Genomic DNA, 144,179 nt, shown 5'->3' on the forward strand with positions numbered 1-144,179 from the left:
CATTTTCATCAAGGGACACAGTCGTTCTTTAAAGCCATATTTTGGGGATAATTCCAGAGCCGCTGAAAGCTTTTGCTCGTACATTAAAGCACAGTGTGGGCGCGTGACCCTCCCTCAGTCGCAGCGCCATGTTTTCGCTTGATGCGAGCGTCAGCTGTACTTGTCTGCCTGGAGGAAAGACAGGCGGGTTAGTTCACGCCTCTAATTATTTCTTTACATGGTGACACCTGACGTCCGGGGTGAAGTGTATAATACGGTGGCTCTCAGATGTAGTGTGTGGAGTTCGCATCCTTGGAGGCTTGTTGAACCCAGATTGCTGCCGCCCCTGCAGAGGTTCCGATTCAACGGGCCTACGGTGGGGCTGCTGTGGCCTGAATGTGTCCCCCAATTCACAGGTTGAAATAATCCTAACCCTAAGGTGACTGTGTTAGGAGGTGGGGCCTTTGGAAGGGGATTAGGTTATGAGGATGGAGCCCACACGAAAGGGAATGCTCCCTTGCCCCTTCCACTGTGTGGCCACAGCTGCAAGGTGCCGTCTGTGCACCAGGAACCAGGCTCTCACCAACACGGACTCAGCCGGCGCCTGCGTCTCAGATTCCCAGCCTCCAGGACTGTAGGAAAAGGATTCCTGTTTGTAAGGTATCCAGTCTGTGGCATTTCGATGTAGTCGCCCCAGGGGCCTAAGACGGATGTCGCCCCACCACGTGCATTTCTAACCTGTTCCAGGTAATGCTGATACTGTTCATCCCAGGACCATGTTTGAGAACCACACTCTAATGAATGGGAAAGACTGGAAGACTTGCCTCTAGGGGGCGCCCTATTCCTGACAGCACTTACCCACCCACCAGGACAGAGGGTCGAAATAGTGGGAACTGGATTTTGCGGAGTTCCTTGTAGCTAAAGGGCTTTGCTCCAATGGAACTTGCAAGGAGCAAAGAACAGATCTGGTCATTTTTAATCAGAGCATCAGTACAGCTTATTTGCACTGTATTCATTGATGAGAGTTCTGGACCATAAACATTTTAAAACAAGACTGGGTCCAGGTCCCTCTATGCCAGCGGTTCTCAACGTGTGGGTCGCGACCCCTTTGGCGGTCGAACGACCCTTTCACAGGGTTCGCCTAAGACCATCCTGCATATCAGATATTTACGTGACGATTCATAACAGTAGCAACATTACAGTTATGAAGTAGCAACGAAAATAATTTTATGGTTGGGTCACAACATGAGGAATGTATTTAAAGGGCCAGCAGGTTGAGAACCACTGCTATGCTGTCTCGAAGGGTAAGAGGTCCTTTTTTACTGCTGCATACTATTCCCTGGTGTAAATCAAGCATGTCAAACAAAGGCTAACACAGACCAAATAAACGAGGCCCGCAGGCCGTGGGTTTGACATGTGTGGTGTAAATGGACCACAGTGTTTCTTTCACTTTAGAGATGGAAAAAGAGTGAAATCCTTTGAAACTGGACTTCTTTTGTAAACTTCCTTTGCCTAGAAGGAAGTAGATAATTTAGTGATCTGCGTGGATTTTAAAACTTCATTTTTCACTTTTCTGCTTTTGTGTGATCCCAGAAACACTCTGGCTTCTTTCTCCCTCTGTTAGAGGGCAGGTAAGGGTGGCTCTGGGTCTCAGATCACGTGTTTCTTATCTGACCCCTTCCCCTCCCCCCAACCAAAAGTTCCTCATTTAACTCAGTGAAATTGTTCCTGACGCAAAAACAGCTGAGCTGCTCTTAAACTTCATCACATTCTCCCCTTGTCTTTATCTCACAGTGCTGTGTCAGCACAAACACATTTTTACAACTGAAGTCGACAAGGACATTGGGGTATGCGCTTCCCTTTTTAGCCTTCCTCCCTCAGGGAGATCTAAACGTTCTGAGTGAGTGGGAGACTGGAAGGCTTTCCCTTAAGATTCTGAATCGCTGTGGTATGATTAAAAGGTACATTTGTCTTTTTTTGCAAAGATATTGGGTTGGTATTGATATTGGCTCTGTTTTCAAAGCCATGTTTTCTGTGCTCAATGGGCTGTGACCTCAAATTCTAATTAAATAAGCAGCGTGTTGTCAGAATGACTTTCACATGAGTGGCAGTGCACTGAGAATTCTGTTGAAGCAAGCGTGTTCCTTTTAACTCGGCATGAGACGGTTTCACTGATGTTTATGTCCCTGCACATTTTTTTCTGTATGCAAATTTAATATCTTGAAAGAAGGTGGAATGTAACAAAATCAGGCTCATTGAGTTGTTATGCTGATTGCCCTTAACGCTTTAGTACTTACCCATTTCTAAAATACAGAAATGAAAGTAAGAAATGGCCGATTCTAAGTAGATTTGGCATCTGTCCATCAAAACTGATTTAAAACAACAACAAAGTAGCCTGAAGGCCAGATTCTCAGCTCAGCTTTCTGACCAGCCCAGGTCTCTGGTTCTGACCCCTGGGCAGCGGTGCCCGGCTCAGGTCTGCCCTCTGGGCAGCGGTGCCCGGCTCAGGTCTGCCCTCTGGGCAGCGGTGCCCGGCTCAGGTCTGCCCTCTGGGCATCTGCTTATTGAGCAGAGTCCAGACTCAGAGGCCTGCCTCTTGCCCTAGAGCGCCCTCCTTCCAGGAAGAGTGATTGGCAGCCCTGCCAGCCCTTCACATCTGTGACGCGCTTGGCTTTTTCTAACAAAGACCCCCTTGCGGTGGTCATTCTTAATCTTGTCCGCACACTGGAAGTTGTTGGGGAGTTTGGAAAATACTGAAGCCTTTTCCCATCCTGAGAGTTTGGGATTTAGTCGGTCTGGGCTGTGGCTTAAGGTTTGGAACTTCTGAAATTGTCCAGGTGACATCTTGGGACCTGGCCCTTCTGCTCATTTTCAATAGTCACCCTTTCCACGCCTCCACCCAATCAAACGAGACATGTGAGTGCTCCTCTCCCCAACCACTCTCTTCTACTAGTACTGATGGACTAGGTCTGCTTTATTTGTATTAGTCATGGAGCCCAGTGTTGAGTAGACTCTAAGGAAGTAGCCCTGTGCCCAGTTGGAGATCGCTGCCCAGGGAGGGGGGCACGGTGGAGTGGCAGGATGGGTGCCACTTACTTGCAAACCCTGATTAAAGTGTCAAGAAGAAATGGAAATATAGCCGCGAAAACAATAACCAACAGAAATTAATCACTTTGAACATTTAATCTTGGTGCGGAGAATTACGTTTCTTCTCTGTGGGTCTGCTTTTCTCTTTCGTCTGGAATATGCTTTTTTGAGCAGCTTTCACTTCAAGTTACAACTCAATGTCACCTCCTCTGTGAAGCCTTCCCTGACTTCCTACCCCTTGGCTGAGTGAACTGCCCCCACTGCCCATGCTCCTATCAGCCCTTCCTTTCACACAGTTAACAGGGCTTTCTCTGCTGCATCATGTCTTCACAGACTGGATCTATGCCTGTTCTGTTCCAAACCTACAATACCACCTAGCAGTTCCAGCTTCATGATTTTTGTAAAATCAGTCTTTCTGCAGCAATGCAGTAAATCCCAGGAGCACTCGATTTCTCTTTTAATGAGAAGAAATGGAGATTGTGTGCTCCAGCCATGGTGTTGAAATAACCAGGAAGTGCAGGACATCTGTTGAGATGAGCATATATAGGAGAACAATGTCCTTAATAAGCAGCTAACAAAAGTTAAGCTCAGATCCTGCCTAGGTACCTTGGAACATTTCAAACATGGCTAGTAACCAAATAACTATTGGAAATCACCACGGCGAAGACAGGCATCTGTCCAGAGCAGTGGTTCTCAACCTTCCTAATGCCGCGACCCTTTAATACATTCCTCATGTTGTGGTGACCCCCAACCATAAAATTACTTTCATTGCTACTTCATCACTGTAATTTTGCTACTGTTATGAATCGTCATGTAAATATCTGATATGCAGGATGTATTTTCACTGTTACAAATTGAACATAATTAAAGCATAGTGATTAATCACAAAAACAATATGTAATTATATATGTGTTTTCCGATGGCCTGGTTAGGGCTGTGTGGCCCAGGGAACTGTGATGGCCAGTCCTGGACCCATCCTCCACCGACCAGGAAGCAGGGAAGTAGGGGTAAGAATCTGGTTCAAGTCTGGGAGAGGGGCATTCCCAAAGGATGGGAGAGACTGGCGTGTTGCTAGATGAGGCTGTTAGACACAGGATGGCAGCGGTCATACGATTAAATCGTCAACACTGAGACAACTGCATTGGAATCCTGAATCCATCCTTCACAAGCTTTGTGAGATGAAATGTGTTTCTTAATTTGCGAATCCGTTTTCTTATCTTTCAAAAGGATATGCCTCCTAGGGTGGTAATTAAAAACGAGAGAAATAGACCTGCACAAACACAGCGGGAGATTTTAACATACCTCCCGTGGAAACCAATAGCATAAGCAGGCAAGCAATCAGTAAGGATATGTGTGATTTGAGTAATAAGATAAGCAGCCCTGAGTTAGTGGTCATGGACAGAACATCCAGCCCTGAATTAAGGGTCACATATAGGAAAGCTGTACCGAACAACGAAGAAGACTCATTCTACCCTAGCATGTAGGGCATTTCCTAGAACTGACAATAGAGCATGAACCCCAGGAAGGCATGATTTTGGCTGTTGTGAATGCCGGGAACATGGGGGTGCGGAAGCGCCCGGAGACCCTGATTTCAGGGCTTTTGTCTAACCTCATCTAGGGGATCCACTCGCAGGGGGCTTCCCATTCATAATCAGACATGTCTGCTAGCTTATTCCCGGGGACCAGGACTCGCTCTGAAATGAATTCTCCATCAAACTTAAATAGCAAACAGCTTTGCAAAAGCAGCGTCTCCCTCCCTTTCCCCTTCCTGAATCCTAGTGCCCAGGCAGATGAGCCCATGAGCATGGAACTGAGCACTAACCATGTCTAATGCTGACACCCTCTGCGGTGTGAGTGTGTGAGTGTGTGTGTGTGTGTGTGTGTGTGTGTGTGTGTGTGTGTTCCCAGGTGTGTCTGCATCCCCTCCGGGTTAATTTCTTGCTGTTCCCCGTGGCTCCTCATTGTGAATAGGAATGATTCATCCAAACATAAGGAGAGAAAAAAGGCTTTGGGACCAGGAGGGAGAAAACCAGTCCCCTGTCAAAATAGTCTGTCTCCACATCTGTCCCCTTCACTCAGCCTTTGCTTCAGGCGGCCGGCCGGCCGGGCTGGGCGGGGCTCTGCTCAGCACAGCGCCTGTCTCTCCAGGCAGAGCCGGGGCTGCTTCGGAGCTGAACGGGAAAGTGACTAAGTGATGACAGAGGAGTGGCTGCCAATTCCCAGTAGAATCGCCACCTCTATGCACAGCATTGTCTTTCCCGGTGGCGTTTTCACAATGCGCTTTCTCTCCCTGCCCAGGCTCGTGTGTGATCTGCAGGTCTGGTGCCTGTCCAAATGCCCAGGCGTCCACGGGTTCCAAGGGTCTTGGAGTTTTAGCCTAGAACAGGGGTGGGCAACCTTTTTGTGAGTGCGTGCCAAAACCAGCAAAATCTCTGACTCAAAATTCTTCTGCGGGCCAACCCTAATTTTTTGAGAACATGTTACGGCTACTTGATATCTCTTAAGGTGTATGTATGTGAAGAACCTTGAAGAAATAATAAAATTCAATCGAGCAACAAAAACACAGTATATGATGATGAAAAATACATTTATTTTTTAATGTATAATGTTATGTAAAGTTATTTATTTATCTAAGATGCACCTACACTGAATTTATCTGAAAAATAAAAAAGTCGATATTAAGAAAAAAACTGTAAATGGAAGATTATAAGAGAGGGTTTTGCGTGCCAGCAAAAGTTACCGGTGTGCCATGTTTGGCACGCGTGCCAGGGGTTGCCCACCCCTGGCCTAGAACAAACCTTGCAAGTGAAAGGCAGGGTTGTAGGCTGTGAGATGGGTTTGGTAAGGAGAGAAAATTCCTAAGGAAGTTTCAAGCATCCCAAAGTTTCTGGGTGAAAGCTCGGGAAAGAACAGTGGACTTGTTCCCCAAGACTTAAGTGTTGGTCTCCGCTCTGGCACTCACACGCTGTGTGATCTTGGGCAGATGACGACTTCTCTGGATGTCTCATTCAGCACAACACAGGATAACATTCACAATGGTTGGCATCTAACCAAAGATTATCAGATAGGCAAAAAACATGGCCCATAGTGAGAAGAAAATGGACAATAAAAACTGGGCAGGTAGGGAGTAGCGTGTGGGGCTCTGAGAGAATGGGGCTGTGGGGGAAGCAGAAGCTGTGGGTAGCCATGAGGGGCGGGGAGCGGCAATTGCAGAGAGAGAGAATAAGGCAGAGAAACAGCTGGGGAGGCCTACGTCCGCAAGCCTCTCCCGGGTGCTCAGGTGGCCTGGCAGCTGGAGCCTGTTCCCCCCACCAGCATGGAGTCAGGCCCCAAACCACTGAGCACAGACCGCACTGCAGAGGGCCGGCCTCGGGCCTCAGCCGGACCCTCCCGGCTGCTGGGCAGTTCCTTTATTTGCTCCCCCGCTGCCCTCTGCACCTCCATTCTCCCAACCCACCCCCTTTCTCAATACCACCTTCAGTTCTTTAAAATGAATGAATGAACTGAAGATTCCGTGAAAGATCTCCCTGGGCTTCCCGAGCAAATGTTTTCCTTCCTTTCCTTCCATCCATTTTGAAGCTTAGCCATAGATATTCTGTTGGCTCTGGGGCTCTGTGTATTTTAATAATTTACTTTGCTTTCATCTTTTACTTTTAATCATATTTTCTGCAGATCCTGATTCTTTTTCATGTTTTTATCATTATTTCAATGTGAGTGTATGTCTGTGTGTGAGTGTGTGTGTGTGAGTGTATGTGTGAGTGTGTGTAGTGTGTGTGTGAGTGTATGTGTGTGTAGTGTGTGTATGTGTGTGTAGTGTGTGTATGTGAGTGTGTGTAGTGTGTGTGAGTGTATGTGTGTGTAGTGTGTGTATGTGAGTGTGTGTAGTGTGTGTGTGTAGTGTGTGTATGTGTGTGTAGTGTATGTGTGTGTAGTGTGTGTTGTGTGTGTATGAGTGTGTGTAGTGTGTGTATGTGAGTGTATGTGTGTGTAGTGTGTGTGAGTGTGTGTGTGTGTAGTGTGTGTGAGTGTATGTGTGTGTAGTGTGTGTGAGTGTATGTGTGTGTAGTGTGTGTGAGTGTATGTGTGTGTAGTGTGTGTAGTGTGTATGAGTGTGTGTAGTGTGTGTATGTGAGTGTGTGTAGTGTGTGTTGTGTGTGTATGTGAGTGTGTGTAGTGTGTGTGTTGTGTGTGTATGTGTGTGTGTAGTGTGTGTGTGAGTGTATGTGTGTGTAGTGTGTATGTGAGTGTGTGTAGTGTGTGTGTGTGTGTGGTGTGTGTGTGTGGGGGGGGCAGTGCTGTGGACTAGGACTGGAGACCTACCTAAGCAGCTTTACTCATTCGGACGTAGGTAACTGCTCTTGATCAGGTGAAACGGCAACCCTGGGTCCCATTTGCCTCACGTGAAGCACGAGGTACTGACCAGCATGCCGGTCCTTCCAGCCTCACCGGCTCGCTAGTCAGGTGGGACCGGGGCCCTGAGGAGACGGGGCAGCACGGGCCCTGCAGTGCGAGGAGCACCAACCCGGAGGCTGCGTTTGCTCTAGAGCAGTGGTTCTCAACCTTCTGGCCCTTTAAATACAGTTCCTCATGTGGTGACCCAACCATAACATTATTTTCGTTGCTACTTCATCACTGTCATGTTGCTACTGTTAATGAATCGTCATGTAAATATCTGATATGCAGGATGGTCTTAGGCGACCCCTGTGAAAGGGTCGTTCGACCACCAAAGGGGTCGTGACCCACAGGTTGAGAACCGCTGCTTTAGCGTCAGTGGAAGGCATCTTTCCCCTCTGCATTCACTTCCCGAGGCTGCAGCAACAAATGCCCGGACTCAGTGCCTTCAGGCGGCAGAAGTTGATCCTCTCAGGTGCAGGAGGCTGATCCGAGTCTGAAGTCGGTATCAGTGGGTGGAGGTCCAGGTGCGGGCTCTCTTGGGCTCTCTGTGGGGAGAAATGTTAGGGAATGTTCGGCGTCTGGGTGCCCTCGGAGCTGTTGGAAGGGGCGCGGGCCCAGGGCCACGGCAGCGTGGGTGAGAGCAGGGGAGCCGGGAAGGCCCGGGGCTGAGTTTCTGCCCGGCATTCTCCTTGCGGGCACCTCCCAGCCGGCCTCCTGGAGCCGCGAGAGAACTCTGGGAGAGAAGAAAGATCTATGGAAGCGTGAGAGAGAACTCTGGGAGAGAAGAAAGATCTATGGAAGCGGTGAGGACCTGTGGCCGCCAGGCAGTGATTTGACCCAGAGCCTGCCCACACCTGTTTTTCACCTTTTGACTCAGGGGTGGGGAGCATCCGGCCCTCAGGTCGTGTAAGGCCGGGGAAATCATCTGGTCTGGCCCTGCCCAGGCTCTAGGGGCGAGTTAATTAACTGTCCGGCCAAATACAGCGGCTGATCTGTAAGTTGTGTGGCCCGTGAATGAAAGATGTCATGAATACCCAGATGACCCTGGGCAGAGAGAGGGTTCCCCACCCCTGTTCTGACTGCTAGTCCCCAGATCCACAGGCCTCTGTTTTTAGGTGTAGGCATCTCAGATGATTTCTTTCACCCCCTCCCGCTCTTTCCTGGGGGCTGGGCCTTGCTGGGCGCTTCCTCACAGCCTCACACAGCCCCTCAGGAGGTCAGCTCTGACCCTAGCGGGGGGCTGAGCGAGTCTCTCAGCCCTTGTTAGTAGAACCGTGGTCCCGGAGCAGCAACACTGGCCTCGCCTTGGAGCTTTCCAGAAATGCAGCGTCTCCGGCTGAGTCCAGCCGGCGTTCCCAGCCCAGGTGATGCCGATGCTCCCTGCAGTCTGGGGAGGGTTCCCACCGGCAGGGCTGCCCGGTGCCGGCACTCAGGCCCTGACTCAGGCCGAGAGCAGAGGCCGCTGCAGCAGGCAAGCCACTGAGCGGCCTGGGCAGGGGCCCTGGCCTGCAGCCCCATCACCCGTCCTCCACCCCACTGGCCTGGAGACCCCCGAGGCTAAGGTAAGGATCAAGCCCCAGCGCTTCCTGGGGCCTCCAGCTGCGCTGACTCCTGCTCTTGGCAGGCCCGGCTGCTATTGTTGGGGAAGAATGAGGACCGTGGGGACAGTGGGGACAGTGGCACTGCCCATGTGGACTGCAAGGACCAGGCCCCATCTGACCTTAGGATCCTGGGGAAAGGAGCACAGTGGCTCTTTATTCGGGGAGGGGGTGGGGGCGAGGGGGGGCGGATGTTGTAGGATTTCAATGGCAGGAGCCCGCACATAGGCCAGGGGCTGACTGAGAGACAGAATGCCAGGCTTTGTGTGCACACGTCCACTCTGGCCCAGACAGTCCTGCCACCACAGCCACTGTCCACACAGCCCCGGCAGCCCCACCACCTTCCTCAGAAATGCTGTGGGCCTCCGACACGCCCCGTCCCATCTTCTCCCCTCAAGGAAAAGGAGGGGAAGCTCTAGCAGACTCCGCAGGGCCTGGGAGGGCCGCTGGGGACAGGGAGAAGAAGGGGCAAAGGACAGGTGGGACTGAAGGTGACAGTGGGGGTGAGTTAGGTCAGCGACCACGGCGGATCAAGAAGGGATGTGGTGCCGGGCTTTGAGGCAAGGAGAGAAGGAAGAAGGCAGGGGAGGGCAGAAAAATGTCACCCCTGGCCCACCCCTGAGATGGGACGTCAGGAAGGCCGATTCAAACCCCTCCCCACTTAGGACACGTGGCTTAGGCATGCTGCCTGCCCTTCCAGAGTCTCATCCTCCTGACAGTTCTGAGTCTCAGATTCTGACATTTGCCTAGGGGGGCATGTGACAATGAACTTAAATGAAACACAGCACAAGAAAGCACCTGGCAACACGCGGCAAACGAAAACACGACTTTCAGTTCAGAAAGACGTTGCCTTCTGTTACCTGTCGCCTAACACACCCCTTTCCCAGCCCTGAGAGCCTTGCCCCCCAAGAGGGGTTCCTGGTGTGATTCCCAGAGCAGTAAGGGGAGGGGTGAGGAAAGGCTGTGGCAGTTGGAGGGTTACTGCAATACTCTGGCAGCACCTCATGAATTATGGTCTGAGCCAAGGTGGGGTGGAAATGGAGAGAAGGCAGCGAAGCTAAACAGGATCTGATGTCACCCAATCTGCATCTTAGAATCATCACTGTGAATGCATGAATGGGCCTGTGTTTTCTGCCCTTGAGTTATTTTATTGTTCCACTTGAATTGCTTTATTGTCCAGTCCCTGTGTCACTGATTTTGCCTTCACCTGGTAATGAAGGACACTTTCTCCCCAGGGTTCCAGAGGGTGTCCCTCAGGGGCACTTCCGCCTGCTACCACATTGTCAGGCTTGTGTCGGGAGAAAGGAAGGATGGAGTATTGTCCTCCCATGGTCATAATATAGTGGTTCTCAACCTTCCTAATGCCACGACCCTTTCATACAGTTCCTCATGTTGTGGTGACCCCCAATTTCATTGTTACAAATTGAACATAATTAAAGCATAGTGATTAATCACAAAAACAGTATGTAATTATATATGTGTTTTCCGATGGTCTTAGGCGACCCCTGTGAAAGGGTCGTTTGACCCCCAAAGGGGACGCGACCCACAGGTTGAGAACCGCTGGTCATAATAGGACTCATTTCCTCAGAACCCGGACCCTAAATGCTAAGCAGAGTGAGCTATGTGTGTGCCACCTTTCTAGTTCGCTGGGAGACGCTGGTCTCAGCCCCAGGAAGAGCCACAGCTTCCCACGAGCAGGCTTGATGTTGTGACTGATAGACAAGGTGGAAGGGGAGCCTTCCTCAGACAGGCTCAGTGATGCCCGCAAGCGGGGCAAGGAAGAAGGGAGTGACTGTGAGGGCAGACAGACATGGAAAGAAGTGGGCAACTGTCCGGACCCACGATACCTCTGTGGGTGGTCCTCCACTGTGTTCTCTCTCCCTCGTCTCTCCCTCTTCCCATTTGCATTTCTCTGCACAGCTGCACCATGGTTCTTTCTCTGTCCGTCAACTTCCTCTGTTAGTCATGGGTCCTGCTGCCTCATGGGCTTGAGATCGTCCATTGGGACCTCTCCTGTTGGAATTCTGTGTCATGAACTTCGGGTTTCTATTCCCGCTAACTCTGGGCTATAGTTTTCTGACCAACGTGTGCAGGAGCCCCCATGGGTTGGAGGGTCGACCGTGGTCTCATCTGCTTTGGCCAGGAGGTGCTAGACCACATGAAACCCAACCGTGGCCAAAGCATTAAAAGTCGTGCTGGACAGTGCCCCTCAGAAGGGACTGTGGGCGTGGCAGGCACACTAATGCGGGCCCACCCCAGCTTTGTTCTTGCTCTGGTGAGGTTCTGAGCCTTTCTCTGTCCACTTCAAGTAAAGGCAAGGAACGGAAGGTGTTCTTCTTGGCAGGCAGACTCTGGGAGAGGCTGGGGACACACATGTCCCTCAGAAGCAGCCTCCGGATTCATAAGCAAATGCCACTCTTCTTTAAAAACAAAACAGAACATGCCAAGAATCTCCTGAGAATGAGCCTTCGTGAACCCTGGAATCCAGAGCGAGTGGGGAGGAGGTCAAGAAGAATTGCTGCTCCTTTAACTTTTGCCCACTTTTACCCAAAGAGGACTATTCAGCTGGGATCCACAGGCTAGCCACAAAAGAGAGGCAAACGTTGCTCCCTCTGTCTGGCACCCATTGAGGAAGCGAGGAGGGGTGTGTCTTGGGAAAGAGCCAATACATCTTGATGGGGAACCAAGGAAAGACGTTAGAGAGCAAACGAGGGCTGCACAAGGAGAAAACACATTTTTGGTGGTGAGATATTTCCTTCCAGGTGGAGGTGTGATCACCTAGTCCAGTGATGGCGAACCTATGACACGCGTGTCAGAGGTGACACGCGAACTCATTTCTTTGGTTGATTTTTCTTTGTTAAATGGCATTTAAATATATAAAATAAATATCAAAAATGTAAGTCTTTGTTTTACTATGGTTGCAAATATCAAAAAATTTCTATGTGTGACACGGCACCAGAGTTAAGTTAGGGTTTTTCAAAATGCTGACACGCCGAGCTCAAAAGGTTCGCCATCGCTGGGTGCTAGTCTCTGGAAAGAGGCTCCCTCACTCCTACAGGGTGGGGCTTCGTCTGTTTGGTTTGAAGGTGGGAAGACTGTTGGGAGCATGCTCAACGCAGCCTCACCCTCTCTCTCTTGGGCCTGAGCTGTCCACCGGGTGAAGAACTTTTCTGCTTTTCATTGTCTCACTGGAGCAGCTAACTCTCTGCCCTGGGATGGTGCTTCCAAGAACTCGATGGGCAGGCTACCTGCTGCAGAAGCAATTTCCAGAAAATTAGTAGCCTCACCTGTTTCTAAACCTTCAGCTTGCAGATGGGCTGGGGGCGGGGGGAAGGGTGTCATGAGGAACACTCATGAGAAGTTGTTATGGATCGTGCTAGGAGGGGGCACAGAACATATCTCACAATCCATTGGCCAAAACTATGTGACCAGAGTTAACTGTCAGAGAGGCTGAGAAATACATAGAGCAGCTGTGCCAGGGGAAGAGGTGAATTCAGATATTGGTGAGTAGCAGGGGTCCTAATTCCAGAGCTCATTATTAGTAAGCTCTCTTGCCTATAAGTACAAGCCACATTTATTAGTAGTAAGGGTGTTATTTCTCTCTTCTGTCATTCTTTTATTTTATAACTAGGGGCGCAGTGCACAAATTCATGCACCTTGAAAGGAATTGTGGGCCTTGAGGCTGTGGTGGGCACAGGGGTGGGTCTCAGCCCATCCTCTGTGCCCCTGCCTGGCCCCTCCCACCGTGGCCTCCGGTCCCCTGTCTGCTGACAGTAAGGAGTGATTGGGGCCTGTGCAGTCAGCGGTGTGAGTGGTGGCTGCTGCCCTGATCGCCCCGCAGGAGCAGGGGGAAGTGGAGAAGCCCTCAGGGGTGATCAGAGCTGGTAGCCACTATTCAGACCTGCTGACAGCACCAAGTGATTGGGACCAGTGCCAGGCACCAGCAGTGGGTATGAGCGGCAGCTCCAGCACCAGCTGCAGATACAAGCGGGGTCGGCACCGGCAGAGGGTGCGAGTGGCGGCTGCTTGCCCCTGTTGCCCCTCAGGAGCAGGGGGAGATGGAGAAGACCTGAGGGGCAATTGGGGCCAGCAGCCATTGCTCGCACCTGCTGACAGTGCCGAGCGATCAGGGCTGGTGGGGGGCACCGGCAGCAGGTATGAGCACTGGGCGGGACCGTGGCATGCGGGAGCAAAGAATTTTCAGTAACTACCAGATGCTTACCCCAATAACAGCAACTAGCGCTCCACCTTGGTTTGGCACCCCCACTCACCTGCTCCACCATCCCGCCTTGGCCGACACCCACCATGTTCCACATGTGCCCCCTGGTGGTCAGCGCACGTCATAGCGGCCGGTTGTTCAGTTGTTTGGTTGTTCTGCCATTCGGTCAATTTGCATATTAGGGTTTTATATATATAGATCTGTTCTAAGCTCTCATGGGAAAGAGAAAGCCTATTTTGGACTCCTCAACTCCAACAATTGATGCATGGCCTTGGAACAATGAGAAGTAAAACATAGGAGTTGAATAACAAATTGGGAGGAGATTTGGGCTCCAATTTTCTTTGAACTCTAAATCACAAGGGAAAAAGAATACAATTTTGGACTTTAAATCCTTTGGACTTGAATAATCTTTGGACTTTAACTTAATTGTTGACTTTAATCATCAAACTTAATTTCTTCCCAGAAAATTAATGATGAGAAGGGGTTTATATTCAAATTTGGAACATTTTGTAATTGGTATTTTATTGCTGGAGTATCTTAACATCATTTAATTCTATTGTAGAACATATAAAGGTCTATATTTAGAGTGGCCATATAATTTATTGTCCAAACTAGGATAGTTTGAGAGAGAAAGGAGGCCCTATTGATAATGCTGGGACAAAAGACATAAACCTGGTCTATTTTGTGTGAATTGGAATGTATGGTTGTCTAGCTTTATTGGGCAATGTGAAAGGACATAATTAGAAAAAATAAATGGAATAAATGAATTTCCAGTAATGAATGTAATTAATGAAAAATTTCTGACCCACATAAAAGCCTTTCGGGCATCAATTCTAACTTGTCTACCAGTGGTCCCAGGTGGACCCACAAAGAAGCTGTACCAGTAAGGGGCCATCCAGTCAGGGAAAGAGGAACCATAGTAGGTACTGTGGGGCCTTGACTTACGAGTTTAATTCGTTCCACGATGGAGCTTGTAACTCAAATTACTCATATGTCAAATCTTAAAGTGAATGAGTAAGACACGTGATGCTGGGCTGATGTTGTGGCTGATGTTGTGGGCTGATGACGTTCACTGTGCCAACTAGCGGTGGGGTATCTGAAGCTGGCTTATAACCCGAATTTTAGCTCGCAACTCAAAGCAAAAAATCGGCCGAGAGACAGCTTGTAACTCGAAAAACTCGTTTGTCAGGACACTCGTAAGTCAAGGCCCCACTGTATTTCAGACAGGGGGACTCAATGAATGCAGGGAATTGGGTACAATTCAGTACAGGTGTTGGGGGGCTGAGAGAGCAAAAAGGAAGAGTAGCATACAGATTAATGACAACAGGAAGCTATTAGCATTGATATGACTGGGGGGGAGGGGGCAAATGGAAAGAGGTGGAGTTATCCCAGGAGTTCAGAGGAAAACCCCAGGGTGGATGCTGGGATTCCCAGGACAGGCTCCATTCAATTGAGGAGAGGTGAGGCCTGGCCATTGCTTATAACTCTGAATAGATGGCAAGGCTGGTGCTTGGAGAACAGGAAGGAAGCCCCCCATACTCTTCAAGTTGTGTCTGTCCTTCCAATCTCCTGCTTGTCTCCCTTTGGCAGACCCTACCCAGTAGAAACCAACAGTCAAGGAGTCTGGGGGATGTGGTTGGCAGAGTTCCCAGCCCCAGTGTCAAGAGTGGAGTCTAAGGGTGGGCTCTGAGCTGGAAACAGTGGGGACTTGAAGGACCTAGATGCAGTGGATGGCATTGGGGGAGTGCCTGGTGAAAGAGGAGTACAAGATCTTGACAGAACTGCTCTCCTCCTCCAAGGACCACTCTGCTGACCACAAGCACAAATGGGTTGAGAAAAAACAATGGGGGAGTCATGGTGGGTGATTCTTCTCCATTCCTGATGTTTCCTTCCATGTGGAGATGTCCATGCCCAACTTCTACTTGTGTCATGAGTTTGGGGAGCATAAACTGGGCATGCAGATCAAGGCCTTTCCCTTCCCTGGGGCGGGCGCAGGGTGGGGCAGGCTGCCTGCAGGAAGCTGATGTTCTCCTCTGCCCCTCTGTGCATCAATCTTACCCTTTCATTCAGAAAACTAACATTTATTGGCATTCATCTATATTCCAGGCATTGTGTTGGTCCTGGAGCTACAGCCGTGAACAAAACAGACAGAGGTCCTTGTCTGATGAGATATATGAGCAATAAATAAATAACACAACCAATAAATATGTTGTATACCACATTGGAAGATGATAAATGCCAGTGCTGAGGGGATTGGGACTGCTGGGTTGACAGCTGCAGGGCTGAGCAGTGTGGTCTGGTCTGGGAGCCTCACTTAGCAAGTGCATTGGAGCAAATGAGGGGCGCTACTCAGAACCTTAGCAGACGCCTTTGCTTACCTCCATCCAGTTGCCCTGGGTCCAGCAGAGGTGAATGTTGATCATTCTGTTCATCAGTCCAGTCACTGGACATGCCTGAGTGGCTTGTCTGAGTAGGACTATGGGCTCTGGTCCCCATGGAGGCAGGTTTCATTACCCAGGGTCACCTGAACAGGGGCTGTCTTAGAGCAAAGCCTCAATCAGAATTGTCTGTAGTTAGTGCCGCAACCAGCTTTGCAAACAGGTGCAAAGGGTGCCTTAGTCTGCCCACCTTGCCCTGCCTGAGCTTTGCATCCAAAGGGCAGCGTTCCAGCAATGGCCAATGCTATTGGCAAACAAATGAGCAGTTTTGCCTTAAGGCGGCAGCCCTCAATGTGGCCCCGAACCTGGTGGATGGAGGGCCGTGACTTTGAGAGGGGGAGTCTGAGGTCAAAGCTATTTTCACAGCAGCATGAGGATGTTATTTGCCTTTCTCTTTTTCACTCTCTCATATGTACGGTGGAATTTTCCAGAGGTTACATGCTCAACAGATTGACTGCAGAATCAGATTAAAATACTCCTTTTCTTCTAACTACGTATTTGCATGAAGCCTGATTTTCTTTATATATTTCCATCAAAACAGCATATTGCAACAGATTGCATGCAGAAGACAGGAAAATCCAGCTGTCTGTGAAGCTGAACGTAAAGAGGTTTGCAAAAAAGCTCAAACCGTTTCTCTTCTTGCCGGATTATTTTTAGAGACGTATAGTTCTTTTCCACGGAGAAGATATTTATGTTAATATGCAATGAGTTCATTGTTGTGATTCGTAAATAAATAACTTCATAAATATTACACATTTCTCCAGCTTTTATTTTAATGTAGTAAATATCAATGGATATGATCCACATTAACAAACAGAAAGGGTCCTGAGACCGAAAGGTTTAAGCAAGGCTGCTCTCGAGGGCTTTGACATCATGCCACCTCCACATGTTGTTACAGGCCCAAACACCTGCCGAGGGCAACCTTCCTTGTTCCCAGACATCGCAGACACACGTGGCCAGATTTCCCCACCTGACTCTCTCTTGGGTACCTAGAGACATGCGGAACTACTTTAGATTAAGGCCTATTTTAATGGAGAAAGAGGTGCATTTAATCCAGAGTGGGAAGAAGATGAAATTAGAGTTGTCCTGGGTGTACCTGACAGATATCTGGACAGCTGCAAGGCGGCCAAGCGGGCTCTTAGGAGAACACATTCGTCCTCAGGTTGGACCCAGGACACCTGGGTGGAAGTGAGCATAGGGAGCCTGCCCATCGCTGGCCCTGAGAAATTTGGGCTTTAACCACCGGCATGCTGCTGGTCACTGGCTCTCAGACATGAGCCCATGGAAGAGCTGCCTCAGAGTCACCCGAGTGGCTTATATACGTACAGGTTTCCATGCTCTGCTCAGAACCCAGCTGGTCACAACTCTGGGGCTGGGGAGCTAGAAATTTTAAAAAACTCCTTGGGTCATCTGCAGTGCAGCCAGGTTTAGGACTGTTTGGTCAACCTGCTTGAAATCTGTCAGGTAGTTATGGGGATGAGCGAGTTGCATGCTGTTGGCCTGAAGTATTTCTCCCAGCTGCCTACCGCAGCCCCAAAGTCCCTATCTTTGATGATTAGTTCTTTGGGGTGTAGGCAGCACCATCTCCAGTGTTCCCTACTTACATGTAAACCTTCTCCCAAAGATTGCTGTGTTTAGGTGGGTGGAAGTGACATCTTAGCAGGTGTATTATATTCTTGCTCCACCCTGAGTCATGAGGAAGGGCAGAAAGGATGGGGACAAGGATGGGGGGAGCTTTTGGAAGGATATGAAAGTGGGGGACTGGTAGCAAGAACTTAAGGACCCCAGGTCTCCTAGACAAGCAAGAGAACAGGATGATATTGATTTCTGCTTACCTGACTCTCAAGGCAAAGAGTCAGCCAAGATGTGTCTGCAGATTTTGAAAAATGTTGGCATCACTATCCCTGGCGCTGGATGCTAATGATGTGGAGGCGGGACTCAGGGGACCTGTCAGCCGTCACTGCTGTTTCATGCTTGTAACTGAGACCCCGCTCATGACCTTCTGATTTCCAGTCTGGTTCCCTTTTCTACAATCCTTCCAGAGTAATCATTCCAAAAGGCTTTAAAAAATGTTATAGAAACACTTTTCATCGTGACATAGAACACATTCATCAAATGCACAAAACATAAGTATATAGAGATTAACAAGAAATTAGAGAGCGAGCACCCTGGTAACTGCCACCCGGAGCAAGGACTACAACCTGCATGCCCCCTGCCAAACCGCTCTCCTCCTCCGCACAGAGGACCCCGGTCCTGGAGGCATAAAGAGGAATTTCATTGCTGTGATTTAGAATTTTATCACCTATGTGTGCATCCCCCAACACAACCGTTTAGTTTGGGCTGATTTTGAAGTTATATAAATGAAGCCATGTAGTATCTTTAGATATCTATCTTCTTTTACCGTGTGTTGTTAAAGATGTCTTGCATGTTGTGGCAAGTAGCTGTGTTGTTTTATTTTTCATTTTTGTTGGTGTAAAGCAGTCCACTGTATGAAATATACCATAATCTGTTTACCTATTCTACAGTTGGTGGGCATTTGTTTTGCCTCTAGTTGGGGGTCTTATAACCAATGCTGTTATGAATATTTTTTCACACATATACACACAATTGTACTCTTCTTCTGTAGTATGTGCATTCAGGAACAGAATTGCAAGGTCAGGTGGTATACGTAACCTTAATTTTACTTGTGAAAAGACCATAATCTTCCAGAATTGTGGTACTAATTATTTACCCACTATAACAATGAGAATTTCTGATGAGCTACCTCCTCATAATCAATTGATATTGTTAACACATCATTTTTGGCAATCTAGTGGGTGCAAACTAGTATCTTATTGTGGTTTAATCTACTTTTCCCCTGACTTTTAATGAGATTAAACACCTTTTCATATGTCTATTGGCCATTTGGATAACCTCTTTTCTGACCTAAAGTTTTCCCACATTTCTATTTTGTGATTTCTTATTGATTTGCTTGAATTTCTAGATATTCTAAATACTGAATCTTGGACAATTACATGTGCTGCAAATGTTTTCCATTCTATAGCTTAGTTGCCAGCAGCTCCGTGGCTCACCTGTGATGGTCCTACAAGAGTAGAATGACTTTATTTCCTGCTAAATCTGCTTGTGCTTCCTCAGCAGACATGGGCGTGTGGCTCCTCTCCGCACTGTGGATGCGGAAGGAGGAGGCAAAGCCATTCTCTATGTGTGGACAGAGTTGCCTGACTCAAGTGAGGAAGGCAGTTTAAACCGCATGTTCGTTCCGTTTAAAACGGTTACCTTTTTCAGCCCTCATGATTAATCACAAGTTAAAGCCATTAAAAAGGTGGGGAAAATAGGTGAAGATGTTGCTTGGTGAGATTAAACTTAAATTATGCTTTCCACAAGCCCCGAAAGCAGAGAAGTTGTAACCATTCATCTTTAACTTAGTCCAGTAGAGTGGAAACACTTCTTTTCTACGGGGTGGCTGAGCCTGAGGCCATGTGTTAATGTAACGGAGATTTCTCCCTTATCTCGGTGTGGGAAGTAAGCCTCTTTATTTTATACCCTCTGACCTGGACTCCACTAGGTCCCCAAGGCTACAAATAGTGACATAGCATAAGCTTCCCACGGTTTCCTGCCTGGGAAACCATGTCTCTCTGACATCATAGTGATGATAGATGATAGGAAGTTACATGTTCCAAAGGGCAAATGAGTCAGGGCCGAGTCATCCAGTCACTGAGGCCCCCGGGAAAGAATTCCAGAAGCTCTCGCAGGATATGATGTAACTCACTGTAACTCATTTCAATCTCAGAACCCGTGTCTGTAAAGGACACACTCTACCCTCTGCTCCAGCCTTATTCTGTTCTCATCTTGTTACCAGAAAGGGCTGGCCCTGCGCGGTCTGCTGGGGCGGCCGAAACTGTATGGGCTCTTGCTCTCATGCAGGAAAGATTTCACAATGCGAGTCCAAGAGATTTTGAGAGCACATTTATTAAAGCGGGGCCAGGGAAACAAGGACGGGCCTTGGGTAGAAGAAGCAACAGGAGAGCGTAGGCGGGGCTGCGTAGCTCCCTGGAGAGTCAGAGGAAAGGGGCCTTGGAGACAGGTTCAGGGGCTTTGCCGGGGACGAGCTGCTGCTGCCCACAGCTCCCTGGTTGCACGTCTTGTGGGGTCCCTTCGAGTTTAGGAGATGCACACCTGTGGGGGAAGGAGAGGGAAGGGAAAGGGGTGGGCATGCTCCCAGGAGGGAGCGTGTGAGCTGGGTCTTAGGGTTTTAAAGTCTGGGGGTTCAAGGAGGTCTTAGGGGAGGATGGGTTTTGGCCTCTAGTGATTGGTTGGCACCAGGGCAGGGGGTCATTAGTCATTGCAGCTGGTCCTGGGGCCCCCCGCCTGGTTTTCCTGCTTTTCTGGGCCTAGAGCTGAAAAACACCTGGGGCCTAGGTGCTGTCTAAGGAGGAAAGGTCTGAGGGTCTACATTTCATCACTAGTGATATGGAAGGTCAGGGGTCTAACCCACATGGCCAGGGACATGCCAGGAGCGAGGCCTGGCACCAGATTTATCCATGGTTAGACACCGGGGCTGTCCCCCCTGGTGGCCTTCTGCATCTGCTGTACATTCCTTGGCCAGTTTGCTCAGCTGTCTGCCTCAGTTTTCCCATCCCACTTGCCAAGGAATCTCCCCAGTTTCTTACTATCCTGCCTCTGTCTGACCGATGAGACTGTTGATGGCAAGAAACATTCGGTGATGGATGTGTGCGAAGTCCTAAGGACTGGCCATGACCAGGTTCTCGTCACGTTTAAATCATGCTTCGCCCAGCTCAGCAAGTCCACCGACGTGAGGATTCCAGGGTCCACCCTGACATGAAGCAGGCTTCATTGGAACGGCAGCTCATTCCGCACCACCTGCACCATGGTCTGCCTGAGCTGCAGTCTTCAGGGGGAGATGGGAGAGACAGCACGACAACCACAGCGTCACATTCAGGGCCTCGAAAGAGCACAAAGCCCTTTCCATACCTTTTCACTTTCAGAACCGACTGGTGGATGAGGTAGGCAGACCCGGGCTTGATGGAGATGAAAACTATCAGGAGACCCCAGGCCTCCTGTTTCGCTCTGTTAATTGGCGCCCATGCAGGCAGCTAGTTTAGCAGCGATTCCGCGGGTCTTCTGGGGCTCATCCTGATTGAAAGTGAAATGTTAAAAAGTACTTCTCGGCCTCTCCATGCTTCCCGGGCTGCTCACACTGAGGTCAGTGGAGAGGGAGGCGGCCTTCACGACTCTATATCAGATGAGTTATTCAGGCTTTCAGATTCAGAAAATAATTCTCAGGAAGATAGTGATGGAGGAATCTGATTTCTGCCTAAAGAGAGATTTTCCCTGGGGCCACATGGAACTGAGAAGAGAAATATATGGAAAAAATGCCACTGTGACCTTAAACACACCATCTCGGGGTGCACCCCATAATGAGGAATGGAGTGCTATTAACATATACCGCACATGTTAATGACTCCACCAGCAGAAGGAAAAAAAAAAAGTAAAAAAGTTGAGCCCAGAGTCATTCTGGGAAGGAGGATTCTGCCAAGGAGATTTTAATGTCAAGAATGTATGAGAGGCTAAAAATAAGAGGCTCACGCGCATCCCAGAGCTGTGGGCGGGGATGTATATATAATCAAATTAAATCCTTCCTTTTCCACTTATGGAAAAATCCAATGGTAAAAATCGACTAGAAAACATTTAGTCATATTTCACTTGGATGATGCTTATAAATACCAATCTCCAGACTTGTCAAAATAAACCCACCAGCGCTTCCTGGCCGAGGTGCTAGGTAGACAATAGCAGCCAGCGACATGCAGAAACGATGAAGAGCTTGCAGACACATTGCGCATGGAAAAGCTGCAGGAATTGGCCCAGGCTCCATGCACATGCCCGGGGGGTGATGGGGACCCAGGAGAGCTGGTGGGGTGCAGCCCTGCCGCCGCCCTGGGTCTAGATGAATTATGGCTTGGACACAGCCTGCATTTCGTGCCTCTCAACCCTCTCCCGACAGGTGGTTCTGGAATCCCGTGATCTCTGCTCCCTAGAGAAAGGATAAAGCAGAAAGGGAAAATAATTGGACTTAGTGGAAAGGGGAGTGGGGACTTTAAGAGAGAATAGCTATGAAGAATGTATTAGGGATCAGGCACTGTGCTAAGCACGTTCCCTGTCACACCCCTGCTCTTCCTTCCCCACCAATTACAGCCCTCCTTCCCTCAGGTCAACACCAGAGCCCATGAGCGACATCACTGGCCAAGAGGCACTGTTGTTAGCCCCGTTTTACAGGTGAGCAAGCTGAGGTTTATGGACGTTACATAACTCGTCCAAGGTCACAGGTAGCTATGAATCCACAATGGCAGGATTTGAACCTCAGCCACTGGGATCCAACCCAGCCTTAAAGCATCCTGTTATTCTATTTCCTAAGAATGTCCCCTCCTATTCCCTGTAGTTTGTGCAGGAAAACAGCTGAAAAACAGCAAAATGAATGGAGTTGTGGGAGCTCTGCTACTAGTCACCCCGCTAAGCTCAGCAATGCCACTGACTGGGCGGGCCTCTGTGTGCTTATCTGTGAAGTGGTCGTGGCGCTCCGTGTCCTTCCATGTTTGGGCACTTCCTGTGGACATGCTTGGCACAAGGAAGGGTTGAGTCTGTGTGACCCGGGGCAGGTGTCCACTATAGAGGGTTTGTGGTCTAAGACAAAGAGCACGGGCCATGGCCTGGGCCTGCGTTCACTCTGTCCCACTAGTGAAGTGGCCGGGCACCCCTTACCGGAGGGGGAAGCAGACGGAGCTGCTGAAGGTGAGGTAGACCAGGGGGTTGATGGCACTGTTCAAGGCCGGCAGGTTCTGGATGATCACAGACGCGTAGAAGCGCTGCTCGGTGTCGGGAAGGAGGCTGAAGTTGTCCAGCATGTCGAAGAGGAAGTATGGGCTCCAGCAGCAGATGAAGGCTGGGGAGGAGCGAGCCATTAGCACCTCTTGAGGCCCCAGCCCAGGGACGGTCCTTAGCGCCTGGGGTCTCTCAGAAACATGCAAAACTGTTGTGTGTGTGAACCTTAATGTCGTGTTCCCTTCAACACACACACACACACACACACACACACACACACACGTACACACTCTCACACACACGCACACACACACATACTCTCTCTCACACACATGCACACACGTACACATACTCTCTCTCTCACACACACACACATACACACACACACCCCACAGATATGCCTGGAGCTTCTCTTTCTGTAAAGAGCATCTGGTTGGACCGCTGTCGGGACTCCTTGCTGAAAGCCTGGGAACTCTGGGCATGCAGGGGTGAGGTTGCCTTCCGGAGCACTTTGCCCATGTGTGTGCTGTTGTGTGTAAGGGGGTGGGTGTTGGGTGTCTGGTTCTGGCTTCCCAGGGATGCCAACCCTGCTGCCTGGAGCAGGGCAGGCCCACCATGTCCCTTACATCCTTTGAGTACCCAGCTGGACCCTCACATAGCAGAGAACCCTGCTTATAATCAGCCCAGTGGAGAATCCTATCTTTTGACCTACCTACAGGGCAGGACAAACCTCCATTTACTGAAGGTCTGCTCTTCCCATCCTGCAATGACCTTTGGAAGCCCCAGGGCACCTGGCTTCATCCCTAGCTCAGGATGTCTGACACACACGTGTCCCCTTTTTGTCTCAGAACCTCTCTGCATTCAGCGTCTGTTTCACATATGCGGGAGTCCCTTACATATGTATGTGTTAAATTTGGTTCTTGTCTCTTGCTAATCTTCTCATGTCTATTTGTCTATGGGACCAGCCAGAAGAACCTTGAGGGTAGAGGAAAGTTTGTTCCTCCCCCACAAGGACACCAGGGGGAAAAATTACTTTGCAGGAGGTCGGAGAGCACGCCAAGACTTCCCGCTTGCCATATTTCCTATGATAAGCTTATTAGAAATACAAATAGAGCGCTGAAGTAGAAATAATAGATATAACTTCCAGGCAAAGGAAGTGGAGGAGAAACTAATCAAATGTTGCTTAGCAGTCAAGTAAGATGAAGATTGACCACAGACATTGGCATCTGGAGTTTGTGGTGACCTTGATAAGGGTGGTTTTCCTGGAGAAATAGAAAAGAAAGCACACAGAAATATGCTCCGGGGAATGAGAGGTAAGGAGTGGAGAAGTGGGGCTGGCAGGAGCGTGGTGAAGTGGGGCTGTTCCTACAGAGGCCATCCAGGCAGCTATCAGCGTATGTTTATGTGCCTGCGACCCAGTGGAGGGAAATGTGTGGGAAGGAGGAGATAATGGGAGACACACATTCTTGAGTGGGCAGGAAGGGGCGGGCTGCAGGCTCAAGAGGACGTGTTGGGCACGGCAGGAAGCAGTGCCAGTTTATCCACAGCAATGGAGAGAAGGCAGAGGCACATGATAGAGGTTCTTCCCCCCAGTGCATGCGAGGGCAGGGGAGGGAGGAAGTTCCATTCTGCTTGGTAGTATTTCTCAGGGAAATAGGAATCAAGGTCATTAGCAGAGAGGGCCTCAGGAAGAGGACGTTTTGAAGGTTTGGGGATCACAAAGAGCACAGACCAATCTGACACAGATTAGGTGCTCCAGAAATACCCCCTTTTTTCCTTAGGTGAGGTGGCTTTATGGGTCTTCCGAGTAGAGGGCGAGGGAAAGAAAAGGGAAGAAGACGAGATGGGCATCCGTTGGGGAGGAGTTTATAGTGACCTTGAAATTAACCATCCAGAAGAAACTAGCTGCTACATCTGTCTTCCTCTTGCTCATCAACCTCAGCCCGGGGGCGAGTGTGCATTCAGGAAAGCAACTGGGTCAGGTGGGTGCTGGTGAGCGTCCGCTTCAGCTAGTGATCAGATTTTCTCCAAACTGTGCACCCCAGGGCCTCGGTGCACAGCTAGATTAATGAAGAGAGAGATCAGGAGCCCAAGGTCCTCCTTTGGAGGAGCTACAGGTAGACTGATCAGTTTCACACATTCCTCGCCCAACCAGACAGAGGCGGGCGTGTCTGCAGACAACCCCTTCTCGCCACCACCGCGTCCCAGGTACCAGCTTGCTCTTGGAAAGTCCGCGCAGAGCTGCAGCCCAAGCAGGGACGTTGCTTACCAAGAATGATGGCCATGCTGTACTTGATGGCCTTGATTTTTGCCTTTGAGAAGAGCCCTCGGTTGTACCTGGTGCACAGCTTTCCATCTGCAGATCAAAGAGGGAGTGGTCAAATGAAGTGCTGTTCCTGCCAATAGGAACATGGCCGGTTAGTCCCACCACTGTCATCGGTCCACGATTATCCTGCTCTCCCATACCCAGGGGGACCTCTTGGACATTGTTAGAGTAGAGATGGCTCTGGGCTGGATGTTGGAAACGGCTCAGTTTGCAGCTTACCATAAGATACAAATGTACTGGGACATCCAGGCTCTCTCAGGAGGCTTGGCTGGAGAGCCTGAAGAAGCTGGAATGAGCGATGTGACCACAAGGGGCGATGCTGAGACACCCATCATCTGATTGCCTTGGCAATCCAGGGCAAAGCCATTTTCTTAGAATGGATACCCCAGGCGAACTCATTCATCTAACTCAGCAACTCCACTCTCGACAAAGGCTCAAACCAGGGATATTAAAAAACAAAAAACAACCCTGAAGGGTATGAGAATCCCCTGGAATGTCAGCTTGATGGAGACAGGAACTTCGTATTTTCCACTCCTATGTCCTCGGAACTTAGTGAGTGATTAGTATTTGTTGGACAAATTAATACAAGCCTCTCTCTTGTTGAGCAGTAGTAAAATAAAGGCAGAACGCAGCACAGTAGCTCTTAGCTGGCAAATTTGGGGATGGAGATGCTGGATACGAGGTCTCTGGATGTTGTGGAAGAGCTTTCACTGTGGGGCTCCGGTCAGCCCACATCACCTTTGTGAGAATTGGGAAGGATGCCCTGCCTCTGGTCAGGGGTCCTCCCAGGGCACCTACATCATACGGGGCAGGGCAGCCTGTTAGAGGCCAACCCCTGTCCTCATTACCTTGTTCAGATTTTACATTTAACATTTATTTTCATCTCCTTGGGAGCTGGCACGGTTACCTTTGCACTGTTGATTCTGACCCCTCTCCAGTCCCATCCAGCCAAACCCAGAAAGCCTAGCACATCTGCTAAGGGACAAGAACGGAACAAAAAAGGCTAAAAGGCAGAGTTCCCGGTCTCCAGGAGCCTTCAGTCCAGCCTGAAGGATCGCACACGCCCCAGAGAGCTGGACAATGTGAGAGACCAAAACCAGGTCTGGATGAGAAGACAGCTGCTCTGCACCAGGAACGACAAGAACAAGGGGCTTTATATGTGCGATGAGCTGAAATGCTAATTATAATGGATTTTTTTTTATTTCTTGATGTATACCCTGTGAGACCACTCTTAGGCCTTCAAGCCATTCTGTGCATTTCACAGAACCAACCACATTTCAGTGGGCTAAGCAGGCAAATGCTTCACTAGCATTTACAGTGGTTTCCAATTGGGGCAACATCTGGACACATTTTTGGTTGTCACACGGGTGGGAAGTTACTCCTAGCACCTCGTGGGTCAGAGCCAGGGGTGCCGCTGAACACCCGTCAATGCACAGAACGCCTCCCCTGCCCACAGAGTTACCCAAACACTGTTGGCGCCAAGGCTGACAAACCCTGGTTGCTAAGGAGGCGTCTTGGGAAGATACAGGCTTCAGAGTCAGAACCCCGGCTGTACCAATGACCAGCTGTGTAACCAGAGGCAAACTGCCTACTGCTTCCAGCCTCCGTTTCCCAATTTTAAAAATGAGACGTGAAACACCAAATTCTCAGTTATGTTGAGGATTCAAGTAAAATAATGAAGTCAAGGTGCCAAGCCCTATGCTGAGCATGTCAATTTTAATAGTGTTTCAGGAGGACTGTGAGCTGCCTTTATGGAAGCGAGCAGAGGTATTACTGCATTTAGACAGTTTCTTATACAGTGTTGTTACCTGTGTATAGGAAGTCTGTACACCCAAAGATTACCGGGGGGATTAGACCCACGGGAGGCAGGTCAAAAAGCCAGCAGACCCAATTGCCTCCTTTCCAAGTATCCTGTTTGCTGGGGAAGCGGTGGACTCCCAGGCTGACTGAGTTGGTTTTTCAGAAAAGTTCCCAGAATGACACTTGCGCTCTGAAATCTGCTTAAACTGGAAATGTGCTCATTTGCACAGAGCAGCTGGGTGGCAGTGTCAGCAGCTACCTGCCCTTCACTCTCCCAGGGAGACCAGCCAGAAGCACCTTTAGTCCGGCTGCCCTGGGAAATGCAAAGCCTCCAGCGCCTAAGGCCGGCTCTTCAAACACCGCCAGGCTACAAAGCACCGTAATTCTCCTTTATTGGGAGATAAAAGGATTAATTCTACCAGCCCTGGCCCTGAACGGGAGTGAAAAGCAGTTACATTCAGCTGTCACTGTGCATTAATAGCTGGGGAAGGCTCAAGGCAGCAGGCTCATTAGATTCTGCAAACCGCCGTAGGCTGTTTCAGCTCAAGCATGAGTCCCTTGCGGGGGCCCACGCTGGGAATTAGTCTCCAAGTGGCCAGCTCCTGCTCCTCACCTTCCCCGCAAGCCATGCCCCTTTTGGAGCCACTGGGAATCCATTCCTGTGGGTTGAACACCGGAAGGGGGAAGGGGAGAGGAGAGGCCAGGGGCCCTTGTTCTCCTGGGATTTTAAAATGAGGCAGAATTTATTCGTGGCTGGGAGGGGGAGCTATCTGTGGACCTATAATGAGTGCAGGTGATTTGTTAACAAGGAATCTACCTAGTAATATTTTAGGATAAATATTTTTCATGTGTTAGGAAGTTTATATACTTCAGGTTCATTTAAATAATTAAACATGTTAAGAAGGTATGTCTGATTTCTACAATTTTTAAAAGTTGAAATCTGTTTTTGATTTCTGACCACTGATGGCCTCTTTATCTACAAATATAACCCAATCTGCATGTTACATGTTTTTAGTGCATTATGTCTCACCTGCTTAACTGTGAAACTCTGGCCACTTCTGTCCTGAGGGTTTTTTCTTTTTCTTTTTTGACCTTCTGGCAAACCAGAGGTCATGGTTAGCTAGGAGGAGGTATGACCTCGCTCACCTAACTCACAGCCTTTTCTGTTCCTCAGTTCCTTAGCTCAGGCAGACCCAGGACCCCTGATAGGCCTGAAATCATTGTGGCAGAAACAAATTAGCTTTCATCAGATCCTTTCCCCCGGGGCCCACAGCTAGACTACATTTCCCAGCCTCCCTTTCGGCAGGGTGTAGTCATGTGACTAAGTTCTGCCTATGGGAACATGGGAAGAATCTTTGTACACTAGAACCAGGCCTGGATCATATAAACCGCCTCCGTGCATGCCCTGTGGGTGTTCTGAGTGAAGTTTTACTGAAAGGGAGTTGGGGGAGGTTACCGTGGCCACCTCAGGCTCAGCCTGCTGGGGGCTGGTGTGTTGGGACGGGGGGAAGGCATGGGCCCTGTTCCACTGGCTTAGGGTCCAGGATTGCTCTGTGGATCAAAGGCCGCTTTCTCAGTCTGTGAACTCAGCTCAATAGAAATGTCTGCTCTGGGGTTTGGTGAATGGACAGTGTTTTCTTGGACAGTCCTCTCTTTTCACCCCAGTGTCCTCCTCCTGACCAGGCCCGAGAGACTGGGGTCACCCCGAATTCTGGCTCAAAGGCTGCGTAGCAGGTCCCTCGGCTGGTATAGCTTGGCCAGGCTCGCAGTCCCCCCCCGTCTCCCTCCCCATTTCCAGGGAGGCCAGGTGGAGGAGGCAGGGCCTGCCTGGGACAGGGAAAAGAAGGGGGGACTTCAAAGGGGGTCTGATCTGCCCACTGGGCCCTGGCACAACAGTGCAGGCTTGCTGTATCCAGAGCCCAAGCTCCTATTTGCTAGAGAAAACCTCGGCGGAGGCGAAGTTTGCCAGGAGTTGGGTACTTCAGATCAGAGGCTTACCTGAGCAGTTGGAAATCACTGTCTCCTGGGCTTTGCTTTTAATCCAAATGGTTCGGATCACAATGGTGTAGATGACGCTGTGGAAAGGAGCAAAGGTAATAAATGGCTGCTGGGTGCCCACCAGAAGGACACAGGAGGGCGGCTTCCACTTCCTGAGTGTGCGGTATGGAGGGAGGGGTGCTCTGTATTTGCTGATTATAGACTCAGAGCCGATTGCAGCTGAAAGCCACCAGAAAGATCAGCTGGACGCAGCTACTTTTTGAAGTGAGGAGGCTAAGGCTGGTGGCCTTAAATTTCTCTAAGGTCACCCCAGTGGTTAGAGGTATAGTTGAGATTAGAATTCAGACACAGGGCTTAGGATGAGAAAGATTTAGATTTGTAATCGGCTCTGCTGCTTGCTGGTTGTATGACCTGGACGTTAGTCTTTACTATGGCCCCATGGTTCCTGCCTCCAGTGTTCAGGCCCCTGTGTGATCCTCTCCATTGGGTGTGACGGGACCTGTGACTTGCTTCTAATCGATGCATGGGATGAAGGTGATGGGATGCTCATGGTTACATGGGAGTGTAGCATCTGTCTTGCTAGTATCTGCCTCCATTGCTGGCTTTGAAGAATCATCCTGGGGCTGCAGAATCATAAGTCCTCCAACCCCAGGGAATTAGTTCTGCCAAGAACTTGTGAGAGGTGGGGAAAGATCCTTCTCTGATGGGCAACCCAGTCCTGGCTGACACCTTGGTGGATGCCTTGCCTCAGCAGATGATCCCAGATAAGCCATGAACAGACTCCTAACTCACAGGAACTCTGAGATAATAAAGTGTGCTGTTTTAAGTCATCAGGTTCATGATCACTTGTTATCAAACAATAGATAACATAGCAATTAGAGTAATTTAGCCTGAATGTATATGTCCCTCCAAAACTCAAATGTGGACATGTTAATGCCTGATGTGATGGTATCTGAAGGCAGGGTCTTTGGGAGATGCTTAGGTCATGAGGGTGGAGCCCTCATGAATGAGATTAGTGCCCTTCTAGAAAGAGACCCTCGCCATTCCACCACGTACAGACAGAGAGAAGTCTGCAGCCTGGAAGAGGAACCTCACTGAACTCTGCTGGTACCCAACCTCAGACTCGCAGCCTTCAGGACTGTGAGAAATGCATTTCTATTGTGTACAGTCTGTGGTATTTTGTTGTAGCCCAAACAAACAAAGACAGTGAGCCCCGGTTGAAACTGGAAAATGGAGTTAACAATACAAACCTCTTCAGAGATTTCTGGGATCAAATGTGACAACATTTAAAGGGCCAGCCACAGTGCTGGAAAATTAGCCGAGACTCAATAAATGTCATTTTCTGTCCTTCTCTCTTCCCCATTTTCCACATAATATCACAGCTCCTCTTATGCGATATAATATGTGCCTAACAGGAAATCAACATGTTAATGACTCAAAAGCAGCGACAAAATTTCTATCCCATGTCCCTTTTGGTAAATATAACAATCAATAGCCTTCTTTCATGTCATTTGACATTTCCAATATATTAAGTATATCCACTGAAAACTTGGGGGAAAAGCACTGCATTGTTTTAAAACCCCACCAGCTTCCCTCTTGAGAACCACTGGGTAAGAGAGAAATCGGAGCTCTAGTCTGCAGCGGCTGAGAAGGCACTAATTGCTTTTAATGATCTTTAGAATATAACTTAATTAATGACTTGTTAAAATGCTCTGCTTCTTAATGCTTTTGCTGTCTTGTTCAGCCAACCCCTCTGAGCGCTCTAAGAAAGCTAGAGGCCTTTTTGGAGCACCCCCCCCCCCCTCCTCAGATAGCTGCCCAGGGATTTTTCTGGAATTTGCATGTCTACATTAAAGAAACAAATGAGAACAAAAATTACTAGCGAGTCTATTCTTTACTCTAACTCGAACATTTGTTAGAGCAGGGAAACTTTTCCCCAAGGAAATGAAATCCAAGGAAAGCTTACAGCCACACGAGGTGCTGTATATTATAATTGCAAGTCCGGTACTTAATTGATCACTAATTCAAATATTTATTAACAATTGAGCAAGAATTCAAATATTTATTGACCACCAACCACATACACGGTGGGAATGAATAAATGTCTTATATGTTAGGGGTGTGGGCCTAAGTCACCTCCACCACATCTTTGTTTTTGTAAAATACATTTTTATTGATTTCAGAGAAGAAGGGAGAGGGAGAGAGAAATAGAAACATCAGTGGTGAGAGAGAATCATCTATCAGCTGTCTCCTACTCACTCCACACTGGGGAATGAGCCTGCAACCCGGGCCTGTACCCTGACCAGGAATTGAACCGTGACCTCCTGGTTCATAGGTTGATGCTCAACCACTGAGCCATGCTAGCCAGGCCCCCCCTCATCTCTAAAGGACCAGTCAGGCAAGTAGAAAGCCAGCACCAGCTTTACTGTTAGCCGGGAAAATGCCTCATAAGGAGGGCACCCCTTTAATTTATTACCCAAATCAGGCCACTTCTCGGGGTGTAACAGTCACGCATCAGAGAGACCGCAGAATGACCTCTGTCTCCTCTTTCTTCCTCATTTCTTTCTTTGAAGTCATCAGCAAGTTGTGTGGTTTGTCCCTGCAAAGTGTCCCCATTACCTGCCCCTGCCTCGCCATCCCTGCTATTCAGGACCCTTACCATCTCTGTTTATGTGTGTTGGTGGGTTTTCACTGTGATCAAATGCACAGAACATAGCATGTATCATTTTTACCATTTTTAGGTGTGCAGTTCAGTGGCATTAAGTACATTTACATTGTTGTGCAACCGCCACCACCGTCCATTTCCAGAACATTTTCATCTTCTCAAACGGCAGCTCTGTCTCCATTAACCACAGAAACATGGAAAGCTTCGTGAATTGATGTGCTATTCTTACCCAGAGGCCACACTGTCTTCCCTGCATCACTCCAATCTTAGTGTGCTTGCTGCCGAGGTGAGCACCCCTTCTAGTTTCCTGCCAATTATTGCCTCAGTTTTCTAAGATCTCCATTCTGCTACCATGTCAGATGCTCACCCCACCATGGGAGCTGGTGCTTCCGGGCAGAGAACTGTCCCCTGGCTCCAAAGCCCTCCAGCGCCCCCTCTTTCCTACAAGATGATACCCAGTGTCTTACGTGGAGCACCCGAAGCCTCCCCTCGTCTTCCTCAGCCTTCCTCACCTTGATCATTACCATCCTCCACATAAGCATAAGTGACACACATAGTCTATAATACAGCAATAAATATTATATAATACATTGTATATGAGTATGAAGGAGCAAATGCTGTGAAGATATAACATAGGGCAGTGATGGTGAACCTTTTGAGCTCGGCGTGTCAGCATTTTGAAAAACCCTAACTTAACTCTGGTGCCCTGTCGCAAAATTTTTTGATATTTGCAACCATAGTAAAGCAAAGACTTATATTTTTGATATTTATTTTATATATTTAAATGCCATTTAACAAAGAAAAATCAACCAAAAAAATGAGTTCGCGTGTCACCTCTGACACATGTGTCATAGGTTCGCCATCACTGACGTAGGGTGATATACGCGTATACAATAGGGGCCCTGACTTGCCCTGGGGGTTAGGGACACCTTCCCAGAGGAGGTGGCCATTCAGCTAAGATCTGGAGAAAAAATGGTGATTTAAATGCAAAGGGAGATGATCCCTCAGGAAGAGGGAACAGTATGTGCAAAGGTTCAGAGACAGGAGGGAGCATGGCACAATTGAAGAACTGTGTGCCCGCTGTGTGTGTGTGTGTGTGTGTGTGTGTGGCCTAAGATGAGGGGGTCCTTGTACACAGGGTTAGAGGTCTTGAGCATTATCATGAAACAATGGTTGCTTGACAGTTTTTTGAAGATCAGACCTTTTATCAGTGTGGATGTGTTGTTTCTATACAGAAGCAGAGGCTGGTGTCTAAACAGTCCTGGAAAGGTATACCAGATGTTCCTAACAGCACTGCCTCAGGAGTAGGACAAAGGGGATGTGGGGGGAACATTTTTCTCTTTCATTTCATACTCTATTGCATGCTTAGCAATTTTCCACACAAAATAATGGCTCTGACTGTCATAAGGAATAGGGATGTAAAAAGGGTAAGGATAAGCAGGAAGCTATTGCACTGGACAGAATGAAAGATTGTAATAACCCTGGGAGTGTATACCGCCTCAATTGTCCTTGAATTTTATTCCAAGTCTTGGTGAAATGAATACACAGTGTGGCCTAAAGTAAAGGGGGTGAGAATATACCAGCCTCCGCAGGCTTCCCAGTCTGATCCCCATGCCCCATGCAAAACCAATGGATTTGTTTCATAGACCACAAATCAGTGCTCCATGACAAACGTGCTTTTACCCACTTACTCCTTCACAGGTGTCGGCCGTGGGTCTTTTCTGCCTCTACCCTGATCTCACGGAGATGAAAATGAAAGGAGAATGAGGTATCAATTAGGTGCAAGCAAATAACCACAGCTAATGCAAAGCACGGCAGCAGCGCTGACAACCTCCCCAGCGGCAGTTAGACAGGTATGACACGTGAATTTGAAAATAACGGAAGTTGTGTTGACCCAGAAAAACACTGTATTGCCTTTAATGTCACTCACTAGGAATTCAAGTCCTGGGAGCCTGATTGAACTAATGACAGAACAGCTTCATCTTTATTGCCACAGACAGTACGACCCCTCTCTTCCTCCCTCTTTTCCCCGCTCCTTCTTTCCATCACAGATATCTATGGAGGATTGACCGTATGCCAGAAATGGATCTAGGCACTAAATAGCCAGAAATGTTGATGTTGGGTGTGTGTGTGTGTGTGTGTGTGTGTGTGTGTGTGCATGCACGCACAAGCTGGGGGTATGCTATTTCCAAGGACAACACAAAAACACCCAAGTTGGGTTGTAGGCAAGTTTGATGAGAAGCCCTGGTGGAAAGAAGCAGCTCAAATGAATGGGGGACACTTCAGACAGTGAAAGACCCACATGGCAGATCTGGCTAGACAGCACGGGGGGAGCCCCTGGTTCACGCAGGCATCCGCCCTGCTGAGCAAGGGTTTTGACTGATTTCATGAGCTGATAGGAAATCAATCAGGAGAGAAGCCAGGACCTGCGGCTGTCACTGAAATTGATCATGACAGCCTGAGCCATTTCCTCCCAAATACTTTCCTGGGGCTGGGACAGGCCTCTCTCCTCACCCACGTGCCCCTACTAATGTTGCTATGACTTCCCTTTCATTGGTTGTCTAAATAACCTTCATCTCTTCTTCAAGATTCCTCCCAAATTCAACTTGGTGGGGAGGAGCATAGTAAGTTGAAATGAGCTGCAGAGGCTAATGTATCGACTGAACAGAATGACGGGACAATCTGTAATCTCAGCCAGGCTATTGGCTGGCTTGTGGGGACCACTCTGCCCAGTTTGACCGCTAATGGGGAGCAAGCCATTTCATTCCTTTTAGCCCTAAGTCTGTTTTTGTACAAAATTCAGCTTTAGTTATTTTTTTCTGAGACTAAATGTGGGCAAAGAGGAAGAACAAGTGATTCCCATAATATCAGAAAACACTTGGAAAATACCTAACCACTTAATGATCAAAGAAATGCATATTGAAACAATGAGATAGCTTTTCTTTAAACTCTATGACTGGCAATCTAGATATATATATATAAGGCTAATATGCTAAGTGTCCGACCATCTGGGTAATGACGTCATGTAGCAATGCCTGGCTTCCTCTCCCTAGCGACGACTAGCCTCCTTGCAGTTTCTTCAGCCCAGGAACATGACTTGCTTCATAGCCAGGTGCAAACATTTCACACTGTAACCAAATGATTGTGAAGCATTTCCCCGTGCCTCATCTCATTTGATCCTCACAGAGTCCTGGAATAGGTACATAGGAGACTCGGTAGAATCCTATTTTCTTTTTATTAGCTGGAAAATGGAGATTTAGAAAGCTTAGAAACTTGACTCAACTGAAAAGAAGAAATGGTGGACCTTGAAAATGACTTCAGGTTTTCTCACTGCGCAGAATATAGTCAAACACTGCTGAAGTTAAATATTTTACCGTCTGTTCTCCCTGTGTGATCTACAATAATAATCTGCTTCGTGTTGGTATTTACTGCTGTGTTGCTGACAATTACCTGAAAGAGAAGTTGGGGTGCTTCACTGGGCTGGAAAAAGTTTAGCTAAATCAGAAAGCAGGTCTAATTAAGCAAGTTTATTCTAGATCTATAAAAGGCTAAGTTGACTCACGCATGCGCAATACATATAAAGCTCTCGCTGGTGCCAAATGCATGCCTGTGTTTCCATCAGTCATTGTTGATTGTGAATTTGGTTGACACTTATAGAGAGAGGGCGAATAGCAATATAAAAATATTTCTTCTAATTAATTTCCTTCTTCTGTGTACAAATCCATGCACTGGGACACTAGTGATTTAATAAAAAAAATGGTACCACCTCCCATTGGGTCAGGGGGAGAAAAACCAGAGTTCTTATTTGCTGTTGGCAGGAGACCTTTTTCCCAGAGGACAGTTGATAACTATGCATCAGTCTTAAAGTGAGCATCATCTTTGATCTAGCAATTCCACAAGAAGGACTTTGGAGGTACTGATCAGAGACTCAAGTGATTTTTTTTAAGGACATGGGTTTTTATCATATCACTAGAGGCCCGGTGCATTAATTTGTGCATGGATGAGGTCTGGCTGGCCCGCCCTGATCCCGGCCTATTGGGGGCAAGGAGGTTGGCCAGCTGGCCCCGCCCCCATCAGGCGGGTTGGCCGGCTGCAGTGTGCGTCATAGCAGCCAGTTGTTCCGGTCGTTCCAGTCGCTTGTCATATATATATATATATATATATATATATATATATATATATATATATATAATATGCTACCAAAGGCTGATTTCCTTTGCCAAGGACAAAGTATGTGAAACCCCATGGCAGGCTTGGGGACACTCAAAGGGTGCAGGATCGCAGGATGGGCATGCCCTGTATCCACACTGAACACCCAGATAGCTCCCTGCAGCCCCACCCATGCACTCACCCTTCCAGAGGTGGCCCTGCCACATGACCAGGTGGGGCCTGTCCTGTCCAGGTGGCTGTGGTCTTCTTTGCTGAAAGACTAGCTCTGGCCCACCATTGGCCACAGGACAAAGGGTGGTTTCTAAGGCCCTTCCCAGTCGAGCCTCACCCTAACCAGAAAGAGCTTACTGCCAACTTCTCTCCCACTGGCTCTGCCTGCCTGTCCTTTCCTGTTGCCACACTCACTCTGACCTCTGGTCACCAGGGAGCCAACTGCCCCTCTGCTTTCCCCTTCTCCTGTCTGAGTTCTTCTATCCTTCAATGTGGGTTCCGGGAAATGCTCCCCGCCATTACCTGACCTCCTGCACACACTCGACTTATGTTTTGTGTTATTGTTGTTTTTGCTCAGTTTTGTTTCAACTATCTTTTCAGTGATAAGATCTCTGGAACTGGTACTATGTCTTATACTTGAAAGGCTGGACAAAGAGCAAGGTGTGAAATCAGACCTGGGTTCAAATCGTGTGATGTTGGGTAAGTTACTTAACCTCTCTGAGCTTGAGTGTCATCATTTATTAAATGGGGACAGCAGTAGTTCTTTCATAGAGTTGAAGCGTGTGTAATGAGGTAACTGTTAGCCACTTAGCCCAGTGCCTGTCTCATAGCACACACTCAGCAAATGTTAGTGCCCTGCCCCTTGCTCTACTTCAGCGGTTCTCAACCTGTGGGTCGTGACCCCTTTGGCGGTCGAACGACCCTTTCACAGGGGTTGCCTAAGACCACCCTGCATATCAGATATTTACATTACAATTCATAACAAGTAGCAACATTAGAGTTATGAAGTAGCAACGAAAATAATTTTATGGTTTGGTCACAACATGAGGAACTGTATTTACAGGGCCAGAAGGCTGAGAACCGCTGCGTCTACTTGGAGGAGTTGGGCTTAGCACAAGCTTTAGATAAAAGCGTGTGGCCCAGCCACTTCCCCCAAGAACATGAGGAACAGTGAGTAGGCTGTAGGGGAGGAGAGAGGCAGTTGACAAACCAGGAAAGCTCCCTCCAGGTCTGGCCTGTGGGCCTCTCACCTGATGATGGCCAGAGGGATGAAGTACACCAGGAAGGCCACGATGGTCATGTACGGGGTCCAGTAGGACTCATCGGGCCACAGGGCCCAGCACTGCACCTCGCCGTTGGAGAGCTTCCTTTTCCCGAATATGATGAGGGTGGGGATGGCGAACAGGAAGGAGAGGCCCCAAGCAGTGGCGATGAGCACCTTGGCTTGCTTTTCTGCTCAGAGAAAACAGAGGAAGGGCTGGGCCTCATTAATTTCATAGCGAGGAAATAAATGGCTCTACATATTTAAAAGAACACTATGATATTCATCGCTGCCTTTCCTGTAATTTAGGTTGCTGTTCAGAATAAAGCACAGTGTCTTCCAGAACTCGTCATATTTGCGCTGAGCTAAACAGTGGGGTTTTTTAACCCAGTGAATATGGGGAGACATGTAACTGACCATGCTTCCCTCTTGGCTATAGACCCCAGGCCCTCCACCTCCAGCAGGTGTCCTGAGACACCCCCACATGCTTCCTGATACGTAATTTCCCTTCTCTCCTATTTCTTCAACTTAAAATAAGCTGGTGGAGGTGTCTTTTTATAGACCACATTCACTCCTTCCTGGAGCCTGCTGGGCATAAGCAAATGGAAGAATAAGTGTATCACACCTTTGTGTACATGTATCATAGACTGTCTCTCCCATTTCCCCTCATCCTATTCCCCGCTTTCTTCTCTATCATAATCCCCAGAGCATGGCAGTGCTCAAAAGCTTGGTGTTGGACACACACACACACACACACACACACACACACACACACCTTAGCTAAAGCCTATGAAACAGGTAAATTAAATTACTTTGAATTGCACACAATAAATTGATATGTTTCAGGTTAAAATTACCTTTTTGCATGTGGTCACTCTGGCGTGCCCAGCTCTCATTCCCAGAAGTGAGGACTAGGTGGTGGGCGTCCTTGCAGGCAACTGTGTATTATTCGGGGATCTCCCTTTTTCTTACATTCTCTCCTCTGCCTTTCTCAACAATACCTAGCATTGCTTTGACTTTTTCTATATATTAATCTTATCATACTGCATGGGTTACTCTGCATGCTGTCGTATCACTGAACATTTTTATGTCAATGCACATTAATGCCCATGGCTCTACCACATCCTCATTGAGAGAGACAGGGTATGTCACAGGCGGCTGAGCTAGACCCACACCATCTGAGTTCAAATCCAGCCCCTGCACCTACTAGCTGCATGACCTTGGGCAGGTTACTTTTACTTTCTGAATTGTAATTGCCTAAACTGGAAGATGCAGATAATACTAGAGCCTACCTCACAGAGCTGTTGTGAGGATTAAAATGTTTAACATATGTAAAGAACTTAGAGTCATGGATGGCACATAGCATGCAATCAATGCACCTAAGCTACTAAAACTTCTACAGGACAGCTAGCCATTCCTCCATTGAGGGACATTCCTCTATTGAATTCCTGCTATTCTAAGCAATGCTAGAAGACACAGCACATGTATACATGCACCCAGAGAAGATGCCAAGAAGTAGAATTTCTATGTCAAGGGCTACAATTCATTAGATATGGTTAAGTTGCCAAAGTATCTGCTCCAATAGTATGTATTCAGTAGTATCTGATGACACTAATTCTATTTAGTCTAAAGTTCTGCTTGCTCTATTAATTTTGCTGCCTTGGGTGCAAATTTTGCAGAATGGTATTTTAAAGACATTATCTATTTTCCACAAGTTGGGCTTTTGTCACATTTTTAAGGACATTTGACTATACCTTGTAGTCAAGATTTTATAGGAGGCCTACAAAATAGCAGTTGGTTGAGGCAGCTCACCTCCTTGCAGGAACTTCATGGGGTAGACGATGGCATGGTATCTGTCTATGCTGAGGGACACCAGGACATAGCTGGAGGCGTAGAGCAGCACAACCTGGAGGCAGAAGTGAGAGGAGCTGTGTGACATCACAGAGGTGAGGGAAGGTGCCCAGTGGAAAGAGGAGTGCTTCTTGCTGTTTGGAAACTGGGGCACTGAACCCTGGGGGAGGAGGGGGTGGGTTAGGGAGGGGAAGGCTGACTCCCAGTCTAGGAAGCAGATTGCTGTTCTTGATGCCAGAACTGGCATTGCTAGTGGTGACAGTTGAGATGGTCCCAGCTCTCTCTGGCTCACTCACTCGCTTGGTTTCCTGGAGACTCCGCATTTCAGAATCAGTCTCTCTTTGGACATTTTCAGGGTACATTTGTTGGTGCTTGACTTTTAAAGCGAAATCTAATTTTCTCTGTCACCATGGACATTCCAGAATAATTAGAAACAAAATGTCCACTTGCCTTTTATCCGTGCGAGTTGTTGAGAGATGATGAAAGAAGGGTTTGGGTTGAAACAGGCTGGTTTAAGTCATTTGTCACCCTGGGAGCAGACACTCAGAGCTCCCCTTCCTATACTTCCCCAGTAGAACTCCTCCCTACAGTAGGTCCTCGGGTCTCCCCTTCCTGCTCCCCACCCTCTCTTTTATTAACCTTGTCCAGCCCTGTAATTACCCTGTGTGCAGTGCTATTTGCATACTTTGCGAGAAGGAAATTGGGATATGAGACCTTAGTATCCCTCATGTGAAGAGCACACTCAAACTGTAATGACAGGAAATAGCTCTGAAAGGAGGAGCAAGGAGAAAAATCCTCAGCTAACTCTGAGCCTCTTTTCTACTCGGAATGTAGCATCCCTCTGCCCTAGAACCGTCAGGTCAAATCCAGAGCACGTAGAGGAGGAATGCAAAGACTGGAGTTGAAGGGTGACTGTCTGAATTTTTCTAAAATGAAAAGGAAATAACATGACTTTGACAATGACCTTTGTCTGAATTTGTGCCTTTTTGTTTTTTTCTCCCTGGCTCAGATAAATCCCAAGCAACTACATTGCTGCACTTTATTATCTTTATTTTTGTAGCACAACCACAAGACAGCCCAGCACTAATATTTCGAAAGGTGTCGCCGGGTGGGGGTTCTGAGGACTGATCAGAGATTGAGGGCTCCATGAGGAATTTAAGGGGAAGTTCTCCTCTTGCTAAAAAGGTGATATCGGGACAGGAAGGAAAATGATGGCCAACTTTAACCAAAACATCAGACAATCGATTCCCTAGAGAAAGTTGGGATTTCTATGTGTGGTCCATGAATTCATAATTGTTAGGGCTGTTGAGGGGGTGACCTCAGAGAGGGGATGGGAAAGAGAGCTCCCCGGGGCAAAAACCTGGGAGGTGGAATGGTGCACGGTGAAAAGGTCATCGGAATCTGCGCCATCGGAGACTGCTGAGTGAGGTGGCTGACAGCAGCTCCGAATCAGAGCAGGAAGAAAGTTCACGGTGAAGAGCGCCCGGAGAAACAGGCAACGTTAATAAAAGCCATCTATTTGGAGACACTGTCAAAGAGAGTATTTAATTTCAGGGCTCTTGGAACATCTAGGCAGGGGTAAAAAAATATTAAAGGTTATCTTAAAAAATGCATCTCAGATGGTCATGCTTTTCTTCACAAAGATAAATGAAAAAGAGTATAAAAACATGTTCACAGTTTTGAAAGAAAAAGTATGATCCAAGGACTTTATAAATATATTTTTATGCCAAGGCACAGAATTATTCATATATATATATATATATATATATATATATATATATATATATATATATTATAACAGCACTTCTCCTTCCTGAAAAATCTTCCTTGAGGAAATATTTCTGCCAATTGGGAATTGTTTCAAAATGAAGAACTAAAGAAGAGGGAAGAGATTGAATAATAATAGCTAAGGTATGCAATGAGTCAGAAAAACACAAACACAAAATGTTTACAAACAGCTATGAATATAGTTATGAAATTTTTCAGAAAAAAATCTGGGAAGTTGAGTGAGAAAAGAGGGTAGAAGGAAAGAAGTCATGTTACATTTCCATTTAGGCATTCAGGCGTCTCTTTTGCTTTTTACTTGATATTAAATTTAAAATGAAAGATAACCTACATAGAGTGAAATAATAATGGAGAAAATTATCTTATTAGTTTCCTATGGCTACTGGAACAAATTACCACAAACTTTGTGGCTTAAACCAGCATGAATGTATTCTTTCATTTTTGGAGACCAGAGGTCCGAAATCAGTTATAGAGGCTCAAAATCAAGGTGTTCCAGGACCCCGCTTGCTTTGGAGGTGCTGAGGAGCATCAGGACCTCCTCTCCAGCTGCAGGTGGCCGCCAGCATCCTTTGACCACACCCATCCCACCTCCAAGTCCATGGTTACCATGCCTCCTCTGTCTCTGAGTCAACTCTCCCCTTTATAAGGATATAGGTGATTGTAGCAGACCCACTAGGATAATGCAGAGTCATCTCCCCACTTCAAGATCCTTAGTTTAATCACATCTGCAAAGTTTTCTATGGTTTCTTTTTCTTTTCTTTTCTTTTCTTTTCTTTTCTTTTCTTTTCTTTTCTTTTCTTTTCTTTTCTTTTCTTTTCTTTTCTTTTCTTTCTTTTCTTTCTTTCTTTCTTTCTTTCTTTCTTTCTTTCTTTCTTTCTTTTTTTTTTTTTGCCACATAGAGTAAACATGCATAAGCTTTGGAGATTAGGAACTGGGTATTTTTTGAGGGCCGCTTTTAGCCTACCATAATTAGTAACCAAATAGGAAGGAAAACACAAGCAAATAGGAAGAATGTTTAAGACGGAAACATTAAATGAGGTGCCTGAAATAACACCAAACACGACTTGTCACGATCAATAGAAATGGCTTGAGCCCCTTCACTGAAACAAGCAAGGACTGGTCACAAAACTCTCCCCGAATCCAACTGTGTCCTGTTTAGAAGAGAAACCTCTAAAACCAAATGGTTATCAAAGTTTACAAATGGAATGACAGATAGGAATATCAAGCAACTAAAAATGAGAAGGAGGCATTCATTACAATACTACTATTCGACAAATTAAACTTAAGGCAAATAGCAGTTCATGTGACGAAGGGGTTATTTCTATTAGTAAAAGATACAAAACATCATGGCAAGAAAATATTAATAAACTTATTAATAACATAAAACTAAATATAAACTACTAAAATGCTCAGAGCTTTACAGAGGAACAGATACAATTATACATAGATAGGAAAAAACAAAATTTAAGAATAATACACATATTGTAAAATATCAAGGTAACATTTCAAAAATTGGTCATAAATGAAACTATGAAAAAAAAAACAATCCTCGCCGAAACCGGTTTGGCTCAGCGGATAGAGCGTTGGCTTGCGGACTGAAAAGGTCCCAGGTTCGATTCCGGTCAAGGGCATGTACCTGGGTTGCGGGCACATCCCCAGTAGGAGATGTGCAGGAGGCAGCTGATCGATGTTTCTCTCTCATCGATGTTTCTGACTCTCTATCTCTCTCCCTTCCTCTCTGTGAAAAATCAATAAAATATATAAAAAAAACAAAACAAAAAAAACAATCCTCAATAGATTCCAAAAAGTGGCAGTTGTGCCAATTTACAGGCAATAAAAGCTGACATTAGTATTATGTTTTTTAATACCACTTGGAAATGTAAACGCCCTTATAATTAACTCGAGTCAAGAAGGAAATTGAAATACAATTATAGTCAATTCATAAATGTCAACAATGAAAATTCTACACATCAACAACATATGGGATACCATTTGGAGAACAGACGGCAGTTTGAGGACATATGTTTGAATTCTCACTACCCCACCCCTCAATTCTGACAAAAATGACCTAGGAAATATGAAACCAAATAAAATCTTGCGGAGATGTGAGCCTTCAATAGAGGAAATTTAGAGAAATTTTATTTTTAAAGATGCCAGACCAGATTCGTTTAAAGGAGGATTCCTAGACAGACTTAAAAAATATTTAGTGTACTTTATTTCTATAGAACAATTTTAGATTTACGGAAAAAATTGAGAAGGCGGTACAGGTTGACTGTGGGAATATGTTTCTGGCCTCTATTCTGTTCCATTGATCTACTTGTTGATTCCTTCACCAATTCCATGCCGCCTTAATCACTGTAGCTTTATTCTAAGTCTTGAAATCAGATTGCTCTTCTAAACTTGTTCTTCTTCAGTGTTGTGTTGGCTATTCTGTGTCTCGTGCCTGTCCATATAAACTTTAGTTTGTCTGTATCTATAAAATAACAGGGCGGGATTTTGATTGGGAATGCATTGAATTTGTACATGACATTGGGCAGAATTGACATCTGAACAATAGTGAGTTTTCCTGTCTATGAACATGGACTATCTATCCACTTACTTAGATATTCTTTGATTTCTCTCATTAGAGTTTTGTGGTTTTAAAATATTTATTTTGCAAGTATTTTGTTAAATTTACACCTTAGTATTTCATAGTTTGGTGCTACAAAAATGCTATTGTGGTTTTAATTTTAAATTCAAAATTTTTATTGCTGATATAGGAAAAAAACACACAATTGCCTTTATGTATTAACTTTGTATTCTGTAACCTTACTATTTCCATTTAATAGTCCTATAGGGTTTTCCTCCTATTCTTTTGGATTGCTTATATAAACAGTCTTGTTTGTGAACAAAGTTATTTTTATTCCAATCTGTTTCCTTTTATTTGCTTCCCTTGTCCCGTTGAATTAGTGGCACTTGCAGTGCAGTGCTGAGGAGGAATGGCGAGAGGGGGCATCCTTGCCTGGTTCTTGGTCTTAAGAGGAAAGTCTCTGGTTTCTCACCATTAAGTATGAGGTCATTTTATAAGTATTTTTGTAGGTATTCTTTATCAATTGAGGAAGTTTCCCACTATGCAGGTTTCTGAGAGTTTTAAAAAAAGTCATAAATACGTGTTGAATTTTGTCAAGTACTGCTCTGTTTCTATTGAAAAGATCATATACATTTTCTTTACCTTTTTGATGTAATGGGTTACATTAATTTTTTTTTTTGCACATTTTGTAATTGTCCCGCAGTTCTTGGATATTTCATTCCATTTTTAAAAAAAATACACATCGCCCTGACCGGTTTGGCTCAGTGGATAGAGCGTCGGCCTGCGGACTGAAGGGTCCCAGGTTCAGTTCAGGGCATGTACCTTGGTTGTGGGTACATCCCCAGCAGGGGGTGTGCAGGAAGCAGCTGATGGATGTTTCTCTCTCATCGATGTTTCTAACTCTCTATCCCTCTCCCTTCCTCTCTGTAAAAAATCAATAAAATATATTTAAAAACACATATCTTTTAGAGTTGTTTTAAGTTCACAGCCAAACTGAGTGGCAGGTACGGATACTTCCCATAAACTCACAGCCCTCACTTGGCACAGCCTCCCTCATTCTCAGAACCCCTCATAGGAGTGTCGCAATCAATGGACAGATGCCTGGAACCGGCGTGTCTTCCAGTCATCGCAGGGAGTCTCTGTGTGAATGTCGGGCATAGTTTTGACACAGCCAGACAATGGCGGCTCTGCCTTTGCCTCCACTTCCTGCTTGCACAAAGCTTTAAGGTCAGCCAAAGGCGAGAGGTCAGGGCCTTCTCTCTTTCTTCCTTAGCACGGGCACCGTCCTGAGCGTGCCCTTGGTCTTCTAGATTCTAAGGGCTCGGTCAGAGGTTTTCTAAACCCCTATGAACATCCCATTACTCAGCTTATTTTAAAAAAATATAATTTATATTTCTTTTTTAAATTTTATTAAGCTTATTGAGGTAACCTTGGTTAATACAATTACATAGGCTTCAGGTGTACAATTCTATAACACATCATCTGCATATTGCATTGTGTGTTCACCACCCAAAGTCAGGTAAGCTTATATTTATTTTTTTAAAATATATTTTCACTAGAGGTGCAGTGCATGAAATTCGTGTGTGTGTGTGGGGGGGGGGGGGGGGGGGGGCGGCCTCTCAGCTCGGCCTGCTCTCTCTCACAATCCGGTACATCCCTCTCACAACTTGGGACCCCTTGCTCTTAAACGCCCACCTGCTAGCTCCTAACTGCCCGCCTGCTCACTCCTTACTGCTTGGCTCACAGCTCCTTAGCCCTGCCGCAGAGGCAGGAGAGGCCACTGCCACCCGTGAGCCTGGCTTCTGACTGAGCAGCACTCCCACTGCTGGGAGTGCACTGACCACCAGGGGGCAGCTCCTGTGTTGAGCGTCTGCCCCCTGGTGGTCAGTGAGCATCATAGTGACCAGTCGTTCTGGTCATTCCGCCGTAAGGGTCACTGGGATTTGATTATATAGGATACTATTAGAAGGAATATTACTGACATGAGTAACTCAGGGTCAAAAGGACATTTTTCAGTTAGCGATTTGAAAAGACATAGGTTACCATGTATTTGAAAAATGTGAAGTAAAGTGTGGCAGCAAGTCTCCAAGGTATCCCCAGTGATCCTTGCCTCCTGGTTGGCTCCTTTGTGGGTCTTTTATTTCCATTCTGAATCAGGGCTGACCATGTGACCCATGGAATAATGTGGAGGTGATGATGTATAGTTTCTGAGACGAGTTCATAAAACATGTGCCTCTACCCGGCTCCCTCGGCTAGCTGATTCTCAGGAAAGCTGGCTGCCAGATCGTGAGGCCGCTAAGGAATGTTTGTGGAGAGGGCCTGAGTCTTCTGTCAAAAGCTAGCACCAACTTGCCAGCCACGGGAGTGAGCCACCTTGAAAGTTAACTGTGTGATACAGACCAGACCTCCCAATGACGGCAGTCCTGGGCAAGGGCTGACGGAGCTCTGTGATAAGCCTTTAGCTGGGTCTGCCAGGCCAAGCTATGCCCGAATTCTCCACTAATGGAAACTGTGAGATATTAAATGTTTGTTGTTTTAGGCGACTAAGTATTGATGTGGTTTGTTTCTCAGCAATTGATAGAGTAAGCAGTTAAAAATATTTATCTGCTTACTCTATCAATCCTCAAGAAGAAATATGGAAGCAAAAATCCTTAAGAAGAACTATGTTTCCAATATTTCCCCTGAGAAAATACCAGCCTCAGAGAGTAATAGGGGCTCTTTCACATCTAAACTCTCAAGGTTAGGCGCAGAACACAAAAGGAGATTTTTAATTGTAATGACTTTCTATTTTCTGAAGATGGAATAATTCCATTACCAAGATCTGAAAATGATAGGACAACTGAAAATCATAATCTCACTTATGAATATAGATGCAAAGATTCTTTAAAAAAATCATACTAACAAATGGAATCTAACAGGATTAACATTTCCCAGAAATGTCTTATACCTCTGTAAAGCTACAATAATTTAGACCTGAAGTACTGGCAACAAAAATACAATACATTAATGGGAAATCATTTTAAGAACTCAGGAATAGCACACATCAATCCTAACACCAGTTATAAAATGGTCCATTCTTTCCATACTAAGTTCAATTGTGTTTATTGCTGTGTCTCGATCTATGTTACATACGTGGATGAGGTATTAATAATGAAATATATATGGCACATAGGTAATATTTCACACCCAATATAAATATTTTTACAATTATATTTTATATTGAAGCATATTTGACAGGCAAAGTGCAAATGTCTTTAATCTAAAAATAGATACTAGCAATAACTGAGAAAATAAGTATGCTGGTTATAAAAAGAATTAAAAAAAGGATAATAAGCAATTTAGAGAAGAAATTCAAATGCCAATAGATATTGTAAAAGGTTGAATTTGGGTAGTAATACAAGAAATAAAAGTTAAAACAACTGGAGAGAATACCTATTTTCTAACAAACTGCTAATATTTTTCAAAAACAACAGTAGTCAGTGTTGGGTTAGTTTGAGGAGAAAAAAGCAAAAAGAAATTGAAAAAATTTCTTGAGATTATTTAACTAGTGCTATGTATACTCTGAATGTTTGTATCTTCCCCAAATTCACAAGTTGGAATCCTAAAGCCCAACTTGATGGTATTAGTAGGTGGGGCTTTAGAGATGTGATTCGGTTATGAGGGTGGGGCCCTTATGAATGGGATTAGTGCCCTTATAAAACAGACCTTAGAGCTCCCCTGCCCTTTCCACCACATGAAGTCATAATGAGAGGTCTGCAGCCTGAAAAAGGGCCCTCACTGGGCCATGCTGGCGCACTGACCTTAGACTTCTAGCCTCCAGAACTGTGAGAAATAAATGTTTGTTGTTTGTCCAGGCGGGTGTGGTGTGGCTCAGTTAGCTGAGCTTCATCCTGTGCACCCAAAAGTCATTGGTTTAATTCCCGTCAGGGCTCATACTCAGGTTGTGGGTTCCATCCCCAGACGGGGTACATATGGGAGGCAACTGATTGATATTTCCCTCTCATCGGTGTTTCTCTCTCTCTCTCCGTCTCTCTCTAAAATCAATAATAACATATTAAATTTCTTAAAATGTTAGTTTATAAGCCACCTGCTCAGTAATATTTTTGTTACAACACCCTGGATCGATGGAGACAGCCAGACTATGTCAAAAGCTTTACCATTGACCTAAAAAATTTATTTAATGCTTTAAATATGAATGTTGATAGTTTTATTATTGCTTATTTGGGTTTTATTTCATTAGCATAATGCTCTCCATGTCCATCCATGCTGTTGCAAATAGTAAGAGTTCTCACTTTTTTACAGCAGCATAATATTCCATTGTATAGATGTACCACAGTTTTTTAATCCACTCCTCTGCTGATGGGCACTTAGGCTGTTTCCAAATCTTAGTTATTGTAAATTGTGCTGCTATGAACATAGGGGTGCATATGCCCTTTCTGATTGGTGTTTCTGATTTCTTGGGATATATTCCTAGAAGTGGGATTACTGGTTCAAATGGGAGTTCCATTTTTAATTTTTTGAGGAAACTCCATACTGTCTTCCATAGTGGCTGTACCAGTCTGCATTCCCACTAGCAGTGCATGAGTGTTCCTTTTTCTCTGCATCCTCGCCAGCATTTGTCGTTTGTTGATTTGTTGATGATAGCCATTCTGACAGGTGTGAGATGGTACCTCATTACCATTTTGATTTGCATTTCTCAGATGGTTAGTGACTTTGGGCATGTTTTCATAGGTTTCTTGGCCTTCTGTAGGTCCTCTTTCAAAAAGTGTCTATTGAAGTCCTTTGCTCATTTTTTGATTGGATTGTTTATCTTCCTTTTGTTAAGTTGTATGAGTTTCCTATAAATTTTGGAGATTAAACCCTTATCAAATATTTCACAGACCTACAACAAACTCTCCAAAAATTCATATGGAATAAAAAAAGACACTGAATAACCACAGAAATCCTGAGAAAGAAGAACGAAGTTTGAAGGATCACAATACCAGATATCAAGCTATATTATAAAGCCACTGTCCTCAAAACTGCTTGGTACTGGCACAAGAGCAGACATATAGACCAATGGAACAGAACAGAGAACCCAGAAATCAACCCAAGCCATTGTGTTCAATTAATATTTGACAAAAGAGGCAAGACCATACAATGGAGTCAAGACAGTCTCTTCAATAAAGGGTGTTGGGAAAATTGGACAGATACATGCAAAAAAATGAAACTAGACCACCAACTTACACCATCCACAAAAATAAACTCAAAGTGGATAAAGGACTTAAACATAAGCTGGGAAATCATAAAAATCTTAGAAGAATCTATAGGCAGAAAAATATCAGATATATGTCATAGCAATATCTTTATCGATACAGCTCCTATGACAGGGGTGGGCAACCCCTGCACGTGTGCCAAACATGGCACACCAGTAACTTTTGCTGGCATGCGAAACCCTCTCTTATAATCTTCCATTTACAATTGTGAATCTTTGTTCTCAGTGATGAATTTTGTTTAGTCTCACAATAGGAGTAGGCTGACGGATGAAAGTAGTAGCTCGTGCATATCTCTGAAGGTCACGAAATATAAACCTGATGTAAAATCTCTGTCATCAGTGATGCAGCCGCAAAAGTCCCACTGATAATATCAAACGGAGTCATAAAGTTTTCTGTCGGACTATCAGTGTACACGTATACATTAAAAAACAAATGTATTTTTCATCATCATAAACTGTGTTTTTGTCGCTCGAATGAATTTTATTATTTTTTTAAGGTTCTTCACATACATACACCTTAAGAGATATCAAGTAGGTGTAGTATGTTCTCAAAAAATTAGGGTTAGCATGCAGAAGAATTTTGAGTCAGAGATTTTGCTGGTTTTGGCACGCACTCACAAAATGGTTGCCCACCCCTGTCCTAGGACCATGGAGAGAAACTAAGGAGAAAATAAACAAATGGATCTACATCAAAATAAAAAGCTTCTGCACAGCAAAAGAAACCATCAACAAAACAACAAGAAAGCCCACTGCCTGGGAGAATGTATTTGCCAATGTTATCTCCGGTAAGGGTTTAATCTCCACCATTTATTGGGTTTTCTTTCTATAGGTCTTATTTTTAGCAAAAGAAATACGTTTTAAACATCTCACCAATGTTGCCTGTCCTGGCAACTAGCAGGAGGGGCGCAGGGTGCTGTGTGGGAGCGTGAGTTTGTGTGATTTCCCAGGAAGATCCCAGAGCTGATTTTGGTGTCAGTTTGATTCATCCGGTTGGGAAAGTGCTACATACCTGCAGGTAGCGGACCACGCGACACACCAGATCCGGTGCCATGAAGTCCCCAGTGAATCGCCAGATAATGTCTGTCAAGATGTTCACCAGTCCTGTGAAAGAGTCTAACAAAAACACGGTGATTAATTTCCGTGTCTTTCAAATTTGCAGCCAGGTGCCGCCGCAGACATGAATTCCTGGGAGGTTTGTTGTTTTCCTGATTCATCAGGAGGCTATTGAGGAAAAAGGGAGGCGACACAGGAGTCCCTGGACTCTTATTACTGGAGCTTGTTACCACTTGGATGTAGCCACCTCGGGAGGACTAGGTAATGACTGAAGAGGAATCGTGCTAATCATACCGTTGACCTTTTAAGACACAGAAGAGAAGTTTTAAGGGGGTTTAGATCTGTGCTAAAACAAGGACTGCATGAGGATTAATCAAAGGCAAAATCGAGAACAGGAAGAGATTTGTCTTTGAGAAGCCCCTCAAAATTCTCTCTTCTGCACCCACTATTTTACAGCTTGGGCCTGGTGACCTCCTCTGAGTGATGTAATCAATATCCTAATGGCCCTTGGCAGAAAAAAGATTCCCCACCCCTGCCCTAGAGTAAAGTGCAGGCATAAGTCTTCCTCCCACCCCTTATGCCTCCCTGGCTGCCCGGATTTCTCTTTTGGTCTATTTATAGGGCTACTCTACCCACAAAAGTTGCTGTTATTCCTTTAGAGAACTGGAGAGGTAAGTCTTCCCTTCTCAATCTTCACTGTGAACAGGATGAAGTCCGAGCCTCTCCCCACCCAGGTTAGTATAAAAGCCTTCTCCACCATCTGGCCTTCCCAAATCTCCACCTGGCATTGTTGATCTCCACCACCATGTTGATCACAGATTTGTGTATTCAGATACCCATCCCCTCTGCTTGGAATGGGCTCCCTCCATGGATCCGTTGATGGAATTCTTATTTATCTGTCAATATCTACTGTCACGTCCCCTCTCCAGAGCGTCCCTTGACCATTCACATTGCATGGTCTCCCCACAAGGGCACGTGGGCCTCCCAGTCTTATGCCTGCGTGTCTCTTCCTCTTTGTTTCTCTGTGGTGCTCATGGGGACTACAGAAAAGTGTCAACGTTTGGGGAAGAAACCCAGGGCAGCTCTGGGGAGTCAGAGTTCTCTGGAGAAGCTCAGACCTGCGCAGGGTCTGAGAGTTCTGGGTTGTGACCTGATCACGTGGGAACCTCATGAAGCTTTTCCTGCAGGACTGGACTGGGTGAATGAGTAGAATGGACACTGGAATGACTTGGATATTCTCTCTGGGTGTCCTTTGTACTTAATGTAAAATAACGGGGGTTGTGTGTGCTAAGCTCACGTTTCTCTGGCTATATGAACAATTGTCATGCGCTCCAGTAAAATTTCTTTTTCTCCCTGGAGCTCAACCTGAAATAAACCCACACCTGGGAGGAGACTGGAAGTAGAAATAAGCATTTTGTTATTTGCTTTTAAGCAAATGCTGCTCTACCTGATCAATGGAAGCTGTTCAGTTACCTAGGTAATTAAGCATGTTGCAAATAACCCTTTCCTAAAAGGTAATTAACGGGATCTGGGAACAAAGGGTACACTCTAAACTCTAAAGGCTTAACCACTTCTGTGTTATTACTTCTGCGTTTGAAAATGAATTCAGTGGAAGATCCTAGGAAGCTGTAAGAGTCAGAGAAGCCCAAACAGGCTGGCAGCAGGCTTCACTGTTCCTTTGATGCAATTTCTGGGAAACGTGCATGTGGGTGCCCAGGTGAGCAGGAATGCCGGTGAGGTGGGGGAAGTGAAGAGAGAAGTGGCTCCCCAGGGGAACCCTAAAGGGTCAGTAAGGCCAGGTCAGGGGAAAGGGAGCGAAGGACATTGATTCTAGGCACAGGCGACCGCATGAGCAAAGCTCTGGGGGTGAGAAAAGGTGAGACGAGAACCTCGTGGACATGAAGCAACCAGGGTGTTGCTGCTGAAGCCTCACATAGGAGCGTGGAGCGGTGAGAAACGGGGCTGGAGAGACAAGGACCCCGGCCTTTTAGGGTCTCGTGTGCCAATGAAAGGCGCCTGCATTTTCCCTGTGCGCTGTGGGGGCTGTGGAATGTCTGTGTGTTCAAACACATGCTTTGAAGGGATTCATATAGTTACGGGCTGTGTGTGTCCGTTTGGTAGGTCCAATAATGACATTACCATTGTGCTTGTGAGGAAACTGCAGACATTCCAGAATAGAGAATTCCTACCGAGTGAATCAAACAGGATAGAGAGATAGAGAGAAGGGTGCAGCTTTGAGATATACGTTATAAAGTAAAAGGAGGAGGATTTGATGCCTGAGGTGTTAATTTCCCCCAAGTTTTGCATGGCTAGGTCTGCTTCAGCATCTGTGTCCCCAGAAGCCCACTACGCCATTGGAGGTAAGGCGGAAAGGGACACAGGTCAGTCACTGTCTGAGGATGGGCTGAAGGCTGCCTCTGCCTAATCGAAGATCTTAGCAAAAATCCCATTTGCTCAAAAATAAAGGCACTGTGAACGCTACCAGGATGTGGAAGCTACTGCGGATAAAGGCTTCTAGGCTCAGAGCCCATCCGTCACGCAGCCAACCTGCCTGCACTTGGGCACCATCAGGTTGGCTCCTAGTGTAGGTCTGTGAGAATCTCTGGCTCGCTCATTGTAGGGATGGGGATATCAAAGGCCTGTCTAGAAAGCTCCACAGGATCGATGCTCTTGATCAGGAAACCTCTTGCTGGGCATCTTCCTCCAAGCCAGAATGAATCGGATCTGATGAGTTTGGCCCTTAGTTTCGGCCAGTGGAAAGCACAGAATGAAACGTACTCAGCCGCGGTAACTTGGTAGGGCCTCAGAGCCTCACTGTGGGTCTCTGCAATTCGAGTTGAATATTTTCTATGACCCTCTTACCTTGTGTTTTTCATTTTGCTGGGTGTGATCTCCCACGTCCAAACAGCGAGGGCAGCATGCATCTTGGGGCCCGACTACAGGGTGCTGGTTCTGCCACAGAGTCACTGTGCAATCCTGGGCATGCTACTAACCACATGGAGTCAGGCTCTTTGTAAAAATGTGGTGGTGAGAGTACCTGCTCTGTAGGGCCGTTGCGAAGGTTGAATGAGATAGCACACGTGAAGGTCTTAGTGAAACGCTTGGCACATAGACCCTAGGTACATCTTGGTGCTGATGGCAGGAATAGAGGTGAATGAGCAGAGAGCCACAGGGACTGGAATGAGAGGGTGAGTCTCACCATAAGTCCTGAGCTCTTAGCCAATGTGCTGGAAGATAGTTTTCTGAACAAAAAAATTATAAATGAAAAGTTGAGGCTTTGTTTAAATCAGATCGGCAGTAAAGATGGGTTATTTTATCTGCTATATTGCATGCTAGTTAATTTAACAGGTTTGACATCGACTAAGAAGACGGTGGTGGTTACATGAACTGATTGGCTGTCAGGGCGAAGAGAACCCAGCCAGAACTTGAGTGAACAGAACACAAGGAAGACGGGCTGTGCTGAGTGGTCCAGGGATTGGACCACTGTTTGCTGGCAGGGATGCTGTTTGTGGGCGATTCTTAGGCGAGACTGCGCTGTGTGTCACGGGAAAGTCAGCGTCCTTGGGCTGTGGGATAACTCCAAAGGCCCCAGGACTGAGTCCACGAGAATCACCAAAGTATGGAAGGACATTTGGGGGTTAGATTGAGAATATAGCCTGGCACCCCCAGAACAGTCCTACCTCTCACCTTGTCGTGATTATGCCTGTGGCCCTTTCATGCAAATGTGTCCTGTACTAGTTCTACAATGTCGTAAAACACAAAGAAGGACTGAGACACTATTCCAGATAAGACCGAAGATACATGAGGACAGAGCACAATACATGACCCTGGGTTTCTTTTGCTCTGAAAGATGTTCTCAGGGCGACTGGTGAAAAAGCTGAAGGGGTTAAGAAAACAACTCATAGAGTGACACAGACAATAGCGTGGCGATTGCCAGAGGGAAAGGGGGTGGGGAAGGTAGAAGAGGGTGCAGGGGGAATGCATGGGGATGGGAGGAGACTTGACCTGTAGATGTAGATAAAATTTCTACATCTTGGGGGTGACGATGAGGATTAAATTAAGCGAAGCATATAAGCCAGAAGCAGGCCCCGGTGCACGGCCCCTGCTCTGCTCACCCCCCCAGGAGAGAACGGAGCTGGAAAAATATGAGTAATGTGCCAAAAGCCACAGACGCAGTAGTGGAGCCCAGATTCAAACCCTGGTCGCCAGACTCCACCACTTGTTTTGTGCAGTTTTTAAATGAAGAATGGTTTTTATAATGTTGTAATGATTGAAAGAAATCAAAAGGAGAAAAACACTTTGTGGCACACGGAAAGTTTATGAAATTCAAATTTCAGGATCGACAAATGAAGTGTTGCTGGCACACAGCCATGCCACTTGCTCGCGTTTTGTCCATGCTGCCTTCATGCTCCAGTGGCAGAGCTGGCGACCAGATGTCCCTCAAAGCCTAACATGTTGAATATCTGGCCCTTTGCAGAAAAGCTGGCTGCCCCCTGCTCGGGACCTCTGACCCTGACCTTTCCATTATGCCCGCGTGCTGGTGGGTCCAGGCTCCTGGTGACCTCGCCAAAGCCTCTGGCTCTCCTAAGAAATCATTAAATTCCACGCAGGTTGCCCTGATGTCCTCCCTGCTGGCTCACACAGGAGAACTTTGAAGGGACCAGATGGGAACAGATTCCCCCTCTCATCTTAACAAAAATGCAATCTCTCTCTCCTTCATGTTCAGGGTTTGATTAATTAGGACATGAAGGGAGGAAAGAACAATCCAGGCTGCTGGGCTGGGCTGAGCTGGCAGTCTGAGCTGCTGTGGGTCCAGCTCCTCCTCCCATTCGGACAAGCTCCCCTATTCGCCCCCCCACCCCCACCGCCCCCACTCCCTGTCTAGTGGAGACTGTGATGTCGGGAGTTGAACGCAACTATAGAGTCAGGGACCTGTGGTTGCACCGCGGTTCTCCACTTGCTGTTGGATTTTGGGCAAGTGATTTCAACTTCTCTCCAGCTCAGTTTCCATAGGTCTAAATGGGAGGAATGGATGAACCTATTGTTTGGGTAATTTGTAGGATTAAATGAGAAGATATATGTGAAAATATTTTTGTTTGTTTGGCAAAGGATTGGCTGAGTGAGCATTCAGTAAATGTTAACTATTATTACTTTTTCTGCCTAATTGTCAGCAGGGAAGGAGCTAAATCTTAGATCCCAATTCAAAAGATCTGGAAGGTGTTTTAAAAACAGGTTTTTTTTTTTTTTTTTTTGTTTATTTTTGTTTTTTTTAAGTGATACTAGCACAAAATTCAAGTAGTGCCAACAATTCAAATACTTGTCTCATGAAACAATGTGTCCCGAAAGTTCAGTGCAGCACTGCTCGTAATGGCTTTAAGCTGGAAATTACCCACATGCCCATGACCAGCTGAAGGGGGAAATCAGCTGTGGTATGTCCATGCAATGGAATACCCTTCAGTAAAGAGAGTGGCAGCCTTATAAACTTGAGGTGCGTATACTTATTATGTCAAGATTACAAGTCATTTCGTCTGGCCAGTGTGGCTCAGTGGTTGAGCGTCGACCTGTGAACCAGGAGGTCATGGTTTGATTCCTGGTCAGGGCTCAATCCCCAGTGTGGGGCATGCAAGAGGCAGCTGATCAATGATTCTCTCTCCCTCTCCCTTCCTCTCTGAAATCAGTAAAAATATATATTAAAGAAAAAAAGATTACATGTCATTTAAGTGTTTGGAACATAACAGGCTCTCAACAATGTAAGCTTTCCTCCCTCTGTTCTCCTCACTTCCCTTTCCACCCCTTCCCTCTTTCCTTAGAAGGTTTAAGAAGAATTCTTTGGGAAGAGAGCCTATGAGACAGAGAACTGGAGAGATTCTGAGCATCCCTTGGGGACTCAGGGGGAGGTAAAGGGATAGATAGAGAGGAATTTTAAGACATTTTGCTGTGTTTCGTGCAGTTTATCGCCCCTGATAAATGCCATGGCCTCGGAGAGATTTTGTTGAGGCTGGAGCTGGATGTTTGGGGCACAACATTAGGCTGAGACTGGCCACAAGGGGGCTCAGCTTTGTTGAGGTTGCCCATGTGACAGAGAAATGATAGGACATATTTATCTGGAAGAAGAATCAAGGTCACACTCTTGACCTTAGCGTATATTCCCTTAAGAGCTGTCACTTGGGAGAAACATTAGACACCAGACTAAGATGGGACTGGGCTCAGGGTCTTTTCTCAGTAATATCTTGGTGCCTCCAAGTGGCTTGCTTTAGCAGGGGTGGGGAACGTCCAGCCCGCAGGCTGTATAAGTCCCACGAGATCATTTGGTCTGGCCCGCCAAGGCATTAGGGGTGAGTGAATTAAATGTTTGAACAAATATAGCAGGTTGATTTTTAAATTGAGAATTTTGCATGGCTCAAATCCTATATAATGAAAGGCTAATATGCACAACGACTGAATGGTGGAACAACCAGTCATTATGACATGCACTGACCACCGGGGGCAGATGCTCACGGCTGGCGAGTGCAGCAGTGGTGGCAGGAGCCTCTCCGTGGCAGCCTAAGCCGCCAGTCATACATCCCCCGAGGGCTCCTGGGCTGAGGGACCCTTCCCCCAAGTATACAAATTTCATGCACCAGGCCTCTAGTGATGTTACAAATATCCAAATGGCCCTTGGCAAAAAGAAAAAAAAAAAGGTTCCCACCCCTGCCTTAGGGGAGGCAATTATCCCATTCCTAGAAGGAATTATATAAAAATCCTTAGTCTGTTTGTTAGGGATTCAGGCACCAGGGGAGATGGATGCAGTGACCCAAGCTAAGTCTCACAGATTCTCCCAGGATTCGATAATGGAGGCTCAGTAGGTTCCTTTCCTGGGTCACCACCCCACTGCCAGGCAGAAGATCCCAACACTCCACCTGCGCCCACCCCCAAGTCAGCCCTCCAAAACCAAAGATCTCTCATTGTAAAAAAATGTAAATTAGTGACTGAAAATTAGTCCTAATTCTCCAGGGCTAATGGCTAAAGCCACTTATTCTCTTAACAGCATTTTTATTTTAATGAGGGCATCAAACCTTGGCCTGGAGAGCCTCTCTAATGGAAAAATTCCAGGAAGTGTGAAATGCAGAGAGAGAGGAACAGAATGGGTTGGCAACTTGCCCAAGGTCACACAGCAAGGTGGTGGCAGAGCTGTGAATAAAGCCCAGCTGCCCCAACTGCCTGTCTCACACAATTGCCTGGCCTGAGGCTGCTGCTTGTTTGCTCGCACTGGTGACTGTCTGCCTCGCTCTCAGCTGTGTTAGTGACTGTGGCCCAGCCTGCGTGTGAGGAGGCTGTGATGCGAGACCTGAACAGCCCTCCCTCACCGCCAGAGCTGAGCATGAAAAGTAGGAGGAAGCCTGATCAATAGATATTATGCAGATGCCTAGAGCAATAACATTCCCTTCCATTACTGAGCTAACAGTCCCGGTAAAGAACATGCCTGGATGCTGACAGTTTTATTTTCCCTGATTTGTCAAACTGAAATCAGGGTCTAACTGATGGCCATATGAAAGCATAAAAGGCACATGACTGGCAGAGGCCCAATTCCCTTTTCTCTGAATTAGAGGCCCTTGCTCCAGGAGCTGGCAAGGGTCCAGGCTCTGTGCACATCAATTATGCTCTCTGGCTGAGAGCCTTGCTGAGCAGAACTGGGCAGTAAAATGCCTACAGCCACAGTGAGCCTCATTTGAGATGTGGTCCCCAAAGAGAGAAAGCAGTGAGGTGGTGGAACCCAGATCCCTTTCCTTCCCCCCTCTTCGCCTTCCCCCACCTGTCACACCAGCTAAGGGATCCTAGAATGTAAACATGCGTTACACTTTTGTTTGCAATTGTGCAAGAAAAATATGTTTCATCTCCTAAAACTGAAATTAATTGCTAGTATAAACTCCTACTCTGCTGGATGTCAAAACGGTAATTGCAGACAAAAAAAGCTATAAACAGGAAAAAAAATAGCAAAATGGCAAACATAAATCTTTCCTTGTCAGTAATTACTTTAAATATAAATGGATTAAACTCTCCAATTAAAAGACAAAGAATTGAGCAAAGTATTATCCAACTATATCCTATTTAAAGAGACTAGTTTTATTTTATTTTAAAAAATCTTTGTTGTTGAAAGTATTACATATGTCCTCTTCCCCGTGCCCCCATTGACCTCTTCTAGCCCACCCCGCCCCAGGCCTTCAACACTCTATTGTCTGTGTTCATGGGTTATGCATATACAAGTACGCATATAAGTTATTTGGTTGATCTCTCCCCACCCACCCACCCTACCCTCCCTTTCCTCTGAGATTCCACAGTCTGTTCTATGCTTTGATGTCAAAAAGACTCACTTTAGATTCAAAGACACAAATAGAATTAAACTAAGGGGAAGTAAAAATTAATCCATGCAAAAGAGAGTTAGTGTGACATTACTAATTCATTCACTCAACAAATATTTATTAAATGCCTACCATGTGCCAGGAATTGTTCTAGGTGTAGTAAATAAAATAGATAAAAATGTTCTGATGACGTTTACACTCCAGTGCTGGGGTATAGACAATAAACATAGCATGTGAGGAACTTATTAGGAAACTTGAGCTCCAGAGAGAACTCCTTGGGCATCATCGGCATAGAGATGTTTTCAAAGCCATGAGGCAGGATGATGCCACCAAGTGCAGTTCAAATCATTGACCTCAGAGCTGAAGACATTCTATGGAAGTGAGGTCAGAAATAAGAGAAGGAACCAACACAAGAGACTGAGAAGGAGCAGGCTGTAGGACAGATACAGAACCAGGAGATATGGGTGGCTAGAAGCCAAGTACAAAAGTATTTTCAGGAAATGGGAATGGTCAGTTGTGTCAAATACTACTGTAAGTTCAAATAAGTTGAAGCTTGATAACTGGCCCCTAGGTTTAGAATATGACGGTCATTGAAGAGACGTAACCTAAGCAGTTTTATGGGTATGGTAGGGGCAAAAGCCTGACTGGCATGGGTTTGAGTGGGAAGGGGAGGAGAGGAGTTGGTTACAATGAGCACAGACAACGACTTCAAGAAATATTCCTATAAAGGGATATTTATGGAAACAGAGTGGTAGCTGGAAGAACACATGAGATGAATATAACTTTTTGTCTGTCTGTGTGTGTGTGTGTGTGTGTGTGTGTGTGTGTGTGTGTGTGTAACAACAGCATGTTAAATGTTGGTGGTACTATTTAGCAGAGAGGGGAAAACAATCAGGGTGGAAGAGATTTTCTGGACGAATGAACTGGAGTCGTGAAGTGGTGTCTAAAGCAGGAGCAGATGGGCTAGGCTTGGGTGCACGGAGAATTTCCCACATTCCCAGGTGGGAAGACAGCAGCTATGGAGGGTGATGTTGGCGGAAGGGTACGGGCTGCAGGAGAACAAGGAGGAAGTGTCCTGCCGCTGCCTCAGTTTTCTGAGTGGAGCAGGAAGCAAAGTCATTTGGTGAGAGGGGAGATGGGAGAGAAGGTGCTGGAAGTTAGAGGAGAGAGAAGGTAAGGGATCGTTCAGGAGACTGAGAGATGTAGCTAGTATGAGATACAGCTTTCTTACCATATGAAAAAGTGCAAATATTTTATTAAATCCCACTGCAGTCTTTGGTAGATACATGACCATTTTTATTTGGAGAATTCAGGGAACCATAGGGGAATGGGCATAATGGCTCCTGTGAGTTCTGAGTTACTAAACTAAGGAGAGTCCCCACCATGTGGTTTTGTTTTTCCAGCCTGCGTTACCTAGAGATGGCAAAGGAATGGAAAAGGAGATTTTGCCACGGCTGTGGTTTTGCTGATAAAGAGAGGCAGGGGAGAGGGAATTGAGGAGGTAAGAAAGATTAATTAGAAGTGGCTATGGCATTTACATTTTTATTTAGCTGGAGTCCATTGTGCACATGTACCTTTCTATCTGGCTTTTCATTTCCTTTATGATGTTGTTTTCTATATTATTACAAGTTTATTATTAACATTATTTTTAATGGTACATTATATGCTTTGAGGGGATGTAGCGTATGTCATTGAACTGTTCAGTCAATGTGGGCTATTTAAATTGTTTACAATTTTCTGCTGTTATAAATAGCCCTGTGATGAAAATCTTTGCAAAAAAGCTTTACCAGCAGTTTTAGATGACGTCCTCAGGGTAGATTTTAAAAACCTTAACGACTATTTCAAAGAAATGAACATTTTTAAAGCTCTGTCTGTGCTTTCGGAAATCAACTCATTAAGCAGCACTTTTCACAGCCCGTTCTGTTTTCTCTGGATCCTAGGTTGAGAGCTGTCACTTTTTCAGCTCTTATAGTCCCATAAACATTCACTTTATATTTTAGAGAGAAGAATGAAGGCTGACGCGGGGTTTGCGGGGAACGTATTTGTTCATTCATTCACTTATTCATGTATCAATGTCAGCAAAACAGAGGTGAGGAACAGGGCTCTGGGATAAGAAATAAGAGGAATGTCCCTGCCGTGAACGGCATAAGTTGGCCTTCTTTTTAGAATTTACTTCCTGGGTGGTCTTTTCTCTGCAACCCCCAGAGCCTCCCCATGAAGCAGGGCCATCTCTACCTCCACACGCGGCTGTACAAGGCTGGGAAGGGACCACCACTCCATGGATCACTGCTGGTGTGCACACAGCCATGGTGAGTCTCAGGGGAATGGACAATTGAAGACCCACTGAAGTTTTACTGGTCACCTGTTGTTTCTGCTTCTCCCACATATACTTCTTCTCGACGGTATCTCAATTATCCTTCCCTAACCAGGTCCTAATCTACCCCCACCTAGAATGAACTCATGACCCAGGCCTTGACAATCAGAATTGTCTCCCCCATGGCCATAGTGACTGGTTACTAGCTCTACGGATAATGGAAGCCCAGTGCTGCTTGGGTCCCTGTGGAGAGATCATGCCATCTCAGAGAAAAATACAGCCACTAAACGGGCAGAGAGCAGCTTGAGAGAAGCAGATGAGGCCAGCAGGAGATGACAGAGCACACTGCCGATGGACATGAGTTTTCAAGAAGATGTACTGCCCTAGCCGGTTTGGCTCACTGGATAGAGCATCAGCCTGGGGACTAAGGTTCGATTCCAGTCAAGGGCATGTACCTTGGTTGCAGGCACATTCCCAGTAGGGGGTGTGCAGGAGCAGCTGATCGATGTTTCTCTCTCATCGATGTTTCTACCTCTATCCCTCTCCCTTCCTCTCTGTAAAAAATCAATAAAATATATTTTTTTAAAAAAGGGAGGGAAAGCTACTTTTAAAAAAAAAGAAAAAAGAAGATGTACTCATGGGAATGGATGCCTCAAATAGAGCCTCCGTAAAATTAAAATTAATAAAATGTCAGGACGTCTGGTGTGGGTACCAGAAGAGTTCTAAAGCGACCCTGGGGTTCTGCTATGAATAGACAGAACAGTCCAAAAGCTACCCTGGTGCCCGAGCAGTCCTCTTCTTGCTGCCACCACTTCCTTCCCGGCCACCGAGAAACCTGCCTATTCGTTAGTCGATAAGGAAGGTGAGCCGCGGGAGGATGCACTCCTGCCCGGTCCCAGGGTGACAGACTGGAGGAGTGAGTTCCTTTCACTGACCCTTGCTTTGCAAATTTCACCAAAAACTACCCAGGGAGGTAAACTGAACCCTGTTACAGGACAAACTTTTAGAGTCTGTTGTGGATTCTGGAAAGTGAGAATTCAAGGGGCGCTTGTTTTGTTAGGACACTGCCCTGCCCCATGCCGTCCTCTCTCTGCATGTTCTCCTCCTCGGCAGACAGCCACCTCCTCCTTTGCCCACATGGAAAATCTCTGCTGGGACTTCACGACCCATCTGTGCCATGGTACCTCGCATCCCTGCCCCATTGATGGTAGCAGCTCTCAGAAAGTGTTACCATGCACGATACTGGGGTGTCCCCTTTTGGCCTCGGGTCTTAATTAGTAACTTTTTAGTCTTACAAGTATTTTCTCTCTTTAGAATATGAGTGACTTCAGGAATGGTTATGAAAATTGTATCTGCGCTCACCTTGCGGCAGGCCAGTGGGCAGTCGACTGTTCTGAGATCTCTGTTCTTTGTGCTGAAGAGGTTTTAGCGGTCCCTTCCCTTCCCTTTATCACTCCTTTTTGAAGTGGAGTTTACATGGCTCATCCATTTGGGTGGCTTGGTACCACGTGTTGTCAATACTGTCAGATGTCTCTCATCTGACCCCACGGACAGCAGACAGTTGGGGATCAGTGTTTAGTCTCTTCTGTCCCCTAAAATGAGGGCTTTGCTGCAGACTGCATATAGCACTCTCTGATTTGTGCTTTGCATATAATCTGATAATGGTGATAATTACTTTCCTTTATTGATTGCCTTCTGTAATCCAGACACTATGCTTACTAAGCACGTTGCATCTATCCATCATCCCATTACTTTTTATATATTGTCATCCCCACTTAGTAAATGGAAAATCGAGACTTAGGTAATTGACTTGTCAGAGTCCTCTAGAGCTGGGGTTTGAGTCCAAACCCTATGACCCCATGTTCATAGCCGCCATGTGCTCGCGGTCCCGAATCCTCCACTCCAGAGTCTAGACCAGCGGTTCTCAACCTGTGGGTCGCGACCCTTTTGGGGGTCAAACGACCCTTTCACAGGGGTCGCCTAAGACCATCGGAAAACACATATATAATTACATATTGTTTTTGTGATTAATCACTATGCTTTAATTATGTTCAATTTGTAACAATGAAAATACATCCTGCATATCAGATATTTACATGATGATTCATAACAGTAGCCAAATTACAGTTATGAAGTAGCAACGAAAATAATTTTATGGTTGGGGGTCACCACCACATGAGGAACTGTATTAAAGGGTCGCGGCATTAGGAAGGTTGAGAACCACTGGTCTAAATCATTGTCCCAAACGACCTGAGGGAGAATAACGTTGAGAGGGTGGTTAAAAACATCCAGCGTTCTGGTCCCCCTTTCTGAACACACCTTATCCCACAAGCGTTTTACACTTTATCAGAAGAAAGAAACCTCCCGGGCCCGGGAGGAGAGAACAGAGGCGGGGAAGTGTGGCCGCGTGGGCTTCCTGGTAGAGCTGAAGGAGTTACAGCCAACTGTAAACAGAGGCTGCAAACTGTAGGGGAGAAGCTTGTATAATAGTCTTCTTTCTGTAGTGTTTCCAGGCTTATTTTTCTGAATCTGTTTCTGTGGTAACATAGCTCTGCTTGTTTACTTTATGCTAGCTACACCATTTTCCCAGCTCTGGAAAAGAAAGTCCACGTTCATTATATTTTTTGGAGAAACCAGCTAGTAATTCAGATTGGATAACTGTGAGGGCAAAGGTCAATGTGAAAGTATAATGGCTCTTTCTGGATAAGAGCTTATTCTTTAAAATAAAAGCCTGACTCCTCAGTGTGGGAAGTAGATGGGTTTTTTGTTCAACCAAATGGATAACTTCTCTCTCTGACATCTGGGGAAATTGGATTACTTTCTTAGTGGGATGTAAAGATAAAATGAGATATGTTCATAACAGGGTCTGGCAAACTAACAAATGTTCATATTATTTTATCCTTATTATTGCTATAAGTTATCACTGGTGAGAAATGTTGAGTAGATCAAGTGGAAAGGTAGTCTTTTGATAAAGAACTTCAATGAAGATTTGAAATGGAAATCCCAATGACTATTCCTACTTCAAACTTCTGCTAAAAGTAGGTCGTCATGGGCCACCTCATTCTGTGCCATTGAGAAACATTTGCCCCTTCGTCCTTCATATACAAGGATGCTGTGATCAAGTCCTCAGGGAGAAGCTGTCAGTGTGATGAATCTCCACGTTCGGACAGGAGCTCAACCTGCTAGACAGTGGTTTGGAGCAGGTCCTTGGGGAAGGGACACTCGTTCCCAATGAAGGTCACAGAGATTACGGCTGGGCCATGGGACATTGCTATTGTAAGTCATTGGAGTCAAATGGTAATTTCCTAGAAACAGTCACTATGCCATGCTTGGCTGCTCCATGATTCCAGGAGTTCTCCACTCGGGAGTTAATGAGGCACTCAGCGGAGAATACCCCTCTGCAAGGCTGCCTAGGGCCGCGTTGTCTGGGGACCGACGGCTATAGCCAGGATGGATGGATCGCTCTGACTAACATGCTCAGAGCTCTCAGAGGAAATGGTAATTGCCTCTCCCTCTGAAAATGATGATTTAAATGTGGTGAGCGTGCTTGCAGTTTGGCTGGGAAAAGCCACCGTGAGACAGGTCAAGTAACACATCTGGTTGAAACAGCCTTCCCCTCTCTCCACCTGGCTGGCTCTTCCTTACAGTTTACAACTCAGTAATTAGCTGCAGCCTCACTCCCTCACCTCCAGCCTCATCAGTTCCTGTCTTTGGACTCACTCGTCGGCCCACTTGCACCCATCCACGGCCACTGTCTGGCTTCCAGCTGCCATCACCCTTCACCTGATTTGCTTCAATTACCATGTCTCTCCTGACCCTGCAGTCCTGTCTCTACCCTTGAAAATCAAATTATGTCACAGCATTTTTACATTTCTTCCGTGTAACTTGCAGAAAATCTAGGAAATCCAGATGAGCCAAAAACAAACCAACATACAAAACAGGAAATAACAAACATGCCAAATCTTGCCATCCAGATACAACAACTATTAACATTAAACTGTAGAAATTTCCAGACTTTATTTTCTATTTACATACATATATATTTCCCCAAAGTAGAATTATACTGTAAATACTGGTTTTAACTTCACTGTTTTTTAATGGCAACATATCACAAATATTACCCTACAAATGGATTTTATCTACACACTTCTATTGTATTGCATTATAGGTATAAATTATTGCTTATTTAACCAATGCCACCACTCTTTATTCTTATTTTAACTTTTCAACTTTATAACCAACATTGTAAATTATATCCTTGTTTAAAAATCACTATACTCATCCTTAAATAATCTGTGGGGAAATTTTTCTACTAATAGTATTGTTGAGTTAAGAGTATGCACATTTACATCTATCCTTTTTCTAGTACAATATTTGGTGTTTATATTTCTAGTTTACAACCACATGTGCCAATTACATATGCTGATCTGTATTTTAATTACTTCAGGACTTCTATACAATTACTTCTTCCATCTTAGGCCTTTAATTCTGCTTGAGCTTGTAGAATACACGTAAATCTATATTTAAACTTTCACTATCAGTGCCATGGTTTTTAAACCCTGGCATATCTGCATAGGCCATTTTGTTAGCTTCACGCACAGAAGGCCCCTTGGCAGCCTATGGAATCCTGGGCCACAAACGATCCCCTTAAGACTACAGGTGACTTCTCACAATGTTCCCATACTTGGTTTGGCAAAGAAACCTCAAGTTGCTGTGGGTATTGTGAGTAAACAATTTTGTTTTACCTTAAACTTTGGGACTTTTCCTTTAACCTCTATAATGGCAGTGCCTGGCACATCAAATAAGTATGAGTAAATAAAAAGGCTTCACTAAGAAGTGACTAGAGGGTGGGGGAGGTGGGGCTGAAGCATCTTTTCAATTATTTTGCCTAAAAACGGAGACTTGGAATCTAATCTAGGCGTGGCATAGAAGGGCTCCTTGGCTGCTCAGTATAACTCCATCTGCCCTACAGGGAGTGTTAATTCCTCCCTGGTTCTGTCTGTCAGTGGTGGTTTTCAGTAGTAACAGGAGTTGCCATTTCCCCCCATATTTTTAAAGTGAGAAAACGGGGCAGGTGGCACTGAGGGCTGCGAGCCAGGCACAGGCTTGAACTGGAAGTCCAGCGAGATTTGTTGCATAAGAGATGGAAACAATCTGTGATTGAGGAACATTTGGTGGCAGCAGGCTGAGGATGCATGTTTAATCCTCGTTAAAGAATCAGGCATGAAACAGACATTTATTAGGTCATAATATTGTTTCCCATAACATTTCCGAAATGTCTTCTCTGCACATAGAGACCGGATGTCACCCTTATCCAGGGACAGCGTGTTATCGGTTTTTCTTAGGGCGGATCTTTTCTGGGCCACCTGCTGCTTCAAGGGCTCTGAACAACCTAACACACTAACCATGTGATTCCATTCTCCTAACTCCATCCTGACAGAGAAACCGCTTTGCCATGAATTCTGCCAGCATCGGTGCAGGGGTGGCGGTTTGTATACAGGGGGGCCATCTCCTCCCCCCCAGCCCTCTGTAACCAGCCACTCATTGCATAGACCTCCCCATGCAATGCACTTCTTAGGTTCCCATACTCCTGGCAGTTACCACATGCCTTGGGCTCTGGATAAACTTCCAGAACACACTCCATCCTCCACCTCTCTCTGACCCCTGTGACCCTTGTGCCTTCTTGCCAAGCCAACAGGGCTGGGAAAGCATGGTCTTTGAGGTCAAGCAAACCTAGGTTCAAATATGGGCATCGCTTTGTGTCTCCCGGTACTCTCTCTGGGCAGAGGACTCATCGATTGCATTTATTCCTGTCCTCCTACCCATCCAGCCCTGACCCCGCTCTGCTTCATGACTGGGTCTTGGATGGGGAGCCCCATGGACCCCCACTTGGTCAGCCTTGGCGTTCACATCCCAGTTCTGCTAAGTGGGTGCCCACCTTCCCTCTGAGTTCATCTTCCAGGGACCTATGATCGCTGGGAACTCTGAGGGAGTCCTCTAATGCCTGGAGGTTCTTCTAGGGAACAGCTCTGTGGTTGCTTCTGAAGGGCACCATCAGCTTGTCATGCTCTGAACCGCGTTTCCATTCATACTGGGATTTCTACAACCACAGCCAACTACTGGCAGGTGGCCCCAGTCCAGCAGTGTGGTCACTAGTCTCCAAAGACACCCTCCCTACCCACGAGCCATGTTTCATGTTGTTATGTTTCATGGGTGGTCTCCTCCTCTTGAATCCTGGCTGGGCTCTAATTCATGCTTGACCAATGGAAAGGGGCAGAAGTGATGCTGTGTAATTTCTAACCCTGGGCCATGGAACCCTGGAAGCTTCTGCCTCATGCTCTTGTATCCCAGCTGCCACCCTCCCAGGAAGCCCTGGGAAGACCCACGTGAAGAGGAACTGAGGAACCTTAGTCCTTGCCAAGCTCCCAGCAGTCACCAGCGTCAACACGCCAGCCATGCCACTCAGGCCATTCCCTGCTGAGTCCCTGACATCATGGTGCAAAGAGGAGCTGCCTCATTGTACCCTGTTTGATTCCCAGATCCTCAGAAACATGAGGGGAAATCGACCAATATTTTAAGTCCCTAGCATCTGGGACTGTTACATAGCAATCAATGACCAGAAGAGGGAGACTTGTTTATGTGAATAATGTTCCTCTGAGTTGTCCATGGATGCGGGGCCTGGCACGTGTGCGCAGTGAGTTTGCGATTCTATTTCTTGGGGTTCCTCTATGTGGAGGGACTTGGGACAAGCCTGGGGCAGATGGCTGGCTTCTAGCCAGTGGGGAGATTTTCCATTTTCCAGTCATGGACTGTGCAGCCCCCCCAGTTCCAGCTGTTTTCCCGAGAGCAGTTCCCTGCTCTAGTCCTGATGCATGGACCTCCCCACAGAGATATGAAAACATAGCCCCTAAATGTTGCCCCACTATGTTCTGTGCCCACAGCCTGCCTAAGTGTTTGCACTTATTTCTGGCAGCTGGAGGTTCAGCTTTCTCCCTTTGAGCTAAGTTGTTCATTATTATTGTTTTATTTTTATTTAAAATATCTTTATTGATTTCAGAGAGGAAGGGATAAGGAGAAAGAGATAGAAACATCAATGATGAGAGAGCATCATTGATCGGCTGCCTCCTGCATACTCCCTTACTGGGGACCAAGCTGCAACCTGGGCATGTGCCCTGACCAGGAACAGAACCATGACCTCCTGGTTCATAGGTCAACACTCAACCCCTGAGCCACACCAGCCAGGCAATTATTTTTTTAAATTTTTCTTTTTCTTCTAGAAGTTATAATGTGGAGTGGGGGTGAGGGTGGCATGCAAAGGGGGAGGGGGATTCCGGAGGTTGCTCCATTGGACTTTTTAACTTAAATTCCCTACTTTCTTTCTAGACTATTGTTGGGTATTTGACTCCGTACATCACAAGACTGTACTAGCAAAACCATGAACATGCTCACTCCATGAAAAGATGCAAATTCAGGCAGATAAATGAAATCCTGTTGTAGATTACTAAATTCACAGTTGAGTCCCATTGTTCCACCAGAATGGATCTGAATGTTGGCATGCTGTTGCTATGGGGACTGGCAATGGTAACTACTGATGAGGCGGGACCTTCACACCCTTTGCTTCTCTCTGATAACCTCGGAAGGGCTGTGTCCTTTGGATCAGACCCTCTCAGAATCCACCTCCACCTCAGACTACAGCTAATGGGGCCAGACTGCTCACATGGCTCACCCAGACAACATAGAGGGACTTTTTTTCCCCTCTTGGATTTTAACAAAACTGGCAGATGGGAATTCAAGCTGTAACATTCAGCAAGAGAATTAATATACTGAAATGTGACCTTTGACAGATACTAAAATGAGTCTAAGGCTATCGGGACAAGTGCACGGAGAAAAAATAATTATGGAAGGAAGGAAATTGGAAACAGAATGAAGATAATTATGTAAGTCTTCTGAGGAATGAATAAATATTCTCTCATAAGTAATTAAGTCTCCTCATATCCACACACTGTATTTGGCTTAGGCATTCAAACACATCTGTTTGAATTGTGCCTCTGCTCCAAGACGTCAGTGATGACCCAGTGCCCTAGTTTATTACACTCCAACTCCTGGTCCTGGGAGGCTTCTACAGCCTGGCCTCAGCCTACCCCTAGAGCACTGGTTCTTAAGCTTGGGTGGACTTCTGAATCCCTGGGACATTTACAAGTTCTGGCCAGCTTCTCACATACACAAAATAGATAGAGGGTTATGATCAGCATGTGTGTTAATTTTCTGTGGACTATGATACCTACCACCAACTTCAATGATGGATTTGAGTTTTGAAAAGATCACTTTGGCTACAGTGTAAAGAAAGGACATAAAATCGAAGCAACAACAATAAAAAATATGGCAAGGAATGTAAGTGGAAAAGTATACTGGGAAAATTGGAGAGTTTCAGACAGGTACCTGTGGTCTCAGACACTTAATTAATATTTTTGAAATATATACATTCCTTTGGCATTCTGTTTCCTAGGCCCATCTTTTTTTGGGAAATCCACCCATCATTGAAGATCTATCTTTTTTTAGAATGGCCTGAGTTCTCTATGAGAATATAATCTAGAATGGCCTTTCTGAGTTCTCTATGAGAATATAATCTAGAATGGCCTTTCTGAGTTCTATATGAGAATATAATCTAGAATGGCCTTTCTGAGTTCTATATGAGCATATAAATTAGGATGGCCTTTGGACTTCTCTAGAGAATATAATTTTACCTTCTTTGAAACTCTCTTAGCTCTTGCCTTGAAGAATTTTTTTTCTCCTGACATTTTCCTCTGTCTTATGTCAGTTCAATGAACAACTTTGATTTCTCCCCGCTACAGGGAAGCCCCAGGTGAGAGATTATTTTCTAATGTCACTCTTCCCTGCCAGGCCTAGAAGAGGGCCTGGCCTTGTGTGCAGTAGACCCCAAATGAATGTTTCCCCATTGAATCTGTTCACAGACCAAGGAGAGCTCCTCAGTGACCCATTATCAGGCCAAATAGAAAGTTCCTTGTCTTATTGGGTGGAGGTTCTGACTGTTCTCGGCCATTGAGACTTTGGTGTAGGAAGCACAAAGGGCAGTTGAGTCATGACCAGTGGAATCTAGAAACAGGTAATTCACTAACAGAGGATTTCTTCCCCACTTCCTCAGCTCTCTCTCCTCTCCTGGAAGGGAGGACATTGTATAATTAGTCCAGGATCTTGAGGAGAGGGCCAAAAGGACTAGGAGTAGTCCTTCACCTCAAACCTACTGCACTTGTCAGAAAGTGGCCTTTCTAGGTCGTCCAAGTAGCAAGGGTTTTTGGATACAGGGAATTAGAGACTTAGGACAGCTCAGGGAAGAGGGTGGGGAGAGGGTGCAGGGCATGATCCAGAAAGAGAGCCTCCCACACCTTCATTTTAGAGATGAGGAAACAAAGGCTTAGTGAAAAGGTAAGTGCCTTTCCCCGGTCACACGGTTACTAATGGAGGATCAAGGAGGAGAACAAAATGAAACCCAATTTCTCTCCAAAAGGAAAAGCTTTCCTGGGAGACTAGTTCATTCCTTTCTGTTAAGTTATTTCAACAGTGATGGGACAATACTGTTTTTTCCTGCTGGAGAACAATGGGTTTCCTTTCTGTACACACACATCTCTCCTTGGAGCTGGGGACAATGATGGCAGTGTGCAGCCACCGTGATGATATAAATGAAAGGCGTGTGCAGGAACTCAGGTGTTAGCCAATTAAACAATGTTTAGTGGAAAGAATGAGTCATGTGGTAGAGGATTTTGTAGCATTAAGTAAGTAGAAGAGAGCACACAAAAATCAGAAAAAGAATATACACCCCACATGCTCAAATTTTAACAAGTATGTTTTCTGTTCTTTTTACATTTTATGGAATAAAAAGTGAAAGATAAGATAATAAGACATTAGACAGTTGTGAAAAGAAATACTGAGAAACTGACAGAATGATAAAGGTGCTAGATAATATAAAGGATGAATGTTTTGAAATGATTACAGGAAAAGCAACTTTGAAGATATTTTAGAAATAATAAGAGTAGGGTTAATATTGCTGATAATAATGGAACTAAAATAAAATAAACGATTAGGAAAATCTTAAATAATTCTTCCAAGTATCAAGCAATAAGACCAAGATATTCAAATAATGACAGAGAAACACCAGCATTACTGATGTGCGAATAGTTAGTGCCCCTGAATACAAGATCAGAACAAATGGAAGATAATAAATATTCAGACATAAATAAAATGAGCTAAGAAATCACTTTAATCTGCAGATTAAAAGAGCTCCCTTGGCAAATAGCAGAACCAATAGAACAGCCCAGTAAACAGATACAACCAGGTAACAGTATTAATCCTCAAAGAAAAAAGAAATCAAGAAACAAAAGACAAAAGACAAAACTTGATAGGCTATCAAGAAAGAAATCCCAGGCTGACTTCAGACCTCCCCTGTGTAGCATAAAATTCCAGAGCCGCAGCAGCAACATCAGTGGAGGTTTGACTTGTGAGCTCAATATACCTATGCACATACAACCGACCAGTATGTGACAAGAGATCGAAGAATGCTCGATGGATAAAGACTATTTGGTATATTCAGTAAATGCTGCTGGGAAAGCTGGATATTCACATGCAAAAGAAGGAAACTGGGCCCCTATCTTACATTGCACTAAAAATTAACTCAAAATAGATTAAAGACAAAGGTAAGACGTGACACTAGAAGACTCCTAGGAGAATACATAGGGGACAATCTCCTTGACATTGGTCTTGGCAATGCTTTTATGGATATGACACCCAAAGCACAAATAACAAAAATGAAAGCCAGCAAGTGAGACTGCATCAAACTACAAAGCTTCTGCAGAGCCAAAGAAATGACCAACAAAATGAAGAGGCAACTATGAAATAGAAGGAAATATTTACAAACCACCTATTTGATAAGGAATCGATATCCAAAAAATATAACAAATTCACACAACTCAATAGCCAAAAATAAATAACCCATTTAAACTGTCCTAAGTCCTGAATAGGCATTTTTCCAAAGAAGATATTCAAATGGCCAATAGGTACATGGAAAGGTGCTCAACATCACTAACACCAGGAAATGCACATCAAAACCATAACGAGACATCGTTTCACATATGACAGAATGACTATTAACAAAAAGATGAGAGGAAACAATATTAGGAAGGAAGTCTTATACAGTGTTGGTGGGATTGTAAATTGGTGCAGCCACTATGGAAAAACAGCATGGAAGTTCCACAAAAGATTGAAAATAGAACTACCATATGATCCAACAATTTCACATTTTGGTATATATCTGAAGAAAATGAAATCTCCATTTTCAGGAGAAATCTGTACCCCCATGTCCGGCAGCATTATGCACAGTAGCCAAGACATGAAAACAACCTAAGTGTCCATCGGCAGATGAATGGATAAAGACTAGTTGGTATAATGTACAATGGAATATTACTCAGTCATAAAAAAGAAAACTCTCCCATTTATGACAACACAGATAAATCTTGAGTGCAATATATCAAGTAAAATCAGAGGAAGACAAATATTGTGTGATTTCAACTTGTATATGAAATGTTAAAAACAAAACACCTCCAAACTCATAGAAACACAGAATAGATTAGTGGTTGCCAGAGGTGGGGGTTAGGGGAAATGAATGAAGCTGGTCAAAGGGTAAAGACTTCTATTTATAAGATCAATAAGTTATAAAGTATAACACAGTGACTACAGTAAACAGTACTAGGTTGTATATTTAAAAGTTGCTCAGAGAGTTTTAAAAAGTTCTTAACACACATAAATTACAACTGTGTGAGGGGATGGATACTAAAATTGTTATGGTAATCATTTTCCAATATAATACATAGTGCTTTGGACACCTTAAGCCTACACATGTTCTGTCAGCTTTATCTCCATGAAGGTAAAAAGACAGAAAAATGAAAAACGGAATGAGCAAAATTAAAATAAATAAAAGGATGAAGTATGCAATTCCAAAACTCAAGGAAAGAGTGAAATCAGCAGAGAAAAGCGGTATTGGACTCCGCACAGGGCCTTGGACACCCGACGCTCAGTCTCACCTCCCTGGCTGAGCCTCTCCACTCTCTGTTTTCGCATCACTAACAGGAGGGCTGAGGGTGAAGAATTCCTTAGTTCATTAGTCAATTCAGCTCCAGAAAGTGCTCTGAGGCAAAGCTGATTTCTTTGACTAATAGAAGATTGGCCCTTTCAGAAGAAGGAAGTTGTCTGGATGTGTGCCCCAAAATATGTCTCCTGTCTTTCAATGCTCAGTGGGAGTTACTCTCATTAGTTCCCCTTCTTTATTGCATTTGGGTAAAACAGAGAAGCCGTCTTGAAGATGATAAATGACTAATAAATTTTAATTGGCTCTTTAGCGCATACATACAAACAGTCATTAAATTCATCCAGAAAACTGTTAGAATCGAAAGTGCTAAAGTTGCAGAAATAACCAAGATCTTCTGGTTTCCTTCTATTCTTAAGAGTAATCCTACAACTAAAATCCCTAATGGGTGTAGAGAAGAATCAGTTATCGGGTGTGTGCGTGTGGGTGTGTGTGTGTGTGTGTGTGTGTGTGTGTGTTTTGAATGGGTCAGCAATGTGAAGAGGAAATGAGTTAAAACAGGTGCAAAATTGAAACACTCCTCCACTCAAATGTTCTGGTAGGTGATGTGGTCTTTGTTTTCGCAAGCACGTGAGCACCGCTATAATCACTGTGAGACAAAAAAAGACAAATTAGGTTTGGACTCTTCTCTGGTGCCCTGGCAGCTGTGGGAGAGGATGCTCCTTTTAAAATGAGCAACTTATACTTGAGTGTGTGTGCAAGTATCACTCACGGATGAGCAGAGAGAATCCCTGCCTAAAGCAACTGGCTAGGATTCCACAGGTTTTAAAACAAGACCCAGTGTGGAGCTCTGTTGGTGGCTTCTAGAGCATTTGTCATGACGTTTTCCACCATCTGTTAGTCCTGGGGGACCTGAAAGGGCATCGGCCAATTTGAAAGCCACAAAAGGGTCTTTCTTTGATGCAGCAAGTCCACTTCTATAAACTTTCCTAAATAAAAAATAATGCTCACAAGATTTAACTATGAGAGAATATTCATTGTAGCCAATTTTATTTTGGAAAACTATAAATAGCCAACAATATAAAGTATAACACAGTGACTACAGTAACAACACTATATTGCATATTTGAAAGTTACTCAGAGAGAAGTTTATTTTGGAAATTGTTTTGGGAAAAGATAAACAGCCAACCATAATTTATCCACATAAAGAGGCAATCACCTAGAGCAGGGGTGGGCAAACTTTTTGACTCGAGGGCCACAATGGGTTCTTAAACTGGACCGGAAGGCCGGAACAAAAGAATGGATGGAGTGTTTGTGTGAACTAATATAAATTCAAAGTAAACATCATTACATAAAAGGGTACGGTCTTTTTTTTTTTTAGGTTTATTCATTTCAAATGGGCCGGATCTGGCCCGCGGGCCGTAGTTTGCCCACGGCTGACCTAGGGGCTACTCTGTGTACAGAGAGTGGGTAGATGCCAGCCTGCCGAGATAAGGGGCCAGGAGAAGAGAGCTCGGCTCTCTGGAGGGAGCACCCTCAGAGCTGGGCGATGGGTGGTCCAATAGACATGCTTTGTCTAAACGTCTTTCTCAGTGGGAGTATGAAGGACACACTATGCCAGAGGCTGCTGCTTACCTCTGCTCTCTCATTCTTCCCTAGGACTGTATTCTGACCAACGGGCCCAGGTCAAAAACAAACAAGCACGCAGGCGAACAAACAGCTTTTCCTTCTGTTAGAGATGCCAAGTGAAATGCAAGCAAAAATGAATGGGTTGGAGTCCCAGGAATGCCAGCTCAGAGGAGGACAGGTAGCTGGTATGGGCCTCTCTTATTCTTCCTCCCCTCTTCCTTCCCTGGAGTTTGGCTGGAATTTGGGCCTGATGGCCGGAGTTCCAGCAGCCGCCTCGACCCAAGAGCCGTCTTTACCCAGAGCTGACCTTGAGGCATGACACGTTCGCACTTCAACTGCACTGGCCTGTCCCCAAACCCACATTTAAATGTCCGGATCCTGGTTATTATCTTAGGACCTTCTACCACACCCAGCAGTGGTGTCGCATGTCCCTTACATTTCAAAGGCAATGCCCTCGGACTTACATCTGCAAAGTACTTGAGACTTCACATGTGTTATTGAGTAGAGATAATTCTGGTCCATTTTCTGGGCTCTCTTCTTTAAGCTCATGATATGGTATGATATGATATTACCACCTTAGTGAACTGTGGAGGCTGCTGTGTGTAGAGAGAGTGCAACCTCTAGAACCCTTTGGTGGCACTGATATTGGCATTTTCCACTTCATTGTATAGTGAGTTATTTTTAGAGTGGAATCTTATGGATATTTCAATGTGTTAAATTTGCTGGAAGAAACATTCAAATATGGGTTTTATATCCCCATAGCAATTACTCCCAAATTGGCTGATGCCGTTGGATAGAGAGCCTGCCATTTCTACTGGCAAAATAACAGAGGAAGAAGCCTTAGGAACTTTGCACATAGCTTATTCCTCTCCCACCTGCATAGTCACTTACCTGTGATGGCCAGTTGGGTCACAAAGAAGGTCATTCTTGACTTCCTCTTCCGCCTCCACGTGGAGAACAGCACCGTGGAGTTCCCCACGATGGTGAAAACGAAGAGGACCCACAGCGTTATCAGCTGCTCGGTCTGTGGAAAGCAAGCGACACGGAGCGGCCTGTGAGGACCGGGGTGCCCTGCAGAGCATGGGGCTCAGGCTTCCTGCTGGAAGGTCTTCTGCTCTCATGTCCCCACCGTCAGAGCTCTACTCACAAGAGGCCAAAGACCAAGACCCTTTGCTCCCCGGGAAGAGGATGGTACCTGGGTGGGGGGCCTCGTCTCTGGTCCAGGACAGGGTGAAGGAGCTGTAGTGTGGCAGGTGCGGGCCTGCAAAGTCCTGCGAAAACGCAAGTGAGGGGTTTTCCAAGCTTTCCCCCCGTTCCTTTCAGGGAACCTGTTTCATAGGAAGAAGCATTTTGATGCTTTACATCCATTTATTTTTTTTCAAATCACAGAGCACTGTGTCACGTCCACACATTTTCTCCGCCGGGGCAGTGGTGCGGGAGTGGTTTGCTTCCACACTGCCCAGCACTGAGCCAATCTCTGCGGGACTCTTTCTGCCTCAGAGGAAGAAGGAACGAAGTTAGACACTGTTTTCCTTCCTGACTCCGTCTTCTCCAGCACCGTCCCTGGCCTTGCCCGGCGCTCACATCCCTCCGCCGGGAGAAAGCGACAGGCCTCGGTGCACCTGCAGCAGAAATCTGCTCCCTGGACTGCATAGCGGGGCCCCTGCACCAGCTTCCCCTCGAAGATGCTCAGGGACACTCTTCACATTAATACTTCACAGCAAGCGCGTCTGTCCGCCCTGCACTCAGACCCTCCAGACCTTCCCTTCTACGGTCCTCCCATTTTCCAGCAGGTGGCGGGGGGATGTGGAGGGGGGGTTCCGATCTCACCTATTTTTTATTTCTCACAGAAAATTGTTTTCAACTAAAATGGCTCTGAAGGCCTTTTGGATGAGAATTGGAAAGAGAAGGAGACATGATCAAATAAACTCAGGTACTTTTGAACTAGAAGCTACGTTTTTCCCCCCCGAGATTGTTCTCTCTCCATGCTGTTCTTTCACTAACTGCCTGTGGTTTGGTTTTAGGCCACATTTCCAGAAAATAACACCATAGAAGGTAACTACTTTGTTGAGAGTGTGTGTGTGTGTGTGTGTGTGTGTGTGTGTCCTGCAGGCTGCATTGGTGACTATGCAGGTACCCACATTCAGATTCCCAGAAATCAGGGTTCTCTTGAATGGATGAGCCCTGTGGCCCCCAGTGGGCATGGAATGGCTGCCGTCTCTAATCCCTTGACTGAGCAATCCCTACCCAGGCCTCCAGTCTCTCCAAAGGAGGCCCAGGGCTCGGGTGGGCTCTGCTGGGCACATAGTGGCAGACACTGCAAATCTAACCAGCCTGGTGGCTGTGTCGGTGAATGGGAAGCCAGGCCTCAGGAGGCCTGACACGCTCTGTGCTGGCCTGATCCAGCCTTTTCCTCAGGAGCCGACGGTGACTCTGTGAGAAGCTCTGTTCTTGAAATGGAGCAATGTCCACAGGGCAGGCTGAGCAAGCCTTGTGAATTCGGCCTAGCATTCTTACCCATGCACACATGCACATACACACACACAAAGCCCACGGTAATATGAGGATTGGAAAACTCTGGGAATTGAGGAAACAAGTTCAGCGGCGTTTGTGCACTACAGTCAGGTGAGCAATTTGCTATACAAGTGGGGAGGCTTTGTCACCATCCTGACTTGGATCAGATGCTCTGCTACTTGGGAGATGTGTGATGTCCATGAGGGAAGGCATTGGGTCTGCGTCGCCACTTCCTGTAGCAGGTGCTAAGTAAACATCTGCAGGAAGGCTACATGGTCAATGACAAGTGCAAGGGTACTGAGAAGTATCCTTGACAAGGTTATTTCAAATGGGAACGATCTCAGGAAACACAGGACATTCAGTCGGGTGACTCTAGTTGGAACTGGGTAGTCAGACTTGTCGGAGAGGAAGACATGATTTCCCCAAACCCAAGGAACAATGATCTTCTTTCCCAGCGGAGTCCTGGAAACTGGGAGAAAAAAAGGTCTGAAGGATCTTTAACAATCGTACGGTGGTTGGGAACCCACATTATTTGAGCGACTCCATTAATCCAGCACCCGAGTTATTCAGTTCGCACTGTATAGTAGGTGATCAATAAGTGTGTGTTGCTGATTGACTGTCCTGTGCTGCGCATTGTTTGAGACGCCTTACTTACTGCTCACTTCCTCACAACCTGGCTGGTGAGACGTCACTGTCCTCAGTCAGATGGAGAGGGACTGGGGCTCAGAGGGGTTCCTAAGCTGGTCGGTACACATGGTTTATAAGGGGTGCAGCTGAAATTGGAATATTATTTTGCTTAACTGGAAAGTCCATGCCCTACTTACACTTTGGGGCCGGAGATGGTGAAGTTGCCTCATTTGCTTTCAATTATCATCATTGTTATCCTGACTCCAAACTTGTCTGAAGCTGGGCCTCCGGAACTAGGTCAGTTTTGTGACTGTTCCCCACTTCCCCCCACCCCACCCCCACCACTGGCTGAGCAAGAGGGCGATGCTCAATATGTGTTTGAAGGGACTGACCCTGGACCCGCGTGTGGCTTCCACACCACAGCATCCTGCATGTCACACGAGACACAGCAACGCCATCTGGCCCAGGGAATCATAGCGCCTTCCATACGCCTTACACGTTCATTGTTCCTTTAACGATGAGTGTTATTCCTGTGAGGCTGAAGATGAGCATCTCAAACACAGGAGAGAGCAAATGTATCTTCCTTCCCAAGAGAGGAAATGAAGTCTCAGAAAGGTTACAATTCAGCCTCCGTCCTCAGCGAGCGGGCAGAGCAGCTGTGCTGCCTTGGCACTGGGACCCAGTGCCACCTGTCACTCACAGCACCGGCCTCTGAGGCGGCTCAAAGCCTCATTGATTCGCAGAGGTGGGTTGGAAATACCAAGAGCAAAGGTCTGAAAGCATCTGATTCCACTGAAGATGAGTCACCTGGTAACACAGGCAGCCACGGTGTAAAGCGAGCCCGGCAGGAGCGGATGCAGAGCTTTGGTTCCGTGATTAGACCCGGGGGGTGTGATCCAGGCAGAGGCCCGGAGCCCCCTGGGAGGTGATATGTCTGAGCAGGTGGGCACTCTGACGGCTCCGTGTCTCGCCCACCTGCTGCTTCAGGAGACGCAGCCCGGTGACAACAACCGGGAACAGCCAAGCAGGCGGCCGGGGGAGGACTGGGCTTGCTCGGAGGGCTCACCTGGCTTCTTCCCACAGCCACCTCCTCCCAGTGAGGCCCCTTTCGAACATCTGCATCTTCACCACCCTCCCCAGGAACCCAGCTGGGAGACAGACACCCTTGCGCATACAGTTGAATGAATGTCCTCACACCCTCCTCTCGGCATTCACCTTTTCTAACAGTTTTACTGAGAGCTATGGGAATTCTATCTTGAATTACCCAGGGTAGTCTTTATTTCTAATATTCAAGTGTAAAAAATAGATAACAAGACATTTTGATGGATTACTATTACAAAAAAATAAAAAAAATGATGTAAAGCAACATTACATGGGGATGTGAATGCAAGTTTTCTATTTTGGTAAGGCTTTTCCTATCGTTACAGGCATGCAGAACAGGGGTGTAGGTGGCAGCCTCTGGCTGGGGCTGGTGGGACAAGCAGACTGGGGCTCCTGCGTAAAGAACAGAGATCATGAATGGGGTGGAGGTACTCTCAGAGCCTGGCTCTGTCGAGGTGGACAGCAGGTCTGTGGACCAAGATGGTTCCAGATAGTCATGGACCAAGTCATTCTGTGAATTCCCATGAAGTGCTGGGGGACGGGGGGAGAGACTCAGCCTGAGCAGAGCGCCTTGGCATATATCTGTGGAGCAGAGGTGATACTCAGGTGGGGGGTGGGGAAGGGAACTGTTCTGGAAACCATGTCCTGTGAACATGATTATACTGGTTTGCATTCTGCATAATTCAACAAGCATTTGTTGAGAATCTAGTAGCAAATTCAAAATACTTTGGGGATGGAAGGAAGGCTAAGACAGGAGCTCACAGTCTGATGGTGGAGGCATATATGGAGACAAATGTTTTCAATGTGACCTGTTATAATGGAGAATTTGAGAAGAGGCTGGTTATGGCTGGTCCAAAGGTAGATTCTGGAGGAATTAATATGTGAGTTGAGTCAGAAAAAGTGAGTAGAAGTAGCCAAGCAGAGAAGCAGGGCACCTGGCAAAGGTGCGAGTGAATGCAGAGGACAGAGGGGGCCGTCCCTGATCCTCAGATGTGGTCACGGAGCTGGGCAAGCCTGGTATGTAAGTGAGAACTTGGGCCAGTGTCCTGGAAACCAGCTATTTCAAAAATAGGGCAAAGTCCACCACGGCTCTTTGTCCTGAGCTCAAAGAACTTGCTACCAAGAGAAAAGATTCTTTGCCATCTGGAATTTTCTTCCATTGTCTTCATGGCCAGAGTGGCCTTTGCCCTACCTGTCAACGCCGTGGTCACAGGTGACAGGAGGCAACAGATTTACCTCCTTCAGACTGGGGCTGAACTGGGAAGTCAGTTGTTAGCCGTCTAGCAATTCTCTCCCAGGTCATATGAAGCGACTTCATCAGCTCTTTCTACTCTGAGCAGAAAGAGTTAGGAGCATCAGGTCTGGAGTATTTCAGCATTGCCACCATGGGTCCCCGTTCATGTTCAATGGGCGATGTTAATTTCCATTGCCTAACTGCCCCTTTCAACCAGAGTCCAGTGCCTGGGACTCCGTTTGCATACCTGTCTGAGTTTACGCCTGGAGATGACTGGGCTACATTTTCTACAGTCAGGGAGACTGAGAGGCCCAGAAGCCAAAATCAGTTCTGAAAAATAAAGTTACAATCTTGTCCACTCAAGTTCATGGCTGGAAACATTCTGAGAATGTCAGGGTGATGTTTTGAAGCTTTCATGGATGCCCTCTCTCCCATTCCCTAGAGAAAGCCTCCCCCAGCCAGGCAGCCAGAGAGCTGAACCCCATGTGCCCTCAGTGAGAAATCCCCCCACTCAGTGCAGGAGAGAAAGGAGTCAGCTCAGGCTCTCCAACGCCCCTCAGAGGACGTCCTAACAGCGGGAAGAGAATCGGCTCTCTCCCTCAAGAGGTCGTGTCCTTGCCCATTCAGAACAGACAGCCTGGAGTCAGAAGTGTGGGAGAGCAGTGTGTCAGTTTCCCCATGAGAGAAAGAAGCTAAGGGACACAGGAGCGTGGGAGGGCACAGCGGTGGGGCAGATGTCAGGAGAAGAGGCACTGGTGAGAGGACTTCATATTGCCACCTCCAAGGTTAGCACAACTGAGAGAGGAAGAGACGACAACTGCTGGATTTGGAGTTCAGGACGAGAAGGGGGGTGATGAATAGATAGCAGGGAATGGCAGCCCCGGGGGTTTTCCCAGCTGTCTGGTGTGAGACTTGTCCGACTATGATGGCCACATGGGTAGAGAAGGAACGAGAAGACAACCCACTTGGTTTTCTGCCGCCCAGAATCAGGAGTGAAGAAGTGAAATTTCACATTCCCAGTAAGGACACTACGATGTAGCCACGACTGAGACAGGGCAGGAAGGAGCTGTGATCATCTGTGTCCCTGGAGGGAGAATGACAGGGATGCTGTAGGAGAAGGCAGTGCAAGCCTGGCCTGGGCCAGATGGGGACCCACACAGGGTGGGGACCGGGACGCCCACTTCTGAGGCCAGCGGCACTCTTCCTCTCAGCTGATGCCCACGTGCTCTGACCCCTCCCTCACCCCTGCCTCACACGGGCCCACACTGCAGAGGCGCACCCCCTACAGCTTCCACGCCCCCCTAGAGTCAGACAACGGGGAACCCCCCCCGCCACACACACAGGCCAAAAAACTGTGTAACGACCGAGTGTGCTGTGGATTCACTAAGATTATGTGTCTTGCCACCAGATGCATTAGTCGCGCAAAGAGAAACATAGTTGATAAAGTCTTCCTTTCTCACGACTGGAGTTTATGACGTGGGAACCACATGGCATCTTGGGGGGCCAGCCAGCACCCCTGTGCCTTTCTCTGTGACACGGAGCGAAAGTGGACAGGGTGGAGCTTGCCTAGCGTAGAGGATTCGAAGGGGACTGTCAGGTCTGTGCAGCAGGAACAGGCAGTAAAGAGCAGACCTTGAATAATGATTTCACTGGCCGCAGCGAGTGGTAATTCCCTGATGAACAGCGGCAGGATTCAGCGGGAGAAACTCAGAATGAACAGACCGAGGGGAACGAATCAGAAGAGGGTAAAAGCGCATGATGTGCATGCAAGACCCCTGGTTATAACCGGGGAGGCCAAGGGGACCAAGGGCTCCTGGGCTCCAGGCAGGCATCACTGACATCGTCAGTGTCCAGCGCAGGAAGGGAGACAAGCAAGTCATGGAGGAGGGTTCCGGGAAGCAGGAAGTGGGCAGGGAGGAGCTGACGTGGCCGTCCCTGAAGGTGAAACCACTGGCACTCAGTAGGGAGAGTGAGTTCTTACAAATAAGTCGGAAACCTACTAGTAAATACAATGACAACAAGCAGCACAGTATCCTTAAGCTTCTTAAATTGAGCTCTTGCTGTAAGCCCAGTGTGAGATAATTGGTGCATGGGTTGAACTGGAATTTGCTTTGGTGACATTAATGGAGGAAGAACATGTTAGGAAAGTGGACAGTAGGACCACAGGCCCGGAGAACGAGCAAAGGAGGGGACAGCACTGTGGCCAATCACTGTCAAGCACTTGGGAGCCGTCATTTGCAAACAAACAATAGTTGGACTAGTTGTGTGCCATCCGTAACTACTCACTAAAGGAGACTCATGAGAGATGGCCATCAGGTAATATCTGGAGACCCAGCAGCCTTGGTTCAGGCTTCTCCCCTCAGCTAAGAACCAGCCATAAAACTGAGCTCATTTGCATTATTTTATAACTTCGGCAATTTACTAACCGCATCGAGTTTCCCTCCCAGTTGCTTTGAGTTAATTTTCTCATCATTAAGAATCAGAGATTTGGGAAGCACTGCTGGCGGGCTCCCCCGCAAAGTTAAAGGCTGTTATGAAGAGGCCACTATTCCATCTCTGTCTTCCTCTCTGACGGCTTTCTATTCAGGTCCCCAGTTTCCTTTCTCACGAGACAGGTCCCATCCTCCTTGCAAACGATTGGTGGATTCGTGAAGCCCAGATAATCCCTAACGCTGGGGTTTGGGGCTAGAGGAAGTGAGCTGGACGGGACCTTGAAAGTAGGAGAAACTGGAAGCTGGGAAGGGCCTGAGCGGAGGACCTTGAACCCAGGGCCACGCAGTGTTAGTCACTTGAAGTTCACGAGCAGGGGTAGGGAACCGTTTTTTTGCCAAGGGCTCTTCGGATATTTATAACTTCATTCACGGGCCATACAAAATGACCAGCTTACACATCAGCTGCTCTGCTTGGTCAAACATTTAGTGAACTCACCCCTAATGCCTTGGCAGGGCCAGACCAAATGATTCCGTGGATGGACGTTGCCCACCCCTGTGATAGAGGAAGAGGGTGGTGAGCTCACTCCTGACCCACTCCTGGAGTGGTGAGTAGGTTAGAGCAGCGTGGGGGGCAGGGCAGGAGCTTGGGGGTGGCGATGGGAAAGGGGAAAAGGCAAGGGCCAGTAAGATCTCGACAGGGAAATCCTGTCTTCTGCCAAGAGAGCTGAGGGGTGCAGAGAGGAACTAGAGTGCTCCGTAGGAGACTAAGTTAGAAGACCAGGCATGTAGCTGAGGCAAGACAGCTGAGTCTAGGAATGGGCAAGGCGGTGGGTACGGTTCCCCGGCTCACCCAGGGACCAGGGTCCCAGTCCATGATGCCACACAAATTCCATACCCCACCCGCCGGAATCTATAATGTACTTTGGTCACGTTGGCTTAGAAATGGGATAAATATGCACGGAATGTGCCTGCAGAGAAGGCCCTCGGTGCGTAAGGCTGGCAGAGGCCAGGCAGGGCAGGGCTGACACGTGGAGTCATGTTTAACAGACCCCCACCGCCGTCATGGAGAAAGCAAGTTTTCTGCTGCCCAGCCTGACAACATGCAGGCAACTGACAGAAACAGAACCTCACACTTCATTTCTGCAGGAAATGTTCATTGTGTATTCCCAGGATTCCACTGGAATTCAGAGGAGGAATAAGTCAAGGGGGGCCTCATGGAGGAAGCAACCCAACAGGAGCCTTAAAGAGTGAGTAGAACTTAGATAAACAAAGATGAAGATGGAAAGCAATTCCAGATGGGAGGATACCCCATGAACTGTGAGAATTAAAGGAGATACTTCACAGAAGTCACTCAGGAGTCCCATCATCAAGGGAGCCCACAGCAAATGAGGTAGATGGGTATGCATGTTGTTATTCTGCTGATTTTTTTTTTATTTTTATGACATTTTTCCTGCTTTTGGTAAAGGCAATGGGGTTTAAAAGCACACGCTTGGAAGATTGTAAGCAAGCACAATTCTGACTTCCTTCTTGAGACGCCCGTGGGATCAAAGCAACCCAGTGATCGAGGGTTTTTTGATTTTATTTGATCAGAACTCTTTCTGCATCAGCAGTGCCTCCAAACTGCTCATGCTCCACGGGGGTCACAGAAGAAAGTTACGCTGAGCTGGGCTCCCAGAAACGCCAGCACGGGCCACGTCGAACTGAAAATCACTGCCTTTAGTCAGCGCCTGCATCTCTCAGAAGCTGATGTGGAACGTGGTAAGCTCTGGGCCTGCTCTCTGCTTCTCCCCTCGTCGGATAGTCTAGCTGTGTGAGGGCAAACATGTCAATAGGAATGAGACAAAAACCAGGAGATTCCTATTAGCGCTCAGGGACGAGGCTGCACAAACACTAGCGGAGAGCGAGCAGCGATGGGTTTGTCCTTGTCGCCAACAGACCCCTCCAGGAGCTGTGTTTACTCACCTGGCACGCAGGCTTTCAGCCGAGAGTGACTGTGAGGGAGAAACGTCACTCTGCGGTCCCACTTACTTATGCGTTCCCTGGCTGATTCTTGTATGAGCCCTGATCAACCCTGCAACCTTGGCCTACAGGACGACGCTAACCGCTGAGCACCCGGCCAGGGCCGGTGAGAGCGATGATTACCTGTCTCAGAACGGCCGCCTCACTGCTATTATCCCTTTTGCAAAGGCCAGTCTCTCTCCGCTGTTGGCTGTCACGCTCTGTAACTATCAAAGCGGTGGAGGCGGCGTCTGAAGCAGCCCTGGGCTTCCCGGGGCACAGCGCCTGCCTCCCCAGCAGCAGCTCTGGGTCAGCGCGGATTTCACGGAGGGAGGGGCCTGCTCGGTCCTCGGTCACTGGCATCACAGCCCGTTTCAGCGTGCACTGCTTTCTGTTGTGGAGCCGGGCAGCGGCTGGCTGTGCGTGCACCTGCTCTACGGGGTGGTTGCAGGGCCTGGGCCCGGGCAGCCTGCCTCGGTGGCTGATCGGCTCTGCTGTGCCTCGCAGCGCGGACCCCGAGGAGCGGGCTGGCTCTAGGGACAGCTCCTGCGGGAGGTTTTATTCTGAGGGCCGGCGCCGAAGCAAAGCTCCCGGGGGAGAGGGGATGCTCCAGTCATGCTGCCTGGTTGTATAAAAACCACCTCATTTCCAGAACACCAAGGGGGTTTCCAATAAACTGCTACACTTTTTTGTGGAGTGTTTTCCTTTGGGGACAAAGGACCAGTTTGAGGCACGGGAATTAGTGTAGTGGCCGAACGCGCCAACGGGCAGCGGGTGAAATAACCTGACCCCAGGCAACCTGCCCAGGAAGCAGGAGACCGGTGTTCCAGACGCCCCGGGGGGCCCGGACCACAGCGTGTTGTCGAAGAGGGACCAGGGTGAGCTTCCTGAGAATCACGTCCTCACCGGCCCCTGGGTAGTTTCAAGAGGAAACTCACCAAACTCGCATTCCTTTGCTCGTTCTGAGGACACCTGTTGCTCAGAGTCCCAGCACCGGCTGCAGGCAGGCATCTATTCTTCCTGCTGCTCAGGGCAAAGGCTCAGTGGAGTGCGGGCCTGCCTTCCCTCCTGCACTTCCTGTCCCGGGGGGAAGGTGCGGTCACCCCTCTGCTGTTCCCGGCAAAACACTCACGGCACCGACCCTTACAAGACACACATTTCAAGCACAGCTAAAGGATTCATTAAATGGACTTTCCCCCGAGGAAAGAAGAGAAAACTTTTAAAAATCACCCACTCAAATCCCGCATTTTCAGCAGCAGCAGGAAAAAGAAAGAGCCCTATTCATCGAACACGACAATACAGGTCCTCGAAGCGTCTATAGAAACTGTGGCTGTAGCTCATCAGTTGGCTATCTCTCATTCTTTTAAGTAAAGAGAAGAAACTGCCACACTGGCTGTTTCCACGGGGTCTCCTGACCTCCGCTTGTCCCTTTTCACCATCAGCGTGGAGGGTGGAGGGCAGGACACTCACCTTGAAGGAGGAGTAGAAGGAGCCCCACTCCTCTTCTTCCATCACTTCCGTGGGAGTTGTGGGGAAGCAGACGACCGTGTGAGAATCCGGGGTCTGCGGGGTCCCGCTGGAGTTGGGGCTGCCCTCTGTGAGGTTGGCTGGCATGGCTCGGGGGGCCCAGAGCCAAGGAAGAGAGTCCAGGTCCTCCTGAGAGCCGGCAGCAGCCGCACCTTCCCCGGCCTCCCAGGCTCTGGCGGGGGCTGCGCTGAGCAGAGGCGCAGAGCCCTCCGAGCCCTCATTGAAGAGCTGGCTGACGGCAGGGCGTAGCCACGTGCTGCTCTCTCAGCAGCCACGATCAGGGAGGGAGCTGCGAGCCTCAGCTCCTACAGCCCACCCAGGGCCAGGCCTGGACCCTGGAACGGCTCCCCGGACAGGCCTCCCTGCCCAGGTGTGCTTTCCTCCCAGAAGGGACCCCTCCCCCACACCTTTTTGCAACAATTTTAGCCACAGAGGAAGTTAGACTGATCACAGGTTGATTAATTCAGATCATGTTTGCCCTTCTGAAATCCAATTGTAATTATGCATTTGCTTCAGCCGAGGTTGCCTTCTGACTTACAGTCGTCATCCAGCCATTCCCTCCGTAGCCTGCACGTCATTTCAGCAAACAAGTGCACGTTTGTCTCTCACACCCACCCCGGCTTGCACAGGGCAGCTCTCTGGAAAGCCTGGGTCTGTGTTTGTCAATAAGCCATGTCCCTCGTGATGACTGGGATTGGAGCCTGGGAGGTCCTCTCAACGCCTCAGCGTTCTTTCATTGATATGCAACCACTCTGTGCGGCAGGCAGCACGTGCGTCTGTATGTTGTCATTTTACACCAGGAAAGTCTGAGAGGTGGAGTGACTTGTCCAGGACCCCACAGCTGGGGATGGAAATGAGATGCTAGCCCATGTCTTCCAAAATTCCTGGACAGGGCTGCTTTTACTATAACACACACTGAGTTGCACCAAATCCTGGCTTGAAGTTACCCTGAGTAAGGGTGGCAGGCCAGCTGGGAAACAATAGGACATATGATAGCAACCAAACATCATCCTGGCCACTTACACAGAAAACACGCGGTGAGCCAAATGCCCACAACCAGGGGCTAATGCCACCCGGTAAGAGGCGGCAGGCGCGATGATCATAAGAGACTGGAGCCCTCATGAGGGCTCCTGGGGAAGCTTTAGCATAACCCAGGAGCCCAGGACGCATACGGTGTGTTAGAGATAAGATGTTAAGTCTACAATGAAGGGGCAGCAAAGAGGAGGAAGTTGTGCAGCAAAACGTGTGAGCTGTAGGCTCTTAAGGGAAAGGGTCAAAGCAGCAGACAGCGAAATGAGCAAAAAATAGTCCCACTGGCAAATGAACATGAAAAGATGCCTAATAATATTACAAATTGAGGGAAAGCAACTTAAAACAATAGGGCAGAATTCCCACCTATCCGTGTAGCAAAGCAAGGCTGTGACCCCACCGAGGTTGACAAGGATGACAAGAAATGGGCACACTTTTTCAATTCTGGTGTGAGAGTTAGTTCCATGGTCCCTTTGCAGAGCAATTTGGCAGGATTGGTAAAGATGAAATTACCTGTTCTATAGGAATGCATCATTCCATTCTCAGTGATGGTAATTCCCATCTCTTTACCTGGGTCACTTATGTACAATTTAGAAAGATGCATTGCACCACACGCTGAAAATGTGAGTGCCTTTTTAGTAGGTATGATTTACTTCAATACAAATTTGTAAACAAAATCTGTGAGTCACTTCTGGGAGAGGACAGACGCTGGTTAAGTCATTTTGTGATAAGGGTGGAGAGAGAGGACCTGGTAGATGCCATGGACGGGGAATAGGTGGAGAGAGAGCTTCCTGAATGTGTGGTTTTCTTCCAACCTATGGTCCAGATGGTCACTTCTTGACGTGTGGCTGCCCAGGAGAAACATGTATGTCTATGTACAAGGAGACACACAGATATCTGCCTTTGTAACATCCATGGTTCAGAAACAAATCAGAAGCAACTCAAATATTTATGGCGACAGTATCAACAAGACGCTCCCAGCTGGAAACTGCCCACATGCCCATCAGTAGTAGGCTGGATGAAGACATTTTCATGTGGTCACACAATGAAATAGTGTGAGAAGAATGATCTGCAGCAAATATAACATGATAGCTAAAACTCATAAATGTAATATTAAATAAAATCCATATTTTTCATTGATATAAAGTATCACTAAATATGCGTATATATATATGTATACACACACAAACATCTATACTAATAAAGCCTAGGTGGCCTTCGTGTGCGATGTCGTCACAAGATGGCTGCCACAAGATGACTGCCACAAGACGGCCATGCGCACAGCAGAGGGGGGGCTGGCGGCCTCTCCACACGGTGAGACCTGGGGGTCCTGTGGCTCTGTGCAATGCGGAGGAAGCCGTTCCCGGTGTCTCACAGCCTTGCGCGGAGGAGGCGGGTCGCAGCAGGGGAGGGCAGTTGGGGGCGATCGGGCCAGCAGGGGAGGGCAGTTGGGGATGGTCAGGCCAGCAGGGGAGGGCAGTTGGGGGTGGTCAGGCCAGCAGGGGAGGGCAGTTGGGGTGATTGGGCCGGCAAGGGAGCAGTTAGGCATCAATCAGGCTGGCAGGGGAGTGGTTAGGGGTGATCAGGCTGGCAGGCAGAAGCAGTTAGGGGCAAGTCGGACATCCCCCAAGGGGTCCCAGATTGGAGAGGGTGCAGGCCAGGCTGAGGGACAGACCCGCCCCCCCCCCCGCATGAATTTCATGAACTGGGCCCCTAGTACATATATATTTTCATACCTGTTCACGATGGAATACTATGCAGCAGTTAAAAGGAAGGGTTGCAGACAAGATGGCAAACTAACATAATGTGGCAGTTACTTTATGTATCAACTTGACTGGGCAGCAAGGTGCCTGAACATCTGCTCAGAGATTATTCTCTGTGTGTCTCCGAGGATGTTTCTGGGTGAGGATGTTTCTAGGTGAGATCTATCATCTATCTAACTATCATCTATCCATCCATCCATCCATCCAGCCAGCCAGCCATCCTCTTGGTTATGTTTCTCTGGAGAACCGCAAATAATGCACGTGGCATCTAGCTCCTCACCTGAACTCATCCCTAGAAATCCCACAAAAATGAGAGGGGCATTGATGTATCACAGGACATAGAGTGAAGCCATGAGAGATGCCGGGAGACACAGTGTGCTGGTGAGGACATGTAGGAGGAGGCCTGTCATACACGGCTGCAGTGATGCCAGCTGGCACATGTGCTTTGGAGAATGTCTTGGCAGCATTACCTAAGGCTGAGCATATCCATATTCTACGATACAGCAGCTTCGCTGCCAGATGAACAGAGCACTTCTGCTTGGGAATGCCCCCGGCTGGACACTCTGAAGGGCTCATTCACAGTGAAGCAGGTAAAGAGTGTGTGGCATGTCCACATGATGCAAAACATACACTGATGGGGACGAATGGTCTGTAGAAATCTCACAGTCATCAGTTTTGAATGATAAAAGAGGTAGACACAAAAGAATGTGTGGTGTTTGATTTCATTTATATAAAATGAAAGCTAAGAAACCCTTAGGTGAGTAGTGCCTGGAATGGGCTTACACTTTACTGTTACTTGTGTAGGTTTTGCTCGTCTGTTCTGTTTTCACACTTGCTAACGTCGTTCACTTCGAGGTCTCTGATCTCTGCGTTCCCTCTAGAAACTGGGGCTCTCAGAGTCCTGCGTAGGATAGGCTACTGCTCGCCAGGTCCAGCCTTCTTGTCTTGTCCGTGCCTAGAATACCCTGCTGTGCTTCTAGAGAATACTGGTGCTGGGGTCTCAGCCCCAAAGGTTCGGACTAGGGTCTGCTGGGAGGCAGCCTGGCCACTGGGAGTTTTTGAAGCTCCCCAGGTGATTCTAATGAACATCCGGGATGAGAACCCCTGTCCTGGAGAACAGCAGTCTCGAGGTCACTACTTCCAGGCTGCCATGTCTGCTGCCTGCCTGCGGACTTCCTTCTGGGGCCACGGCCAGCCCGAGGGCTGCTCCTGGCCCCCCAGGACCCACAGGGAGCCCCGCATCATCCTGGGCATTCCTTTCGCAGGACCCAGTTTGAGTCACTGGGCATGCGTAGTCTCAGCAAGCAGAGTGGGAGGGAACTTTCCCATTTCTTTATTTTGGGGCCAATAGGCTTGCCGTAGTTAACCTCAGGTTTGGAGACTTCCAGACAACCCATTGGGTCACCTTTCAGGATGCTGCCTTCCTCAAACACCATCCATCCGCCAGAGCCTGGCGGGAGGCTTCCAGGTAAGGGAGGGAGTGTGGGTGACAAGGGCCCAGCACTCGTCGGACAGGCTCTGCTCTTGGGGTGGTTCTGGAGCTCATTCTGGCTTCCTGGCCTGGGGGGGCGGGCATGATGGCATGATGAATGCCTGCCCATTACTGTCAAAGCCCTCCCTTCCCTTCTCCTTAGAGTGATGACTGTGTTAGGAACATGTGTCGATTGTTCTGGGCTCTTCCTTGAGTCTCAAAATTCCTGATGGGCAGGTGCTTCCCCTTTTCTTGTGTGTGTCCTCTGACAACATGGACCCTCAGCCCTGTGGTCCTGGAGCACAGAGCGGCGAACCATTTCTTTGTGTTGGGAACAGCTTACTGCAATGAGCCATGGCTCCCCATGTGGCTCGGATCAGACTCATGGGTGCCCCTCCCCGTGCTGTGACGGTGCCTTTCCTCCCCTCGAAACGATTCTTCCAAACAGCCCAGAGGCCCAAGTGCTTTGTAGACACCGCCACCCTGTTCACAGATGCCTGTTGTACTGAACTGAAATGTACATGGTATTGGTGGTTGTAAAAAAAACACCTATTTAAGCAGGTGCTGTGAAGGAATGGATGCTGTTGGGTGGTTTGGAGAGAACAAACAGACATGTTCCAGGTTAAATCGCTCCAGGTTAAATCACAAAAGCCACAGGTGGCTCCGGCTGCTGAGTGTGATTCATCTCTGAGTGAGTCGCCAAGAGAATTCACATTCTCAGATCAGAGGAGGCACAGATTGTAGTTGTTTTGAAGTTCAAGTGTAGGTTTGGTGCTTTGGATACCTTTGAATGAAGCACGCCACGTGGAGAATGGAGAGGGAGGGTGGGTTTAGGACATAGGAAGCCAAACTTCTCTGGGCCATTTGCCCTTCAGACCCCAGGCGTCGCCACTGCCTGTAGAGATGAACTCTCAGGTGGTAATCGACACTCCACCCATGAGTTCTCGCTCAAAGGAGCCAGCTGGCAGCCTAGGCTCCTGCTAGCCATCGAGTCTCCCGTGGTGCCTGAGTCAGATACATCGCAGCTGCTGCACCTGGACTGCTCTGTGTCGCTTTGAGAATCAATGTAGATATGGGTTGGTTAGAGGAGCGTTAATTATGCAGGTGGAAGTAGAAAGGGATATGGGAGAGACGGAAGGGGTGCTTGACAGCAGTCACTGCATTTAATTCCCAGAATATTCATTTAAAGTGGAAGCAGGATTCCCTGTGTTAAAGGTGCAGAGAGCTGTTGGTAAAGGAGAACTTCTCAATTAGAGAAACACAATTAGAAACAATCATTGACTTCCACGCCCGTTAACTTAACTTTCCGTGGTCCCTTTATTGTTGCCCTGCTTTCTGATGTGGTGGGAGGACACTAAATCATTAGTGTGAAATAACAGTAGCCTGTGAGAGAACACGGCTTCGAAGGCAGAGAGAAATCCTTGGAACCCTGGAGAAAAGCTAAGTGCAGTATTACATCTGGTAATTGCTTGCTCTACTAAGTACAAGGGGTTGCACGTGTTTTGGTGATATATGAGGTATATTCCCGAAAGAAATGAAATTCAGTGTTCCATTTTAGAGAGGACACAAGAAGAAATATGATTTAGCGGTCCGGGCTTTTAGAATTGCATTGTTCTAATTTTAACAGTAAAACTTGCCTACTCTAAGTAACCGCCTGAACATGCAAAGACAGAAGTTATATTAACTGCTAACTTACTCCTCAGTCCCCGAATGAGATAGGCTATGCACTCGGTTTTGCATTCTGTTTTTTAAGTTCATATATTGTAGGTTTTTACATCAAAAAATAGAATGGTTATTTCTCGTGTCTCTCTATAATGCTTTTAGGTAATGTTGCCACGCTTTATTCAATCATCCCCATGTAACTGAGATTTAAGTTGTCTGGTTTTTCAAACACCACGCATTGAACATTCATCTCTGAGCACTGATCTGGTCATTTCCTCAAAAAATTTTCTTGAGGTATGGTTGCTGCTGCTGTTGCTTATCTATTCCTTTTTTTTTTTTTCCCCTTGTCTTAGTTTTGCTGTCCTTTATATGACCTCTTAGATTAAATGCTTAATGTGTACTTCCATTCGTTCATGGTTAAGGCAATGAATTTTCCTCTGAATATATTTTTAGCAATATCATTTAGATTCTGATACATAGTATTCTTTTTTTCGTTATGTCCTTCAATATATTGTAATGTGTGTTTTGATTTCTTCTTGGACCAAAGAAGTACTTGTGGATGGTTTCCAAATGTTGATATTTGTGTTCAATCCAATGCAATTTCATATTTGTATTTATTTCTTGAATTATGTTTTGAAGTCAAGATCTGTATTTTGAAATATTTTTAAAATTTTCATATAATTTTTTTTAGAAAACTATGGAATTCCCTTTACAAGATGATTAATCACACACACAAATGCTTTCATATGCCAAGGTGTCAGGCACCCTTATTAATTTTACTGTAGTCTATAGAACCTCAATTTCCTGACCTACCAGTTGTTGTCCACATGCTTTTTTCAAAGACTCAGACAAGTTTGTTTATGTTTCATATTATCATTGGAATCCTATAAGTTTCGCCTTGTATTTCCTACAGGGACTCAGATCTTTTTAAAGGAGCTTACCTAGAAACCCCCTCCAGTACCTTCCACTCTGTTTTCTGTTGCATTGGCTATATGGCCTCTCCTATTGAATGCCATTTGAGTCAATAAAATAGAAGGTTTCATCATCATCACCATCATCATCATCATCATTGATAAATAGGGAGTAAATTGGAAAATTTCAGGAGAAAGTGGGAGTCATGGGTGAGCCTCATTTCTCAGCTCCATAGTTTTCTTTAGAAAATTAAAAAATAGAGGAATTGATGTATAACACAGATCAGGACATTTAAGGAGTTCTATGGAAAGTAAGACAGGCAAGACTTGAAAGAAATAAACCAACTAAACTAAAAGGATATTTATCATCGCTTCTCGGCCTTTTGGCTAAGATCAAGTGTAGGATATTTATCCATATTTGATTATCCACATCAGTTAAATCTCCAAGTAAAAAAATATATATATATATTTTGTGAAACAAAAGATGGAATGTGTTTTAATAATACATGTCAAACATTTGCGCTGCTTAGAACATTTTGAAGAGCTACAAATTATTAAACATAGAACACAATCATATATCTGTTGTAGTTAAATACCATATGTTACTTGGATAAGAATTCAATAATCTCCTCATTGTTTTTTAGTTATTTATGCTAATGGAACTCCCCACTCCCCATTTTTTATCTATTTAATGGGACTTTAATTGTTAACCATGTGTGACCATTCTCTAGATCCATATTGCCTCAATTTTCTCCTTACAATAAAAAGATTTTTTGGAAGAGAAGTCAAATGGTACATATGTACTTAGCACCTATTTTAAGACATTTAGGAATTGGAAGGGCAACATATGCTCTCAGAATCCTATTGGAACATAGAGACCACTGTATCTTGAATTTGTAGTCTGGTGTCTAGGATCCTTCCTGGAACAGAGAGGGCGGGGAGGGAGGAGGGTGGAGCTTTCACACACATGGAAATACTTCTGGTCATACATTCACTATGCTAACACATAAATAGAAGATACGAATAGAAAGATTTTTTTTTTCCAATTCATAATTCCAGTGTTTTGGGATTCTCAGGACTGAGCCAGATGGCAGAAGAATTCTCTAATCAGGTCTAGAACTGAAAAGGAAAAGAGAACATAACTACATTTTGGAGATAGACTATCCACTTTGTTTCTGAGAAGTTTGTGTGCCAAGAAAACTTCAACAGGGAAATAATTTACGTCTTTTAAAAGGAACAATTGTAGTTGTGTTTTCTTTGTCTATATAAGACTTTTTGAAATGGAAACAATGCCTCATCAAAGCTTTAAATACACAGCCAGGAAGATGACCAGGCCACAGACGTAAATTCTGTTAGAACAGCGATTGCGATAACAGCTTCACAAAGTGCCTTATTATGAACATCATCAGCATCCTGGCTTCAGGACTAAGACGTGCTTCACATGGAAATCCACGGCTGGATGGGAGATGTCTGTTAAGAGACTCACACAGAGCTGAGTAGAGAGAGGCGGCTCCTGGATGGAGCTAACTTAGTCCTTCCTTTTGCTTCTTTCTGTCTGCTTAGATATTTGCAATAATTCCCGCACTATCTTTCCGCGTCTTCGAGCCCATGCTCTGATCACTGCCCTTCCATTTTTAGCTCTACCCACCAGAGGGAGTGACACATAATAACCACCTCCTTTATCCAATTGGATATTTTTATGGAGATCTTAGAGTTAGGAGGCAAAACAGGATGTCAACCAACTGTCCAATTATGAGAAGACAAATAGTTGTGTTAGTACAGTTTAATGTGTGTAGCATATTTAGGATAAGGGTTGGACTCTGATTATGAAGAAGATGAAGAAATTCTTTCACCAATTAATTTCATGTTTAGAGGAGTCACCCCAGTACCAGTCAGGCAGCACCCCCTCCTCACCTGTAATCCTGGGATAACAGTGTTTCCCCTTCACTGTCATTGGGAAGGTTGCCTTTGATAATCAATGGAAGGTGGGGTGCCCAGTAGACTTTGTATCCATGTGGTCGCCACTGAAAACATTCTATTGATGTTTTCTCAACTCTAAGACACTGTTTCTGTTTTTCTATGACCTCTACCCTCGTAGATGAATATAGGAGTTCCTGGGCTATTTTCTTCAAGGATTTTTTTCCTAACGTAAGCATTTATTTTTCTTATAAATATTTACCTTGCTTTCCCTGCCACTAATACATAAATTGATTTCCAAATTTATCTTAAAGAGTTTGCATTTGTGCTATGATTTGCATAGAATGTGCTCACTTAGCTCCTTCTTAATGAAACGGAAATGGACATCAGAGTTCTAAGGACATCAGAGACATAACAGAAGGGAAATAATGAATGAATCCAAATTAACTTTCAAAACAATTTCCCTGATAATGTGGGGATAAGGACACATATGTAATATCTTAATCAATAAAAAAAAAAAACAAAACAAAACAAAACAAAAAAAAACAATTTCCCACATAGCAGGTTTTTCCCAGCTATACCTTTTCACTCTTTGGGGATAGATAATATTTTGAAAGTTTTTGTCTTAGAGCATTTTTCTCTGTTGCCTTTCTCTCTTCCCCCAGGAGCAAGCAACCTCATTGAGAGTTGCCTACTTTAATTCTTGGAAATAGAGGGGAAATTTGGAATCTCAGTAGCAGAGACGGACAGCAGGGAGGGTGATTGGAATGCTTATCAGCCAGCCTCTCTCTTACTTGACAAGTTAGGTTAGGACAGGCAGGGTGGCCTAGTTTCCATTATTTGAATACAAAGGACAGGAGCCTGGAGTTAGGATATTGGGCTAAGATGGCAGCAGTGCTGGCTCATGGGTGGCAGTGTGGCACATGCTCTAATAACAAAAATTATATCGCTAATAAAACAATAATAATGCTTATTCCATGCGTTCAGCATTGTAGGTATTGTGCTCAGCACTTCTTGTGGGATTGTGTCATTTAAACATTACTCGGCCTTCGAAGGAGTCATGATAATTATCTTCAGTTGGCGGGTGAGGATAATGGGGCTTAGAGAAATGAAAAATTAGCTCAAGATCCCAGGGCCAGTAAGTTAGAGGAACAGGACGGTCTCAACCTTGGTTTCTCATTAATCTTAGAGATAGGTGGAAAAAGAAAACAACAGCAAAACATCTGTCTGAGCTCCTTTTTAATAGATTGATTAAAGAAATGGGATGAAATCTCAGAATGCAAATTCTAAAAACTCAGTGAATTTTGAACTGCCATAGTTTACCTTAGGAGCAAGGCTTAGGATTTCAAAACAATTGCCAATGTATTAGGTTGGTGAAACATTCTACTTACAAGATGCTACCTTAGTTTTGGTTAAATTATACTATTTATCTTTAATTTCCCTTTAATTTTGACTCATTGTATTATTTATCTGATTCAAGAAAGATTGGTTTACTCTATATGGTAATAAGTTATTATGTTAAAAAGAAACCAGCTTGCAAGTTCACCCTTTGATTTACTCCATAAATAATTATTAAACACCTACTGTATACTTGGCTATCCTAGGGCTACAGAGATTTAAAAAACAAGCCCTGTATGATTTCAGGCCAGTGGGGTGAGCTTGAAAGAAGCTGAGAATATAATAAACTGGCTTGCTGAACAGATTTACTGTTTTGCCCTAACCGGTTTGGCTCAGTGGATAGAGCATCAGCCTGCTGACTGCAGGGTCCCAGGTTCAATTCCGGTCAAGGGCATGTACCTTGGTTGCGGGCACATCCCCAGTAAGGGGTGTGCAGGAGGCAGCTGATTGATGTTTCTCTCTCCTCGATGTTTCTAACTCTCTATCCCTCTCCCTTCCTCTCTGTAAAAAGTCAATAAATTATTTTTTAAACAAAAGGTTTACTGTTTTTAGGTTAACAGATGTATTAGACACATACTTTGTGGTGGCCACAGGAAAGCTTTGAGGAAGCAGGGATGAATGGAACAGTCATCATCCTAGAGCAGCGGTTCTCAACCTGTGGGTCACGACCCCTTTGGCGGTCGAACGACGCTTTCAAAGGAGTCACCTAAGACCCTCCTGCATATCAGATATTTACATTACGATTCATAACAGTAGCAACATTACAGTGATGAAGTAGCAACAAAAATAATTTTATGGTTGGGTCACAACATGAGGAGCTGTATTTAAAGGGCCAGAAGGTTGAGAACACTGCCCTAGAGCTTCCCTTCTATTTGGGAAGACGTCACATGATAACCAAGTAGTCAAATGCTGCATGGTAAGTCCCAGAATAGTTATGAACAAGAGCTGTGCCACCCAGAGGAGGGAATGTCAGCTCTACCTGTGAGGGTTATTGAGCAGGTAACTCATGGCTGGGTCTTGGGTAAGCAGGCCAGTGGATGAGACGAGGCCAGGAAAGGAGTGCCTTACAGGAGTCTCACGTGCAGTGTCCCAGAGCATGAGTCCTTCACAGCTGTCCAGAGTATTTAAAGGTGTGATGGGAAGTTCACAGTTACTAAGGCTTAGGGAGGATTGCCATTGCCAGTGGGAGGACCCATGAGCTACCGGTTGGCAAGAGAGGCCCAAATAGCCACCTAGAATCAGCCCAAGCAAGCTGCCTTTGTTGGTTTCCAATCCAGCTATAGGACTGGGGGAGGGAGAGTAGAAATGGTCCTTTCCCCAGCTGAATAGTACACACTGACAGATGATATGTATGAGGTCTGTGTTCTAAGCATTTTGTGATTAAAACATTTACTATTCATAGTGATCCTGTAAATAGGTGCTATTTTTATCTCGATTTTACAGACATGAAAACAGAGCCATAGACAATTAAGTAACCTGCTTAAGGTCACATAAAAAAACAAACAAACCCTAAATCCAGGTTATGGACCCAATTTGACTTCATGGTCCACACACCTTGCACCATTTTTCTCACTTTTGTTAATAGTTAGGTATCAAGTGGCCTAAGGTGAGTGCCTCTTGCATGTCAGGTACCGTGCTAATCAGTTTAGGTACAGTAGTGTCTCTTTTTACAAATTCAGTGCAATACTCTTATCACCCCTACTTAGCAGACAAGAAAACTAAGGCCCAACAGGACACAGCTGGTGAACAGTGTGGTCATGATATGAACCTGTCAGGCCTGTGCTAAAGCCTTTGTATTTAATCACTGCACAATTCTGCCTCTACTTGGAAAATAACCAAGGGACCAGGGAGGTACAAGTCCCCAATTTTCTGGGTTATGTGTTGGACTGAGCATTGTGTGCAAAGAAGAACCTGGTCCTTGGTTTCTAGCAAAGCTTGTAGGGAAGAAAACAAGATTGTGCTTTCATCACATGTTAATTGGGCTCATCTGTAATAATCTCAGGCCATTCACAGACCGTCCTCTCCTCTGTGAGTTGACAGAGTGAAAAAGAAAGGAAGGAAGGAGGGGAGGAAGGAAGAAAAGCAAAAAAAGAAAAGCAAGAAAGAGACAGAAAGAGGCTCTTCAGCTTTCCTTCTCTGTGATGATATCTCTCCCACTGGGCTCCTGTTACCCCCCTCTTCCTATTCCTGGATTAAGGTCTTATCTTTTCTTGGATGTTTAGGGACAGTGGGACATGAATGAAGAGAAGGCACTCTGGATGCGAGAATGTTTCCACCTGAGAGAAAGCTTTCATTTAGGGAGTTTTCAGAAGAGTCTATAAGCTTCCAGAACCCCATATTACCCACACTTGTCGGCTCTGTGGCTGCTGTGATGAATGAAGGGGGATCGCTGCTCCTCCAGAATTAAAGTGTGAAAATCCTTTAATTTCATCAGCAATTAGAGATAATAACATAGATGAGAGATCAGTCTGTCATTAGCACTTGGACTCTGAGTGAGAGAGAGGGCGTCTGAGCTATTACAATTGGAATTGCAAGTCTTCCATTTACTCTATCTTAGCAGAGCCCACAGGCAGCAAACAGCACTCTTTAAAAAAAAAAACCAAAAAACAACAACAACAAAAAACCCCAGAAAGTTTTAAAAAATGAGGCTGGCTATGTTTATTGTCATTTCATTTCAAGGGACAATTTTTTGAGATAAGTGCCTAATTTTATTGTTTTCATAATTTGAAATGCTAAAAAAAAGTCATGCCAAATAATTGAGTGCCAATTATGTTTGTCAAGGGTGAGTTTACACCCATGGGTTTAGGTTGGGCAAGTGAACATCGGCCAACACACGTGGCCCAAGCGAGAAACGTGGAGAACAGCTGCCTTAGAAGAACCTATCACATGACATCTTTGGTGCTCCCATTGGCCTCCCTGGGGCCTGGCCTTATGGTGGCAGGATCTTGTCACCCTTCTTCTCAGGGAGATGGATGGTGGTGAGTGGTAATTGGACTCATCTGTAATAATCTCAGGCAGTTCTTAGTCCTCTCTTCTGTGAGGTGATAGAGTGATGAAGAAAGAAAGGAAGGAAGGAAGGAGGAAAGGAAGGAAGGAAAGAGGAAAGGAAGGAAGGAAGGAAGGAGGAAAGGAAGGAAGGAAGGAAGGAAGGAAGGAAGGAAGGAAGGAAGGAAGGAAAGAAAGAAAGAAGGGTCAGGCCTGGGAGTCTTGATTCTTTTGTGCAGCACTCTGGTCTGTGCTCTGGCACCTTTGCTCTAAGGCCCTCAGCCCAGGATTGCCCCCCAGCACCCTCACAGAGCCTGCTTCTGCTGCTCCTGGCTTTCCCAGCACAGGCCCTGCACAGGAGAGAGCCCCTTATTATAATTCTCCTGGCTTCTCTGTCTCTTATTTCCTGACATCAGCTGTTTTAAACCCCAGGCCCCACAGAGGCCATGATCTCCTAGGGGTTAATGATTTCTTATTCTGCCTGTTTTGAACCCTTACTCGTAGAAAGTGATGTCGATGAGTAGTACATACATGGACAAATGTTGACACAAATTATTGAAAAATTTAATTCTAAACAATGTTATCAAAGCATATCCTAATTTTGCCACAGCAGGAAGCTATTCTAATAACTTGACTTCTGACCATCTCAAATATATCATTGATCTCAAATACATCTGTTCTGACTTAATATGTGGCCTTCTTCTTTGCTTCCACTCATGTAGTGATGGCGGGGGGGTGGATGGGTGGGGGCGGGGCCAAGATGATAGCACCCCCAGTGCTGAGGAGTCTAAAAGACCCAGCTCATAACTTATCCCTGCAGAGTGAAGACCACAAATTTGCAAGTTAACTCTGGGCCTTAGGTGCAGCGAAGGAGAATCAGGAGACCAACTTGCACATCCAGGATATGGGTAGATAAGATGGCCCATTTACTGATTCTGGAAAAATCAATGGTCAGTTTGGGGCGTGGTCATCCTGCATGTGAGAATTGGTGTAATCAGAGCTCTTTCATACGAATGGTGAGAGGAAGGAGGAAGACACCAGAGCAAGCCTGCTTCCCTGGGAGCTCCTAGAATGGTGGTGTGGAGGTCACCGTGGAGGTCGCCTGGGCCAGTCTTCTAATCCTTGGCCATCCCCAGCCACCACTATTCCTAACCCAAGAATGCCCCGCAGTCCTCCCTAATGGATGCCTCTGTTTGAACCCTCAGCAGTGGGCTCATCCTTCCTACATAGGCGCCTCTACCTCGCACTGATGTGCAGCCAGCAGCCCTTGGCAATAGCAGTCAGCCTAGTCCTGTCACTGTGTGATCCCTTTCAAGCATTTGAGGACACATATTATGTTTTCCATACATCTCCTCTGCCATTTGTTTCTTCACTAGCTCCCTGGTGACAATATGTTGATGCCTCACCCATCTCAGTTGTCCTCCTCTGAACTGGGACCAGTGCACTTGCATTAAGGATTTCATGAGTAGAATCCAGAACTAAATCCTGAGCCATGCAGCTCAAGTCCATGATGGGCTCAGCATACCCTGGGGCTCTGGCTTCCCCTGCCCCAGATGCCACGCAAGAATTGTGGATTGCCCCTGACCTTGTAACTAAATAAGCCCATGCCTGGCTGATAGAGGACGGCTCCTGGCTGACAGGCTGGTCCATATGGGACCCTGGCCCCGCCCTCTGAACCATTAATGATCTTTGCTTCTCATGCTGGGGCAGCCACCCTTGAGCCCTCCCCAACCCCTCGCCCCATCATCTCTGGTTAGGGTTATTAGATCAGCATATTATTCCTATCCACATCCCGGTCATTAACAGAAATATTGACCAGAACAAAAAAGAGATCAGAACAAACCATTAAAGGCATTGTTTTCTTTAAAACTCTATTCTCAAAGGTAATTAAGACAAACTACCAACTGTCAGGCTGAGTACAGACAACTTACTTTGAACATGTCCTCTTTATGATGTTCACCTCTATGAGAGATAATGTCTGTGTAATATTTCACAACAACTCATTTTCCTCTACACTTTCAATCAGCTACCAGTTCAGTTTTTATTGCAAGAATATGTATTAGGGTAATCTCCATCTCTCTTTCGTTTGCAACGTTCTTATTATGGTATTTTCTACAGTAACCTTTTGTATAAAGAGGGAACATTGTCCTTAGTGGATTTTTGCATTATATTTCTTAATGAGACTAGAGAATAATTTTTAAGAGTTTCATGGAAAATGTGTTCCTTTCCTCTCCTAAGGACGTATCGGAATAGAATTTTTTGAGCAGACTAAAAATTTCCATAAACTCAGGTACTGAAACCTTTTGTTTTCTTTTGTGGATAAAGAGCTGAGTTCCTAGATGATTCAAGTAACCAAAGGGAAGAGAACAGTGTGGCCTGGAGCCATTTCTAAATCCAGAGGGGTCTCGGGCTTTAGCCCAACCAAGACCATTTCAAAAGAAATGGTGCTCAATTCGGTAAGACCCACGCTGTGTCTCTCTAGTACACCAGTCTCACTCCATATCTCTCACTGAAAGTTGAGAGCTGAAAGGTGAACAAGCAAGCAGGGGACACCTGCCAGCCCAGGGGCTCATCTCCCCTCTCTGTTCTCCAGGCTGGATCAGTCCTGTCCGCCCCAGGCCTTGCTGAGTATCCCTGAGGCATATTTTCCAGGGAGAAACTTTACTGAAGGGCTTCCTTCCTCCTCCTTCCTCCTCTGCAGGAGATGCCGGGGGTCTCCTTTGACCTTTCTTGACCTCTCCTATATTGTATTTTTTGTGTTTTATTGATTTTTGCTCTTTTTTATTTCTTCTCTTCTCATTCATTGGGTCTGATTTGCTGATTTTGTGTCCCTATTTGTTTGTTTTTAGCTTGTTGAGATGGAACTTAAGGAGTTAATAATGGACTTTTGTTCCTGTCTGGCTGCAGCCATCTGGTAAACCAAGATGGGTGCTTACAAGTATAGCCAGGAGCAGGCTGATGTAATGTGTTTCCTTCTCAGGGTGTGCTGCTGGCAGTACCGCCAGATCTCTACACTCCACAGGGCCCCTGCCCCATCCTGCCCGACAAAGTGCGCAGGCTGGGATATGAGGCCAAGCAAGGTTATGCCATATATCGGATTTGTGTGCACCATGGTGGCCGCAAATGCCCTGTTCCTAAGGGGGCGACCTAAGGCAAGCCTGTCCACCACGGTGTTAACCAGCCAACGTTTGCTCAAGTCTTCAGTCTGTTGCCGAGGAGTGAGCTGGATGCCACTGTGGGTGCTGAGAGTCCTGCATTCCTCCTGGGTTGGTGAAGATTCCACGGACAAATTCTCTGAGGTTATGCTCATTGATCCAGTCCATAAGGCTGTCCAAAGAAATTCTGGCACCCAGTGGATCACCAAACCAGTCCACAAGCAGAGGGAGATGCAAGGGCTGACATCTGCAGGCCCAAGAGCCATGGCCATGGGAAGGGCCACTAGTCTCACCACACTATATGGGCAATTCTCACCCTGCACCTTGGAGAAGGCACAATTCTCTCCAGCTCCACTGTTACTGCTAATATGTTTGTAAAATGCTTACCTAATAATTTAGGACAGTAAAAAAATAAAAAGTTAAAAAGTTAATAATTGCTTTTTCAGACTTTCTTCTTCATATGTGTGTGTGTGTGTGTGTCAGTACACACATCCATCCTATATAATAAAAGAGAAACATGTAAATTGACCATCCCTTTGTTACGCTGACCAGCCAATCAGGAGTGAGTATGCAAATTGACCCAACAAAGATGGTGGGTTAATTTGCATACACAGGTGCCAGGCAGAGAGCAGAGCAGGAGAGCTGGCAGAGAGTGGAGCAGCTTGGGGAAATTGGCTCCCCAAGCCACCAGATGGAGAGCAGAGAGGAAGAGCTGGCAGCTTGGAGGACTTGGCAGTGTGGGATGCCATGGGACGGAGACAGAGCAGGAAGGGAAAACCAAGATCGCGGGCAGCACCAGGAATTCTGGGAAGAGTAGTTTTGGTGGCAGATGGAGCTCCTACACACTAGAGCAAAGTGAGCCTGGAGCAAGTTACTGTTGTGGTGGGGGATGGAGGGAAAGCAAAGGTGAGAGACATAAGTAAAATCAGTGTGTCTAGGAAAAATTAAAGGGAAGATATCCTAAAACTTCCAGGAAATCTCCACCAATGAAGCAAAGAAAAAGCCTCTATTATTCTGTAAGCAACAAACCAAACTGAGTTGGGATCTCAGACAATTCGCTCATATGATTGCAAAGACAGACAGAAACTCCAGGATTGGAGAGGGCTTCCCTGAGGGCTCCCAGATTGGAGAGATTGCAGGTCGGGCTGAGGGACCCCCACACCTTCCAGTGCACAAATGTCATGCACCGGGCTTCCAGCATAATAATAAGCATAATACGCTAATTAGACCGGACATCTGAACAACCTTCCAGATGGCCTTCCGGAAGACCTTCCAGACGAAGCTGGGGCTGTGAGGGCCGAGGCAAGCCACGGCAGCTGTGAGGGCTGAGCCCCTTGCACGAATTTCATGCATCGGGCTTCTAGTATATATATAATTCCCCTTTAACTCCCGCTTTAGATGCATCCCCCAGCCTTTGCTCTGTCATTTCTTCACACAGATCCATAAGGAAGAGTGTGGGGTGTTCACTGTGCATTGTTTGTGCTAAAAAGGCCCAGGAGGCAATTTAGGTGCCCTTCCTAAGAGCATGGATCATTATAACATGGTGTGTGATTACTGGGGACAGAGGAAGAAGGAAACACACTAATAAGAAAACCAAACACAGCACATGGTCCTTCCATGTGTGGACGATGTCACTTAATGTTCCATGAATTGAAAAGTGTGATGAATTCAACACACTTTACTGGCAATGCCAAAACCAAGCAAACAAACCCTTTGACATGTCTCTGTGTTCTAGTGTTAGTCTTTAAAATTTTTAAAAAAATATATTTGTAATTTTTTTTAAATTTGTTATTAATTTTTAGAGAGAAAGGAAGGGAGAGGGAGAGAGAGAGAGGGATGTTGGTGTGAGAGAGAAACATTGATCAACCGCCTCCTGCATGCCCCCTACCAGGGGTTGAGTCTGCAATCCAGGCATGTGCCCTGACTGGGAATCAAATCAGCCACCTTTCAGTGCACAGGATGATGCCCAAACAGCTGAACCACACCGACCAGGGCCTAGTGTTATACTTTTAAAAGAAAATTTCCTTAAGTTGGATTGTTAGGTCAATGCTTATATGCATTTTTAATTTTAATATATATTACCAGGTTGCTTCTTTTCTGGCCATTTCAAAACTTTTTCTTTTGCAGTCTGATCCATTTATACTTTTGGTTAAACTTAGAGTGAATTAGTTCTAAACTAAATCCATGGGAATTTTTATTAGAATTGCGTTCTAGTAAAAAAAAAAAAAGCCATTTAGAATTACATTAAACGAATAGCTTAATTTAATAGGGTAATTGACCCATTTTCTATCCAAAGAAATACTTTATAAGCATACATGAAGAAGCCATAAATGAAAACATTAAAATGTTAACTATGTTCTTTTCTTGGGTAATGAGGCTAAATGTGCTTTTTTCCTTCTGTCTAGTTTTCTGGGTTTTCCAAGTGTTTTATAATATGCATGTTTTAGTTTTATAGTGAAAGCATTTATTTAAAAAGCCAACCATCCATTAATAGGGCCAGGAGGAATGGCTGTTTCCACAACTTCCGCTTATTTTTCTTCTTAATGAGAAGGGAGATTTGAGAGCTGTATTTTAAATGTCAGAAGCTATTTATCAAAAATGGTTGTAATGATTACAAAAATTGATATTAGAGTTGTAGGTAAGTTAAACTACTTTTCTTATTTATGAAGCTGTGTTCCCAAACCTAGTGGGTCTCATTATGTGGCATGGTCCCTAAGGACAGTGTTACCAAGGTTCTCATAATGACGCGTGGAGCAAAGACGGTCACACACATTGAATGCTCAGAAGTTCCCAGAAGGCTGGAGGGTAGATTCTTGCTAGGAGACATCGGCACATCTTGGCAGAGGGATGGGCTGTAGAGATCGATGCTTCTCAGAAAGTAAAGGAGAAACATTTGGGTTTTATATTTATTTAGTGACAGAAAACCTGTGTGTCAAATGTTCAGGTTGCTAGTTCTTTCTAAACAAGTGGGAGTATCCAATGAAGGCTGGGACACAGAAGCAGTGAGTAAGACAGCTTCACGTCTGTGCATCCACACTCTATCCTAACTCCATTGTTTGGCGTCATGAAGAAGGAGGAAACTGGGTATTGGAAGGGGAGGGGAGACACCAAAAATGAGAAAGCCTAAGAACCTGTTGTAGTGGCAATCCAAACCAATGAACCTTGGGCTTCAGCACTGCTCTGTGGGGTCTGGGAGACAGGAGGGAGAGGAGTCAGCCACGGGACTCTCCCACTACACTGCTCTGGGGAGCTTGGCAGGAAGCCATTATGGGTGAAGGTTAAGGCAATTCTTTTAGCTGAGATGAGCAGAATATGAAATTAGAGAAAATAAATTTTGGACTTTAACAAGGAAGGCTGTTGTTAATCTTTTGAACTTTAATTTCTCCCTGGAATTTGATTAAGGGAGACGTTTGAATAATCAAATTCAGGGTGTATCTCTCTGGTTGGCAATTTATTCACTTGTTTTTATTGCAGTACCTCTGATATGCTGACTGGACGTAATTTGGCATGAGAAATGAAATACAAAGCAAATTTTTACTAGTATTCTCAGGAACTGAACGACCTTGGGTTGTCCTAATTAATTGATTTCTGAGCCTTATGGAGGCAGATTATATATTGTCCATCAGCAGTCTTATGAGGCTACAAGAGCAGAAGTGGATGCTTGGGCAGAGGCTGATGAAGGTGGGCAGTTCTTCCCTATTGCCCCAAGGGAGCAGGCACACCCCTAGTTGACTGAAATCTTAAACTCAATGGACAAACATAAAGATAATCTAGATAATCTAAGGACGTGAAGGTATATGAAATTGTTCTCTATTCTGTGAAAAGAGTCAAGATTGGTACCTGTCTACTTCTCCATCTCTGAACTCTCCTGAGAGATGATCTTCCTGCAGAGAGCATGGATCCTTTAACTCTCTTCCATGCTTCTTCTTTAAAGGTGTCGACTCAATTTGGAAGCTCATTTGATGACAGGTAGAGGCTCTGCTCTTCAGTCCTGCCTCTGGTAGCCACCCCCAGTGACGAGGTGTTCGGTGTACTCTTTGGCTTGTTTTCAGGCGGGATGGACCCCCGCGCCTGGCTGTTGTAGAAGACTATTTACCTGGCCTGTGTAGGGGTCATGGGCGTGGTGCCTTATTGTGTTTCGTTCTTATGATTTGGGGCTCTCAGACAAGCATGGTAGCGAGGGGCAGTTCCTGTTAATGTCCGCAAAGAAAACAAACAGACATGGTAGATTTCAGAGCTCTTTTCCACCCACGTAAAAGAGATATCCTCCAAATGGGAGCCATTGCAACCTTACCTTGATAGGGTTGAGTGTAGCTTCTGCTCAGACAGCCTCTGACAAGCTGGAGGAAGCCAGCTGGAAGGGACAGTACTGGAGCCCCAGTGTCCTCACCACTCCGCTGATGCAGAGAATGCAATTAAAACACGGCTTTGCCTGTAAAACCCACTTTAGTTTATCCCTTAGAATTTTTACAAGGCATCCACCTGCTAAAGATTAATACTCAGAAAGAAGAGGATTAAACACGTTCTCCATTCCAGCAGTCAAGAGGAATTGAGGAAAGTCATTCTGCCTTTTGATTATTGGCTTTGAGGCTGGTGCTTTAATTTCCAACTTATACAATGTCAAGAAACTTTTTAAAAAATCGTAATTTACTTTCCATGGTGCAGCATAGTGTAATAGGTAAGAACAGGAATCTGGAGTCAGAGACCTGGGTTTGAATTTCAACTCGCTGGTTGTGTGAACTTGAAAAAAATTACTTATCCCTTATGTGTCTCTGTTTGCTCATCTGTAAAGGGGATGTTTTGCCTCATATGGTTGAGCATTAAATAAGTTAATATTTATAGGGCTTTAAAATGGTTCCTACATATAGTAAGGCCTGTATAAGTATTTGTTAAATGAAATACATTTTAAAAATGAAATATTAATAATAGCAGTACACTGACACTTCCCAGCTATTACATTTAGCAACAAAACCAATAATAATCTTTCATGACATTTAATGGTTGAAAAACTGGGACTTCTAAAGGTTAATCATTTCCTAGAGCTGGGAGGGTAGTCGGATCCTGCAAAGTCTGCTTCTCTGACCTTCTAACTTGTGGTCTGATGATTGTATTTTTTCACTCACTTGGAAGGAGTAACTGTTGAGTTCCAGAGGCTGAAGCCAATTAATATTCAAAACAAGATGGTGCACCCCTCTGGAGATAATTCACACAATGACAGTTAAAGAAAAGGGATTCACAATGGATCGGGCCAAATATGGTAACATCCCTGGTTCTTCTGGACAAACATTTTCATAGAACTCATAAGAACTCTACATGAGAGGCAGGGCCCAGTCAACGGATAGGATTCTGAGTCAAATCAATGACTCAGCCTAAGAATTTGTGTGAGAGCCAATGGAAATGTCATGATTCCATCCTTTTCTTTGATATGAGTGCTTTGTGGGAGGGGGGAAACCCCCGGATATTGGTTGCACAGAATTCATTTACTCCCCCCTCCCCGAAGTGATTTTTCATTTTTATGACTATAAATCATGGAAGTTCTTTTGTGGCCGAAAGGCGGACAAGGAGATCCTCAGAGAGCCAGAAGCAGACAGGGGTAAACAAATGCCCTGCTGATTAACGGGCCCTGCCCCATTTCTTTGTCTGCAGTTTCTCAGGTGGGCAGTTACCTCGTAATTCCATTTTAGCAGAATGAGAGTTAAGGGACCTGGATGCAAGTGCCCTTCAATCATTTCATCAGAATAGCTTTCAATTTGCAGGGAGTTGTACTAGGAAAAGGAGGAGGCCAGAGCTTCTCAAATTCCTTGAAGGCGATGCGCATTTTGTAGGCACCATGTTGTGGGACGATCAATGCTGGGAAAGAGTGGTTTCTGACTAAATCCACGTTGCCTTCTATTTTGTGTTCAGCCTGTTGTCTTGACCAGTTTTCTAGAGGCTTGTGAGCAGAGGTGAGAGTGGTGGAGTAGACGGAGCAGTGGGTTAGATGTCAAAAGACCTAGATTTGAGTACCTGTCTGAGCCTCTGACTCCTGATCTCCAACATGCGGAGTGAGTGAGCATATTATCACATTCATAGTGGTGAGACAGAGATCAGGGACAGTACTGTTAAAGGTGATTTTTCCAAATGTTTTTATAGATTTTTAGAGAGGAAGGGAAGGTGATGGGGAGATAGAAACATCCATGAGAGAGAAACATCATTGATGGGCTGCCTCCTGCACACCCCCTCCTGGGGATTGAGCCCGAAACCCAGGCATGTGCCCTTACCGGGAATCAAACTAGCAACCTCTTAGTTTTGGGGTCAACACTCAACCCCTGAGCCACAGCAGTTGGGCTGAAGGTGACTTTCAAATGCTCACAATTATTGCTTGTTTTTCTCAATGAGAGCTCAAAGTTCCTCCCTGCTGCAGCCTACCCCTGAGAAAGAGGAGTTGAGATTGAAGAGGTGACGGTTAAGGCCTTTTTATTGCTCAGGGAGTGTGTGTGGAATGTCTCCATCTGAGCGACAGCACAGCTTCTGCTGGAGTCCCTGAGTTACACTTGCTGGCAAGTGATGGCCGAGGAGACAGCTGAGCTCTCTGTTTCCATCTCTTTCAAGGTACCACTCACACCACAGGCACTGAAGCAATTTCTTATAGAATTTGAGGGCAGTGTTTTTTCCCAAACTGCTGAAATTTTTATGGTCAATATGTATATTTTTTTATATAAATGTCTGTCCTTTTTAGTGGATCATTACATTCTCAAATAGCAAGGGTGTCTGACTGTATGTGTGAATGCTAAAAGACCAATCCTAACCATTTTCAAGAGCAAAGAGGTTCTTTGCAGTGCAACGAGCGCTGGTAGGTCAGGGAGTGATGACTCACGCTGACTGGTATCGGAGCCGGCAAACCTTTGCCCTGTGACTGCCTTCAAAAACTCAAGAGAGCTACACAGGCCCCAGAGAAAGGCTTTGAACTATGATGAGTAGAGCATTGACTGGGAGCCGTTGAACCAGGAGTCCGTTCTTTCTGAGCTGACCCTCTGCCTGCCCCATTGTTACTTAAAGAGAGGGCCTGTGTTACCCGAGGGCCTTTTCTGTCTGCAGGAGTGTGCTCTGCTCCCACCCCTCCCTGCTGCATACAGGTTGGAGGTGCCAGAGACAGTTCCAGGAATGACCCTCAGACAAAGAGCAATGAGAACTGGTGTCACCCACTGTGGAATTAGGTGGTAGGCACCTGAGCAATACAATGCACCATCTTTATACTTTTCTGAATGTTTGAAATTTGTCCTAATAACATGTTGGATGAGATGGTTTTGTGGAAGACAAAGCATGGGCAAATGTTCACCATATGTTGTTCAGGAAAAGTGAAGATTACAAAACAATGTGGACAAGGATCATAATTTTGTAACTATAAAATGCATATATACATATGTATATGTATGTATATATATGCTACATATATATGTTAAGAATATATACACACATAAAGAGACATATAGATAGATATGTATACATCACTTTCAATACCTTGACCTGTATTTCTGGAAGAAAAAAAACAATAAACATATAGCAATTGTTAACTGTGTGTCGTGGGCATTTGGAGAATTTTAAAATAAATTTCTATTCTCTGTAACTTGTGTAAATTTTACGATGTATCAGTTTATTTGGTCAGATTAAAAACCCTATTATTTACAAGTTGTTTTGAAGAATTTTTAGAAGAGTGGTTAATGACAGGGGAAAGAAAGATATACCTAGATGTTGTTTTATGATATGATTACAACTGAAAAACAACATACGTGATTTTGAAGGTTTTAAGGAGAAATGGGTAAGGGTATATTGGAAGTTAAATCATAAGAGTAACAATGCTTATCTCTGAGATATGCTTTTATGGAGAACTTTTTTTTTTTAATCCTTAAAGCATTTTGAATAGCCAGATTTTCTACAAGAACATTTATTATTTTTACAAACAAAATGTTATATTTTAAAGGGAGAAGACCTACATTTCTATTCCAGGGCCAACACGTCTTATATCTTTATCTCAAAGATCTGTGATGAGTTTCAATGAGAAAACAATTTTTTAAAATGTAGGAATGAAGAACTCATGACATATATGAAGGTGGTTTTCCTCCATCTTTTCAAACTCATGCAATTATTTCAAGCATTAAGAATTTGAAACTCTTACCACAAATAAATCTTCACGCTGTACTGATTCCCCTTTCATGAGACTCATTTTTCATTGACTAGGCAGAGCGTAACAAGCTTCATAAGTTATTCTCTAAGTAGAAGAGCAGTAAGAAGCCAGAGCAGGGGAGAATTTTATTAATCTTGTGCACACCAGGGCGCTATTTCGTACCCAGAGCAGCATCACTCAATAGGAACACATAGACCAGTGCATGGGCTTGAAGTTGGGTTGCAGTGGCAACTGGGAGGCAGCTCAGATCCCTCAGAGAGGATGTTAGCTTGACTGCCATCCATCACGTCCCTCTCTGCACACTCACGCCCCTTCTCCACTGAGCCAGGAGCCTACTCCTCCACTCACTTGATTCTGGGCTGGCCTGAACACTTTGAACAATAGCACATATTGAAGTGACGTGCCAGGTTTGGGGTTGACCTTTAGGAGGACTGGCATTTTCTGTTTCCTCCCTGCCGAAGCCCTGAGATGCATGTGAGAAGTCCAAGCTAGTCTTCTGAGAGGAGAGGTCATGTGCAAGGGCGCCGAGGTGCCCAACGTGTGACGTTCTGCCATCTGGAACATTCTGTCTCTCTTCCTCAGCCATGTGTAAAGCATCGGCCTGTGCTGGGGAACCACAAGGTCATCCAGGTCTGTTGGTGACCAGCTTGGCAAGTTTAGTCTTTGTCCTGAGAGTCGGTGAGTGGAGGAGGTGGTCCAGATAGCCCTTCGGCACCAGCTCTGAGCTACAGTCTGCCGTCAGCCGTATGGCTCTTTTTTGTTTTTTTTTAATATATTTTATTGATTTTTTACAGAGAGGAAGGGAGGGGGATAGAGAATTAGAAACATCGATGAAAGAGAAACATCGATCAGCTGCCTCCTGCACATCTCCCACTGGGGATATGCCCGCAACCCAGGCACATGCCCTTGACCGGAATCGAACCCGGGACCCTTCAGTCCACAGGCCGACGCTCTATCCACTGAGCCAAACCGGTTTCGGCAGCAGTATGGCTCTTGCATCCTCCATCCGCCTTTCTACTCCGTCTGATTTCTCAACCTAGAAGCGGGGACCAGGGAAGAGGTCTGATTCATTGTATTCCCCTCAAACCTCGACACTTCAGAGGATTTTCCTTTACGTAATTAGCAAACCTGCCAGGATGAGGTCTAGCATGGGTCCCTTGTCACGGATCTTGTCTGCATTGCAGGGAGCGGCTTCCGTGCCACACAGGTGTCTCCGGGCCGTCAGAGTGTGCTGATAGAATTAGCCACACCAGTGTCACCGGCTCCAAAGTGTTAGCTGGTGGGCAGAAGCACTCGCATTTTATCCTTAACGTTAATGTGAAAACTGCTGTGCTCCTATTAATGGGAAGGAAAAGTTCAAGCATTAAGCTGTTAATATCAATAATGAGTCTTGGTAATTACATACTGTAGATAATTATAATCTCTACCATTATGCCATTCGACTAAAATACTCCTAAAGTAAAAGGGATTTGGGTACTAGTGTTTGCCAGGTTTTTTTCTTGTTTTGTTCTGTGTATTTTTGCAAATTACAAGTGATGGCTAAATGTGTCTGAGACACAATTTTGTAACAAATTACAATACTGTTAAAGGTAAAACACTGTTTTAACCTTAAACATTGAAAAAAATGCATGGGCAAAATTTGTCACATGCCTCTGAGCTGACTACAACCAGATTCAACATAGAAATAAAAAAAAAAAAATACAAATCTTGCATTGCATAGCAAAAGTGGGTGGTTAATAAGGCTGCAGGCATACTGTGTGAACCTTGCAAAGGTAGCAGATGAGTGGTTGTATGTCTTTGAGTATAGCCTCTGTCCCTCTTTGATCTTTCATTCTGGAACGTCCATCACTCATATCTGTCCTCCATATTCACCAACTTTCTTATTGTTGAAATCTCTGTTTATTTCCTGAATATTCTGGGAGGCTATCCCGCTGGTTTCTCCATCATTACCCGTGACTCTTGCATTTCTCTGCTTGTTTCATGAAGATCATAGTTTCTTAAGTGCTTTCTACAGGTGATGATGATGATGCTAAAAGTATATGGATAACTAACAATGTGCTACCCTAGTGGTCATTGTTTTGTGTATATAACCCCATGGCAGGGGCTAGGAATTCGAGTCTTAAGAAGGTCATGCAAGCCATACAAGCTCTTATAGTTATTAAATAATGAAACTGGAATGCAAAACTTGGTTTTGTTTTTTCAAAGCTCATGTTTTTACTCATGAGATTATATGATCGCACAGTTTCTGAAAATTTTACTCTGCATCCTGCCTAGGCCATTTTCATGTGTATTTCTTTTCTAAATCACCCTTATCTCAGGCCATTTTGCTTTTCCTTCAACTAATAGAAATCCTAATAGACTTAATAGATGTTTTCTCTTTCTTTCCTGCAGAAAACATAAATTTCCTTGCTTCCATTATCCATTTATGTTTAATCAGCCAAACATGAATTAATCCCATTTGTATTTCTCTTTCCCTTTTCATTTGTGCCATGAAAGCGCTTCCCCATCTTGCCAGCAGTTCATTTCCCACGTCCCCTGCATCCCCTGCGTCCTCATCAGAGACTTGCTCCGCATGCTTCTCCCTCCTCTCTGCGTGTTCTCTCCCAGTGACGCCTGGACAAGCCTCTCCCATGTAAAACAAAACAAAAACACACAGCCTCCTTCAGCCCATGTTTTCCTCTGACCACTTCCCTATCTCTCCTGTCACAACCAACCCTCCTGAGATGGAGCTTTGTAAAATGTCCGTCTTCATGCTGCATCCCTTCCTCAAACTTTTTTTGTTTTTGTTTTTAATATATATATTATTGATTTTAGGGAGGAAGGAAGAAGGGGAGAGAGAAAGAAACATCAATGATGAGAGAGAATCACCGACTGGTTGACTCCTGCACACCCCCCACCGAAGATCAAGCCTGCAACCCAGGCATGTGCCCTGTCGGGGAATTGAACCATGACCTCCAGGTTCATAGGTCAATGCTCTACCACTGAGCCACACTGGCCAAGCCCTTCTTCGAGCTTTAAAAATTTGGATTAGCTCCCCGAACCTGCCCCACTGGCTTGTGGTGTGCTTCTTGCTTATTGTCTCAGATGAACACCTTTTCCTACTTAGCTCATTTGCCCTTAAGCGTTACAGGTGTTTATGTACAACCCACCTCCGGCAAGTCTCTCTCCTGGACTCCTTTTCTTGCACAAAACATCCTTGTGTTTTCTTCCTGCTTCTCTGAGTGTCCATCACAGGCTCAGTGTCCCTTACCCAGCTCTCACCTGTTCACACACACCTGCAGTGCCTGCTGCCACCTGCTACTTTCCGTCTACACTGCCGGGGACCTATTTGCCAGCAGCAGCATTCCTCCTGGGCTCCCTGCTTTGGGTCTTGCACTCTTGATCATTCTAAAATGTGACTCGGGTCATGTCACTTCCCTGCATAACATGCTTTAATGGCTTCTTTGCGAACATGGGTGAAATTCAAACTCCCCATGGTATCAACCTTGGAATGGGGCCCAATGAGTGCTGATGCTGAGAGTTATGGGTTAGAATTCCAGCAGCATGACCGGGTTCCATGGAGACAAACCCTGGTTGGTGTGAGGAAGATTGCTGTTTGTGACAGATTTCACCTCTAACCCATGTTTCTATTGTTATGAGTTTGAGGAGGCTGAGTAACGTTAACCAGTACATGGTAAGTACAAACTCTTCTTTACATTAGAGTTTGGGTTGTGGCAGCCAGCTGTCCCCTGTTTGAACTTTAGGGACCCCTTTGGGCCTCATCTTTATATGTATCCAGCTGACAGGAGGGTAAAGAGAGTATGGGGAAGGCACCAGACCCTGAAACACAGTTTCTACTTTCTTCCTCTTCACAGTAACTATGCACTTGGTCAGACATAGATGAAATGGGCTAGGAAGTATGGTTGCATTGTTGATATAAAAGGAAAAATAAAGAAAGAATGATTGAGGATTGGGAGGTGTCAGACAGGCAGTACATGAGTGACTGTGGTTGGATGTGATGAGCACCTGTTGGGCGGGGTGGCAGGAAGCTAAGGAATATGGGGGAGGTGGTGATTGACAGGGAGGCGATGTGTGAGCTTATTTTTTGTCATTTTCATCTGCTCAGGAGAGAGCCTCTTTGGACTATCTTGTCATTCCATATCCAACATCACATAATATTTTGGCTGATCCTGCTGCCCGCCCCGCTCCCCGTTTTATGTTAGGCAATTGGAAAAATGAAAACAAATTTAAAGAGAAACATGTCATTCTCTGAAAGAGTCAGCCCATTATGTGTAATTGATCGAGACGGTAGGAGCCCGTCTGCTCTGCTCTCTGGAAAATTTCCCTGGAACTCTGACTCTAGCCGGAGTGAAGCTCTCAGAGCAGGAAATGAGTCAAACCCTGCTGGGGTCGGTCTCTCCTTCTCAGCAGTGGCTTTGGGAGAGAGAACAGCCTTCAGAATGTTCGTTGGGCATATTTGTCCACAAGGAACTGTGGTTCTGCAATCTTTCATTTGAACGCAATGAAATAAAGCAGAATTAATGCTGTTAACAGCAAACCTATCTCATGCCACATGATTGGGGCTGAGCACTGACTGAACTGGTGTCTACCTGGGTCACACCATTGTAGCAGCATCTACACAGGAGCCGCAAAGCCGTGTGTGATTTTGGACGAGTTGCTTTGTAGAAAGGATCCTAGTAACAGCTATCGCGCAAGCTTGCTATGAAGCTTCAACAGGACAGCCTGTGGGAAAGCCCTTTGCCCAGAAGAGATGCCCCATGGAGGTGAATTCCTCCCCTTCCTCCCTTCCCTCCCTCCCTCCTCCCTTCCCTCTCATGGTAGAGCTCAGATCTACTGGAGAGGACTGTGAAGGTCTAGACCAGCGGTTCTCAACCTGTGGGTCGCGACCCCTTTGGAGGTCGAAGGACCCTTTCACAGGGGTCGCCTAAGACCATCCTGCATATCAGATATTTACATTATGATACATAACAGTAGCAACATTGCAGTTATGAAGTAGCAACGCAAATAATCTTATGGTTGGGTCACAACATGAGGAACTGTATTTAAAGGGCCAGAAGGTTGAGAACCACTGATCTAGACCAAGGTGAAACAGACTTGCACTTCTACAGGGAAGGAGAGAAAGTGAAAGAACAGGACAAGGGGCAGGTAACAAGCGAGGGGATGTAGCTGGAAGTGCCCTCCCAGAAAAAGGGAAAAAACAGTTTTGCAGTGAGAAAGTGCTGTTTGCCACTGGAGAAGTCTGAGGCTTGAAGGGGTCAAAGAAAGATATGAATTACATGCCTGCTCCAACCAGCCCCTGCAGCTGAACACGGACTCCTGGCTGAGTCAGCCTCACATTTGGTCTGGTTAAGGTCTGACCAGCAGAGAACTATAGGGGAGCAAGCCCCTGTCACTGGACACTTAATGCCAGTAGCTCAGGTGGAAAGGAGGTGAAGGCCTTAGGCTCCTCTTGGCTTCTGCTCTGGTGCCTGCAATCTCGCTGGCTGGCCACCGTGACACGGAGGCTGGGGCTGGGACAGCAGTCTCCCTCCGTGTTCTGTACATGGAGTCCTTTCTCCTACATGACTTTATTTCTCTTGCTCTCACTCTTCCCCCTTGGAGTCCTGGCTTCATCGTCCAGCCACATCCTCCGATGTCCTGCCTCTTAGTTACCTGGATTATTGCTCTCATTCCCTCACTCCACACTTGGCTCTGTGTGCCACACGCTCTCGGCGAGGAACCCATCTTCCCGGACAGGCAGGCTCTGAACTAACTAAACCCACCCCCACCACCACTAGAGGAGAGGGCTTTTGACCCTCTGTCCTTATCTGTGTTCTGCAGAAGACAGTTCTGTCCCCAGTTACAAGCAGTCTCCCAAGGGTGCTGATGATGCCAGAGGGAATGGGGAGGCCAGAGGATGCTTTAAGCCAGTGACAGTGTCCAGGCTCTTGTCATCATGTAAGAAAGAATTTGAGTGCGAGGCAGCTAGACTCAGTAAAGCAAGGACATTTATTAAGGCGAAAGTACACATTCAGATGCGGGAATACAGGTGGACTCCAGAAGTGTGCAGCCCCACAGAGTTTGGGGGCTAGGTTTTCTTTTTTCATTGTTTAACACGCATGTTTTTTTTAAAATTTCTTTGTTGATTACATATGTGTCCTTATCCCCACATTACCCCCCCTAACCCCCGCTCATACCCTCACCCCCTGTTGTCTGTGTCTATTGGTTAGGCCTATATGCATGCATACATGTCCCTTGGTTGATCTCTCCCCTTCCCCCCACACTTCCCTACCTTCCCTCTGAGGTTTGACGGTCTGATCAATGCTTCTCTGTCTCTGGATCTGTTTTTGTTCATCAGTTTATGTTGTTCATTATATTCCACAAATGAGTGAAATCATGTGATATTCATCTTTCTCTGACTGGCTTATTTCGCTTAGCATAATGCTCTCCAGTTCCATTTATACAGTTGCAAATGGTAAGAACTCTTTCTTTTTTACTGCAGCATAGTATTCCATTGTGTAGATGTACCACAATTTTCTAATCCACTCATCTACTGATGGGCACTTAGGCTGTTTCCAAATCTTAGCTATGGTGAATTGTGCTGCTATGGACATAGGGGTGCATATATCCTTTCTGATTGGTGTTTCTAGTTTCTTGGGATATATTCCTAGAAGTGGGATCACTGGGTCAAATGGGAGTTCCATTTTTTAGTTTTTTGAGGAAACTCCATACTGTTCTCCACAGTGGCTGCGCCAGTCTGCATTCCCACCAGCAGTGCAGGAGGGTTCCTTTTTCTCTGCATCCTTGCCAGCACTTGTCATTTGTTGATTTGTTGATGATAGCCAGTCTGACAGGTGTGAGATGGTGCCTCATTGTCGTTTTGATTTGCATCTTTCGGATAATTAGTGACTTTGAGCATGTTTTCATATATCTCTTGGCCTTCCTTCCATCTTCTTTCGAAAAGTATCTATTTAGGTCCTTTGCCCATTTTTGAATGGGTTGTTTATCTTCCTTTCGTTAAGCTGTATGAGTTCCCCATAAATGTTGGAGATTAAACCCTTATTGGTGATAACATTGGCAAAGAGCAAAGTTGGGTGGTCCAGGGTGGAGCTGGGGCAGGGTAGGCAAAGCACCTCCTTCACAATGGGAGGAGGGATTTCCCTCCCTTATTTGGTCTTGATCAGAAGTGGCATGGCATTATGGATACTGGTCTATTTGCAATGCTAATGATGTTATCATGGCATTACAATTAGCTGTAGGTTATTCTTTAGTCTGGGTGCCTAGCTGAGCTGGACAGGATTGGTTTTTTTGTCTCTGGCTTCCTGCAAGCCTGTTTCCTGCTTTTGTACAGAGGGGAGCGAGGAGGTTGCCTGGTACCTTACTAGCTCTCCTGCCTCACAGAGAAGATGCAGCTGAGGCCCCTGTCATGTCTCCCTAGAGGGAAGCACTTCTTGATGGGCTCCCAGAGGAGCCCAGAGTCCCCAAGGCCAGCCAGCAAGAGCAGGAAGATCTCAAGTAGAATGGCTTATGGCTGCTTTAAAAGAGATTTCTGTTCCTTTGGGGTGGTAGATGCTGCTTCGGAGAACCGGAGTGGAAAACTCTATTCTCAGATCTTACCCTGAAATCCTTCTTCTCTAGTGACCTGGCCTGGAGATGCCTGAAGTCAGGTGGACAGCGTCCTGCGGGGGATGGGCAGATGTATAAAACAATGCAAAGGTGAAACCATTTTCCTGAGGGATTTACTAGAGAGTGTTTGCATGATGGCCAACAGGGAAAACCAGGAAATCAGGGCATTGATTAAAACCAAAGAGTCTCTCAAGAGTCATTTATGCACAAGAGCCTGAGACCATTGTATCTGTTTGAAATGCTTCACTTGGCAGGAGGGTTTTATAACCCCGGGCTAGGCACCGTTGGCTCTGCCCTTGGGACAATACTAGTGTCCCATGAGGGGTGGGTGGGTTAAGCCAGTCCTCTTGTCCCACCCTTTCCATCTCATCACCTGTCCCTTCCAGGTCATTCTGAGAAAGAAAGGAAGATGGGAAATATTGGCACCTGTGTTTGTTTCCTAGGGCTGCAATAACAAAAAGCTACAATGAAAATTTATTTTCTCATGGTTTTGGATGCCAGAAGTCCAAAATCAAGGTATCGGCAGGGTCCCACTCACTCTGAAAATCACAGGGGGGAAACCTTTCTTTCTTCTTCCATCTTCTGGTGGTTCCGCACCTTCCCGGGCTTGGGGCAGTATAACGGATGCCTTTTCCATCTTCACCCGTCTTCTCCAGGTTATTTCCTCTTCTCTTCAGAGGACACTTCTCACTGAGTGTAAGGCCCACTTGCCCTAGTCCAGAATGATTGTATCTCGAGATTCCTAACTTGATTATATCTGCAAAGAACCCCCTCCCCCCACTTTTTTTTTCAAATGAGGTCACATTTTCAGGTTGGAGTCTTTTACCAGGCTTGGTTCATTATCATTCCAGAAATCAACGAGAGTTGTAATACTACTGACAAAATATATGAAGTCTCTCCTTTTTCTTTTTTTTTACAAGCAGTGCCCACATAGCCTGTAAACATATTAATTGACAACATTTTCTCCATTCACTTGATTTTTTTTTTTTTTTTATTAGTTAAGGTATTACAAATGTGTCCTCATCCACTTGATTTTTTAAAGAGACCTAGAATTGGCTTTTTCTGTGTTGCTCCAACTGAATTTTAATTTCTTGTCAAAGACAACATTCGCATAACAGGCAAAAGTAAACGCGATTGTCTTAGTGCCTGTCATCGTCAAAGGTGATGCGTGTCAGTGGTGGAGAGGCAGAGAGGAGTGGTGGGAGCCATCCGTCCTTTCTCTGCTATCCACACGCGGATGGAGCTTTGGTGCCTTTGGTGCATTTGCAGCAATATATTTCCATCCATGGTTCTGCCTTCCGAACGTGCATTTAAAAATAATCTTTGTTAAGAAAGATTGGTCATTTATACAATGATGCTCAAATCAAGGGTAAATTCTTGGAGCCTCCCATTGTAGGGTTCTCACTGTGTTGGAATTATGTTTTATTGATAATTATTTGAAATAAGTTAATATCTTAGAGCATAGTAATCTTTTTAGGTGGATATATAGTGGATGGTAATAAAATTTGGTCAAAAACAAGTAAACATAGGAAATAGAAAAATAAATAATATAAAATTTAAATATGACTGCTACAAACTTTTCAAGTAATCAGCAAGAAACACACACACAACAAAATAAGAAAATACCACTTACTGAGAGATAAAATAATTTTAAAAATCAAAAAAAATTCAAAATAGGACACATTAAAAGAAGAAGACTCTCAGATTGAATCACAAAAGGTGTACTATACATGTGAGGCATGCCACAGAAGTGATTGTGGAAGGATAACATGAAAAAGAATAGGCAAAGGAATCAAAGCAATACGGGACAAATGCAGATAAAAGATCCAAATCTTAATATCTCATAGGTTTCAATTCAAACCAAAAGCATTCAGTGAGAAGAAAAAAGAAGAGCACTTTATAATGGTTAATAGTTATACACCAAAATATAAATTTAACATTTCTAAATATCTGTACACCAAAGAACAAAGCATCAACCTTCATAAAGCAAAATATAAAAGGAATACAATAAGTAATGGGTGGGAACACGTCATTAGATGGAGACTGTAGTTCACCTTTCTCGGTCCACGACAGTTTAAGTAGGTTAAACATATGTAAGGCTATAGAAACCTACGTTCCTAAAATAATATACATTGAACTCTAAGCAAAACAAAAACAAAAACAGAGTCTATGTAATGTCATAAAAATTGACTATGTACTAGACCACAGAAAAACAAGTAAGTCCCCAAAATAGAAAGGCACAGACAATAGTCTGATCACAACCCAACAAAACTAAAAATTCACGATTGAAGTAGAAAAAAGTCAATGTAGGGAAATTAATTTTGTTTGGAGAGTTGGACACACAATGCAGTGTGCAGATGATGTTTTATTGAATTGTACACTTGACACCTATATGGTTTTGCAAACCAATATCACCAATAAATTCAATAAAAAAATAACAACTGGAAATGAAAATAATAGATCTGGAAGTTAGAAATGATTTTTCCTAAAGAACTCTGTGTTAAAACCTCAATTTAAAACATCAGAACATTTCAAGAGATGTTAATAATAACACTCCATTCCATAGCCAGTTTTTCTCAGTGGTTAGAGCATTGGCCCACAGGCTGAGGGTCGTGGGTTCGATTTTGATCAAGGGCCCATACTCAATCCCCAGCCTAGGAAAGGGTATATGCAGAAGGCAACCAATTGATGTCTCTCTCTCTCTCCCATTCCTCCCTCCCTTCCACTATCTCTAAAAACCAATGGAAAAAATATCCTCGGGTGAGGATTAAAAAAAATAAAATAATAACACGCCGTATTAGAAGTTATGAAAACAGCTAAAACAATGTTTAGAGGAAAACTTTGGGTGCTAAATGCGTATGTCAATAACTAAAAACGAATTAGCTTCAATCTATCTGAAATTATCCAAATTATTTGTTACTGTCTTTCTCCTCCAAGTAGAATGAGAGCTTAATGCAAGCAACGCCATTCCTTGCTGCACGGAAGTCAGAACAGGGGCATCCTGCAAAGGTCGGGCCAGCACCCGGGGTCTCACAGGTGTTCGGGTGGGGCTGGGCTGAGGTGGCTGCCCCTGCGGAAGACCAGGCTGGGCTGGGGATGGAGAAGGTTAAATAACAAAATGGTCCAGCAATAGTCCTGAATTTTAAAAGCACAGTATTTACAATGCCCTTTAAAAATTTTTTAAAAAAATGCAAATTCTGAAGCATGATGATTAGTAAATATTTTTGAAATTAAAAATAATGAATCCAAAGCCTCAATACAAACATTTTCCATAACAACAACAGGTTTCACGGGGGGAAAATCCGTTCATTGTTGTAGGTAACCAGTGGTTTATGCCTGCACAGTACTTCCCTGCTCAAGCACCCTTTCCAATTGGTGCACACAAATTCATGAGTTGGGTTTTTTCCTTCCTTCTTTTTTTCTCTTTCTCATTCATTTCTCTCCTTTCTTTGCATAAAATGAGGAATAGATTCAGAGCACAGGACTAAAGTGCTCTGGCTCTCAGTCTGAACTGTTCATGATTCCATCCAATTGACAGATGGGACACTGTATGTGGGAAGGCATTTCCATAAATGCCCTGGATTTTTAATGGGCGGCTACAGGACAGGGGCGTGTGTATCTATTTGTCTATGTGTGGGTGGGCGTAAGACATCATGGCTCTTTCCTTCTTTCATAAATGCCACTACTACGGCCCATGAATTCTCCTGGGATGTATTAAATAATGACAAAATCACAACACCTACCCTTTATTGAACCATCCTCTGGGGATATGTACTCTTTTATCATGACAACAATCCCGTGAAGGACAGAAGACACAAGTTCAATGATGTGCTTGAGGTTGTAGGTTGCCATGAATAAACCGATAAACTGAAACAACCCATGCTGATCCTCTGGCCATAGTGGCTGGGCTTGGAGTTGCAGACCTTAGCAAAGTCACTACCGGTGAGAGAAATGCAAAGGCTCTTGCAAATATTTCCTGCTCTTCAAAAACACTTGCGCTCACTTGCTGATGCTGGAAGTTTCTAAAAACAGACTTGTGTTTTTAGAGCAGCTTTAAGGTCACAGCAAAATCGAGCGGAAAATACAGAGATTTCCCATGTATTACCCTACACACTCACCTTCTCTCACTATCGACATCCCCCATCAGAGGGGCCATTTGTTAAAACTGACGAGCCTGCGTTGACACATCACAGTTGCCCAAAGTCCACAGTTCAGGTTCACTCTCAGTTTGTACATTTGCTGGGTTTGGATAAGTGTATAACGACATAGGTATCCACCATTGTAATATCCTACAGAGTAGTTTTACTGCCCTATGTGCTCTGCCTGTTCCTCCCTCCCTTCCCTCTACCCCTGGCAACCACTAATCTTTGTACTGTCTCCATAGACTTGCCTTTTCCAGAATGTCATAAGGTTGGGAAAATATGATATTTAGCCTCCTAGAATGGCTTCCTTCCACTTAGCAATATGCATTTAAGTTTCCTCCATGTATATTCATGGTTTGATAAGCTCATTTCTGTTTAGCATGAATAGTCCCACCCTAGCTGGTTTGGCTCAGTGGACAGAGCGTCGGCCCACGGACTGAAGCGTCCTGAGTTTGATTCTGGTCAAGGGCATGTACCTCGGTTGCAGGCTTGATCCTGGCCCTGGCCAGGGTGTATGTGGGAGGCAACTAATCGATGTGTCTCTCTCACAATAATGTTTTTCTCTCTGTGTCTCTCCCCCTCCATTCTCCTCTCTCTAAAAATCAGTGAAAAATTACCCTCATGTGAGGATTAACAACAATAACAAAAATATTCCCTTGTTTGGACGGGCCACAGTTTGTTTCTCTGTTCATCTACTGAAGAGCATCTTGGTTGCCTCCAAGTTTGGCAATTATGAATAAAGCTGCCATAAGCATCTGTGTGCAGGGTTTTGTATAGACACCAGTGTTCGAATCAGTACATAACTGTGGCTCTTCGAAATACATTTCCTACTCTCTTTGTGCTTTTATGCTGTATCTCTATTTTTTCTGAGATAGTTGTTTTATTTTTTTTAAGTGGCTTAATTATTTGCAAGGTAACACTTTCAGAAAGTACAAGAGCCTTTCCATTTCTGAGAATAGCGTAATGATGTCATTCATAAATTACAACTTGGCTGAGTATAGAATTCTTTCTCCTCAGGAGGTATGCAATTCCCTCCTTCAAAATTGCATGGAATTTAGTATTTAGTGCAGTAAAGAATAAATTTGGTTCTATCCTGACTTTTTTTTTTCCCTTTCCTCTATCAGTGTCTTCTTCTCTGGTGAAAAACAAGACTTTTTTCCCCTTAATATTATCAAGGTCATCTGATATTTGACAACCCATTTCCTAGTAAAGATTCCACATTTTCTTTAGCTTAGGCAACTTTTATTCCATTATTTCTTTAATTTTAAGTGTCTTTGTGCCAATTTCCTCCTCCTGTGCTACACAGATCATGAGTGTTGAATCTCCTGGATCATTTTCTATAGATCACTTTGTTCATCATTAAGTCACCTGTAACGTTTTCCTCTGAGTTCTGGGACCATGTTTGGTGCTCAGTTTTTATCAGCTTCTTGGTTTCCTTCACTATCCAACTTGCTAGTGACCGCCTCTGCATTGTTTCTTAAAATGTGGACGTTCAGCGTATTATCCAAAACCAGGTTTTCCTGATATTGGATTTTTTCCCTAACATTTTCTTCCCACCATGTCTGGAATCTGGAGGCTAATTAGAAATATGAACTACAAAGTTCATATTTACCCCAATTCCTTAGCTCTACCCCCTTTTCTATGTAAGTAAATCTAAGTAGTAAATCTTTCATCTGGTGCTTTTTATTAGTTTATCCTTGCATACAAGAGCAGAAAGGAAGGTCGGAGCCATGCTAAAGAATCTTGAAAGTAGCGATGCAGACCTTCCCCACATCTTCTTGCTCTGTCTTCAGGAAGACTTCCAGGCCAATAATAACTTCAGAGAGAGCTCTACAGCCTTCAACCCTGGGACACTTCTTGAATCAGGGTCCATTTTCTTCTCTCCTATAGCCCACTCTTGCTTCCCACCAGTACCTCTTCTAGCTTAGAATTCTGCTAGTCATTTGCACCCACTATCTCCAGTGAATTTTTCCTTCATGGATAGGTAAGGGCTTGCCATCCCTTTGCCCATTTCCCTACTCTCCAGAATGAATTTCCAAAATATGAGTAGCACCCTTTTCAGGATCCAAGGATCTCTATTACATATTCTCGGTCACTTCAATGGACATGGGTTAGCGAGAAGAACACAATAAGCGTAATAAAACTATTACCCCAAGTGGAAATCCCGAGGGTCCCTTGTATTAGAGGAGCTCTATAATGAATTAGATGTTCCACAAAATTTTAAGTGCTCTCTCTCTAACCAAATAGCAGCATCCCTGGGCCATGATTCTGGGATTCTGTGCAGAGATTATCTGCATTGCACAGAATAAGCCTCTAAAATAATGTGGTCCATCTCATTCTACCTCTCTCTTGGCATCATCCAATTTTTATCCGTTTGCCCCTTCCTATTCCATCAGATTCACGCCCCCAAGCTAGTGACACTAAAAGAAGAATCATCTTTTCTTGCTGCTTTCCAAGCTACTTGGAAATGATGCCAGCAGTTTCCTGCATGAGCTCTCATTTTACATTCAGTCCAGGGTTCTGTGCCATCATAGATGCCACTGCTCACCGACTGCCTCCTCCTGAATTGTCAGCCTTCCCTGGTAGACAGTCCCAGGCATGATATAAGTCCCGTTTGACATTCTTCTCTCCATTAAAAGTGTTTGACAATCCCATCCTTAAACTGGAGCCCCTGCCTTCTTTCCCCAACCCTAACTCAGTCTTTTAAGAAAATCATTTCACTTTCTATTTTCTCCTCTCCCTTAGGGAAGTTATTGAGCTTAGAGAAGGAGGTTGAGTGGGGCAGATGCCCTTCATCTTCTAGAGAGAATGAGCTGCAGAGAAAGGGGAAGAGAAGAGACAAGGTGGGGAGGGGTAAAGCTGATGAATTTCTCACTCATTGGGGGCTGGATCTGTGTACTTTGGCATCATTATTTGATGAGACATATTGGAGATTTTTAGTTGATCTGACATCCCCACAATCAAATACAAATAAGAGAACTTTCCAAGGCCAAATTAAAATACTATTTTGGGCAAAATTGTGTTTGGCTTATGTGTTTCAGTGCCCGGCTGAAAACACTGCCCCATTCATTGAGTTTGTCACAAAGAGAGTTGCAAGGAAGAAAGAAAACTACATTCATTGAGTGCCTCCCAAACGCCAGACAGGTAACATGTCTTCCTGCTTAATCATGTTCAACGCTCCTTCCTCAGATCTAAACTGGGAATCATAAGCTCTAACATACAAGGTGGTAGGGATGAAGGGCACATACAAGTGCCCATAAATACAGAGTTGCTCGATACATGTAAATATCCATCCCCATCCTTCTTCAAAAAATGCCTTGTAGTGGTCAACCTTCTCTTCCCTTCTGTATGGCTGAACCTCTGTAAATCAATGGGGCATCAGGTTCTTACATATGCATGTAGCCCATGAGCCTGAGGACATGACTCATATCCTAGAACTTAAAAAAATTTGCAACTGTACAGAGAAGAACATTTTTAAAGGCCATAACAGAGTTTTAAAAGCTAGTGTTTACCTTACTTATTCAAACTAAGTAATAGTAGTCAATATCCTTCCATCACATAGAAAAGGAACTAGTCCATGTGAGGTTGAAAGCCTTAATACATGGTGCTAATTAGCATTGACACTGAGACTAAACCCATGTTTCTTGATGTCCAAGCCAAAACCTTTTAGGCACCACATATCCTGGGATGTATGATTAGAGAAAAGTATTTGTATTTTAAGAGCATTGCATTACTTATGCGATCACCAAATGGGGATATAATGAGGTCCTTGCTAATGGTAAGAGTGTAGATCTTTGCAAATGCACTCATCATCCCTTTACTCATTAATTTCATGCAAGTCTTTATGAATTTGTTTCTTTACTTATTCAATGCAACTTTTTTTCTAAAGCATTGCAAGCAACAAGCATATTTCACAATTGATAGATGCTAAAACTCCCACCAACTCTGCCAGCTTAGTTGCCATGGTAATAAATGGTTTAAGAAAGTCTCATTTATTTGAAAATATATTTAGAAATAATTGAGCCCCTTGAGAGCAAGATGTCCTAAATTCTTTCGATGGTAGTGCTTGATGTGTTTCCTTCTGGGTACCAACAGACTTTGAAGGAAAACTCTCCTAAACGTGGTAGCTGAGTTGCTCCCAGGTCTGTTCTCTTGATTACATCTTGGGCTGGCAGGACTTGTTGGGGCTCAGCAAACACCCACCTTGATCACATACCACCAGGGATTAAGAGAAGTCTTGCCCCGTGGACATTTCCCCCCTGCAGTGATTGTGCATTTGAATCTGATATTAGTTAGACACAATGTGATTAGAATAAAAATGAATTCTAGAAGTCTGACGAAGCAAACTTTGGAGAGCAAAGTGGGATAAGTATTTGTTACTTGGGCAAAAGAGAAGAGGATGGGCAGTTCATGTAGATGTAACCCTCTAAACACTCTGATTCCACACATGGTTCTCACTCTTGGATTTTTTTTGTACTGGGCCTGCTAGCATTCCTTTAATTCTTATGTAAAATAAAGTAGTAGATCCACATGACACTATGGATAATAATTGATTGAGGACATTCTACATTCTAGCACTTCACGTAAATGCATTATAAGTTTCAATCTTAAACAATACAGCTATCCAGAAAATATTATTATTTTGCTCAGTTTATAGGTTAGGAACATTCTTTCCTTTTCCCCTCCCAGACACTGATTCTAAACTGCTGTAGAACAATTCCAGCATGTCATAATTTCAAGAGTTTCATCAAAAGGTTGATGAGACTTGGGGACTCAACAGGGTTGAGTCACACATGTAGTCACCTATTGGGAATGGCTAAAGGCATTTCCCCAAACCTGAATAGGAAACTGGTTGTGGCTGCCAGACAGTTAAAGGGCGTCTTAATCTACATGTTATTGCCTCCTACTGGGCAAACACCTCAACAGCCGTAGGCTATTCCCCAAATTGACAATGCTTCTGTACCCTTTGAAACCTTACCCAATGAAGTGTATTATCTCCACCTTGCCTTAGGACAAATTGTGTTAATAAAAGCAAGGGTCCTAGACAAGGAGGGACTCTCTTCAGTTCCTTTAGCTGAAGGTCCTCTGACCCCCAATGCCTTTCAAAATTATATCTCGTCTCCGGACTCTTTATTAGTCTCTGGATTTCTATGTCATCTACGCGCAGCCCCTTTTTCAGATTCCTGAACCCTTCTTGATGTTGGAACATAAACCCCAACAATAAATGGACGCCCAACGTGGGGCTTTCTGAACCCCGGCATAAATGGCAACCCGAAGTGGGACTAGAGCGACAACAATACTAAACCCTTGCCTGAGTTCTTCCTCCTCCCTTGTCTGGCCTGACTCTTCCCTAAAGGACGTGATAACTGGTTGCACACTTCCAGGATAAGCTTTTACTGATCCCCTCTGGATGGTCTTTGAATTTACAGAAGGTTAAGGATAAAAGCTTTGTTTTCCTTTCTCTGAACATAATTTAGGTCATAGAAGCAAGGACAAAGCTGAAAGGCTCACTGGGAATTATTGTCCCAATGTTCTTTGAACAGTTTCAATTTGTACCGAAACGTGGCCAAAGCTATTACTGTGTGGCTGGAGGGAAGTGAAAACTCTACATGATAACTGAAAGAAATGGAGGCACCTAATTGCCAGCACTAAAAGCAACCCAATTTTTCAAGAAGATGTTGATTATTTTTCCTGGCCAGAATTCTGGAGAAGTTTTCCAAACATGGAGCAGTTAGCGGTAACATCTGCTCTGCTATTTAGTCGAACACAGAGCTTTCTGTGCACAGTTCCCTACAGCTTTGGGTTGCTGCCTCCTCTGGATCGCATCTCCTCAACTTGTCCCAGGCAAACCATGTTCCTGGGTGTCTAACAAAGTAACACAATCAATTGGGAGTTCATGCGTTTCTTGCTTTGTTTTCTTATCCAATTTAAAGAAAGCAATTGCTTCCATGTCCTCCTGGAAGTTGGTTTTAGACTGACTTCCACATTTAAGAGAAAATTTCAGAATGATGTCCTTGGACATGATGGAGATACTGTGCTGACGTCCAGATCTTGGTATGGGTTTGCAGCTGGGCCTTGACCACATGCAGGGCAGTGTGACAATCCAGGTTGTGGCTATGGAAGGAAAAGAACTGCCAAGAGGCGAATCCACAATGGGGCTTCTTTACCCCCCTTGCTCTGTCCCCTCTCCCCCCTGAATGCGTTCACACATCCCTGTGGAGCAAAGGGGGGAAGCCACGGGACCACAGAGCAGAGGCAGACCAGGCAGTGGTTTCCACCTTAACTTCACCAAAGCGCTTGTGAAAGCCACAGAGCCCAGGGCCCCACAGTGACCTACAGAATTCACGCTCCAGGGGTGAGACAAAGAATCTATGATTTAAAAATTTTCCCAGTGCTTCTTATGAACAGGTGGCCCCTGGCCCATGGACAGTGGACTGCTGAAATAGCACCAGACTTGGAGGCAGACTGGTTTCAAATTCTGGTTCCTTTAAAAAAATTTTTTTTAATTAAATTTATTGGGGTGACATTAGTTAATAAAATTATATAGGTTACAAGTGTGCAATTCTATAATACACCATCTGTATATTGTATTGTGTGTTCACCACACCAAGTCAAATTTTCTGTCACTGTATATTTGACCTTTTACCCTTTACTATGCCCCCCCACCCCACCTTCCCCTCTGGTGACCGCCATTACTTGGGCACTACGTGTTTTGGGGCAAGTTATTCAAATCCTCTCAATAACTTTCCCTGAGATAATATTGTCTATTTTTTAAGTTGTTTTGAGAATAAAAATATTAAAATAAACTATATGCAAATAGCACAGTGCCTGGTACGTTGTAGTTGCACAGAAATATAAATCTGAATCTTTATTCATTCGTTCATTTATTCAACAATTTTATTGAATGCTACCAATAATATTGTCATCATCACTAGTAATAGTGTAAGTATTATTATTGGTAGTAATTATTCTACACTAAATGTTATTCTAATTGCCTTAGGTATATTGCCTTACTCAATCTTCATTCTGTCTCAGTGAGATTACACATAATAATTCTCATTTTCCCGATGTGGAAACGAAGGCCTGGATATAATAAGAATCTTGCTGAGTTTCCACAGAAAGTAACTGTTGGAGCTAAGAGTGGGCTCTATAGTGTGAGATCCCACCGACTCCCGCTGTGCTCAGCACTGAGGGTGCTGTGCAGTGATGCACAGTCTAGGAGACAGATGATAAACAATAAATAAGTAAGCAGTTTCAAAGAAGAACAAGCTAAGAAGGAAATGAAAAAGCAGAATAATGAGGTGGGAATGATACTGATGTAGAGAGATAGGAAGAATCATCCCAAAGAAGTAATATTTAGGTTGGGACCTGAAGAAGGAGAGGGAGGGGCCATGTCACAAGTATTGGAAGGAGCATTTCAGATCAAGCATGTAACAGTGTCCACTGAGGCATTTGGACGGGGAATCGCTGTGGCTGTACCTTAGTGCCCAAACTGAGATTGGAAAGGTGGGCAGAAGCCAGAACAGGGGAGGTCTCACAGGCCAAATAGGAAATGCGAATTTTATTTGAAATGCAATGAGGAGCGGAACAGTTTTAAACCAATTTAGGCTCTTAAGAAAGACCACTCTGACTTTTTTTTGAAGAATAGATTGGGTAAAATAAGGCAGAAGATGAAGCAGAGAAAGCAATTATGCCATTACATTGGGGAGCAGATGAAAGGTAATGGTGATTTACTCTAGGTGAGGCAAAATTAGAGGTCTAATTTTGAACATATGAAATTTGTGATCATTATAATAAACTTGAGAACTGGATATTGAAGGATAAAGCTCCAAGAAGAGAATAAATGTAGAACTCAATAATGAAGAGTTCTCAAAGCCAGGGGGGATGGATGCTGTCTCCTAGAGAGTGGGTCAGAGAGAGATGGAAAAAGATGAAAAGCGCTAGAACTGAGATCTGAGACATTTGAAGTTTAGGTGAAGTTAAAGGACCCAGTGAAAAAAGACAGAAGAATCAGCCACAAATGTCTAGGAAATCAGAACATGCCCCCCCCCCCAAAAAAAACCAGGAGAAACATGTGGAAGCCATAGGGGGTAGTCCTTGGTGTGGGACATGAAGGATGATGGGAATAGGAAAACGTGCATTTAATTAACTCCCCCCCCCCCCCGCCCCTCACCTGCAATTGATCTTCAAAAGAACAGTTTCAGTGTAGCCATGAGCAAAATTCAGAATAGAGCTGTTGGAAGAGTGAATGGAGGGAGGTAGAAAGATGAAAGTCTGAGAATTTAGGTTATACAGGGATCAGAGAAATGAAGCAATTGCTGAAGCGTATTGTGGACATGCACAACTTTTTCCTTTTGCTTTTCTTTTCTTTTTTTGTTTCTAAGATGGGCAATGCTAAAGCCTATTTAGATGCTGCAGAGCAAGGTCCAATAGGGAGATGAGGATATAAGGAAAAACAGGCAGCACTGAGGGAATCAAGGACGGATTCGCTTTACAGAGTAGGAGCTCCAGACCCCCAGTGTCAGCGGAAAAGACCTCTTCCTCCCTAGAACATGAAGAGGGAGAATCTGTGCAGATGTGATGCATCTGGAGACCTGCTCCTTTTACAAGGAAGATGACCTCTTTTTAAAGAGTTCTGTTTTCATAGAAAGACAAAGTAAATTTTGCAAGCTGAAAATACAACAGGGAGAGGAAGATTCAGCGATTTGATGAGAAAGATGTGAAATAGTCAAAGATGAATGAGTGAGAGGCAGATCACCAGGAACTGAGTAGGAGACTTGGTTAGGGTGAAAGGTCCACCTGGGGCCAGTTGTCATTGACGTGCAGTCACTAGCCTGGAAGGTATGTGAGTTTCTCCAGGAATACTGGCCTCTTGGGTATAAGGCAGCAGGGGCAGTTTTATTAAGTTCATCAGATCTTTGGATCTGTAGAGGCAAGTGTGATGGGGGAGAGTGAGCTGGGAGCTCAGCGTGGTATAATCTACTGGAGGGAAATGAAGAGATAAAAGAATTTAGGGTTGGAGATAGTAATGTTTAGAATGGGTGAGTCACTGCCTTCATATTCTATAAATAGGTCCTTCCCTGCAAGTGAACACATTTGGGACATATATCCTTCATACATGCATGGGTGTTTGCTTATTTCAGATGTATATGTACTTACTAGGTTCCAGTACTAAGCTAAATGATTTACAAATATTAATTTACTCAAGCTTCATAGCCTTCATGATAACTCCATGAAGTAGAAACTATTGTTGTACAATTTTACAAATAAGAAAACTTATTAAGGCATAGAATAGGTAACTTTCTTAAGGCTGCACATTTAGTAAAGGCTACAGGGTTTGAATCCTGCTGCAGAGTTAATGCTCTTATTTATGTGTGTAAAACTATCCTAATGAATTTTTCTACTAGCACATCATGTCCATGATAAAAACATAAAAATGGGTGGAAAATAAAAATTTTCTTCCCACAGTCCAACACATTTTCTTAAGCAGCTCCCAAACTCCATGTACTTGGTTGGAGCCTAACATTAAGGATGTGGTGAAGATCGTGTCTTTGCAACTTAAACAATTGAACCGGAAGGCTTCAATGATAGTAAGAAAGTAAGGATAGGTATTTGTGATTTCGGGATGGCTTAGTTTACACTGATGACAGGTCCAAGGCAGGGAACTGTGTGGTTCACATGAAGCAATGGCGAGTTCTTTGTGATGAGGAGGTAAGGAATGAAGAAAACAAGGCATTGGCTAGAACACCCACACAGACCCTGGGAGTGAAAGCAGTGCTGAGAGGGAAGATGAGACTGTTCCCCATCTGTTACCGTCTTTATAACAGGAGGAGTGAAAACCAGGCAATCAACAATGACAGCAATGCGGATGAGAGATGGTGGAAGCCTTATCCACGATGGAGGCAGACCCAACTATTGCAATGCAAATAATTGTTTATCCTGCAGGGAATTTTAGGCTATTTGATGGTGGAGGTTTGCAGTGTTGACTATAAAGGAGAGGTCATCTTAGTAAGCAGAAACTTGGTCATACTCAAGGGTGTCATCAAAAGATGCCTGGGTAGGGAACCCTACATTCGCCAGCAGCATCCAGGAAGGATTCCCAGAGAAGCTAGTACTTTGGATTTTGCAAGAAAAGTGAGTATGTCAGAGATAGACTTGGGGAAGGAAGGCATTAAAGATGGAAGGCACAGCATGAGTTAGCACTGAGGCAAGAAAGGATGTGATATCGACTCAATATGGCTTGAATGTAGATCATTAGGGAGTGGTGAGTGATGAGACTGAAGACACAAGGTGAGGCCAGATCAGACAGAGAATTGCATGTCATTGTAAGGAGGCTGAGATTTATCCTGAATATGTTTGGGACCCGTAGAAACATTCCAAGCTGTGGTAGATCATGGTCATCTTTGAACCCGGAGGCAGTGCTGAGATTTGATTTTATGAAGTTTGACTGGAAGAAAGATCAGTTAGGAAGCTCTAAAATGGTCCCAGCAAGACGTGATAGAGGCTCAAAGAAGGGAAAGTAAGGTGCTGATTAAAAGAATAAGGTGAGAAATTATGAAAATATTTAGAAGGAAAAATGGCAAGACGTGGTTTGAGTAGTACAGGGTCAAGAAGAGGGATGAGCTTAGGATAACCAGATTCCAGGGTGCCCAGATGATCTGGGTGCTGTTCACAAAAGCAGGAAAGACAGGAGAAGCATGGTTACAGAGCGGTAGCTTCTGCTGGGCAGGTGTTGAGTCTGAAATGTTTGGAAATTTCCCTGGATGGTTGGGAGTCCAGACGAAGAGAGCCCATCTCTTCCATTGGCTCTCCAAGAAGAATAAGAAAGTTTCTATCTTTGCTAGAAGCCTCTGGAAAAATATATTCTTGTGTTCTGTTGACCTAACTTGGACCATATGCCCTCCCAAGATTGAACGTGGTGCCTGGATATGGGATGCACTTATTTGATAAGACAATCTTGCCATCCCTAGAGCTGAGAGGAGGTAAGTCTTTGCCAAATGATATGACTGACCCTGGGGAAAAGGCAGTTTTCCAAAGGAAATCTATAAAATATCCAGAATGTGGAAACTTCACCATTGTCAGGAACAGGAAAAATAAATCAGTCTTTGCTCCAGTTCCCAAGGATCACACAGACGATTGTTGCACAGAATAGGGGCGTCCATCTCTATGTAGGAGTACTGAGAATGATTTGATAGGAGATGTGACATTTGAGCTTGGTTCTTCAGGATCATGCAGAAGGTTGCCAGGCAGAGAAAGTGCATGGACAAGAGGATAGAGTATTCTGACAGAGAACAAAAATGCTCAAATGCTCAAATGCCAGGGGCCCAGACAGGAGGCCTTACTGTGCTTATCTGGGGAATCACCCTTGCCTATGATTCAGACACCAATTTGTTTTGTCAGTCAAGTATCTTGTTTCTTTCTTTCTTTTTTTTTTTTATTATTAGTTAAGGTATTACAAATGTGTCCTCATCCCCCCCATTAGCCCCCAACCTCCCCCCCACACACAAACTCATGCTCCCATCCCCCTGTTGTCCATGTGCATTGGTATGGCTTATATACATGTATACAAGTCCTTCGGTTGATCTCTTCCCCTTACCCCCGCCCTCCCCTACTTTCCTTCTGGGGATTGATAGCCTGATTGCTGTTTCTCAGTCTTTGGGTCTGTCCCTTTTCATCAGTCTATGTTGTTCTCTATAATCCACAAATGAGTGAGATCATGTGGTATTTATCTTTCTCTGACTGGCTTATTTCACTCAGCATAATGCTCTCCAGTTCCATCCATGCTGTTGCAAAAGGCAAGAGTTCCTTTTTTTTTACCGAAGCATAGTATTCCATTGTGTATATGTACCACAGTTTTCTAATCCACTCATCTGCTGATGGGCACTTAGGCTGTTTCCAAATCTTAGCTATGGTGAATTGTGCTGCTATGAACATAGGGGTGCATATATCCTTTCTTATTGGCGTTTCTGGTTTCTTGGGATATATTCCTAGTAGTGGGATCACTGGGTCAAATGGGAGTTCCATTTTTAGTCTTCTGAGGTAGCTCCATACTGTTCTCCACAGTGGTTGCACCAGTCTGCATTCCCACCAGCAGTGCAGAAGGGTTCCTTTTTCTCCACATCCTCTCCAACACTTGTTGTTTGTTGATTTGTTGATGACAGCCATTCTGACAGGTGTGAGATGATAACGCATTGTCGTTTTGATTTGCATCTCTCGTATAATTAGTGACTTTGAGCAGGTTTTCATATGTCTTTCAGCCTTCTGTATGTCCTCTTTCGAAAAGTGTCTATCTAGGTCCGTTGCCCATTTTTTTTATTGGATTGTTTATCTTCCTTTTGTTAAGTTTCATGAGATCCCTGTAAATGCTGGAAATTAAACCCTTATCGGTGGTATCATTGGCAAATATGTTCTCCCATGTAGTGGGTCTTCTTGTTGTTTTGTTGATGGTTTCCTTTGCTGTGCAAAAGCTTTTTATTTTGATGTAGTCCCATTTGTTTATTTTCTCTTTAGTTTCCATTGCCCTAGGAGCATTATCAGAGAAGAAATTTCTTCGGCATATGTTTGCGATTTCGCTGCCTGTGTATTCCTCTAGTATTTTTATGGTTTCCCGTCTTACGTTTAAGTCTTTTATCCATTTTGAGTTTATTTTTGTGTATGGTGTGAGTTGGTGATCTAGTTTCATCCTTTTGCATGTATCTGTCCAATTTTCCCAACACCATTTATTGAAAAGACTGTCTTGACTCCATTGTATGCTCTTGCCTCCTTTGTCGAATATTAATTGGGCATAGTGGTTTGGGTTGATTTCTGGGGTCTCTATTCTATTCCATTGATCTATATGTCTGTTCTTGTGCCAGTACCAAGCTGTTTTAAGAACAGTGGCTTTGTAATACAGTTTGATATCTGGCATTGAGATCCCACCTACTTTGTTCTTTCTCAGGATTGCTGCAGCTATTCGGGGTCTTTTTTTATTCCAGATGAATTTTTGGAACATTCGTTCTAGATCTGTGAAATATGCTGTTGGTAATTTAATGGGGATTGCATTGAATCTATAAATTGCTTTGGGTAGTATGGACATTTTGATGATGTTGATTCTACCAATCCATGAACACGGTATATTCTTCCATCTGTTTATGTCTTCCTCTATCTCTTTTTTCAGTGTCCTGTAGTTTTCAGCATATAAGTCTTTTACCTCCTTAGTTAAGTTTAAAGTATCTTGTTTCTGTGTAGAGAATTACATAGCATTTTTGGACACAAAGGGTTTTATGACAGCTGTTTGATGGTATCTTAGGGAACTTGAGAAACTTAACCTCTCTGCACCTCAGTTTCCTCATCTAGGAAATGAGAGATAATAGCACCTTTGCCACAGGCTCACTCTTAGGTTTAACACTATAACACATGCAGAGTGCCTTGTAGATTGTATTTCTCTACCAAGTCAGAAAAAAAGTGATTATTACCATTCTCATTATTATTATTGAGGGCCATGGGAAGAGAGCTCGAGAGGAGCAGGGTAAGACCTTTGGGAGAAAAGTTGTCAGGACTGGAGTGCCCGCCAGTGAAACAGCAGGCTGAGCGAACCGCCTCCTCAGTCTTTTTATCATAAAGTAGATAATCCCTCACTGCTTCTGTCAAGGAAAACTGTAATAATTGTAATTGCAACCATAGGATACAAAACACAGGGGTAATTTCAGTGAAAATACAGGCCTGGTGTTAGATAAACCTGCATTTTAATCTCTGATCAGTCTATTGCTAGTTCCTTTATATTGAGCAAATAACTTCTGTAACCTTCAGTTTCTTTATCTATAAAATAGAGCTAATAATGGTACATATTATTAGTGGTAATAAAATTAAATGAGAATGTACATATAAAGCCCTAAGCAAAAATTTGGTACACCATAAGCCTTAAGTAAGTATTAGTGATAACTAATATTGTTTTAAAGTTATGGGGCAGCTTATCCCTTTTTTGTCCCTTTTATGGGCTATCAATTATCCTGTAGTAGAGGTGTCCTATTTATAAGGCACCGAAGGGGAGAAAATCTGAGTGTGGGACCTGATAGAGTTGTCAGTCATCATGCTGCTGACAACATTCAGGCTCACAGTCAGAGAGATTCTGATTCATATCAGAAACAGTAGGGATGTGAATGTAAATACAAATGTTATATGTTATCTTTTTTCCTTTCTTGATTCCTCAGAAAGACATATGGCAGTTTAGAGTACATTATAGCATTGTCTGGTGGAGTCAATAACATATTTAGACTTAATCTATATGTCAACTGTAGCACAAAGAATGTGGGGATAAATGGAACTGTGTGTGTGTGTGTGTGTGTGAGAGAGAGAGAGAGAGAGAGAGAGAGAGAGAGAGAGAGAGAGAGAGAGAGAGAGAGATCTAAATCCTGGAGCCACAATGTCCCAGCTTTGTGACCTTTGAAACATAATTTCACTCTTTTGAGCACCCATTTTCCATCCAATATAGAGAGAAGTGCTATACCAACCTAGTGTGTGCGGCCTAATGTTGCTGGAAGAAAGTGCTCAATGCATTTGAGGCCCCTCTTTCCTTTTCTCCCAAACGTGAGCTTGATTGAAAGTAGAGAGCATTTTTGACACCCAATGGAAAGATGAGCTGCTTCAGAGTTCAGAGTACCTTTAAATTAGTTACAGAATCTGAGACAGTCTGTTGTCACTCCCTCTATCCCAGCCACCCATGTCAAATGAATGATCATCTTTTCATATCGGGAACATAACAAATGGGTGAGGTTTATTCCTGGGTATAATTAAGACACAAGGGTAAAGGGACCAAAACTGCCCATAATCACAGTCATGATCATCACCCTAGCTAGCAGTCACCGAGCCCTTTCTGTGTGCCGCTATTCCTTTACTGTAAGAACTCCGTGAATTCCCATACACTGAAGAGAGCCTGGAATTCTAGTGGCGGACATGTAGCGCACAGTGAGTGTGGGGCTGACGGGGGAAGGCCGGCTGGCCACACAGAAAGGCTCTTTACAGCTCCTGAAGTAACTAGTGTTGAGGGCCTGGCTCTCAGCCACACTGGCTCATAAAAACACTCATATTCAGCCCCAAGTTAATTGGATTTGGAAATGCTGATTCAGGCTTAAAGAAACAACAACAAACCTTCCAAAAGGCTGATGGGTAAATCAGATCACAATTTATCCATTAGTAATAAGAAATCGCTGTCAAGCAAAATAGATGTTTGTGTCAGTCTGAGGGGTACATTGCCTCCCTGTAGGCAACTCGACCAAAAAAAAAGAAGGACGAAGAAGCCAAATGTTAAGTAGGAGGACTCCTGGTGAGCCAGGGAGTTTCTCATTAGGTCACGTTAGTCTAACACATCAATTTCCAGATGGGCCAGAACTTCCAGATGGGCCTGGCATCAGGCAGAAATTGATAGGATTAAATTCTGCCAAAATTTGCTTCTGTGCTTTTCTGTTTGCTTCTGACTGTTTAGACACAAAGCCTTGAGGTAATTCTATCTCTGTGAACTAGAATGCTTTTCTAACGACTTTTCCTGTGACTATTCTAATGCAGGCATTGGCCCTGCGGCCTGCAGGTCAACTCAGCCTGCCACCTGGTAGGGCACTGCTTGAGAACTGAGAACAGTTTCTATGTTGCGGTTAAAAAAGAAATGAAGGGAATAATAATATTTTGTGACATGTGAAGAGTTATAGGTAATTAAAATTTTCATGTCCACACACAAAGTTTTATTGGGACACAGCTATGCTCATTCACTTAGGCGTTGTCTATGGCTGCGATGGCAGAACTGAGTGGGTGCAACCGACCACGCGGCCTGCCAAGCTGAAGGCAGGTACTATCTGACGCTTTAGCGAAAAAACGTGCTGATGCTGCCCAAATCCATTGTTTTGATTTTATTCATTAACCTCTCAAAGAATGATCTTATTTTCCTTATCATCCTACGGGGGCTACATGGGATAGCCCATTCCCACCCACCCAACTTACTTCGGGTTACCTAATTTTATTGCCATAAAGTCTTAATTAAAACTGGAGCTCGAATATAAAATGATTTGGTCATCATGGATAACGGGTCATTTATTGAACAGCGATGACGTGCTAGGAGCTTTCTGTAAAGCTCTTATTTAATCCTCAGAATCACTCTATGTGATGACTCATTGCACCTCTTTTTAGGGATGAGGAAACTGTGCCCAGAAGATGACTTTCCCCAAGTTCACCCAGGACAGTTGGCAGAGCTGGAATTTGACCCCAGGCTGCCTGACTCAACACTGCTTTTCTCCTCCCCATCACGAAAAGTCATCTCACAGTAATAAACTAACCAGGAGTGAGGAAGGTAACAATCCATTTCCTGGCAAAAGTACATTAAAAATAGCATCAGGTTTGATTTTCTAAAGTTGTGTCATTACTAAAATCCCGACAAGTTCATGGCTAAGAATTTTCTGTCAAGAGTGAGTGTCCAGTGTCACAGCAGAGGTGGGCGATAACGCAAGTAGGTGACTGGGCTCACGTGTAAGAAGACTTGTGTGGGCCTCTTTGCTCAGTTTTTAACTGTTTAGTTGCCCATTCTTACACAGACAAGCATTTGAAAAATATGTACTAACTGCAAGCTCTAGGCTTTCGGTGCAGTAGCATGGAAAGGGACAGATGCTACTCAGAGGCCCCCAACTGCCAATGTGATTTAGGAGCAGGGTTTTCAGGTCTTCTGGTTTACAAGGGAAGTCACAGAAGTCGTTTCCCCCCACATTCCATCATGTGACTCTTAAAGTCATACAGGCCAAAATGTGTCTAGCTTCGGGTCTACTATGGCCCGTGGGCTGCCAGGCTGTGACCTTGGACTGTAATTGCTAGCCAACACCTTCTTCCCCTCCCCCCACATTGCCCTTAGCTGGGACAGGGTTCCTGCTCACATCTCCATCCACATAGACTGGTTCTTTGTTCTCTCCAGCCCACTAAGGATACAGGCAGCAAAAGCCAGTCTGGGGCTTTAATCATCCAAATGGCCCTTTTAGCTCTAAGTTCCAGCATAACAGTTGTAGCTAACAGGCTTTTGATCTCCCTCAGGGTACTGCCTCCTGATTAAAAGTCTTTTGTGCCTTTTAAAATTCCGCACCCACTTCTGATTTCCCTGCCAGCTAATTTGGCTGCCTTTTTCCACTTTCTTCTCAAATCTGTTGGGAGTACAAGCACCAGAAACAGCTTGTTTGCTCGCATTTGTCATCTTCCTTTTCTAGAAGTCTGCATTCCATCCAGAGCTTGGGGCAACCTGTCCTGCAAACTCAACCTACTCATGCTCCCGCCTCCTCTGAAAGTCCCATAACAAACCCAGGTTCCTCCCTCAATGACTTCAGTTTTTGAAACAAAAGTAGTAAACCAGTTTAAACTGGAACAGACCTACTTTTTGTGGCTATTGAATTAGTCTTCAAAAATCATTTGAGCTGGCCTGGCTGGCGTGGCTCAGTGGTTGAGCACTGACCTATAAACAAGGAGGACACGGTTCAATTCCTGGTCAGGGCACATGCCCTGGTTGTGGGCTCGATCCCCAGTGAGGGGCGTGCAGGAGGCAGCTGATCAATGATTCTCTCTCAACATTGATGTTTCTATCTCTCTTTCCCTTCCTCTCTGAAGTCAATAACAATATAAAAACTACACATATTAAAATAGAGTGAGAATCAAAGGACACATTCTGTAGCAAGATAAGGCTACATTCTTCCAGCTTTTAATGTTTTTCCTGGATTATTTTTACAGTTGTCTCACCCATGCCCACTTTTACAGTATTTTTAAGCTGCGCTTCACTGTCTTTCCAAAGCATTCAACTAAGTCTTCATAGAAATACGTCTTTCTTTGCTGCTGCCTCACCCGTGTGCAACATTGGTCAATGTTCTACAGAGAAAACGAAGGCAATGGGTGAAGAGGAAGTCAACTGTGGATGTAAGAAAGACCCACACCGCCCACTTACCTTCCACAAGTCCTCTGTGCTACCCATATACCTAATTTTCTCTGTTTTGCATCTTATCTTATGCTCCAGGGAAAGTCAGATTATGAAACATGGTTGGTTAAAATGTCTGACTCCCTGCTGTGCCTAAGGGCTCTTGATTTGTATGGTTGGTCCAAAGAGAAAGCTTGAGGTTCTGAGGTTGAATTCGAAGCTATGAGTCCTAATACCCTCTTTTTACTCTTCACAATCAGGCTTTTCTGTGGCTGCTACCTACTTTGCCATCATCAGAACCTTAAGTGCCATTGCACAAGTGAGTTTCTGAATAGCCCTTCATGCTCAGCTCTCCGGTTTTTCTGCTAATGTGTTTATCCCAAGGAAATAAAAATATCCATGAAAAGAGAGATACAGGATTCTGTGTTGACTCATTCCCTGGCCCAGGAGGCCTTTTGATTAAATAGTACTCACTGTAGAAATTGAAAAAAGCCTTTAAAAGTACCCTATGGGGACCACTTACTATTAGATGACTCATATTTTGATTATGTAGAACTAAAATCTCAGCCATCACCTAATGGCATCCCTGGGTGAGGCCTGCTGCTAATCCTCATGGCATTCCATGTCTTTTGAGATAGCTTGAATATATGGTCTTTATAAGTTAACTAGAGGCCCAGTGCATGAAATTCATGCACTGGTAGGGTCCCTAGGCCTGGCTGCAATCAGGGCCCATTGGGGCCTTCCAGCTGCTGGCTGGGGCCTTCCAGCTGCTGGCTGGGGCCTTCCTTCATTCCACGCTGGCCCCTGGTGGTCAGCACACATCATAGGGAGCAATCAAACTCCCAGTCTCTCCGTTGAACTCCCAAGGGGACACTTTGCCTATTAGCCTATTAGACTATAGATAGATAGATAGATAGATAGATAGATAGATAGATAGATAAGTGGGCTAATTTGGAAGAACTGACTGGAAAATTCAGAACTACTGAGTTTAGTTCAGAAGGAAAAGATATGTTCTATTCCAGACTATTTTGTTGTACGAATACATTTTAAACCATTTTCACTGATGAGATTGCACATAAGGGCTAATTCCCCTGAAGCTTACTTATGCATTGAGCTTCTATCTCAGTGCCTGAGGTTGGGGGTCTATGTCAGCATGTGGTTTGCTGGCCATGACTCGGGAATGAAGGGAACCTTGGAAAAATGCTAATCCATGCGGAATAAATACAAACATTGTTCCACATGCTAAGTGAATTTATCACTTTAAAGAAAACCTTGGGTTTTTTACTTTGGTGACTCATTGTTTGTTCCATGATAGAACACTGTAGGAAGACAAACAATGGCTACCCAGCACCCCCTTGACACCCAAGAAATGGGAAGTGCTTTATTTCAGGTGCTGCTTTCCTCATACCATTTTGCCCCTTAACTTTTATCATCCAATATCATGTCAAATCTGCATGTCCTTAGTCAGTGCTACAAGGGCAAGCACAATGGCCCTTTTTAATCTTGACAAATAACTTAGACTCTCCAAGCTGCATTTTTGTCATCTATAAACGGGGTAATAGTAGTGACCGCATAGAGTTGTTGGTGAGGGAATAGTCTCTGGTTCTCTCTCCTACCAGTGTTCAGGACTCCTTCCATTATTCTGGGCTCTTCTCTCTCTTTGAATGGTCTCTAGCTCATTCACCTTTAACCCCACATTCTGGGGCCTCATCTTTATCACCCAGTTCTGGACCCCCCCCACAAAAGCCAGGTCATTTGATAGGAAATTGTGATTGGTTCTTAAATGAACCATTTTTTTCCTTTCTTCAAACATGTGTAAACTACAAGATGTGACAAAAGTAGGTTTACAGTTGTTCCTATAGAAAATAAAAAAATAATAAACTAATACAAGAATAAACTCTGGCCCTGGCTTATTTCTCAGTGGTTAGAGTGTTGGTCCTCACACTGAAGGGTCTTCGGTTCGATTCCCAGCCAAGGGCACATACTTGGGTTGCAGGTTCGATCCCAGACCCCAGTCAGGGTGCAGTGCGGGAGGCAACCAATCAATGAGTCTCACATAGATGTTTCTCTCTCTCTCCCCCTCCCTGCCCCCTTCCCACTCTCTCTCTAAAAATCAATGGGAATGAATTTTCCTCCCTTCCATTCTCTCTAAAAATAAATGGGAAGAATATCCTCAGGTAAGGATTAACAACAATAAATAAAGAATAAACTCTGTTTCATGTACTCACAATTGTAAACCTACTTTTGCCCTGTGTTTTGTGTCCAAATGGCAAATGCTATTAGCTGGAATTTTTAGTAAATGGCGTCATTTATTTATTTATTTTCTTGCTTGTTTTTAAGGAGATTATTTATGTTCATTGTGTTCTTGCCATCTGTTTTCATATTCCTTCATCAGTGGTTCCTGAGCTGAAATCCATCTGTTTCCACAGAGGAGCCAGTTTTTATCTTCATCCCATTGTGCTTCTGTGCATAGTCTAGAGCTGCACTGGTGCCCCGTTGTTCTGGATTCTCTTCTTGGATATCTAACAAAAGGTCAAGTGTGACTGGTACCCACGCCAGCCTTTTCTGGACTGACTCCATCCTTCCTCTTGCTAACTCACAGTTCTTCCATCATCCCTATCGTTCACGACTGTCCGTTACTTTATTATGTGGCTCCTTCTTAGCTCATCCAGACTGTAGCTCTTGTCAATAGACTGAAGAAATCTCATTGTAATACAAAAACAGCAAGTCATGTAATTAGCTCATTTGACAAACAATTATGGGAATTATAGTGTGCAAAGCATTGTGTGAAATTTGTCAATAAACTCTGCCTTCAGTAATAGTTCAGCTGAAGAATAAGCATATGTGGAGAGAAAATTATAACTTAATTATGACTAAATTAGACATTGGCGAAGGTGTTACAGAGGTACCGTGATGCACTGCAGAAACAAATCCAAAGCTTGTGAATGTTTTAGATGACTTCCCGGCACTGTGGATGTCCACCCAGAACTTCATCTTCTGATGAGTTGTTTCCTGCTTGGGTGTCTGTAAAACTAACGATGAATCAAGACAAGGGATACCTCTCATTGATAAGTCTGAGTGCTGCCATTTTTCTGACTATGAAATCAACAACATCTTTTCCAGAGATTTCATCAGCATGCAAGATGGAAAAAAACATTTGACTGGGCTTAAAAAAAATATATCTGTGTGCAACTTCTTTGTTTGCCACTAGGTAGAAGCATGACTAATGCACCATTCGCTCATTTTCTCCTCTGAAAGCCCCCTGTGTGATGAGGATAATAGCAGAGTTGTTGTGATCAAACAAATCAGGTGAAAATTGTTTAAAATGTATGAAGCTCTGGGAATTAGGTGTATTATTAATGTAACTAAATGAATAATCTGTGGACACAAATGAGAAAATACAATTCCAGCTCCAGTCAGCAAAGAACTACAAAAATGTGGGCGAAAGAGTCATCATTCTGCCCCATAATGAATGGCTTCCTTTCTATTTCCTTGCATCTATCGTCAGGGACAATTTAGTGTTCCACATATAATCTTCCTCTCTTTGTTAGAGCTGCACACAACATTTACCCTTCTGATAATACTCAGAAGACATAGTTCTATACTCATCTTTTGAGCTATCCATGAAGACTTATATATCTCAGGAGTAGAGAGGCTCTCATAAAAGGCACAGGATTCAGCACCTAGAGCCCAAAAGAGGTAGTAAGCAGGTCATATTATAAGTAGTGACAGCAATCAGGCTTTGCCTATATATAGTCTTTTCTCCTAAAATGCATATTCTGCCTATATCATATTTTCTTTTGATCCTGATTATTGTGTTCGTTATATTGGTCAATTGAGAAAGGGTAGGAAATAATTATAACAACTACCACAGTAATACTTTGTACACTTAGTAATAGTTGTAAGTAATTGGTAATGTACTACTATCCAAAATCTAATCACAAATTATAGCCTAATATAACTTACTAGAGGCCCAGTGCACAAAAATTTGTGCACTCGGGGAGGAGGGGGGGGTCCCTCAGCCCGGCCTGTGCCCTCTCGAAGTCTGGGACCCCTCGGGAGATAACGACCTGCTGGCTTAGGCCTGCTCCCGGGTGGCAGAGGGCAGGCCCAATCCCTAGGTGCAGCCCCTGGTCGGGCACAGAGCAGGGCCGATTGGGGAGTTGGGGCGCCGCCCCCTCATGCACAGAGCAGGGCAGATTGGGAGGTTGCGATGCCACCTTCAGTCACGCTCAGGGTAGGGCCAATTGGGGGGTTGGGGCACCGTCCCCTGTCACACTCAAGGCAGGGTCGATGGGGAGGTTGCGGCGCCACCCCCTGTCACGCACAGAGCAGGGCCAATCAGGGGGTTGGGGCGCTGCCCCCGTCACACACAGAGCAGGGCCCATCAGGGGGTTGGGGCACCACCCTTTATCACCCACAGAGCAGGGCCAATCAGGGGGTTGGGGCACCGCCACTCCCACACTCAGGGCAGGGCTGATGGGGAGGTTATGGCTCTACCCCATCACACACAGAGCAGGGCCCGTGTGGGGGTGGGGGGGTGGGGAGCTCCCCCCTATCAGGCACAGAGCAGGGCTGCTCAGGGGGTTGGGGCCCCGCCCCCTGTCACACACAGAGCTGCAGGGCGATCAGGGGGTTTGGGCGCTGCCCCCTGTCACGCTGATCCCGGTGCCAGGAGGCATATTACCCTTTTACTATATAGGGTAGAGGCCTGGTGCATGGGTGGGGCTGGCTGGTTTGCCCTGAAGGGTGTCCTGGATCAGGGTGGGGGTCCCCACTGGGGTGCCTGGCCAGTCTGGGTGAGGGGCTGAGGGCTGTTTTCAGGCTGGGAGTGACTGAAGTTCCCAACTGCTCCTTTTTTTATTTATTTATTTTTTTATTCTGGGCCAGCTTTATCTTGAGGCTTGGCTCCAGCTCTTAGGCCTCCGCGGCTGAAAGTAGGTTTCTGGCCTTTGCTTACAATGTTGCGAATCTGCTGGCTGAA

The 144,179-nt window shown here is 45.3% G+C and overlaps 1 protein-coding gene and 1 pseudogene across 2 annotated transcripts; one reads left to right on the forward strand and one right to left on the reverse strand.

Moving 5' to 3' along the window:
- Positions 1-21,686: 21,686 nt before the first annotated feature.
- On the reverse strand, positions 21,687-85,195 carry NPSR1 (neuropeptide S receptor 1). 2 transcript variants are annotated; one of them, XM_036326975.1, is made up of 9 exons: positions 85,029-85,195; positions 74,544-74,676; positions 49,233-49,336; positions 38,577-38,670; positions 36,754-36,955; positions 28,678-28,754; positions 24,823-24,909; positions 22,494-22,674; positions 21,687-21,768 (listed from the first exon to the last, which is right to left on the reverse strand). In XM_036326975.1, the coding sequence occupies exons 1-9, from the start codon at positions 85,170-85,172 to the stop codon at positions 21,687-21,689; spliced, it is 1,104 nt and encodes a 367-aa protein (XP_036182868.1). In that variant the 5' UTR covers positions 85,173-85,195. The 2 variants fall into 2 exon arrangements, with proteins under 2 accessions (XP_036182868.1, XP_036182869.1); XM_036326976.1 differs by lacking the exons at positions 38,577-38,670; positions 49,233-49,336.
- Positions 85,196-101,145: 15,950 nt separating this feature from the next.
- LOC118666551 lies at positions 101,146-101,743 on the forward strand (annotated as a pseudogene).
- The last annotated feature ends 42,436 nt before the right edge of the window (positions 101,744-144,179 follow it).

This window comes from Myotis myotis, unplaced genomic scaffold, assembly GCF_014108235.1.
Source record: "Myotis myotis isolate mMyoMyo1 unplaced genomic scaffold, mMyoMyo1.p scaffold_m19_p_11, whole genome shotgun sequence".
In the NCBI taxonomy this organism is placed as follows: domain Eukaryota; kingdom Metazoa; phylum Chordata; class Mammalia; order Chiroptera; family Vespertilionidae; genus Myotis; species Myotis myotis.

Excerpts from the sequence above, each read along its gene's own strand:
- NPSR1 (XM_036326975.1), bottom strand. The coding sequence starts at position 85,172 with ATGCCAGCCAACCTCACAGAGGGCAGCCCCAACTCCAGCGGGACCCCG. Across the intron at positions 28,755-36,753 it reads ATCCCTCTGGCCATCATCAG|CGTCATCTACACCATTGTGA; the intron begins GTGAGAGGCCCA and ends TCCTTTCCACAG. Across the intron at positions 22,675-24,822 it reads CAGCATGGCCATCATTCTTG|CCTTCATCTGCTGCTGGAGC; the intron begins GTAAGCAACGTC and ends GCTCCTCCCCAG.